Source organism: Leptosomus discolor, chromosome 7 (genome assembly GCF_034619465.1).
Source record: "Leptosomus discolor isolate bLepDis1 chromosome 7, bLepDis1.hap2, whole genome shotgun sequence".
NCBI lineage: Eukaryota > Metazoa > Chordata > Aves > Leptosomiformes > Leptosomidae > Leptosomus > Leptosomus discolor.
Window position 1 is genome coordinate 39282210 of NC_141397.1, and position 136445 is coordinate 39418654.

The 136445-nt window shown below is 54.2% G+C and overlaps 7 protein-coding genes across 29 annotated transcripts; 4 read left to right on the top strand and 3 right to left on the bottom strand.

Annotated features, from left to right (window-relative positions):
* Nucleotides 1-325: 325 nt before the first annotated feature.
* PPP1R7 (protein phosphatase 1 regulatory subunit 7) lies at nucleotides 326-16355 on the bottom strand. Of its 5 annotated transcripts, XM_086467592.1 has the most exons (11): nucleotides 16313-16351; nucleotides 15539-15616; nucleotides 15249-15371; nucleotides 11013-11068; nucleotides 9974-10039; nucleotides 9158-9288; nucleotides 8128-8290; nucleotides 5283-5399; nucleotides 4275-4379; nucleotides 3242-3328; nucleotides 326-715 (listed from the first exon to the last, which is right to left on the bottom strand). In XM_086467592.1, the coding sequence occupies exons 2-11, from the start codon at nucleotides 15579-15581 to the stop codon at nucleotides 539-541; spliced, it is 1068 nt and encodes a 355-aa protein (XP_086323718.1). In that variant the 5' UTR covers nucleotides 15582-15616; nucleotides 16313-16351; the 3' UTR covers nucleotides 326-538. The 5 variants fall into 5 exon arrangements, with proteins under 5 accessions (XP_086323718.1, XP_086323719.1, XP_086323717.1 ...); XM_086467593.1 differs by lacking the exon at nucleotides 15539-15616 and having other exon boundaries at nucleotides 15264-15371; nucleotides 16313-16355; XM_086467591.1 differs by lacking the exon at nucleotides 15539-15616 and having other exon boundaries at nucleotides 16313-16355.
* Nucleotides 16356-17562: 1207 nt separating this feature from the next.
* PASK (PAS domain containing serine/threonine kinase) lies at nucleotides 17563-44615 on the top strand. The gene is made up of 17 exons (XM_086468557.1): nucleotides 17563-17734; nucleotides 19567-19796; nucleotides 20797-20967; nucleotides 22291-22431; nucleotides 28330-28464; nucleotides 29138-29431; nucleotides 29780-29879; nucleotides 31383-31557; nucleotides 33175-34052; nucleotides 34717-34898; nucleotides 36847-37014; nucleotides 37774-37899; nucleotides 38515-38649; nucleotides 40126-40325; nucleotides 41703-41836; nucleotides 43232-43378; nucleotides 44536-44615. Exons 1-17 carry the CDS (start codon nucleotides 17563-17565, stop codon nucleotides 44613-44615), a joined length of 3468 nt encoding a protein of 1155 aa, XP_086324683.1.
* A 1537-nt stretch (nucleotides 44616-46152) lies between these two features.
* MTERF4 (mitochondrial transcription termination factor 4) lies at nucleotides 46153-47433 on the top strand. Its single transcript, XM_086468558.1, has 3 exons — nucleotides 46153-46501; nucleotides 46588-46772; nucleotides 46887-47433. The coding sequence occupies exons 1-3, from the start codon at nucleotides 46153-46155 to the stop codon at nucleotides 47250-47252; spliced, it is 900 nt and encodes a 299-aa protein (XP_086324684.1). The 3' UTR covers nucleotides 47253-47433.
* A 1924-nt stretch (nucleotides 47434-49357) lies between these two features.
* SNED1 (sushi, nidogen and EGF like domains 1) lies at nucleotides 49358-70041 on the bottom strand. Its single transcript, XM_086467995.1, has 33 exons — nucleotides 69838-70041; nucleotides 65788-66075; nucleotides 64999-65139; nucleotides 64129-64291; nucleotides 63202-63327; nucleotides 62969-63082; nucleotides 62058-62171; nucleotides 61700-61813; nucleotides 61452-61568; nucleotides 61022-61147; nucleotides 60653-60757; nucleotides 60122-60235; nucleotides 59853-59969; nucleotides 59252-59368; nucleotides 59050-59166; nucleotides 58678-58791; nucleotides 58420-58593; nucleotides 58199-58312; nucleotides 57516-57629; nucleotides 57026-57139; nucleotides 56825-56938; nucleotides 55899-56195; nucleotides 54525-54708; nucleotides 54327-54439; nucleotides 53514-53792; nucleotides 52942-53086; nucleotides 52538-52620; nucleotides 51667-51753; nucleotides 51353-51469; nucleotides 50775-50865; nucleotides 50102-50185; nucleotides 49807-49844; nucleotides 49358-49396 (listed from the first exon to the last, which is right to left on the bottom strand). The coding sequence occupies exons 1-32, from the start codon at nucleotides 70039-70041 to the stop codon at nucleotides 49808-49810; spliced, it is 4338 nt and encodes a 1445-aa protein (XP_086324121.1). The 3' UTR covers nucleotides 49358-49396; nucleotide 49807.
* An 11180-nt stretch (nucleotides 70042-81221) lies between these two features.
* Nucleotides 81222-85636, top strand: MAB21L4 (mab-21 like 4). The gene is given in 6 exon segments (XM_009957483.1): nucleotides 81222-81696; nucleotides 82753-82975; nucleotides 83798-83951; nucleotides 84958-84997; nucleotides 85000-85310; nucleotides 85544-85636. Coding segments are annotated over 6 exon segments (1296 nt in total).
* A 668-nt stretch (nucleotides 85637-86304) lies between these two features.
* AGXT (alanine--glyoxylate aminotransferase) lies at nucleotides 86305-89824 on the bottom strand. Its single transcript, XM_009957482.2, has 11 exons — nucleotides 89660-89824; nucleotides 89347-89539; nucleotides 88944-89008; nucleotides 88765-88865; nucleotides 88451-88521; nucleotides 88086-88170; nucleotides 87714-87809; nucleotides 87371-87440; nucleotides 87157-87252; nucleotides 86819-86947; nucleotides 86305-86415 (listed from the first exon to the last, which is right to left on the bottom strand). The coding sequence occupies exons 1-11, from the start codon at nucleotides 89822-89824 to the stop codon at nucleotides 86305-86307; spliced, it is 1182 nt and encodes a 393-aa protein (XP_009955784.2).
* A 7764-nt stretch (nucleotides 89825-97588) lies between these two features.
* KIF1A (kinesin family member 1A) lies at nucleotides 97589-135459 on the top strand. Of its 19 annotated transcripts, XM_086467551.1 has the most exons (50): nucleotides 97589-97694; nucleotides 101695-101771; nucleotides 101870-102049; nucleotides 102536-102601; nucleotides 102797-102975; nucleotides 103326-103437; nucleotides 103813-103890; nucleotides 104211-104276; nucleotides 109370-109387; nucleotides 109764-109839; nucleotides 109954-110032; nucleotides 110309-110451; nucleotides 110879-110905; nucleotides 112251-112459; nucleotides 113076-113155; nucleotides 113485-113560; nucleotides 115749-115828; nucleotides 116118-116224; nucleotides 116865-116948; nucleotides 117074-117254; nucleotides 117337-117409; nucleotides 117661-117754; nucleotides 117892-118040; nucleotides 118197-118375; nucleotides 118466-118603; nucleotides 119530-119793; nucleotides 123192-123310; nucleotides 123392-123477; nucleotides 123764-123902; nucleotides 124059-124227; nucleotides 124575-124665; nucleotides 125040-125158; nucleotides 125352-125407; nucleotides 126115-126223; nucleotides 126345-126411; nucleotides 126503-126587; nucleotides 126954-127059; nucleotides 129010-129036; nucleotides 130503-130526; nucleotides 131944-132058; nucleotides 132294-132427; nucleotides 132574-132635; nucleotides 132747-132892; nucleotides 133173-133382; nucleotides 133541-133618; nucleotides 133898-134022; nucleotides 134171-134317; nucleotides 134435-134627; nucleotides 134703-134821; nucleotides 135417-135459. In XM_086467551.1, exons 1-50 carry the CDS (start codon nucleotides 97589-97591, stop codon nucleotides 135457-135459), a joined length of 5490 nt encoding a protein of 1829 aa, XP_086323677.1. The 19 variants fall into 19 exon arrangements, with proteins under 19 accessions (XP_086323677.1, XP_086323679.1, XP_086323680.1 ...); XM_086467553.1 differs by lacking the exon at nucleotides 130503-130526; XM_086467554.1 differs by lacking the exons at nucleotides 129010-129036; nucleotides 130503-130526.
* The last annotated feature ends 986 nt before the right edge of the window (nucleotides 135460-136445 follow it).

Sequence of the window (136445 nt, forward strand, 5' to 3'; positions counted from 1 at the left end):
ATGAGTTTGTAACTGTCTTTAAAAAAAAAAACCCTAAAAATTGCCATGGAAATGCCAACCTTCCCCTGCCCCCATAAGTTTTACAAGCAGGTATTTAGCACCGACTTAACAACTGACAACTTGTACGGGCACGGCCATCAGATCTTCCCCACGTCAACCCCACCACCGTCTTTTCCCATTTTCACAGATCACAGTTGAGCCTGGATCTGGAAGTGATGCATTACCAACAGAAGGTGTGTCACAGAGTCAGCAAGCACCTCCAGTCCGTTGCAAACACTTGCTGGCAAACTCCCCCCCATAAACAACTGACACAAGCACAAGGAACTCTTGTGTTAAGGTTTAATAATAATAATAACAACAACAACATTTCAAAAACAATGAGTGCATTGTACACAAGATCTGGTATTCAGTGCTTTTTATTGACCATTTGCTCTGCGAGTGTCAGTGTACTGAAGACCTGGGGAGTGGTAAGTGGATTAAAAAAACCCAGTTGTGACATTTCTCCAACGAGGGCAGGAGGGAAAGGGCAGCAGGAGGTTCAGAATCGAACAAACGTGGCATCAATCTGCCGGATAGTCGGGAGGGCCAGCATGATTTTGCGCCGGTACTGGGGATCCTTCTGCAGAGGGTTTCGCTCCAGATATACAGTTTCCAAGTTCTTCGCTCCTTTCAGCTCATCCAGGTCGCTCCAGCTCTCAACAAGATTATCGTTCATCTGCAGAGCACACACAGGCACGCTCATGCCAACGGGTACTTCTAAGCTAAGCCCAGTTAGGAGGAACCTCGCCTCACCAGTGCTGCTCAGGAGCACTCCTACTACCCAGGGGCCGTAGCACTCTACAGCCTTCAGAGGCCTCCAAGACCACTCTGTCTACATGATCCTTCTCCCCCGGAACCTCCAGGATGTGCTCTCCTGCCAGACCCTCCAGGCCTCGCTAACTATGTCCAGCTTCCCCACACTGTCCTGGGCTGCTGGTCAAACGCTCCACCCTTCCGCCAGCGTGTCCAGTCCAATTGGTATGCGGGGAAAGACCCTGCAAGACACCAAGACAGGCTATACTGTGTCCCAGACCCTATAACCGTTCATTTAAGGGTTGGAAATCTTGACGTGAAGATTCTCTTCTTCCACTGCATCTTTACTTTCACGACTTCCCAGGAAACATTATTAAAAGAGGTCCCAAACTGATGTGAAAAGTGACATCTACCCCTCCCCTTTATGCCACTTCCCCACAAAAACTGTTTCTGCACTCCGGAGAAAGTGCCAAGCTCCCCGACTTAGGTTCTCCTCCTGTTAGCCCAGGAGCTGCCTCACTGCTGGCACTGCAAAGGAGTCCCTGCACAAGGGGATGACGCTTCAACCACCTGGCAGGGAAGCAAAGTGTGCAATGTGCCCACGTGCTGTCCAACCTAGATACTTCAGCCACCTTTTGCTTTTGGGTACAGAGGCAGTCACTACAGCAATACCACCTTTACATTAAAAAAAATTAAAAAAAAAAAATCAATGGATTAGCTCTGGCCCCCCTCAACAACTGTTCTGCCTCGCATTGGGCACCCACATTGAACTGCTTTGTGCACCCAGTTTGCTGTGTGGCAGATTGGCAGCTCTATTTTCTCCACCTGTCTCCCTTCAGCTAGTTCAGGGAAAGAAAACTGCTTCATCACGGGGAGTGCCAGTGTTCCAGCTGAAGATGACTTTGGAGTTAAGACCCTGGACTAAGACTAAAGAAAACCTGCCAGCTCTTCAAAACTTCAGCTACATCACTTGACCTTTGGATGTCTCAGTCCCTCCATGGGGAGCTGGACTGGGAAACTGTTAGAAGATTCCCACAATATCTAGGATTTGAAATTTTGCTTCCTTAATGTGTTAAAGGACTTTGTTGTGTGGCTTCTACTCTACAGTCAGTGAAAAAATAGAAATTAGTAGATGCAACACTTGTTCACATCAAAGAAAATTCTGCCCTGCTCTTTATGAAAAAGCACACAACTTCCAAAAACAGTGTTAAAAATGGAAAAGAGCCAGGAGGGCATCTCCCAGGTTCAGCCAACAGATCTTGGCCAATGCTCTGCTTTAGCAAAGGACTCTTTAAACGCACCAGTGTTTTTGCAAAGGAAGTCCAATGAGGTTCGGCTTTTCCCTTTACTTTCTGTAAAACAAGTGGAAACAGCTGCGCAGTGCTACCTTCCGTAAGTGGAGCAACAGCAAAGGGGAAGACTGGAGGAAATTGCCAAGGATCAAGACAGGTCCCATGCCAGCCACACTGCACTGTCTCATTTTCAGCACCCAAACAATGTCACGCTAAACAGGCTTCTCTGCTCTTGTTATTTAAAGAGTTCCTTACAGACTAGGCACACCAGGTAAGACCACCAGCCTCTGCTAAACAAGATGAGGAAAATGGTCCAAGTATCCTGGACTCCAGGCTCTTGCTTGGTTTCATTTGCGGCTGCTTTCTGCTCCTTTTATCTCAGCCTCTGCCCAAGAGTTTAAATAACTGAGCTCCACATGACAGACGGCAAGCAGCACAACTCTTACGCTCCACTGTGACATGCAGAAACTCTCCAAGAGCTAAAGCACATGCCAGCTCACAAACATCTGCTGCTTTTTCCCCCAAACATGAGCAGATCTGTACACAGCTCCCAAGTACAGCAGGGCACTGATGTTCTGGGGGGCTGGGGGGAGGTGTATTTCAGCATACTTCCTGCCCAGACTTAGGAGTGACAAAGGGCTTCGCTATTTAGGGTGCCAGAAAGAAAAAGAAGCAACCCTAAACAGTTGGAACAGAAGTAAACCAGAAGATGGTTTAATTTTCTTCATAACACGACGAAGGCATCGACTCTGCTCTAAATAGGTACTGTGCTCCAGTGCAGTGGCGAGACACTACCAGCTTCCCCATGACACTGCCATGCACACAGAAAGAGAGAAGATATCTGAAAAAATAGGACACAGCAGGACTGTTTCATAATCATCACAGGCGTGAAGGCAGGACCTATTTCCTGGGTAGAAACAGGCTCCTTACCACTAAGCAAAGCCTTGCAAATAATGTTTTAAGCTCAACTCTTTCCTCAGGGGAAACCATCATACACTCTATCCATGCAGACTGTCAAGAGCTTAAAGCTGGGCACCAGAACCAGAAGAGTTTACTCCAAGACATGCACGTACCCCACCCTCCCCCTGCTCCCCATCAGAAGGGTTTCTGCCACCGTTGCACAGACACGTCAGGGAATGGCTCCAGACCATACTTACCCAGAATTCCTGCAGCTCTGTTAGGTGACTGATATTTTCAATCTTCTTGATTCTGTTGGATGCAATGTCCAGCATTGTGAGTTTGTTCTAGAGAAGCAAACACAAAAACATTAGACCAGACTTCCTCTCGTATTCTCTGTCTCACTTTTTTCAGGCCCGGAGTTGGAAACCGCCAGAAGCAAAGACACATTCTTGCCGGGTGCTCACATGCAGCATACCCACTCCCACTGCCTAAAGGTAGCAAGGAAGACTGTTTTTAACTACGCTGGGTTACTGACCTCCAGAAGCCATGTAACAAAAACAAAAGGAATTACTGGCCAGATGGCAACTGCCAGCCAAGGGCTCCTAAAAAGTGAGCCTTCCTCGTAGTACATCAAGAGGAATCCATTAAAAATCAGATCATAAGGGTGCTTGCAAGCAGCACAGTTGAATCAACTTTTTGCAGCAGGAAACTCAACAGTTTTAGAAAAAAAAAAGGAGTTTTTTTTCTGCCTTGCACACAGCCAGCTTAGTTCCAGCTGATCTCTGCTCTCTGACAATGCCATCTACTGTTGGGTGAGAATGAAAACGCTACAGGCTTCTGTGAAATCAATCCAATCCAGAAATCTAGAAATGTATACTGACATGAGAGCGAGCCACATGCCGCAGCTCGTCTCTCTTACTCCCAGCTCCAGTTGTTGTCCTATTGAAAAGGACTCATGCTTATCTACAAACTGCTGTCTGAAAGGCTGCAGCAGAGCAAGCCGGCTGCGGCCGTCAGTATGTCCACAGCTGCAGATCAGCCAGGCTGCTGCATTAACCACATCTTGGGCTTCCCCTCTCCAGGTCATGAAAATTCGACTCCAAAGATCTGGAGGAGCTTCACCCATGCAAAATATTTTAACACAAGAAATACTTGGATCTTTGTGGTCTTTTCAAGAGACTCAAGGCTCCTCATGTAACTAAGGAACAAAAACTTCTAGAAAAGCACAGCCGCTAACAGGAGCGGCTTAAGGCCACTATTCGGTCACACAGCCAGCAAGAGCCTGCTCACATTGTTCTCCAGTCCCTCGATGACTTCGATGCCGTTGTGGCTGAGGTACAACTCGCGCAAATTCACCAAGCTTTGCAGCCCCTCAATCTTGGTCAGACGGTTATTCTGAAAGTGTAACAGCAGTTTAAGTCCACTCTAAACAAACCAAAACCCACGTGAGCCACTGGAGAAAAAGCATTTCTCTGAAGTATGGATAGGAAAAGGAAATGGTCTGCTTGGGTCCACGTTGCACACAGAAGTTCCATGGAAGCCAAAGTCTCTAAGTTCAGAAGGATCTGACTCCGACCTTCCCAGCAAAAGCTGTCGCCTGAAGTTTTCCACTTGGCATCTTTGGAAACAACAGGCCTACGCACTACCAGCATTAATTTTGTAGGTCTTTTTAACAGAATGGTCAGGAGTGAAGTTACAACGTTTCAGTCCCAACACACTGCTGAACAGAATTCTGTATGTCCTCTAGACTAATACTGCACACGGGTACTGCAGCACATAGCAAGTACGGCTTCTGGCCAACAGCTCGAAGAGATATTACAATGCCCTAGCATTGCCATATGGATAATGAGATTCAATGACAAATTAGTTGAGTCTCTTTTATCCCCCATTTTAAAACGAAGAAACTTTCCCTAAGCTCACCACGGACAGATTTCATTGAGCACAGCCTTGCTCACCCTTCTTCCCTCTTCAAGAAGAAGGTAGTGACACCGAGCCACTGCCTTTAACAGCTTCCCTGGCATAGCTCATCAGGAAGTGAATGGAAGATAACACTTATTTCCTGTTCTCTCTCTCATAAGACCCAAACACTCGTTCTATCATTTTACCAGTGTCTGTCAATCTCATTTAGTATGAAAGAATGAGAAAAGACAGCACAGAGAACATCACGCTTTCTTGCAGTACAGGAGTTTGACTCAAATACTGAAGTCTTGCTGATTCCGAAGAGCTTATCATAAATTACAAGGTGGTTCACGTAACCAAGGCTGTTTGAAACACTTCAGTACAGAGCAGAATCAATACCTGTATACTGAGCACAGTCAAGTTTGTCAGCGCATCCAGGTTCTGGAGCTTGATGATTTTATTCTTCCCAAGGAACAGACTGTCAAGATTAGCCAAGGTGTCGATGTTTTCAATTGCCTGCAAAAATGACCAAAGGAGATAGCGTTATTGCTGTGATGCAAAACCCTAACCCGGAGATGTGGTCGGCATTTTATAGCCTTGGCCCAGGGAGCTGCACTCCTGAGAAATACAAGCCTGCCAATTCCGCACACAAAGTGTGCCCAAGGTAGGGCGTCCCTTGCGACCCAAGAGCAGTGACAGCAAACCTCAGCCCATGAGACAGCTGGCCCGTGGCACTACCATTCGCTGATTTACAGCAAGGGTCATGTCGCTTTGTCCTGGCTGCTGCCTCCACTGTCCAGGCAGTGACAGCAAAGAACGAAAAGGCTTAGGGAGCACTGAAAGCAATACTCCCTGGGCCATGCGTGTGTGTGTGCGCACACATGCATGTTTACCTGCGCATATACAAACGAAGGAAGATAGACACACACACACTGAATTTATAGATATGCTCGCAAAAGGAAAGCAGCTTTCCAACCTCTATCCCACAACTGCCACAGATTCAACATAAGGTGTTCATCAGCTCAGATTTAGATTCACCCTCCTCCTAGCCTGTGGACTTACCCCTGTTTTGACCTTGCAAGAAAATGATAGATTTGCTGCTCATTAGTAGCTCCCCCAGCCCTGAGGAGGAAATATTTGTGACTCCGAGGATACTGAGAAGGAATAGTCAGGGAAAAAAAAAAGCTACCTAAAGCTATTAAAAAACCACACGTAAGTAAGAGTATGAAACAGATGGACACAAGGGAAAAAAAGACTAAGGAACAAATAAAGAAGTGCTTGCCTTATAGTTGCCTCAGCCCAACTTTGGGGAAAAAGCATGAAAAGTATCAGTTCAAGCATAAAGTTCTGCTTCCCCACCAGTCACACAAAAGGACCAGAACTACAATTGCTCACTAAGTCACAGCGGACTCCAGGGCCAGTGCACCCCAAAAGGTTAGAGTGTGTAGCAAAACGACTAAGGCAGCCTTACTGCAGAAGCTTTAAGGCACAGGGGACAAGTACATTTGGGACCTCAGAGCCAAGAACAGACAGCCCATAGGATTTTACCCTAAAGAGTTAAGGGCATGCCCACCTGTAAAGCACATAGCCAGGCCACCCTACCAACAGAAAACTATTAAAAGTTCTAGGTGTCCCCAAATAACAAGATGCATTTCTCATGCCTAGCCTAGGCACAGGTTATTCACTCCAGTAAAGCAATCAAGAAGCCTAGAGCAGCGCTGTTTGAAGAAGCCAGAGCAGAATTAACAGATAAACAGCAAAAACACTAAAAATAAAGTAATTTCAGAAGATTGTACTACCCATACAGTGATAATTGTGGGGTTTTTGGTTGTTTTGCTTTGTTAATATGCTCAGGCTCAACACTGAGAAATTGTAAAATAAATCTAACCTAATTGTTTAAAAGATATTCTTTGGCTTGACAACATTGGTGGCAACGTACCATCTAAGTATCAACTCTGATATCTAGCTGGATTTTTTTTTTCTCCGCAGAAGGTAATGGTGCTTAGATAAGGAATACAGTGCAGTTTTGCTTCAGCCAGCTTTTGAAATGATCCTTTATTGAAAGAGGTCAGTGTGCTTAGCCTGTTTATGAATAATAAAAGGGAATCTCTCTCTAACTCATGTTCCCCCAACCTATGCAAACTCTAAGGTTCCTAATCCCTCATGTGATCTGGCTGATGTTCTCACACTCTTGATTTATTCAAGTAATTTAATTTCCAAGTAGAAATTCCTTTGGATGGAAAAGAATTCAATCTAGTTTAGCTTTAGGAGCAAAATACATTTTTTCCAGTTCATAAAAGCAGCACACATTTCTGCCTTAAAAGGCTGTCTGTAATAGCTGAAGTTTCCTTCTTTCCTAGGGAGAAAAGTGTGCTTCCACAAGGCTTCAAATTAGGAAAAGAACTATTTGTCCTCTCTAATTTGCTCTCTCAGCATAACAAGTAATTTTTTGAAGATTGTAAGTGGCGAGCGCCAACGTAGCCAATTTTCAGACTGAAATGCACTCGTCTGTTACAAGTATTGCCTAAAGCAGATGTAATTGAAAAAGCTTCTAAAAAATTAATAGTTCGCTTTGCATGTTGCAAGTCTTTTGTGCCATCTGTTTCACCAGTTCTTTCACAAACCAGGCAAAAGACCGAAAAGCATACCTTAAGGACAGGAGAGACTACTCAGAACTGCCTCCCTTTAAGTGGCACAGATTTTAAGTCACCAAAATTGAAAAAGTCACAAACTGCACAATAAAAAAAAAAGTCACCAGCAGTCCAGTACCAGGGTTTTTGGGCATTTCAGAGCAAAGCCTCAAGAAAAATCTTTTTCCTGAGTGAGACTGACTGATGTAGCAGGTTATCACTCACACATACAAATCAAACTAGAACTAAATTTGTGTTCAATAGGTTTTATCGACACAGCGCCAGCCTCTGGGAAGGTAAGAGAGAATGGTAATTGCTAGTTTTGATAGACTTGGCTCTCCAGCAGGAGGAAACAGTCATCTGCAAAAGGCAACACACACAGGGGATGCAGGAGTTCATTAAAAAGAGAAATTCATAAATAGTAGTTTAGTAGCTAGGCACCACATGCATACATAATTAAAGGGTCCAGCACGCACAGCACTAAGCAATTACACATTAAACAACTGGAACAATAAAAAGAACAAAATTGCAAGTATAAGTCAATGAAGGGCCCATTCAGAAAAGGCTAATCCCCATCAAAACTCTCCAGCTAACACCCTGTAGAGCACACCTACCCGAATTCGATTGGATCCCAACTCTAACATCTGTAGCATCTGCAAGCTGCTCAAATTCTCAATTTTGCTGATTTTGTTGTTGACAAGGAAGAGTTTTTTAAGTTGGGTAAGCCGATCTAATCCTTCAATGTGCCGCAGAACGTTGAAGGAGATGTCCAGGGTCCTGAGGTAAAACAAAACAAAGGTCTCTTCAGTCCATCAGGCACGGATGATTCTGGCATAGGCACTTGTAAATCGGTGGGGAACCTCACTATTAAGCACCTTTCTAGGCCCTGAAGCTAGTCATAAGTGTCATTTCTTTCATCAGAAATTACAACAAATACAAGTTTCAAAATACTTCTATAGTGTCAGGGGAAAAAAACCCTAAATCTGCGAGATGGAGAAGATCCATCACCCAGCCATGGATCTGCCACTGTGGGAGGAAGCCAATCTTCAGTCCTGCATAGTCCTTGGGAAAGGTATGTGCCTACGAGATCCGCCTCTGACAAGACAATGTCAAGGCCTCGCATAAGCATGAAGTAGTTATCATGGTGAGAACTAGGTCTGTCCTCCTTGCCCCAGGGGGAACAGTTTTGTAATGTATCTCCAGAGCGATCACAGACAAGCGCCAGAAACTGAAGAGCACTACTTCTTCCCTACCACCCTCCAAAAAAAGTCCTAATCTCATCTGAAATCTCTTGTCATTTTCTGCCGGAATAAATACCTCTTACATGGAGCTCTCGCTGCCAAGAGTGAGGGGTGCCTTAGCACTTCCACACCTGCAGAGAAGCTGCAACCACCTCTCATTCTTGCTGCCTTAGACCACACACGTTTCACTTCCAGCTGACTGTCCCTGGTGAGCCTCAGGATAATGAAACTAGTTTTCTGCACAGGTTAAATATCAATGGAGAACAGACATTATACTTTACAGAGCACCCAAATGAACCACAAGAAAGGCCTGGGTGATAAATACTGGAATAATTACAGCACAAGTAACTCACTGAGTGGCAAACCACCCTCAGCCTAAACCTGGTGATTCCCCTGGACTCACTCAAGTTCCACCAGAGACTCCAAGTTCTCAATCTTCCGAATTTGATTGTCATAGAGATCCAGTTCCCGCAAGGTCTGCAATTGCTCCAGGTTCTCAATGCACTTAATCAAATTCTGACGGAGACACAGAGTCTAATATTTGGGGAAAAGTTTAAAAACAAACAGGAAAATGGATATGAATGACAGCATGTAATGCCTTTTGGTACATAGAGAGTAAGGTTGAGGGAGTGGGTTTCCCATTAAGTTTTGTTGGGTTTTGGTTTGTTTGTCGTAGTTTGGTTTTTGTTTGTTTTTTTTTCGGGGGGGTTTGTTTGGTTGGTTTTTTAATAGAATCCTTTCTTGTTTTATTCCAGCTCCACAAAAGGAAATCTTTTTACCATGAAGATGGTCAGACACCATAACAGCAGCCCAGAGAGGGTATGTAATCTCCATCCTTGGCAACACTCAAGAGCTTGACTGGAGAAGGCCTTAAGCAACATGGTCTAACTGGGCCTGCTTTGAGCAGGGGTTTATTGGAGACCCCCAGAGGTCCTTTCCAATCCATATTATTCTGTTAAGCCTGCTGTGCAAGAACAGAACGTATCTCCGAGGATAAGCCCTGATATGCTGTCTCTCATGCACTTCCAAACCAAGTTGCAAAACACTGGCATTTTTATTACCATTTGGCAAATGGGTAAACGCTCCCTGCTTCAGTTAAACATGAAACGAACTTATTAGGATCTCAGCCAAAGAGAGACTCCTGTATCTGTCCTCTTACAGGTTAGATATGCAAAATCTCCAGTTCCAAGAGGCACTCTATACTCCTTAGGACTGTTACCTTCACTTTCTTGAGCACCTCAAATCCTTCAATCTTCCCAATTCGGAAATGATTCAAGTCAACATCCTGAAAAAGAAATGGAGGGATTCAGCAGTTGTTTCAAAACATTCTTCAAAGACCAACCTGGTACTTTGTTCTAAGGAACATTACAGTCTTGCAAACCATGCAGTTCTTCCCTTCAAAGAGCTTGTGGAAACTGAATTTGGCACATGACTTTACCACCACAGGCGAAGGATGTGGCCTAAGCTTGTCAGCTACGAACACAGCATCTACGAAAAGGCAACAGCCCTTTCCTGAGTCTGAGTACTGTTTCACCAAAACTAGAAATCCTTTGCAGTAAATTCTGAATTTACCTTGACAGACAAATTCTGCTGTCTAGCATGAATAAAGCGTTGCACAAAATTCTCTCACCCACTTTGCTAGGGCTTAACCGGAACACACCTCACTATTTCCAGTTCCAGGCCTCAGATGAACAGGAACCATGATAGCAAAAATAATCTGGTGGTTCTGTGAACATTAACGCTGCACTGGCAACCAGCTGTTCCACTTCACATCTGTGCTGTCCAGCCCCAGATGTTCCAGTTTTGCAGGTCAGTCAATCGAAGAGAAATAGAGCACTTCACCATCCAAGCTCAAAAACTCTCCGGCTAACAGGCTCACGAGTCTGCTGACGTCAAGGTGCAGGGCTGGTTAAGTAGCTGTGCCTAGTACAAATCATGGGTCTGGCAGCAACAATCAGTTTCCTAAAGAGATTCTCAGGAAAGCTCGTAGCCCATCAATAATGCTTTCAGCATAGCCCCACTCGCAGTGCCTTCACGCTTAATTTAAAATTCTAAATTACTAACAAAACGTTACAGCTACTGCTCAAGAATAAAACACCTCTACTTCTAGTCTAAAGGCTCTGAATTAATTCTGGGGAAGATCACAGTAGCCAGCACTTTCAGAAGAACTAGATCTTTTAACCAGGTTTCAATATTTGCCCTTGCCTACCTTTTCTTCCCGCTGTATAAAGCCCATAAGGACAAAAATCTGCCTTTACCTCAGCTTCTGGGTCCAGGCTAATTGTCTCCATGTCCACTGGTGTCTCTGCTTCTCCTGCAGGAGAAGCAAATACTTTATAAAACTTCTGCTACCTGATAGCTAAAGGCAAGATAACAATGGCTAACATCTGGGGAGACAAAGGGAGCAAATACTCCTCAGGAGACGAAACACAAGATGCACAGTTCAGACATTCTGCTGCATTAAAAATACACTTCACCTACTTGGCTTTCATCGTGACAGCTAGTCATGAAAAAAGAACTTTCTTCATGCCTAGATGCAAAAGACAGAAGGAACAGCACCTTCCTCAGCCTGCCTGTGTGGCTGCAGAATAATGCTGGCTTGAGGCTGACCTGGGCAAGGTTCCTTTTCTTCACACTGAGGGCCATCATCCCTTGGAAGATACACCATTCAAAATTGTCTATGCCCCTCCTCTGACCTCAATACAACCTTGCCAAGAAGCAATTGTCTAAACAGTCTAGTGAGAGTGCCAGGAATGACCCAGCATCTCAGCAATCCCACCCTTCAGCTTTTCTTTCATAAATCCTGCCAGTTTACATTGATGCTGTGCATACTTTTGCATGGATCTCTCTTTTTTTTAATATACTAGAAAACATTGTTTATCACGCTGCATACATTTTCTTGGGAAAAACCTTAACAGCTCTGGAAGACAGCCCAACATTTGCTGTGCTTCTATCACAGCACAAGAGGGAGCAAAGTTTACAAGATAAATTCCTGCTGAATAATTCATACCCAATTCCCATTTGTTGCAGACGGTGTGCTGGTTGCATCAAAGAAACTCTAATCTGACTTTGCATGACAGACGTGCAACCCCTTTCCGCTTCATGTGTGTAGCTTCTGGGTGTACTGCCAAAAAAACAAGGAACTTTAATTCCAGTCAAATCCCAAAGGCTTCTACATTAACTCCTGCATCACTGCATGCAGCTCGTCCCATTAACCCAGAAGGTATGACTATTTTTACAGCCCGGCATGGTTACATCCTTGTAAATGCCAAGTGTCCCCTGTACTTAACAAGTGTTCTTCCTACTGATGCTTGGCATCATAAGGATGAACAGCACAAGAGCTACAACTTTTAATACTGCCATCAAACGCCAAGGTTTTAACAACTCCATCATTCACTTGGCTGTGTTTGGGCTACTGCTCTTGCCTGTGAATTCAAACAGGGAAGAGCATGAACTGAACGGACTCACAGAAGTTAAGACTGAAGAGCAATCCTCTGCCACTCATATTTCAACATTCTTTATAGCATGAATCAGCATAAGTTATATTCTGGGGATGCGAAACGAGCATAGTAGGCTTGGTGACACCAAATGGGGGTATAGAAATGCCTGTCAGCATTTTAGCAGTGGGGAACACTCGAATCTTCTTATTTTGCTTCCAGATCAGGAGCTATGCACTTCAGCAGGGGAGTGGGGTACCCCACCCTGCTGCTAGCAAGGCTGCATCTCTTCGACCTATTTCTAGGGTGCAAAGGCTGCCAGCACAAAGTGCTCAGAGCCAAACAAGCACCCCAGCTGAATTTACAGCCAATAGGACACTACCCAAGTTTGGAACAAGGGTTATTTGAGGTATCACATAAAGAAACCAAACTATTCCCCTTGTATTAAGTTGTACTGGCAGTTAGTGCTCATGGTGAAGGAGCTTCTCCTTTTTAGACTTTAAAGTTGTCCAACAGCAAAGCCAGTCTCACTCAGTAAAAAAAATTCTGCAACAACAACAAAAAATTCAAGTCAAACAATTCTTGGCCCTTGTTTGGCTGGCAGGCTTCTCTATAACATCACATTTCATCGCAGCACTCATTACAGACCACTGAGCCACACTGGGTTTTGGCAACGTGTTAAATACTCTGTTCTGGGATCTATCAAAGGGCAGCTTCTCGTATTTTTGCCATACAGCTTCATGTGACCAGTCCTGGTAGAGCCAGCGTGGGGCAAAAAAAAGCACCCAATTCTGAAGGCACACAACCAAATCACACTGGGTTCACGTATCAAATTCACTGAAACGAAAGCAATTTACAACTGGAGACAGAGGGAGCAGCATTTCTGCAGTAAGGCAAACTCTCATCAGGTTTAGGCACTGTGTATAAAATACTCTCCCCTCAGCAGTCAGAGATGCTGATAAATCAGTATTGGTACGAGAGCGTTAAAGTACATTTTCTTTCAAATAAGAGAAACAAAAACTGTTCTGGCAAATTTGCAGTCCTATCAATTGTCAACCAACATTTTATTTATGAACCAAGTGGACAGAAAACACCCTAAACTGACCCTTCTATGCTCACTTTACAAGCAGAACTGCCATTTCACTTGCAGGCAGTAAGTATGCAAACAGTGCTTTCATCCACAACTTTTAATGCAGCAGGTTTCTCAAGGGGAAAAAAAAAAAAAAAAAAACCAAAAAACCACAACATTGCTCTGGCAGCGAAGTTACTTAAGTGAATTTTTGTGTAACCCATGCCTGCAAGCTATACGGCTTTGCAGATGTAGGAAAAAATAATACAGCATTCAGGAAACCCAAATTCCGCAGTATGGAACAGTAGTTACTGAGTTACATAAGTTCACAGCGCCACAAGCATTTAAAGCAACTAAAAGCCAAACTATGCTTTTTAACTGCATATGCATGAATAATACTATAAACTGCTAAGTTATGGACTTTCTAAACAGAGGTGCTATTCCTCAGAGAATTAGCTAAATGATAGATTTGAAATTTCAGCTGCCTGAGCTCTTTCAGTTTATGATCTGTGAAAAATGTGGAAAACTACATTTTCCTTTCAGATGAGAAACACAAAGCTGGCTGTGGAAACTAACTCATGTTCCAAAATTATTCCTCTGCTTGGTTTTTCTGCCTTAGTAGTTTTCTGAATCCTAACCATTTGGAAGAAGTAGTCCTAACAACACAGTCGTTACATTAAATAGTATCCAGCGTAATTCAGCAAGCAAATCTTAATTTTTCTTGCTTTCACTGGAATAAGAGTACTTCACTTGAAGCATTTTCTCTAATGTTGGAATAACACACAAAATATAACCTCAAACGCACAGATAAATTACGTCAGCTGAACCAACACTCCATGTTACATGCACGCAAAGGAAAACTGTGGCTGACCGATCTGCATGGTATGTACTCGTCCCACAGCACCTGGCAGGTACGACATGCGATGTGTGCTACATGCGAGGTGTGCTCTTACACTTTCACAGATGTCTCCACAGGATTTCTTAATTAATACATAGGGGCTTTTTACAATCAACAATTAATTAGACTTAGATAGAGTTCATTTAGTTAGGAGACGAGACTTAAAATCCTTACAATAATTTGCAAGTTTGCTAAACACTTTTGCAAATTCTAATGGGCGAGATTAAGAGTAGGAGGGATCTGCAGGAGATACACAGTCAAAAAGGATTAAAATTTGCTGCAGAAAGTTTGCTGCATTATTTCACTTCCATTTCCAGACCAAAGAACATGCCTATCGGAAGGATGCTGTTACATCTCCAACTGTTAACTACCACCAAAAGCCCAGCTCAGACTGCCACACAGGGTCTTCAGAAATGGATCTGCTCTGACAAACTCTCTGCAAGCTACTGAAAAGCAAACCCTTCTGTCAAAGGCTTAAGAAAATCCATCAGTATTTCTACCCAATGTTCTAACACAAACAGTAAAAACAGTGGCCAAAGTTTCAAGTCAAGAGGATTCAAATAGCTAAAATTTTGATACGTCTTAGAATTTTTAAAGTTAAAAAATAGATTGAAGGAAGCCATTGATTTTATCTAGAAACATTCATCTTTGCCTTTCAAAGGCATCTGACAACTGTTTAGGTAAAAAACTACATACACTAAATCAGAATCATGAAAAGCTGCTTATGTTTATTTCTACTGAACGTTTGCAGCATCCTTCTACAGGAAGTTACTATGTTTCCACAAAAAAAACTAGCAATAAAGGTGTTCTGCATTTTGATATCACAGATTCCAAAGAGAAATGTGGATGCATAAATGAATACGAAAAAATCCAAAGGTCTAATATCAGTGCTTCCACAGAAAGAAGGCAGCTTTATTTTAGCGATGATCACACTGTCATTTATTTATTTTCAAAGAAGATTGCTCCAGGGCAGATTGACATTGTTCACACATGACCACCCCATGAAACACGCAGGACTGACACGCTGACACCACCATACACACTGGTCAGACACCACTTCCCAACGCAACCGTTTAGGCAGGGAAGGTACCTGCGGAGTTCTCGCCATTCTGTTCATCTCTCAGGCTCTGCTGACTGAGGTCTGTCACCAAGCGAACTGCTTGCTTCTTCCCCTCTTCATCTCCCGACTCCTCTGATTCGATCCGCTTATCAACTGCATGAGATACATAACAGCAGAGTTAGGCTATTTTTGGCAGTGGGGTGGGGGGGAGAAGTAGCAAGCAGGTACAATAACCAGGATCCACATACACCACTATGCAGTTAGTAGAAATCCTAAGTTAACTAAATGAAAGGTTTAGTCTTAAATAAAAGGCCTCTTACCCCTTGTTTCTACTTTGATTTTGGATGCACTTTTTCCTCCCATCACATCTTCCTAAAACCAACAATCTGGGAAGAAGACTGGAGGAAAAAGGAAATTTCTTAGATCAATGAAGTGCAATTCCAAAGATCACGGAAATGGAATTAGAACTATTACACTTTAAAAGGTTTCAAAAAAAAAAAAAAATCAGTATCATGTACAATAGTACCAATGATACGAAGAAGGCATTAAAATAAAAAAATAAAAGATCCCTTCAGATAAAAAGCAACCAACTCCCCAGCACAACCTGCGAGATCCCTTCACTGTTTACCCAGCCAGAAGGCTGGTGGCCACTCTGTCCCTGGGGACCTGAAGCTCCTCGCTCCTCCTCGGCCCCCCCTCAGCACTTACACTCGTTCCACGGGGCAACTGAGGAAAAGCAACGCCATGCCACAGGATTTCTTTCTCATCATCTCTATTTCTCACGTCGTGGCCATCTCCACAAACCCACTTCTTCCACCTCTCGCACGTGGAGCCCCAGGGGTGGGGGGAGGTATCACGCCATGCCCCAGGTATCACGCACCCCCCGCCCCCCACGGCTCGCTGCCAGCCAGGGTCCCGCTCCCCCCGGGCGGTCGCCCTTGGGGTGGGCACCCGGGAGCTGCCCGGCCGCGATGGACCCACAAGCCACCCCGCGCGCACCTGGCCGCCGCCCCGCAGAGCGACGGCACCCAAGCAGCGGGCCGCCCCGAGCCCCTCCACAGCCATAGCCATGCAGGCCCCCGACAGGCTCTCACCCTCCATCATCTCCTGCGGTCCCTCTCCGTTCCCCGCCGCCATATTGCTTCTCCTCCCACCCGCCCCCTTCCGGAAACCGCCTCCACCGTCATCGCAGCCAATCAGAGCCCACCGCTGGTGGCGCGGTGCAGCCAATCACCTCTGCGGTTGTGCGCCGAGGCGGCGGGGCATCGCCCTGGCCGCTGGCCACCCGTCCGCATGCGCGCCGGCCCGCACTCCATGGCCTCCTGGGAGTTGTAGTTCTCTGCGGGTAGGGCGGGAAGCGGCGGTGGCGCCGCGCGCTGCTGCAGCGGCTGAGGACCTGCTCCCTCCCCACCAGCGCCTCGGCCCTGAGGCGTTACGAGCTGCTTTCGGCCTCTTCGTTCCGCCTACAAATTCTTCGGAGGATGGCTGTCATCCTGCGGAGGGGCCTTCCACCCCCGGGGCGGGGATCCAGTGGCAACTCGGGGGGGCTGCCTGGGGCCGGCGGCTCGAAGCAGGGCGTCGTGTGTGGTGGCGGCAGGAGAAGGAGAAGAATAAGAGGGAGAGGGAAAGGCTGGAGGGAGCCCTAGATTCCCTGACGCCGGATCAGTTTTGCCTCCTCCCGCGCCAGCAGCTCATTTGCTCCCCTCCGTGCCGCTCTCCCATTGCCTTCGCTAATTGGGCGACGCCGTTGCCAAGTCTCGCCCCCTACTTCCTTGCGCCCACCGGTTGTGTGGTGGCCGCCCTGAGGAGCGGTGGCCGTGGCGCTGGCCGTCCTGGTGGGGCTGTGGCAGGCCCGGGTGGGCCCTCACTGCCGGCGGGCTAGGGCCGCAGCCCCGGGAGGGCGGGCGGCGCGGGCGATATCCCGCGGGGCAGGGAGGGCTGTCCTCCACTTGCTGACTCAAAACTGGAAATTACTTCCCAAATTACCAAAGCTTTTGCTTTTAAAACGAGTAGGAATGAGGAGAGACTGCCTGCTGGGTGCTTGGTAGCTCTTACAGAAATATGCTGGGGGCGTCCTGTCGATCATAGGTACCTGATACCGCCCAGGCAGGATGATGATCAGTGGTCACTTCTGTGTTGACAACAGTGACCAAGTGTTGATCGGGACATGCAAGAGCAAGCGGCAGTCTTGCGGGGACTTGCAGGGCTGTGCTGTGGGTTAGAGGGCATCGTTAGCAGCCAGCGTACTGAGCGTTAGTGCCTGACTGTAAGGCTGACCAAATTTCTTCTGTTTCTGTTGCAGATGGTGGCTCCCTAGGTGTGACATGGCAACCAAAGCGTGACCATGGCAGACGAGGCTCATAGCCCCTCTGAAGGGGGCCTTCTGCCTTCGTCAGTAGGCTTAGTCCTTGCTTGCTTTAATGACTCTGATAAGCTAAGTAGATCCTACCCCTCGGCCAGCAAAAGCAGGAAAAGTCAGCTCTCTGAACTCTGCCGGCTTAGAGCGTCTCTGTCTGGTGAGCATGTTGCAAATCTGCAGTGGTAAGGAAAACTTATGTACACAAAGTTAGATAAGTAGAGACGTCCTTTATTAACGATGCGCACCGTGCGCACCGGGGACATGGGCTCCTTCCCAAAGATGTCCGTCTGCACATTGCAATCCACAAATATTTATATATTGAATTCATACATATTCAGTCTATACAATGCATATTCATTTTCACCCTCTCGATGATTGGTTCTTTTCTCACTTCTGATGCAAATTAGCGCACAGCCTCTATCGTAGTCTTCTATTGTTTCCTTTTGAGTAGGAGGTATAATTTGGGTAAGTGGACTGTGAGTCGGAGGTCTCGACCACTCCTCAAATTGACCGTGTATGGTCAAGGAACATGTCCTTGGCTCGCAGGCTTTTGGCTCGTACCTACTTTGGTCATGATTCAAAGATTATACACAATGGGTACCATAATAAATCCTGTCTAGCAGACATCTTGGACTACAACATACTGTCCTTGTTTCTAACCACTAACAGATTATTGGTTAATGAATACCTTAGGTCTGAATTTTACAGGAGTATGCTAGCAGCATTGGCAATACAGATTTTATTTTATATTTGATCATTTATTCCATTTGAGACTTATTTTCTTGATATAATCATTAGTCTCTCCTATTAATATTCACTAATTATAATTCTTGATATTCAAATCAAAATGGGAAAAGTAAGGGTATTTCTAAGCAGTATCCTAAAATCCTAAATCTGGTGATTTCTGCAACAAGCACAGTATTTTGAGATCGAGTTCACTGGTCATCAACAAAGGTGACGTGTTTCAGATGGTTTCAGATCGTCTTCCTCCCCTCCCCCAAACCTAGAAGTGATAGCAATAAGTAGCCAGAAAACACTTGTTCAATGAGCACCTGAGCCGTAGGTTACTGCAGGCTGGGAGAGTTTACAGGGGATGCGTTGCTGGAGACCTGCTCTGCACTTGTACTTGTCCCTGCACAACTTTTATTGGCTGCCGTTGGACAGCCCTACCAGTTTGTATCATTACCTAAAACATGAAGAATTTCCAAATGAGGAGAAAGATGTTACACTGCATTCTGTTAGGAGAGGAAGAGCTTTGCAGTTTACAATGAGTCTAGATACAGGTCTCCCTGTTTTATCACGATCAGCTTACTCATAACCATATGTGGTGCATAAGTGCACAGACATTCTTGTGATGAGTTGTTCATAATGCTTCTTCCAGTACTGCTAAACCTTCAAAGCTACTTGCTGTTTTGGGTGGAGCAACAGCATTTGGCTGCTGATGCCGTTTCCCAGGGAAATGTTTTTTATGGGCAGAATCTTTGAAAATTGTAGTACAATCACTTGGAATTGTGTGACATAAAACATGGGTATGGCACAGGTATTTCAGTGTCATGTCTTGTGACAGTAAACTAACTGGCTTCTGACTAATGCAGAATTTCATAAGGGCTGGAACACTTACCGTAATTATATTTAACAACAGTTTCAATTTTAACTTGAGAGATTTCGAAAGCTTTTAAACTCTGTTAAGTGAAAAATAAAAGCTAACTAGTCTGAATCTTGTGGATGTTGGCAATTTTTTTCTAGCCTGTGGACTGAGTTTAATCATTCCAGTGGCTGTGATTCAGAGTGATATGTTTAATAGAATGATTTCTGTTTTCTTTAGTTTCATTGATTTTATTTTCTTGTAATTTCTTTAAAAATCTAGAAGCATGTATGTTGGGATTACTTGACAGTTGCTTTAGCTGACAACTAATTTTTTTTTTATTCATTCCTCTGCTCCTGCAGTAGACTGTTACAGCTATATAGCTGATCTTTATCTTCTCACAGGGGAGAAATGGATCTCTTACTGTTTGTCTTCACTGGCAGCTCGTAACATTTGTACCAGCAAAATTGGTAGCTCATGGGCTCGGTGGGATTCTGCCTCTCTCTCCACTTCCAGTGGAAGTTCTTCTTCCATTTTGCATGCCTTTGCTGTGGAAGAACCTAGCCAGCACCTCCCAATCGCTGCACGCAATCCAAACAAAGCCATCTTTACCGTGGATGTCAACACGACAGAGGTATTGGTAGTAGTAACTGCTAAACTAAGCAGGCCAAAACTGGGCTAGGTTGTATGACATCAGACAGGCAAAAATGCGTGTTATTCTTGTGTGTGTCTGCAGGCAATCAAAGTGTTGCGAAGGCATTTTACAGTCTGCTCAAACTCAGTATTCCTCTGAAGTCTGACAACACCTTTATTTCTGTTGCAGGTTGTAGTTAGCAAAAGATAGAAGACAATATCAGAAGCACAGATGTCTTGAGGCTTTTTTCAAACAGGAAAAAGAGTTAAAGAAGAACACAGCTGTGAAGCAGCATAAGGGAAGAAAAGCAGGATGTGCTTCCAGCCTTCTGTCTATTAAGTGCCAACCCTGGGATGGGTTTGTGGTGGCACGAGGTCTTTATCTGCCCCAGTAAATAGGTCTTTTGCATTGGGAGGGAGAGACTTTCTCTGTTTGTGCCCTGGGAGTAAACATTAATATAAAATTGAGTACTGAAAACTTCAGAGCCTTGCCATTTTTAGCTTGAACTGACAGTTCAGGCTTACCCATCTTAAAGGCATTTAATCCTGACTTGGTCTGTAACACAGGCTCAAGTATGTCACTGACTGGTGTGATTACTGCACGCCTTCAGGGGTGGATAAAATTTTGTGGTCTGCCGAGGCTTTGCTTGCAAATACACCTTTGTAGTTTTGCCTCCGTGGGTCTAATTATTTAAATAACACAGGAGGCTGGAGCACGTAGGCAATTAAAAGAAAGCAGGAAACCTAAAAGGAAAGCAATGTCTCAAACCCTCTTAGCCAAGAAAACACATGGGCCAGGGATGTCCTAGAATAAGAAGCTTTAGTGAACTGGTTTGAGGAATCCAGAATTTTAAAGAACCACTCGGTTTCCACCAAGAGGAAGGGTTATTAGGAGACAATAAAGCAACAACCTGAGGAGATGATGATCTATTAACAAAAGGTAGAGCTTTTATTCTTATTCTTCACTTTGGTGTTTTGGTTGTTTTTTTCTGCTTTTCTAGATCCTAGTGGCTAATGACAAAGCCTGCAAGCTGCTTGGGTGCAGTAGTTGGGAACTCATTGGTCAAAAGCTGTCCTGCTTGATATCCAAATCCAGCCCAGAGGTATGGGAAGCTGTGGGTGAGGAGCACATAGGAACTGATGAACATTCATCGGTGGTTTCAGGAACTGTGGTATGTGAAATGTTCAAGGAAATATTCCCCGCTGTATGCAGTGGTTTTTGTGGGCTTTGGGTTGGGTTTTTTTGGCATTTTCAATATCATTTCCTGACATATTTAACTTTGTGGGCATTTGGCAATTAATGTCATCTGCAGGACTGTTTGGTTTAAAAGTTTATGTGGGAACTCAAAGGGCAAAAGGTGGTTTGGGAGACACCTGTAAGAGCCTTGCAGCTGCCAACGTATGTAGTTGTGGTGACTTGACCAAATCAGAACTTAAAGGACATCATTTTTTTGGATGTATGGTTTTTTTTTTATTTCAATATAATTGCTTAACATGGAAGAAGCTGTTGTGGAAAAGTTCCTGATTGTCTGGTCTTTTAAAATATTTCAAAAATTATCTTAAATTGCATTGTGCATGTTATAAAGTTACAAGTCAGTCAAATACTGTGAAATGTCTGTGCCAAAACACCCTAGTTGGTGCAGAAGAGTGGAATTGATATTTTGCCTGTAGCAGGCTTGTTTATAAGAGAGCTGTGTGAGAAATGTCTCAAAATTATTTTCTTTTGCTGCTGTTGTGAACTGTCACTAGAAAATACTTGGGAAATGAGCTCATATTCTTCCTGTTGTGTTATTTTTGTAGTGAAATTGTCAGCACCTCAGAGCTTGATCTTCCTGAATCCTCAATTGGAGATGGAGGGTAAAAAAAAAATTAAGTTGGATACAGTGAAATCCAGGTCTAAAATTAAAAGCCTTATAAAGGCACTAATTCCAGGCTACAGCCATTCCAAGTCCTTTATAGGAGTCACTGTGTAATTCATAAACCCATTCTGTCAAGATCACATAAAAATGATGAAAGGCTTGATGTGAACCCTGCAGGTTGTAAGGTAGACAAACATTCTCTGATTTGAGAAGAATCTCCTCCCATAAGAAATTAAACCGCTGGTTTTGCAGCTGAAAGTAAGAGCTGTGTTACTAATGGGGAGTATTTATTAGCATCGTGGGAAATCCCTTAAATAAGGCATCTCTGAAAGGCACTTCTCACTGAATGCAGGGTGTTAGATTGGCACGGTTATTATGCTGCAGGAAATGCCTTTAGTCTTCTTGAGGCAGGGAAAGAGGACACAAAAGCAACACCAACATTTTGTGTATGATCAGTGAGTTATTTCATCTCTATATTAAAACTGTGTTTCTTCTGATAAAAAAACTAGTAAGTAGTCAAGAAAAAATGTTTTTCTAACAACAGGGTGATACCTTGGCTCAGTGTCTTATTGCTTGAAATTCTTGCTAAGTAACCATGCTGTTAGTTATGATTACATCTCTGAATCCTATGGCAAGGTGGATGTTATAGGCTGTCTCAAAGAGAAGATCCCTGTCTTGGTCTGGCTGAGGCGAGTAAGAAGCAAGGACAACCAGCATTGTGTGGTTGTGCTGGAACCAGTGGAAAGACTTTCAGCTTCTGTGTCCTTCAGGGTTGATGTGAGTGTTTTCCTAATTATCAAATGAGATGGCAGTTTGTGAGACTTTATGTGCAAATGAAACACGTCTAAAAGCCAGTAGGCACGTTACTGTTTGTGAAAAGGAAGCGTGCGCGTAACACTGCCTGAAACAGGGATTGCACATGCAGGACCTGTGCGTATTTCTCACAGTCACATTCAAACACACTGTCTCTCCTCCAGGGACATCTCAGGCTTGAACAGTGACGGGGGGTTGGTTATTCATTGCAGGGGTGCCCTTGTGATCAGCTTGTTGAGGGAAAGTTTTGAGGAGTGTTCCCCCTGCTTCTCCCCTATGGCAAAGGGCAGGTTCCCTGCGTGATAATGTTGGAGAAATACTGCGTTATGCTGTGTCTGCTTTTACAGAAGTAGTTGTATCTGTGATAGGTAGAGACACGGACAATTTAAAGTGTCAAAATCCAATGCAAATTTTATTATATTAGCAAGCGAACAAGAGCAAAGGCAGCGCTGGGCGGCCGGGGAGTCTGCGCTCCGCCAACGGCTCGCAACTTCCCGCCTCGTGTAAGCACATTATATACAGTCTCATTTCCTGCATTCGTGATGTCGCAATCAGGTCGATACTCTGCGCATGTTCCTTCTGTTGCTGGGGGGTCTTTCTCTGCCTCCTGGTGATCCTAAGGATGACGGCTGAAGGTCTTCCTCATTGCCCTGTGGGTGGGCTTATGCAAGAATGTGAGTACTCAACCCCCTCAGCTACCGGTCCTGTTGACTTATGCAAGAATGTCCTTCTGTTGGGCTATCAAGCCTTGCGGGCACATAAATCTTCCATCCATACCTTCCCATACAGGTTTAATGAACAAAGCACAATATGTTACTTATTACAATCCCCCCTTTTTCTTTTGTCCATTATTTTGTTCATTGAACCGTTGTAGCTCTTGAGCACTCAAGACAAGGGTTTCTGCTAAATCGGGCTCATCGGGTACCAATTTGTACTTCGCTCGAACAAGCATCAGGTGAGCGGCTTCTAAACGGTTCTTAACTATCGCGATAACTTTATTAAAAATACAAGGTCCGAATGCAAGCGCTAAAGTGAGCAGTATTAATGGTCCCGCCAATGTTGACAATAAAGTAGTAAGCCAAGGAGAATGGTTAAATCATGATTCAGGGTTCGTCCCATTTACACGCTTGGCCTTAGATGTAATTCCCACAGCCTCGTAAAAGGGCGGTCTAATGCCATAACACAGCCAACAGGAGCTGGTCATTTGTGGGTTAGTTTTATTCAATATTTGGTAGCTTGCTTGCATCACTTTCCATAAGGTATTCCCTCCTAAATCTTCTTCCGGGATAGTTATACTAGAGTGAGTATTCTTACTAGTAAACTGGGTGTCATTGCTAATTTCAGTATCATTTGTAGGTCCCAGAGTTTGTTCGTGTGCGAGTATGGAATTTAGTCCAATTGGTTCAGGATCATTTGGAATGGCCTCCTTTTTATCAGTCCCCCTCTATCCGTTCCTGACTCCCAATAACGAATTCCCCAAGTCTTTCCAGTTACCCACCCGGAGTCGTTGGGCTGCGTGATATTTATAAAGATAACATGGGGACTCCAATCGGAAACTTACAATTTCCTCCGGACGCGGAGGGAGATCCCCGGTAAACAGGGTTGTATCGGTACCAGTTGGCACAATGTGGGGGTGAAACTGGGAGACCCAGGAGCAGTTACTGTTTGCACTATGGCTTGATCTTCCCATCTGGATAATGTCCATTTAAAAGGTTGGTGTGCATATGGCTCACAGACAGGGACACATAATACTACCCAGATTGCCCCTATAAATACGTATCGGGAAAAGTGGTGGGTTTTGTAATATACCAATTGCTTATTCCTACCCCAATTTGATACCCGTACCCGATTTTTGTCGTTTGCACTCCAGGGCTTCGCCTTTTTGCTACCATCCTTGAGGCAGGATCTCAAGCACTGCTTTGCAGTCCCAATCGTTGGGTTTGTTCCTCCACAGTTTTTTACTCCTCTGCCTCGCTCGTCGACTCGGTTGCTTCGAGCCACGAGGGGTACCATCTTCTCGGCAGCAGGGGTATTCTTCAGGAGGGCTAGTGCTTACTTTAGCAGCTTGCCTCAGGATGTACGAATTCCAGTCGGTATCTTTAACTTGGGGTGCGTTGCACTTCACCCCTTTCAGGAACTTCCGGAACTGCCCTCTTACTATTTCAACGACAAAAGGAATCGGTTCGTTCGAATAGTAACAATAATTTTCGGGCTGGATTCCCTTAGCAAATATCTACCACCATTCCCTTGATTCGGGAATAATCTCTCCCTGTGATTCTTTTAATTTTAGTGCCAATTCTGTAAGTTCTCTTTCTCACTCCCAGCAGATTTGGCAGACGCCCCTTGGGGGTCTTCCGTTTCGGCAATGGGCCCACTACCGTTCCCGACACACCTTACACACAAAGCACACGAATGGGTAACAGTTAATATACCACACTTGATTTCAGCATCTACATGCCCATCTTCAGTCAGAATTGGATTCTCACTATATTCAATTTTAAAGGTGTTCATTCAGGTCCTTTGAAATTTTATTTTTAGGTCCCCGGGTACACTGGTCACTTGCCACTGTTGATTCTTTACGGGTCCTTTGATTTGGCTGGCGTGAGTTCACCCTCTTTTAGCTGTTCGTATGGAGGTTTCTGTAGTAAGTAAAACAGGACAAGACCCTTCCCACTATGGGGTTAGTAAGGTCTCTTTACTTTTAGGTCCCAGCTGGCTGAGTATTTGCCACAACTGGGAACCTTGCAAGTGTTATTTTGTTAATTTCCTGTAGGTCATGGACTAATCTATAGGACCCATCAGTTTTCTTTACGGGTAAGATGGGTGTATTGAAGGGAGACATGCATGGTTCCAGTAGCCTTGGTTTAATTAATCTTTCAATCTCTGGTTTCAACCCCATCCTGCCTTCTCGTGAGATTGGGTATTGTTTTATTTTTATTGGAATTTCCGGATCCCTGGTAGTTACAGTGAAGGGTGGGATATTTAATTTGCCCACTGTCTCCGGAGTGTACCAAACCTCGGGGTTAATTTTTACTTCATCCTCACTTCTAAGGGGACATAATTTTACTTGTAACTCATTATTTTTAACTTCCAAATTAATGTCCAGTGTGATGATTATATTTTGTCCCAGTAGGTTATAATCTGCTTCTGGGACCAACAATAGGGATCCCACCCCAAATTTAGATTTTGTTTCAAAAAGAATGTCTTTTATTACTGGAACCCCGAAAGGCTCTCCTTTTGCTCCAATTACTTGCATTGTCTCCGGGGACAAGTGACATCCCCGGGGTAACTCTTGTACTGTGGACCTCTCGGCCCCGGAGTCCACAAGGAACTCGATTTCCTGTTGCTGGGGACCTATTTTAATTTTTATCAAGGGCTCGGTTTTATGTCTAGCCCCCAGCAAATAGAGCCCCTGACACCCCTAATCCTCCTTGAATATTTTCTCATCTTGCAGCCGCTTTCTGCATTCCCTTCTCATATGACCCTTCTTCCCACAATAATAACACTCCACAATAACTCCACAATAATAACTTTCTCCTTGTTCCTTCCACCCCAGGTCTTGGGTCCGTCTTGTAATCCCACCCCCACGCTGTCCTTCCCGAGCCACTGCTACCATCAACCTTGCCTGCTTCTTAAACCTCTCGTCTTCCCTTCTGACAAACACCTTCTGTGCCTCCCTCAATAACTCATCCAAACCTCTGTTCTGCCAATCATCTTTCTTCTCAATTTTTCTTCTAATATCTTCCCATGCATTTGCTACAAATTGCATTTTCAGCAGGGCCTGCCCCTCCTGAGTGTCTACATTCAGACTGGAATACATTTGGAGACTCTTTCGTAGTCTCTCTAACCATTTAGTGGGCGACTCATCTGCTTCTTGATATTCCTTGAAAGCTTTATTAATTCTTCCTCTCTATTCTTCCTCCCTCGGTAGCCACCCCCCTTTTCTTTTAAAGGGTATAAATTTACCCTAGTGTCGGCCACCATCCACAGACTGGCATATTCACTTTCTTCCAAATTAAATGGTTCCTTTGAGTTAACATAAATGTTTAGCGCCTGACATATCCAGTCCTCAAATGATCCAAAACCAGGCCAATACAGATGGTCTCCTCGAATCTGTTTTCCGCCCCAGACCTCTATGCAATAATGGATCATTTTTACCTTATCCTTTCCCTGCCTAGAGGGAAAGTTATCCGTGTTTCAACATCAGCCCTAGGGGACTATCGGGCAGTATTTGGGGCAATTTCACATGGGGCCCCTCTCCCATGGGCTCAAAGGGCTTGCTTTTCCTTTGTCCCATCTTCTGAGGCACTCACACACACACCAACTGCTCCCCTCGTTTGTGGCTCGCTCCCTCGCGGGCTACGAGAAACGCACTACTAGAGGGTCCGCACTCACTTCGCCCTGGCAGGACGTCTCATACACCGTGCCCCAGGATACCCAACCCAAACCGAACGGATTCCCAGCCTATACTCACGCGTCCTGCGTCTTCGTTCGGAGCTTCGTGCACAAAGATTACAGGGTTACCGGTTCTTCTTTGCTCAGTGTTCAATTTAGGTTCGTCGGTCGAGACAGAAGCGACCTCAGGGCTGCAGGGGCCGCCAGATGGCGGGGCGCCTCCCCAATGCAGCTGCCGGCCACAATCTAGTCGTGATCCGAGTCACGGCACCAAATTGTGATAGGTAGAGACACGGACAATTTAAAGTGTCAAAATCCAATGCAAATTTTATTATATTAGCAAGCGAACAAGAGCAAAGGCAGCGCTGGGCGGCCGGGGAGTCTGCGCTCCGCCAACGGCTCGCAACTTCCTGCCTCGTGTAAGCACATTATATACAGTCTCATTTCCTGCATTCGTGATGTCGCAATCAGGTCGATACTCTGCGCATGTTCCTTCTGTTGCTGGGGGGTCTTTCTCTGCCTCCTGGTGATCCTAAGGATGACGGCTGAAGGTCTTCCTCGTTGCCCTGTGGGTGGACTTATGCAAGAATGTGACTACTCAACCCCCTCAGCTACGGGTCCTGTTGACTTATGCAAGAATGTCCTTCGGTTGGGCTATCAAGCCTTGCGGGCACATAAATCTTCCATCCATACCTTCCCATACAGGTTTAATGAACAAAGCACAATATGTTACTTATTACAGTATCCACAAAGAGTCTGCAGAATGAAACTTCCTGCCATTTGCTTAGGTATTTGCAGAAACCGTTGTTAAAGTGTTACCGAAATATCGGATCAGTGACTCTCTAAGACCGATTTGTAGGCATTAGAGAGCAAGGCATTCTTTTATTGCAGCACCAGGCGCACACGTGAATTGCTTTGCAAAGGTGAGCGCACCCCAAAGTAGGGAGTGGCGTTCTATATACAATGAAGTGATACGTATTCATTATTTTTCCTGAGAAGTAATTAACATATGCATTGGGGTTTCCTGGAACTCATGAATATATTTACATGTCCCTCCCACCTGTGCAGTTATGTTTAGTGGTGGTCTAAAGGGGTCGTCTGGTGTCATTGATAGTCTTCCTCAGCATGCCCGCTGGTTGACCTCAGTACTTGTGCATGCTTCCAGGGGTCTTCTAGCTGGCTTGCATACCACCTTTGCTCATTAGGGTAGTTTGTTCTACTCCTGCTCCGTTTATCTCCAAAGACAAGGTCTTATTTGTTTTATTTATTACCTCACTATCTTCAAGTTTCCTTCGCTTCACAGTAGTGCTATCCTCCCGCTATCCTGCAGCTGTGTTTGCGTAGTTCTAGGGATTGCTTCAAGGTCTTGTTCTATTCTTTATTTCATTCTTTTAGCTTACAAAAGGCTTGAATGGACTGTGACTGAAATGCTAAAATTAAAATAGTCCTGTATGTTTTCTTCCCAAGGGAGAGATTACATCATGTGACCTCCTTTTTGCCCATCTCCACGGCTACCCAACATTGGAAGAAGTGGTTGGGCTCCACATAAAGGACTTGATTCCTTCTCTGCAGATCCCTCCTCTAGGCAAAAGAATCCCAAAGGTATAGTGTAAGCTCCAACCATGGTCTTCCATACTCTTCCCGTTTGGGTGCACGCTGTTTTACCTCCTTATGTAACAGAAGAAAGCTTTTTCAGAGAGAAGTGTACGTCCCCTGAAAAAGGAAATGCTGCTTATCTGTGGAGCTGCTGTCTGAATATTTCCTAGCTAGGAACAAGACCATGCCCCGACGTCTCCCTCTCAAATCTGTTCTGGTGAAAACACTCTTCTCTGATCCTAGCTTTTTATGGAACCGTGCTGTCTCTGTCAGCACGTTTCCTAAAATTCCTCTGATTTCTTTACCCAGTTTCAGTCCTGTCTGAGGAGTGAAAGTCTAAAGAATACCTAGGTTTTACAAATGCCATGAAAACGGGCAGCTGCATCGTTGAAAGAGGCCTTATTAATGCGTTATTTGCTGAAAAGCTGCAGTATGGATTTTCCTGGTCTTGATCATCAGCATATTCATACAAGGGTTCAACACTGGATTCCAAATCCTTAGAAAACCAGACTTTGTTCACTTTTGTTCACTTTCATGAACCATATTGGTTCATTTTTCGTTTCCTGCTCCTTTTCCCTGAGAACTTTCCTGTGTAATTTTATATGAGTACTGGAATACTGTTAGTTAGAGGTTTTCTGTGGTTTGTTTGATTTTTGTTATTTTTTTTTCTTTAATTTAGAACCTCAGGATCCAGCGAGCCGTAGGCCGATCCAGAGAGCATAACTTGTTTCCTCTCAGTTTGAAGCTGCAAGTAAGCCTTCTGGAGGAGGACCAGGTGGCAGTGCAGAAAGGTGGTGTTCCGCAGACCAAAGAAGGTGGCTCTTTCACAGACTATTGTTACTCTGCTACGGTCGTGGTTTTCTCTGCCATCTGTGGTCTTATTACTGTCCAGTCAGATGGAACCATCTGTGGCATCAAGGATAGTTTTGCTTTAATGCTCTTTGGCTATGAGAAGAAAGAACTGTTGGGAAAGGTAAGGTAGGAGTTTTAATCCCTCCCAAAAGACTGCTATATCCAGCAGCATATCTGTTTGACTTGTAAAGTCCTCTTTTATGCTCATTTCTGTCTGTTACAAAACCCCTGTGTTCCCTGTGTTCAGCGAGTGAGTTGTAGGATGATATGCAAATTCCCTTGCTGTAATTGCTCGGTCTTGCAGTGTGAGGAGCTAGTATGGATTCCGAGTCTATGTTCTCCATCAGTCATGCAGATCACTTTTGCCTGGCTATTCATCAGAATCAGCTCCACAAACACGGGCTGTTAGCATTTGCCCTCAACCTGTGAGAGTCAGCTTAGCTTTATAAGGTTTCGTTCTGTGTTTTAGAATGTTACGTTCCTGATCCCTGGTTTCTATAACAACATGGAGAGAAACAGTGACTGGTCTTTGCCATTACCTCCTCTTGACAACTCCATGGGGACAGAGAGTGAGCGCATCTTTGAAGATGTTACTGCTTGCCGTACAACTGGCTCTGGCTGCTGGAACAAAGGTAAAATGAATAGAGATGAGAAGCTTGCCTGTGAACATGGGAACATGCTTTGTAAAAGCCATGTACCTCCATCCAGTTTTTAAATTGGATTTCCACTATAGCCTAAGGTGAACAGAATTGTTCACCTAAGGTGGTGCGTCTCTCATTGTTGCTAAGAAGATGAAACAATATCCAAGTTGGAAATTATGTTGTTAATAGAGAATGCTTTGTACTTAACGACCGTTTCCCTTTCCCTCCCCCCCGTTAGGATCTTTGAGTATTTTAACATGTGTAAGATATAGCTTTTTGTGACAGTATTGCAGCAGAGCTGTAGATACTTACGACTAATATTTTAAGGGAAAATTCCAATATTATTCTGAATTGGCATATGTTGCTGGCGAATAGTCAACGTTGCTGTGGTGGTCCAGTTAGGAGGCATCGCATATTCTTCTGAGGCAGCTTGCTGCATTTACAAAGAATTTATCAAAATTTTATCTCGCTGAATAAACAGAAGCAAGGAAGCCTCATGTCTCCAAACCTGTCTTCCAGCTAGCTTTGCCCAAAACAGAGGGCACAAGCAAATGCATACTTTCATCTGTATCACGAGAGATGTTTTATGCTGGTTTTGTCTCCTTGTTGTTTTGTGGGGGTTTTTTTCCCTCTTTTCTTTTTCTCTTTGCTTAGAAATGCACGTCTGCATTGAAACCAATGAACACTGCTGGAACGAAGAAGATTTTGTAGACAGTGTGAATTTCTTAGGTAATTCTTTGAAGTTATGCCTCTAGTCTAGGAGTAATTCAGTCCTTCAGTGAGGAAGCATCGTTGGCACTCAGCCTTTACTGAACGGAAGGATGATTCTAGATTTGAATCTAGATTTGTTCACTCATTAACAATACTTGGTTTACTTCATCTTACAAACTCGTGTTTTTCTCTTTTGATCTTGTCTTATTCTGTATTTTAAATGTGTTTAGACTGTATACTTTTTGTCTTGCAATTTCAGTCAGTTATGTAAATACAGTCTAAACCTCTTTGTTTTAAGTGTTTGGAATGAGGAGTGTATGTGTGCCGGGCTTTTTTTTTTTTTTGCTGCTGCTGCTGCTGGTTTATGATCACTTTGTTTCCAGACTTTGTATGGTCATTGGCCTTTTTTTTTTAAGTCTCTGAACTTCAATCCAAGTAGCTAACTCAGGAGGCTAATACTTGTCCAAGAGCTTTGATAGGAAGGCAAATTTTAGCAGCACTGAAACATTTAGATTCCTGCATGTGATGACTTCTCAGGCCAAAGTAGAGCGGAGTGCTTGTATTTGGACCACTTTGCCTTAATCATTAAGTCTTTTATACTCAGTTCCTTCGGGATGAGACAGACCAAGGCAGTTCCAAGATTTGTTTTAATCACTGTAGTCTCTGAAGCCTAAACGTAACAGGCTAAGTTGGTATGGTTTTGTTTCTTGTTTCCTCCAGACAGCAGCTTCTTGGCTGCATATTTAGCAAGCCTTCTGTCAAGAGATGAAGAGCAGAAGTCGGAACGAAGGCACAAAGACAACGGATTAATACATGATGAAACTAAGCAAAAGAATGGGACTAGTTTATTGTCTACTCCCTCACCTCCTGAAGTGGTATTCACACCCTCTAACAGGTAGGCATTTCGCAGACTACATGCTCACTGTGAAAAATGAAGAGCTGTGGTGGCAATCACCAGCAAAACCTATTTTTTCACCTCTGGGATGTCTGTGGGAAGGTGTAACGAGAGCCTTCCGCACTTTGCTGTCTTTAGAATCTGAGCACTATTTGCAAGACAGGTTGAGTTTTGCCTACCTTAGGTTTTTTGTTTAGATCCGTACAACCTACATTTGTGACGTTACAGGGGACCAAATGCCTCGCCCAGGCTAGGGAAGGTGATTAGGCTCTATCTTTGTTAGATCAGAAACAGCAGACGTTTATCTCCTTCCAGGGCACGCACCAGCTGGCGTTGCACTGAAGGCAGGTTACCTGGAATGAATTCTAAATATTATTCCTTCCAGTGCTCAGTGTAACTGTTGGGTCATCCATTAAAACAGGGTACTTTTACTTAAGTCCAGCCATTTTTATTGTACCTTTCTAGGTCTTTTTTCCTGTTAAAAGGTTAAAAATTCTGCACAAGTACCTATATGAGGCACATTGTTTATCTTAAGTCAAATCATAAGCCTTCCACATTAACAGTGCTAACCCTCAGAAGATATTTGCTGCCCTTTTTAATATATAGACTGTCCAGCACAGCTCTTGCTGTTTTTTAGAGAGACTGATAGTCTTATTGTTTCCTTGTGCTCTCCTGGGTTTATGTCTCTCGTATCATACTTGGATTGCAAGTGCTCTGCTGCATGGATTATTTTTCTACTCTGCATTTTTACTAATAGGAATGTTTGCAAAATACCTTGTGCTATGATCTTCAGTGAACCATGGTTGAACTGGTGGATAGGGACACCCATCTTCAGTTGGACAGACAAGGGATCTTCTGTTTTCAGGACTGGAAGTATCCTGCCATGTGTATTGGCTTTTTGTTATGGTAAATAATTTATGATATGTATTTAGAAATTAAGCTAGAGAAGGAAGTAATCCATAGGGAAAGAGTGCCATTCAAGAGTGCCTTTGGCCAAAATGGGGTTTGTTAGGATTTTGGATGCCTGTGCCAACAGCTTTCTGCCTTTTTCTTTTAAACTTAAAAATGAAACAATTGGTGCAGGTTTTAAACAGTGACCATGGTAATGGAAGAGTGGGTAGTATACAGTATGACAGTTTTCTTGTTCTTTTGTCATCACAGTATCACTAATAACTTTGAATCCTTGCAGTGAAGACAGCATTGTTACTGATGGGCTGTCAGCCCACCACAGAGAGCCTTACACTGAACTGGCTTGACAGAATCAGAGCAGTGGAACAGTGTAGAACAGTGGGAGCTGCAGAATCAAATAATTCTCAAAAGATGCTCTCTGCAAGGCTCTCTCCCACGTCATCTGATTCAGAACAGTTGGAGTTAGGTCAGAACATGAAGATTCCAGGAAGAAGCAGTGATAGTGCAGTATCTGGTGCATCTGAGAATCGAAATGCTGGTGAGATTAGTATCTTGCCTAACCAGTTACAAGTTCATCAGAAAGACCTCAAAGAAGTAAATTGTGAGCAGATCTGTAGGTTACCGTATGAAATGCTGAAGCATCAGCATTCCGCTGATGCCTGGGGACAAGCTTCTTCAGTAAATATTGCCTGGTCCTCTTTGTTCTAGGCTAGAAAATCTAAACACTGCACCCTATGGCCCAATTAAGCTGCCTTCAGATGTTACTTGTAACTCACCTGGAACACCAACAAAAGATGAGCCGTGGTTTGGGGCAACATCAGACTGCAGGCAAGACTTTCAAAGCCACGTGGTTACAGGGCAGCTGTCAAAAACAAGCTTGATGTGTGATGCAAAACATTCCAGCCTTGAGCACGTTGTTGTTGAAAACTGCCTGCTAAATGATGCTTCATCCTTCCTTGCAAATGGAACAAATACTATCTACGGTGTTTGTTCAGGAAATAAAATGGGTTGCAGTGCTTCTGCACCAGGAGTTGCCACAACCTCTGAAGATGTTAAAGAATCAGACACTGAGCTGGACTGTATTTGCTCTGGTCTTGAGGTACTGGGTCTGAATACTGGTGTCACGGGAAGCTCTGACAATTGTTTAGGCATTACTGCAGCTCTTGTGGGAACATCCTCCTGTGATGCAGTGGGCTTGACTGTAGGCGATGTGCTAACTGAGGAAAATGGTGCCTTTTCAACTGGGCAAGAAAAGCAGCTGCTGAATGGTGTTGCCATAGAAGACAGTTCTGGGTGGCTGGCCCCCCGAAGGCGTTTAGAAAACTCTGAAGAATCCTCCAAAGCATTTCTTGAGAAGCCTGAAACTCTTGCAGAGACTGTGGTGGACAATATTAACAGAAACCCACTGAAAATCAAAGGCAGTCCTGAAGACTGTCAGTTGCACGGGCAGCAAAATATGGAGAGAAAAGTAACATCGACCCCGGTGAAAAAAGGAGGAAGGCTGAACCCAGCAGCTCCTTTGGCCTTGGAGATTCTGGAAGGCAGCTATGCTGGGAATTGCTGTCACAGAGATGGTTCACAATTAAGTAAGTTAAACCTATTTCTCCCCTTCCCAAAACTCTTACCAGGATGCTCTTTTTCACCCACATTTTTGCAGAAGGCAGGCAATTCTGGTTAGAATAGTGGAGAGGAAGGAAGAAGCTCTAGCATCTCGAAGGAAAAAATGGTATTTAAGTCTACTGAAGAAGGTATTGGAAAAGCAGGTAGTATAAAAGACAAGGTTAATAAGAAATTAATCCAGACTGAATAGTTTGAAATATTCTCAAAATACAATTAAAAGATTTGAACCTGATAATTTTTTCTGAACAGAAAATATAAATTCCGTTGTAAAACTTGTATTTAAATCATGTAATGGAAAGTTCGCTCACTCCTTCAGCTGGGTTCTGTGTCTTGTATAAAAATGCAATTTTAATGTAATTTAGAATAACAACATGAAATTAATAGTCACAATTGGACAGTGACAATAGTTTCTGCCGGGGGGGTGGGAACTATGGAGGTAGCTTCCAAGCATCTCTAGAATAGCTGTGCTTTTGTCAGCCCCTTTGATGATTGCTTACTGTAGGTGTTCCCCAAATGAATAATGGAGGAATTCGCTTTGCTAAGAGCTCATAATTCTGTCCTAAAATGTCTGCAGTCTCGTTCAATGCTTGTTTCATTCTGCCATTTTAACTTCCTCACCTGTTTCTACAGGCATACTCTTTGAAGTGAAACGTGTGGAACTGCAGGACCCTGCCATACTTTTCTGTGTCTGGGTGGTGAAGGACCTTCTACAGAGCCAGAAGGAAGCTGCAGCAAGGACTCAACTTCTGCTCTCCAGTCTAGGAAGGTCTGCCCACTCTAGTGCAGATCTTTCTACACATAGTCTTGGAAAAGTAAGAAATCCTGCCATTGTGTGATATCGAGCATTTCTGTCCTTGTTTTGATTGTTAGGCTGAAGCTAAAGTCAAAAAATAATGTCATGAAGTGGTGGGTGGATATTGCTGTTTCTTTGTTTCTTTATTTTTATGTCAAAATAAATGTTTCTTTGCTGTAGAAAGGACAAGTTGCTATTTTGTACCAGTTCTGGTAGGTGTGTTTGGCTTAGTGTAGTTACCTTTCCAGTTTGAACAACAAAAGCACCTAAGTTTAAATTTGTTCCTTAGGCTGGTTTAGGTACGTCTACAATAGAGGTTTGCACCAGTGTGGTGAGATTATCTTTTAAATCAACGTAATCCCACTGGCACCAATGGCACAACATTATTAAAAACAGAAATACTAGGCTGAAAACTTCCCTTGACTGACTTGTGTCAACAAAAGAAAACTGCGGTTTTGAGCTGCCTCCTGAGGTGCTGTGTTCGGGGTGGTGTACGGAAAGCTGCCACCACATAGCTGAACAGCTGGTACGTGTCACTGCCACAAAACCCAAACGCAGAACCGCTCGGGCCTGCATTTTGGTCAGAAGTGAGATGTAAAACTGACAGCACTTTGACCAAGGCTGTAGAGAAAAACGGTATCTTTGATCAACTGAAATGGGTAGCAGTGATCTGCTAGATCCCTTGCGTAAAGGTATGCACTCCCTAGCTCTTTGCATAGCTGGATCTTATGATGACCTTAACAGAGAAGCACATACCTATTTAGATATTGCACGTGTAACGTGTACGGTGGTGGCAGTTCCAACCTACAGGAGACTCTAAGGAGCTGCTGTTTACTGAGATGTCCTGTGGATTAGACATGTCATTTTCCTTCCCTGCCTTGCCTGTAATCAGTGAGCTGGAAGATAAAGCAGATATTTGTGTGAAAAGCTTGGCTATTGGCAAAACTTGCCATTTGGAATATTTTTTTATGAGACCTTTGGGAGCTGAGTAATAAGGTCGCTCTTGTTTTCCTTTTAGAAAATCATCTTCCATGTACATGCACGTGTATGTCTAAATATGAGCAGTTCTGACCATTTCATCTATAACTCCAAATTTCACTGTTCCGAACAAAGGCCCCTGTGAGACTTGTGTTTCCTCTCAGTATGGAATACTGTGTATGTCATAAAGATGTTCTGTCAGGCATTTTAGATGCCACCTTTGGTGGAGAAACTAAATAATCGCTAAGACAAATGACCCCAAGCCCTATCCTCAGAGTGAGAAAAACTTGTGTTGTGTTTAATTCCTCCTGCAGTGTTGCAGGCCTTGGTAGGAAGGCACGGGGTGTTTCTTTACTAGGGATTTTACTGGGGTATTCAAAGTTAGTTAGGAGAGCATGCCTCAAACTTGTTTGCTCTTCCTACGTGCTAAGAGACCAATCTACAGAACTAAAATGCTGTCTTAGCGGAATGGTCGGTAGACACTGGTAATTTAATATCTTTTATATACTAACTCTTTTTAGGCTACTGAGGCAAATAGAAATCACCAGATTTATAGACAGGGCTTAAAGCAGCACCTTTTTAGTTCTGTCCATCTAGAACACACTTACCTGGAAAAATTACAACATTGAAAGTAACCTGCTTTTTACTCATTAAATAAAATTATCATTTGGTGATAGACCACATTGAATTCATTTTCCTACTTGCACAGAGAATTTTGTGCGGGCATCTAAGGTGCATATGCTTCTGTTTTCTTTCCCTGTCTCTGAAGTAAGCAGTATTTGTAGCTGCTGAGGCCTGACTGTTGACTTAACTTGTCTTGTACAGTGATGGTTACATCAACATAGAGTTCTTGCTATCAAAACCAAAGATCACTCCTTTTAGCTGTTCTTGCAGATGCATACTTTCAGTATTTACGTCATTTTATAAACATGATTCTGTGGCTTGCTCATTTTTTTTCTTGGCTTTTTTTTTTTTTAATCTGTACCTAGGCCATCAGATCAACTGTACTTTTTGAGAATTCCCAAAGAGCTGAAGATCTTGAAGCATTAAGGGCATGTGAGGGAGAATACACAAAACATTACGACACTCTCAGTCTTATTGGCAAAGGATCTTTTGGCTTTGTCTGGACTGCCAGGGGCAAGAATGATCACCAGGAGGTTAAATATTTCTTTTATATCTCATTGCAATAATTGTTTAGGATGAAAACTGAAAGGTTAGAGTGTTCATGTTCTGCCAACACCACACCATTAAAAGCTGCTATTTGGTAGTTTGGGTTTTCCTTTGTTTAAACAGAAATCTGAAATCATGAACTTCATGGAAACAGGACAGCAAAATGTTCCAACTGATGTAGTACGTGTTACCTGAGGCAACAGGCACAGAATGAGACTGACCACATAGTTGATCTAACCTTTCAAAAGCTGAGCAGAATTACAGGCTTTAGTCTTCTAAAGAGAAAGACAAACTTCAAAGTCTTTATCATGCCACGACTCCAGAACATGGAGTAGACACACTGAGGTTACGGGACCCTCCTCTTTATGAGCAGAAGTGTTTTAGGTGTCGAGAGGCAAGCTCCAGCATTTCTCTGCACAGATGTTAAGTGCTCATTTCCCTCTGCTGTATCCCTATGCTAGAAGTCACCAATGCTGTAATTGTGTTGGTGAGAGAGCTGGCCTGCCGAAGCCTCTGGAATTCAGAGCATCAGTAAAAAGGAAATAAATATATTCTATTTCTGTGCATCATTTGGCTTCTAAGACTCAGTTAGTTGAAACAAGTTTAAAGATACTATAAGCAAGGCACATTGAGTTACTTCTGACCTTCTAGTAATATGATTCACTGACATTTTTCCTGGAGAGTAACTTACCAAACACTTCAAGCCATAATTTTGCAGGCGATGCTGAGTGCTGTTGTCTGTGTAGGTTGTTGTAAAGTTCATCTGGAAGGAGAGGGTGCTGAAGGACTGCTGGGTAGATGATCCTGATCTGGGGAGACTTCCTCAAGAAATTGCAATCCTGTTGAAGCTGCAGCACCCCAGGATCATTAAGGTACAGTGAACTCGGAGTGAATGTGGTATGAACTGCATCAAATGGCTCCTATGAATACTTGGTGTCTCATGTTCCTCTTCAGGAGTGAGGAAATGTCCTGCATTAAATCTACCTTTTCAGGGCAGAAAGGAACCTGCCTGTCCTGCTTTGTTTTGGAGGGTATGTTACAGCAGTCTGTCACTTGCTTCGACGCTTTTACCCCAAGCAATTGGTGTAAATGTAGATCTGAAGATGTGACTCAACAGAAAAAAAGCCTGTACGTTATTTCAAGATGATAGGATGCATATCCTGGAAGTGTGATGTCACATCTGAACATGTGCTAGTTCAGTAAATAATCTGGATACATATCTTGATTCCTCTTTGTTTTGGGGTTGTTGGTTTTGATTGATGGTTTTTGGTTTTGCCCCAGGAAGAGAATTCCTCTTGGTTTTGTTTCTGCTCTCAGTTTTAATCATGCTGTCTTTTCAAGGAACATTTGTGCTCAGTGAAATGAGACTTCAAAGATTATAATATACGTTGATTAAATCTCCAAGAGAAGAGCAGTGTTAAAAAAAAAAAAAAAAAAAGGCCAGTTGGAGGATGAAGCACATGATTAAAAGAGTCTGTTATTTATAGGTGCTGGATGTATTTGAAAACAAACACTTCTTCCAGCTGGTGATGGAGAAGCATGGACCTGGTCTGGATCTCTTTACATTCATTGATAACCAGCCAAATTTGGATGAGCCATTAGTGAGCTATATATTCAGACAGGTGAGAGCTGTGGGTGTGGTGGGAATGTGCAGTTGCTACCTGCAGGTAAGATTTGGTTGATGGAAGAACAGGACCCTATTTCACTCCAAAGAATTACTGGCTAATCAGCAGGCATGCTGAATGGGGGTCCTGCTCAACACCTGCAGAACTTTTCCTCATTGTTCTGCAGGGCTAGTTTCTAGTGAAAGGCTACCTGCAGAAACCTTTTTAGGGTTTACTTAGCAACTTGTATCAAGGAAACCTTTCCAGGACCTCACTCCATGGGAGGATTTCCTCTAGAGTCGTTGCCTCTTGGCTGGGGTTGTAGCAGCACACACCCTTCACCAGGAGGCCTGTTCAAGCAGGTCACATTTCCTCTGTGGGAGGAGGAAAGTGCAAGGAGGTTGCCCCAAGCCTCACTAAAAGCCACGCTTTCACTTAGGTCAATGCTTGGTTTAAATTTGTTACGGGGTAAAGGGCTCTCCTCTTTTTAAGGAAATTAAAATCAAGAAATTATCTTGGATTTTAATGTGGCATAATGCAAAATAACTCAAGGTAGTTTACTGAGAGTCAGGAGCTTGCCGGAGAGCTGAATTGTCCTTTGTTCATTGAGTTAACCACAACAGCAGTCCCCAGGTAATTCTCCCTCACGGTTTTGGAGTAAATTCCTTGCTGTAAGGTATGCAAGAACTACTTCGCACCCACGGTGTCCACACTCCCCTCGCCTGGGGTGCTGATGGAAGATGGTAGCCAAAGTGCCGCACATTCTCTGTGTCTGCTGTGCAGCATTGCAACCTATGGGCCCTGCAGACTTCTGACGGATAAGCCTTTTCCTAAACCAGCCTTGAGTCTGTAGGGGTGCTTTGTCACTTCACACCTGTGCAGTATTTCTCTGCAGAGGGAGCTTTGTATTATAAATAGAAACCTTTCTCCCTCAGCCATCTGCTTTTCTTCCTCAAATGTATTGTGGTAGGAATCACGATTGTCTCCAAGGTGATATAATGCTGATGCTATTCCTAATTATGGCACTATAGCATGAATCGTGCAGAAAGAGGAATGGAATTTAGGAGTGACTATATTATTTATGCCAAGCTTCACTCTTAAATGCTTTGTTGTCATGCAGTATCGGAGGCACACAGTCATATCCCTCTGGAGAAATCAAAGGACCCTTCAAATGAAGCTGGGATAAAAATAGAGTAACCTGCAGGATTGCTGCAGCAAGCTCTGATGATTCTAACCAAAAAAACAAGCACATCGTGACTATAGCTTGCCATCTTCCTGCACAATTGTGAGAGGAAAGCAAGTCTCTCTCCCAAGAGCACTGTAACACCCTGACAGACATGCCTGAGGTCATTTCTAGTTCACAAAATTAGGATCTATATCTTGTTTATATAGTGTCAAAACAAGCCAAAATGTGGCTATGGGAACTCTGTGATGCCACGTAGATTATCCAGGACACTTCTGTGTAGTAACACTAGTTCTTTCCTCCTCTTTCAGCTTGTATCAGCTGTTGGGTATCTCCATGGTAGAAATATCCTTCACAGAGATATCAAGGATGAAAACATTGTCATTGATGAAGATTTCACAATTAAATTAGTGGACTTTGGTTCAGCTGCCTACCTGGAACCGAGCAAATTGTTTTATACCTTCTGTGGGACAATTGAATACTGCTCACCAGAAGTGCTGTCTGGCAAACCGTATGTCACCCTCTAAAAGTAATTTTTATGTCCATCTCACCAAAAGACTGTGTGTGCAGGGCTGGGATAGAGAAGCCGAGTATCTAGCTACAGAAAACTGCAGTGAGATTTAGGGCACCGCGATGACAAATTAATTGTGAAGGATTGAATGCTTACAAACCTGTTTCTGACTAGGTCTGTTGACAGGCTTTCTTGCTGGGGTCAGGTGTTTTGCAAAGCCTTGTACTAACATCTGTCCTCAAGTTCAAGAACAAGCCTATGATTTTAATTTCCAGCCTGGTGGAAGAGCCTAGATGAGTTGTGCTGTGACTTGAATGTGTCCTTTTTCCTTGACCTCTCATAATATGTACACCAGCTTGCTAACCTTCTCTTCCTACCTGTGTGCGAATGCACTCATGTGTCTCTACTGAAAGCTGCTCTTTTAGAGACGTGTGTAAGCTGTCTATTGCTGTAGAGCATCTGCACCTCACCATCTCTGTGTTTTGTACTTCTCCCACTCCCATCTTGGCTGTTCCCTTCTTTCCTACTTGCTTTCCTGCATAAATTTTTCCAGTTTGATCGTTCCTCATCTCCCCGTTGATTTTTGTGCTCCTCTGGACTCAAGGTTCTTCCCTCACAGCTTGTCTCGCTGCTCTCTTGGATTTGCTGCCTCAATCTTAGCTGTCTTTTCCCTAGTCTCTCCTTGGAGTGCTCTTTGCCTGGGGCTGGCATTCTCATACCCACTCCAGAGGGAAACCTTACCATCACAGGGTGGTAAACATTAATTGTACATGTAAGTGTGTTATCTTGCTCTCATTTCATAGCTGTTTTCACAGGTCCTTCAGGCAGCTCCTCTTAACGGGTTGCGGGAGGCGAGGGGAACCCCTGCTGGGATTGAGATGGGAGGTGAAGCAGTGCTGCCCTGGGAATTCAGCCTGTTACTGTGTGAAGAAACTGACCCTTTTTCTCAGGTGGAATCTAGATAGTTAATGTTTGTTTCCAAATAACTTTGGTTTTGAAAGGGATGGGAGGAGGTAAGTGGGATTCCACTGAAGTATCTGATCCTCCATTTAAATATTCACTTGGTAGTTTTGGCTTATGGTGAGGAATGAGGAGAGTTAAGTTCTCTCATTACCAGCTTACACATGTGGAAGTCTAGAGGCATATTATACACATGCGTCAACAGAGACTGGCTGTTCTTTCTTTTTTTCTTTCATGGAGAAGGATAATACAGACTTCTCAAAACTGCAGGAGAACCTTATTAGGATTCTCACAAACTTCCTGTGTTAAAATAAGAGTTGGAAATGAGGGCTATCGGCTGCCTTTTTGCTTTTTACCTTCTTTAGCTCATCATTAGGTATTTGCTGTCTGAGTTTATGCGAGTTTATCTCTGTGTAGGTACCATGGCCCTGAACTGGAGATGTGGTCACTTGGTGTCACTCTTTATACGCTGGTGTTTGGCGAGAATCCCTTCTGTGAGCTGGAGGAGGCCATGGCAGCTGTCCTGAATCCTCCTTGGCCTGTGTCAAAAGGTGAATTGTTTCCCATTTACTTTTCTGAAGGAGCAGATCTCTTGGGAAAGTATGAGCAGTATTTATTCCATGGAAATAAAGGGGGAAACTGGAGAAATGCTTCCAGATGTGCTCAGCAATGATTTTAAAAGCCGCTCACTGAAGCAGAGTTATCAGAGGTATCCTTCCAGGTAAGTTCTGCAGTTCTTCATGCCTACCAGGAATACAGCTATCCGCTACTCAAATTCCAGGCCTCCCGTTTATTATGATGACTCAACCTATCAGCTTGTCAAGCTTCAGTGAGGTTTATACCTGAGAAAAACAGAACAAATAATGTCTAATGGGATGGTTCGCTCTAGTGGAGAGCTGTGAGACCAATAACGGCACTCTCGTAACTCTAATGCAAGTTTTATCTCGCTCGAACTGTTGCCAATGCATGTAGACATGCAACTGTGCCAGCTTTTGGGGTGGATGACTAACATGTTAGTTTACAATTTCTGAATGAGTCGTATGGCTTGACGTCACAGGAAAAATACATAGGTTTTCTGTGGGAGGTACAGAAAGCTAATTGCATGTCAGGCTACAGAAATCTTCATCAACAGGTTCTCTGGGGTCCTTGGGAGCACTGTGATTATGAGGCTTCAGGGTGCTGCAATTGGCTGGTAAATTCGGGAAGCTTTCCCTGAACCCTGAGTGCACCTTTAACCACAGGTGTGACTGCAGGGCAAGGCCAGGCTTGGAAAGAGCGAGTCAGGGTTGCATTTGGTTCTACTTCTGTCTTCCTCGTTGTCGTAACTCTGGTGTCAGTTCTCTGTTTGCACAACCTGGAAATCTCGGATCATTCCCAGAGCTGAGCACATGTGACTAAGACTGTGGTAGAACAGTACTGCCCAAGGGATTAACGGGGAGGATTTGTAATGAAAAGCTGCATTCTTTGAATGTAAACCTGTCCTGGTTTGGCTGGGACAGAGTCAGAGCCCAGCCATGAGCAATTTTGAGTCAGCCAGGGCAGCTGACCTGAGTTAGCTACAGGTGTAGCCCATCCCCTAATGTCGTGGTCATCATAAAGGGGTGAGGTTTGCTAAGGAAGGGTGAGTTCTGGCTGAGATTTCAGATGGGATTTCTGCTTGAGTTCCTCCTGCTCCTGAGGACTGTGAGGGTCAGACATTCTAGGCCAAGAATAACTTTGTATGCTTTAGTTGTTTTGCTCTTTTATTACATCTGTCCTTGCTTCAACCTTTGGATCTCCTCTCCCTTTCCCGATCCCCTTCTCACCTGGGAAGGGGTCATCAGGTGACAGAATAACTGCTGTGGTTCAGCCCCTGTACGAGCCAAACGTAGACAAAGACATATCTTCCATTCCCAGCATTCTTAAATGCAGCCTGAGCCATTCCTCTTACTGCTGTCTCTCCACAGGTCTCATGGATCTCATGGCTGGGCTTTTGCATCCCGTTCCAGAGCAGCGCACGACTCTAGTGATGTTAGCAGAGGATCATTGGCTGAAGCAGCCTGTGAATGTGGGTGATTATACCTGGGAGGATGTGTACATCTGTGCTGAGACAGGTGAGATGGTCAGTACTGGGACTGGTGCTGCTTAACATCTTTATTGGTGATGGGGACAGTGGGATCAAGTGCACTCTCACCAAGTTTGCCAATGACACCAAGCTGTGTGGTGCAACCGACATGCTGCAGGGAAGGGAGGCCATCACAGGGACCTGGACAGGCTGGAGAGGCGGGCCCGTGCCAACCTCGTGGAGTTCAACAAGGCCAAGTGCAAGGTCCTGCCCCTGGTCAGGGCAATCCCAAGCACAGACACAGGCTGGGTGATGAGTGGATGGAGAGCAGCCCTGCGGAGAAGGGCTTGGGGGTGCTGGTGGATGAAACCTGAACATGAGCCACAATGGGTGCTCGCAGCCCACAGAGCCAAGGGCATCCTGGGCTGCATCAAGAGCAGCGTGGCCAGCAGGTCAAGGGAGGGGATTCTGCCCCTCTGCTCTGCTCTGGTGAGACCCCACCTGTAGGGCTGCGTCCAGCTCTGGGGCCCCAGCACAAGAAAGACATGGACCTGCTATAGCAGGTCCAGAGGAGGGTCACAAAGATGCTCAGGGGCCTGGATCACCTCCCCTGTGAGGGCAGGCTGAGAGAGCTGGGATTGTTCAGCCTGGAGAAGAGAAGGCTCCGGGGAGACCTTTCAGCGGCCTTCCAGTGCTTAAAGGGGGCCTGCAGGAAAGGTGGGGAGGGACTCTTAATCAGGGAGGGGAGTGATAGGATGAGGGTTAACAATTTCAAACAGCAAGAGGGGAGACTTAGATTAGATATGAGGAAGAAGTTCTTCACTGTGAGGGTGGTGAGGCACTGGCACAGGTTGCCCAGAGAAGCTGTGGCTGCCCCTTCCTTGGCAGCGTTCAAGGCCAGGTTGGATGGGGCTTGGAGCAACCTGGTCTAGTGGAAGGTGTCCCTGCCTGTGGCGGGGGGGTGGAATGAGGTGATCTTTAAGGTCCCTTCCAACTCAAAGCATTCCATGACTGTTCTGAAGGCTTTGGCCTCCACCCGGGGCCTGCCAAGCACATAGGAATGGTTTAGAAGAGAAGACTGCGCTGTGGTTAGCAAGGTACTTCTCATCAGAAGGCCACCTGCTGGTACCCAGATGTGCTCTGTATGAAGACACTCCCATTGTCCAGCAGGAGCTGTGGTTCACCCCTCTTTGTCTCTCTCCCTAGAAAGCAGCAGATTCAGAAACCGTTCTAGTGAGTGCGCACACAGAGAGAGGCTTCTAGCATGGACAGCCAGCCATGCCTGAGTGCTCCCCACTGAGTGTGTGGATCCCCCCTCCCGGGAAGAAGCAGTAGATGTGGAGTGCCCAGCCTCGGGGCTGGGGCATCGCTGCCTTCCCTCTCTGCAGCACAAGCCCCTCACCATGGACCGATGGCTCCTGTACTGCAGGACACGTACTGGCCCTCAAGAACCACCAGGAATTAGCTGTAAGCCCTTCTTGCTTGTTGAAGGAGCTGGTGGTCAGCATGGATCAGGGGCCAGGGCAGCCTCGAACTGCTCTGCCTGGGCATGGTTCCTCTAGAAAAGCTTCGCACTAATAAGCATTTATTATTGTTCTTGTACAGGGTGTGTTTTAAAGCTGCAAGGCAAAGATTTTAATGTCTTGTTTAAATTGTTCATAACTCGGAACATATTTTTATTGGCTGTTTTCACTTTTTATATGCAGTTTCACTCTTTCTGAAAAGTGAATGAATAAACACCTTCATCTTGGCTGACTGTCAATTGGAGTTTGTGTGCAGAGAGGCCTCAAAAGCAGAAATGGAATTGCATGATGTAGGGGTCACACCCCCACCCTTCTCCTTTTTTGTCAGACTCCTCTCTATATCAAAGAAAATAGACTGTGGTGAGACAAAGATACTGAAAAGGAAAACTGGATTCAATAAAGAGAATCTTAATGAATTCAAAATATGGAGACGGGGGTAATACGATCATTTCGGGGTGCAGCTCAGCCAGAGTCAGCCTTCTTGGAAGTGATGGGAAAGGGGGTAGTTTTCTAACTCAGTTGGATAATTGACTCATAGAATCATAGAACAGTTTTGGTTGGAAGAGACCTTCAAGATCAATTCCAATCTTTGTCCCAGCTCTACCAACACCACTAAACCATGTCCTTAAGTACAACACCTGCCTGTCTCAAACACCTCCAGGGATGGTGACTCTACAACTCTGGCAACCCTTTCAGTAAAGAAATTCTTCCTAATATCCAGCCTGAACCTTCCCTGGAGCAGCTTGAGGCCGTTTACCCTTGTTCTGTTGCTTGTTACTAGGGAGAAGAGACTGACCCCCGCCTCACTACAACCTCCTTTCACGTAGTCCCTGAAAGCCACCTAACCTATTGAAGCTTGGCTGTCTGAATCCAGCTTGCAGCCCTCTGTTCTCTCCATACGAACACATAACCACCTGACTTCACGGTAAAACGTGTTCTGGAGCTTGACTGCAGCAAGAGACCCCATCCACGGGGTGGCGGGCCGAGGAACAGCCCCCCTCAGCCAAAGCGGGAGAGTGCCACCAGGCTGCTGCTTGTTTCCTTACGGGCTCCCCAGGCTCTTTGCCACCGGCGCTCCCCTACGCGGAACCGGTGCTGCTCCGCTGAGGGTGCATACGCCCTTGGCGCCGGGGAGGAGGCCGGGCGAGCCCAGGCCTCGCGCACACGCTCCCGTCCCGCCGCCGCTCGGCTCTGCAACGCCACCCACAGCACTCCCGTAACCGCTCCCGCCCCGCGCCCCGCGGCGGGGGAGGAGCGCGGCGGCGGGTCCCTGCGGCTCCTCCCCGCGCCGTGCCGCGCCATGGCGGAGCGGCTGCTGCGCAGCGGCGGGCGGGCGGTCGCGGCAGGCTGGGCACCGTTGCCCCGCGGCCTCTCTGCCGCCCCCGGTCCGTACCCCCGCCGCGGCTGCGGGGAGATGGCGGGGCTGCGGGCCATGGGCTTCAGCGAGGAGCAGGCCCGGCGGCTCCTGGGGCTGCAGCCCCGGCTGGTCCCGCAGCGGCGGGAGGCGGTGGCGGCGGAGCTTCTGCTGCTGGGGCTCAGCGTCGAGGCCGCCCTCGGCCTGCTGGAGCGGAGCCCGGGGCTGCTGCGGAGCCCGGCGGAGCGGCTGCAGGAGCGCGCCGGGGAGCTGCGGCGCCTGGGGCTCTGCGGAGGTAGGGTGGGGCGGGGCGGGGGGCACGGGACGCGACACGACCACAGGGACCGGCACCGTCCGGGCCTCTCACCCCGGTGTCCGCAGGTCAGCTGCAGCGGGCGGTGAGCCGCTGCCCCCAGCTCTTCACCTTGCCCCGGAGAAAGATGGCGGCAGCGGTGCGACTGCTCCGGGAGCGGTGCCTCTTCACGGCGGAGCAGCTGAGGGTGGTGCTGGCGACCTGCCCCGCCGTGCTGCTGGAGGAGCCGTGCCGCCTCCACCACCACTTCCAGGTGAGGGGAACCGGGCCGCCCGCCGCTGGGGACCGCGCCTCCGGTACCCGCCCCGGGCTGGGAGCGGAGTGCGGGTACCGGGGCCGTGCATGAACCAACCTGTCACGCCCACAGTACGCGTACTTCAGGATGGGGGTCCAGCAGAAGGAGATGGTGAAGGCACGGCTTTTCCAAATGCCCTTTGCTGAGTTGAGGAACCGGCACATCTTCCTGGAGCGCCGGGGGCTCTACCAGACGCCGCACAAAGGCCAGACCCAAACCGGCAACCCAAAACTGAAGGACATCCTTCAGCTCCCGGAGAAAGACTTTCTGGCCAGCCTGGCCTGCTCCACCCCAGAGGAGTACAAGGTCTTCCAGAAGCTGCTGGCTCGAGAGGAGGAGGAAGAGGAGAAGGAGGAGGAAGAGGAGGACAGGGATGCACTATATGCAGAGGAAGATGAAGACTTGGACAGTGAAGGATGTACAACAGCCCGGGAGTGAGGAGGTGAGGCCTCAGAGTGCCTGAGCTCTCCCATGCTGGTGCGCTCCCCAGCCCCACTGCACTCGTGGGTGCTCTGGGCCCCCACCCTGCACAGACACAAGCTGTGGTGGCTGCAGGACTCCAGGTGCGGGGCCCTGCTGAGGGGCAGCAATAAATCCCATCTGTCAGAATACAACAGTATCACCCTTGTTCCTCCTCATTGACTACTTAAAAAAAATATCCAGTTTCCATAAAGTGTTTTTATTTAAAAAAAAAAAGGAAATAACTAATTTATTTCTAAGGCTAGGTTAAAACCTTCTGGTTGCATTACATGTTGTGCTGGCTGCGGGGCAGGAGGCAGCAGGCTGCTGTGCCAGCTCCCAGTGGAGCCATGCTTCCCGCCACTGCGGGGCCAGGCCCTGTGGCCGTGCTGGCTGGGTTGAAACACGACTGTCCCATGGTGGGGCCATGTCCACCCTCACAGCCCATCGGCTCTGGTCTCATGGCTGGTGCAAGGCTTTCTGACCATGGCCCCAAACCCTCCCCTCCCTCATGAATAGCAGAGGCTGTTCTGGGTGTCCCCTTGTCCTGCTCTTCCAGGCAAGGGCTGGCTTCTCGTCCCCTGGGGAGGCTGGACTCCTGTGCTTGCCTTGTGGCAGCAGGCTGGAGCAGGAAGAGGCAGCCTTGGAGGAAACGAAATCTCCAGCTTCTCTGGGAGCAGAGCCAATGCCTGTGCTGGAAGGGAGCATCACAGTGGCCAGCTGGTTGTGGCTTTGAATCATTGCTGTTTCTCACTGCTAGATTGCCTCAGGAGCCACTACTCCGGCCGAGCACTCTGACGCTACTCCCGGGAGGGAGAGGGTAGTGCCAGGAGTGCTGAAACTCCTGGGCCTGTTCTGCTCCAAGAGCATCTCCTGGGCTGCAGGTTGCCACGCATGGCTGAACAAAGCACCCTACAGTGCTCATGGGAGGAAAGGGCTGGCCCCCCAGGATGCCCCTCCATGCTGCTGAGGAAATAACACTCTATACCATAACTACGATATATCTCTGGTAGGTATTAATTTATAATATACACTGTGTATATTAATACACAAATCTATGTTTAACTAGTGTTGTCGTACAAACTCACAAAAACTAGGAAAGTTTCTAAGCTATGCTTCTTCCTTGCCTGCCCTGCCAGTCAGTGGGGCAGCCACTGCATACTGGTCCTCTCCACAAACACCGCAGCGCCGGCCACTCTGCCCCGGGTGCTGCTATGGGGAACGTGAATGCTGCAAGTGGCTCAGGGGGATGCACACAGAGCTCGCTTCATCACCGAGCCCATGCTGTGCTCTGCGCTGGCTTGGAGGCGGTTGGTGTCAGAACAAGTGTGGTGTTACGCCTCAGCTGATAAACTTCACCCTCAAACTCACTTTTAGAAGGCCACCTAGGTGCTTGAGTGCTCTCTGAGCAGGAAGGGTGGTTAAACCCAGGGATTGTTTACAAGGCAAAGAAAAAAGGCAGGCAGTAGAAGCTGCCTCAGTTTCCCCACAAGAGCAGAGGAGACAGCGACACACCTCCACTGCCTGCACTCGCCTGGCTGCTTGGGGGAACTGCTCACCACTTCTAACTCATCTACACAGGGAAGGTCTCCTCCAACCAGATTTGTGTGGGCCACATTTCAGGTGATAGCTAAGGTTGTTTTGATCTGCATTGAACTGTTTTATTTGGGGGGTTGTAGGTAATTTATAACCTTGGATTACAAAAACAGGTTGATGCAGATGCTGTTGGCAGGGAGCTGGTCTCAGCCCCACCGATGCCTGAGCAGAGCCGGAAGCCTGTCGCTCATGCAGAGCAGCTGGGGGAGGGGGCTGAGCAGGGCTGGTCCCCTCGGGGGGCAGCCAGCCAGCCACTGTGGTAGACTGGCGCTCAGCTCCTCAGGGGCAGAGAGGTGGCTGGAGTAAGGCAAGCCAGAGCAAGGGCAGTGCTAGGCTGGCAGAGGAAAGGGAGCGCCGCTCAGAGTGCTGATCCGGCTGCCTGTCCCTAACGGGCTAGAGGAGAGGGAGAGGCTGACACCAGACAGGAAGGTTCCCCCGCTGTGTTCAACCCAGTGAGCAGATCTGATCTTCCTGGTGTTTCAAAAGCCCTTAGATGTGGAAAGATGAAGCTTCTACTGCTTTGAACCCTGTGAAGGAACAGGAGAAAAATGAGCTGGTGTCTGAAGGCCCCCAAAAGGCCCACAGCTGCCTCTTCCCACCCTGTGTGCTCGTCTCAGGCTGGAAGAAGGGGACCTGCCCCCTCCAGGGCTCCAGCTCTTGCCTGGCACAGGCAGGCAGCACCCAGGCCCTTTCTGTGCAGGCCTCTCTTGTTCATGGGGCTGCAGACCTGTGGCAAAGCAGAGCATTGCCTTCTGCTCCTCCACCCCAGCCACAACCAGGAGACCTCAGCTGCTTGCCCAAGCCCGACCACCAGCTGGAAAGCCCTTGCGTGCCCTTGACACCGCAGCATGAGCCCAGGCTGTGCTCTGGTGTGCACAGCCACAGGCAGGAGGCTGTCCCTGCCCACAGCAAAGGAGGGCCTGGAGCAGGTACTTACTCTATGGCTTCTTCAATGTATGACTGGTACTTGGTTTTCTGAAAGAGAAGGGAAGAGAGCACCATCAGCCCTGCAGCCCCCCAACCGTCGCTCGCAGGGAGGGCACGCAGAGCTGGTCTCTGAGCCTTAGGCGTGTGCTCCTTGCACTCCGTTCTGCACAGGGTGCCTGCACCCCTCTCCCAGTCCATGCCCAGTCCAGGCACCCGAGCGCATGCTGGGCGACACCAGCTGTCTGCATCCTCCTGTCCTGGGCCATAAGAAGGCTGGCGCACTCGGGGTGCTGCCGAGTACAGACCTGCTGGTGGTCGTCTCAGAACCGGTGCTCTCGCATCTCTCCTTGTAGCAGACGTCCTGGTGTACCTTGTAGACTCTCCTGTACCTGCGCACACAGCAGAGGGCCGATTTGTAGGGAATAACAGGGACAGATCTGCTCTTATGAGTGCGAGGGGAGAGTCTGTGGGTGCCTCCCCCATTTCCTTCCAGCCTGTGGCAGCCGTCCTTGGCAGGAACAGGGCTGAGCCTGCTACGCCTGAGGGCTGACCCCCCACAGCCAGGCCCTTGTGCCTCCATCGAAGGAAGGCTCAGGGGGGTGCAGAGCAGAAGCCCTCATGGCCCCAGCCCTCTGCTTGCAGGTGGGGAGGCAGCTAGGAGCTGGGCAGGTAGGCAGCAGGCAAGGAAGCCACTGCTGCTTGGGCGATCACGCACACAAAGTCCAACCTCGCTGGTAACACTGGTACGGGGCTGTCATTTCAGCAACACCCTGCCCTGAAACGCAGCTGGCGGAGCAGCCCTGGGGGCTCAAGGGCACATGAGGCTGCTCAGCCTGCACTGGGGAGGGGGCAGCTGCCAGCTGGGGTCTGAAATGGCCTTGTGCTCACTCTCCCTTGCCTGGAGCTAAGCTATGAGGAGACATCCCTGGCTCTGAGTGCAAGGGGCAGAGGGGAGCACAACCTGCAGGCAGTACTCACAGGTAGTGGCAGGTGCCTCCTTCCCACACGGGGAATGACTTGGTTTCCGAGTACAGCCGCGTGCACGAGTGTGGCACCTTCTTGCAGGCTGCTTGGGGAACAGGAGAGGGGAGCTATCAACAAGCCCATCTCTGGCCCTGCCTGCTTGTGTCCCGTGGCAAGGGGCCAGTGAGGCCTCCCTGGCTTCCCCTCTGCTGTCCTGGAGGACTGGGCTCAACTGAGCTGACCCTCCAGGACAAGCAAAGCCTCCAGCTTTGCAGTGCCTGGATAACTAGATGGGCAGGGCAGGAGCCTGGCGGAGGGCTTGGCCAGAAGCGGGGAGCGGACCCACGCTCCCAAATCTGGCTGAACTGGCAAGAGCAGAGCCCAGCCCCTCTCTCTGCTGTCAGCACCGCCATCTCTAGCAGAGCATGGGCATGGTGGGAGGCCCCTCAGGCAGGAAGAGCTGGGTGCTTGACACGGTGTGCTCGGTGACCTGTGCCCTGGGGGGACTGGTGGCTAGGACAGCTGCCAGGCTGGGCACATGCTGTCCGCCTGCAGGAGGGAGCTTGGCCCTCCAGCAGCAGCGTGGCCCTCACCCAGCTCGCAGAGGCGGCCCTTGAATCCCGGGCGGCAGTTGCAGTGGTAGGACTCGGCATTCCTGGCGCAGGTGCCTCCATTCCTGCAGGGGTTCATGGAGCAGTTCTGCCCCTCGCCTGCAAAACACATAGAGGCTGTCAGACCCCGGGGGCACAACGCAGCCCTGCCCACCCATCTGGTGTGCCAGGGTGCTCCCAGGGAGACCTGCGAGTAGGTGAGCAGGGATGCGGTGGGCAGCAGGGCCCCAGGCTGTGCCTCTTGTGTGCCTGCTGGCCGGGTACCTGCTGCTTATGTGTCTCCCATCTAGACTTACTCTTGCTCTTTGCCTCATGCAACTGCAGTGCCAGACTGCCCTGGCTGGACACCTCCACGTTCTCCAGCTTCACTGAAGCCTCTGGCTCTGGGCAACAAGAGGGTCAAATGTCACCTCCAGCCAGGGCCAGACCCAAAGGCAGCCCCTCCAACAGGATCCAGCCTGCCCACAGCATCTGGGGACTGGCCAGGCTCAAGGCAGTGGTTTAGCCCTTCCCAGCTGGCACCCCAAGAATCAGGGTGACTGCCTTGCTGTTCCAGGAGGGCTGTGCGACATGGAGCCTTGGGGAGGCAGGGGCAGAGCCAAGATGTGCAGCAAGCCCAGAGCTGCTGTCAGGTGTGCCAAGCCCCTTCCCCATGCCATGGCAAGAGGTTCCCAGCCCTGGTAGACTATCTTGGGCTGGCACTTCTATCCCTGGTGTTCCAGGGATGGCAGACGGATGGCTGGTCCTGGGCTAGTGAGGGGCTTCTTGCCCAGGCACCCTCCTCAAGTGCGAGGCTGTGCTTGGCAGTGGGGGCTATGGTCCGCTGGGCAGGCAGGGGCTATGCTGGAGGGTTGTGGGGCGACTGCCTGGGCCCCTGCTGCGGCTGGCAGGGTAGGCAGCCAGCCTGTGTCACAGCCAGCATTACCTCCCATCAGCGAGGGTCCCCCTCTGGGCTCCCCGACTGGCTGTGCTTCACCCCTCCCTGGGCAGGGCATCTAACAAGCAGAGCAGCTATTTGTCTGCCCAGGAAGAGGCAAGGGCTCTGCCCTCCTCTATGGCTCCCCCAGGCCTACATCAGCCTGCCTGGCTGCCACCCTGTCCCAGGGGGAGGTGTAGGAGATGGCACTAGGTGACAGGAGGGGGCCAGAAAGGCAGCAGAGCACTTACGTGCGCTCACGGTGATGGATTTGCCCAGCGCAGTGCTGAACCTGGCACTGATCCTCCCTCTGCCATCCACCAGCTCTGTGAACCTAGGACAGAAGAGACATGAGGGTGCAAGGCACTGCAGGTCCCCCAGGCCACAGCTGTCTCACGCGCTAGGGCTGGAGGCAGCGAGATAAAGCACTCGCTGGTGGCATCAGGCTCAGTGTGAGTCCTGTGGGCTCAGCTGTGGGCAGCATGGGTGACCTCCTCACAGGGCAAGGCCCTGCCTGGCTCAAGACACCACTTGGGTGAGCAAGAGGTGCAACCCAACAGGACCATGGCTTGACCCTGTGCACACCCAGACAGGGGAGCTGGGAAAAGGGGCTGAGTGCTGGCAGAAGAACCAGGAGTGCTGGAGCAGTGCCTACCTGGGGGCTGGCGAGGGCTCCTCAGCTGTGTCATGATCTGCTAGCAAGCGGAGCTCAGGCAGGAAAGCTGGGGGCAGCCTGTTGCGCAGGACCCGGGGATGTCCAGCTTGGCTCCACCGTCTCTCCGGAGCCCCATCCCTCTGCACTGCAGACCAAAGGGTTAGGCTTAGCAGGAGACAAGCTGTGAGTTAGCACAGCAACCTGACTCCCAGTCAGTCCCCTTGTCCCAGGCTGCCATTTAAGGCTGTCTGGGAAAACGTGCACACTCTCCATGTGCCTGGGCTCTGAGTGCCAGTCCCTATGAAGCATCACCGAGCTGTAACTCTGCATCTGCCCTCCGGTAACAAAGGCAGCACCCTGCAACCCACAACCTCCCTTTGCAGGGGATTTGTGTCATGTCCCTACAACCTGCTGTGGGCACCTGGTTCTGGGGCAGCAACCCCCCACGGGCCTGTCTTACTCTGTTGGTCAACTTGTTTCCTACCCCCTGCCCTGCTTCCCTGTTAGCCCATCGCCTCCCTTGTGCTGCAGCAAACTGGCAGCACCCCAGCCCCAGCAAGCCAGGCACTCACAGGTGGTGACGTAGAGGTGGATGGGCTCGCTGTGCACTTGGCCTTGCTCTGTGTTCTGCACAGCTGTCACGGACAGGCGGTATCGCTGCCCAGGGAGCAGGTCCCGCACTGTGTAGGACACAAGCTTCCCGTTGGGCACGTAGCGACTCTTCACACTCTGAGCGGTGGTGACATTGATGATGTACCCCTCCACGGTGCCGGCGGGTGGCTGCTCCCACACCATGGACACTGAAGTGGCGCTGACACGAAAGGTGGTAAGATTTTGTGGGGGGAGAGGCCCTGGGGCAGGTAGGAGGTGGGGAGAAAAGGGGTCAGCGCTGGTGTCCTTGAATGGCAACAGCCCTACTTGCTCACACACCACCTTACAAGCATGCCAGGGCACCAGCTTGCCTGGCCGTGCTCTGGCCAACCCTCAGCCCAGCTCTAGCTGTGCAATGCACCGGGAGGAGATACCCCGTGTGGGGTCCCCACCAAGGCAGGCAGAGCCTCACTGCAACCCTGGCACCCAGGTCCTCCAGCTGCCGTACAGCATGGGATGAATCAGGCCTGCGCAAGCTCCCCATGGGGCTGAGCTCACGCTGGTCTTGGGCACTGAACAACATCTGGCAGGGGAGGACGTGCGCTGCCTTGCCTGCCCTTCCTGAGGGCTGTCTGCGTGCCTCCTATCCGCCACGCTGGCCAGACAGGCTGATGGCTTTTGCACCTTCCCCCCCCTGCAGCTTTCCTGCTGGCCATGACCCATGGCTGCCCCGTGCCTGCCAAGCCCCAGGGCCCCCTGCAGCAACAGGAGGTGGTGAAGGCAACCCCACTCACTCGTCCACACGTGGAAGGGGGCTGTGGCCAGACTCTCCGAGGGGTGGTCTTCTGTCCCCAAGCCACTCAGCGTTGTGACATGGATGACGTACCTCTCTCCTGCCTGCAGGTCCCTGTGGAGAAGGCAGGGTGGGAAGGGGTAAGCTGGGCAGCCCAGGAGGGCCAGCTGGCCTGGCGCCCACCTGCCACCCCACTCACAGGAAGGTGTACTTGGCCACACTGCTGTTCAGCTCCACGGTGCGGTCTGCCAGGTCCCCCGGCTGGCAGATGGAGACACGCACCCTACTGACGGTGGAGTGCTTGAGCTGGTGGAGAGCCCATTGCACCGTGATGGTGCTGGCTGTCACATTCGTGATCTCAAAGCCTTCCACCGGACGCGGTCCTGGCCGGAGCAAGTGGAGAGGGCTGTGGTCAACCACTGGTCACTGCGAGTCGCCCCATCCCTTCCTCATGCTCCCGCCAAGGCAGGGGGTCCTGCCTGCCCCTCTGGATTGACTTCCCCAGTGGGAGCAGCTCAGTGCCACCTGCCCTGCTGGACTCGTGCTCTCTTGTTCTCACCAACTGAAGGCAGGCGGGAGACACACCTGTCTGTGTGCCCATGAGGCCTCGTGCCATCCGTGGCACCCCTGGGACTGTCTCCTCTGGTCCCAGCTCCCTGCCACCAGCTCTAAAGGGGCCACCATGTCTGGGCCTGGCTCTAAGGCCACTGCACACCCCAGACAGCCATCCTGAGCCTGGTTCTCACTGCCCCCGGCATCTGGCCCTGGCTCAAGGCCTCCCAAGATGCTGTGGCCAGGGGCACAGACCCTTGCTCTGCCCAGCACCACGCCTGCCTTCCCCTCCCCTGGGCTTCACTTGGTCTCAGGCCGCTGGGGGAGATGTGGCCTGCAGGCTTTCCTGCCACCATCCCCATCTCATTAGAGGGCAGCTTTTCTAGGTCTAATCCTCTCCATCCTCAGCATGCACGTGATTTCTACATCTGTCCACCCTAGAAAGTGGGACCGCTGCCCTCAAAGAGACATCACCGTGCCCCCTTCCCTCTGCCCGCAGAGTGGAGGCCCCTGATGGCCTCTGCCCTCTTCAGGCTTGTCCCCACGCCAAGTCTGGCGGGATGTCAGGGTGACTCGCCCACGGTGTTCGTCGTCAACAGATTACCCAGCCCTGCTGGCGTGGGGGCCTTCTCCAGCTCAGCCAAGCAGCACTGGGGACCTGCCCTACCCTGGGCCCAGTGACAAGGTGTAACTGGTGCAGCAGGCACAGCCTGGCCCTGATGAACAGGATCCGGGAGAAGTCCCCACCCCCGTCTCCCCTACCAGTCGCAGGGACCCAGTGAGCCGCAGGGGGTTCTATCCCCTTTTACTCACAGCAAAGAGAAAAGCAATTCTCTGTGCTGAGCACTTTCCAAAGGGCCCCGGCTGGATTTTAGCATCTGCACCACCAAACCTGCTGCAGTTTGGTACAGGCCTGGGCTGCGGCTGGCACCGGCAGCGGGGAGGAGGCGGTGGCGCAAGCCCTGGCGCCTGCAGGGGCCATGCGTGCTCACAACCGAGGTCCCCAGGGGACACTACTCACTAGTGCGCGTGGTGAGCATGACGGGCCTGCTGATATCATTCTTGTTGTTCACGTTGCGTTTGACTGAAAAGACAGAAATATTGTAGGCTCTGCCGGAGGCTAGTGCCCGCAATTGGTGGGCAGAACGACTTCGGTCCACAAAATCTGTCCTGCGGTAAGAGCCGTCGAGGGATACGTACGTCACGGCGTAGCCGTCAATGAGTTGCCTGGCGGCTGCGTCCTCAGGTGGGTGCCAAGAAATCAACACACCAGTGTCCTCCACCCTTTCCACCTTTAATGAAGTTGGTGGCAGCAATTCTTCAGGGTGTGGGCAAAAGCAAAGGGGAGAGGTAACGCCATGAATCTTTAGAGAACAGACCCCAGCAGCAAGAGGTAGAGCGGCAGCAATGGAGGATGGGGCCCTTGCTTTCTCCCTCAGCGCACCTGGCAGGGGTCCTGCGGGCGCCAGCTGCCACTGGCCTGGTGGGCACAGGAGTAGCCAGGGCACCGGGAGTGCTCCCAGCCACTGCAACCTGGCAACACCGTCGAGCCAAGCACTCACTGCTGCTGGGCCCAGGGCACCAGCGAGATGCGGCAAGGGGGCCTAGGGAGGCCAGTGCCGGTGGCGAGAGGCTTCCCTCAGACGCCTCGGCCTCCCCTCCTGAGGGCATCCGAGGGATCGCCGCTGCTGCAGGGGGCCAGGGAAGCCTGTCCCCAGCATCCTCGTGCCAAGCCTGGTGCCCGTGGCAGCAGCTCAGCACGCCAGCACCCGCCTACGGCATCAGTGGGGCCCAGGCTGCCCCCCGCAGAGGTGAGGCCCCAGCCCTGCCCGCCTCAAGAAGAGCTGCTGATCCCGGATGGTGTCGAGCCCCTCGTGGGCGGTGGCCACCGCTGGGCCGGCGTCGAGCCCCGCACCACGTCCTGGTGCCGCTGCTGAGGGCCTTTACCTTTTTCGCAGCTCTTGCCTGTGTAGCTGACTTTGCAGGTGCAGCTGTGGGTGCCATTGCTGGGCAGGCAGTAGCCTCTGCTCCCACAGGGGCTGGAGAAGCACGGGTCGCTGGCTGCAGGAGAGATGCCAGGCCCGGAAGCGTTAGCCGTGCCTGCTGGCCAAGTGGCTGCCCCATGCCAAGCTGCCCTGCCCACCTTACCTGTTTCACAGTGGTAGCCAAAGAAACCCTCCGGGCACATGCAAAGATAGGAGCCCCCGTAGCTCTCGCACTCTCCTCCATTTTGGCAAGGGTCCGACTCACAGGCGTCCACTTCTGGAAGTGAGAGGCCAGCGGTGAGCAGGGCAATGAACCCCTGAGGGGGCAGCAGCCCACGGCTCAGCACAGCCTGTCAGGACCCAGAATCCCACCCAAGCACCAAGGCACCTGCATTCCCTGGCAGGGTGTGGACACTTTCGATAGGGGACCCTGGTGAATACCTTGTTCCTTGCTACCTCCCCGCTGGAGCACTTCCAGCTCTGCCTCTGAAACAGCAGGCAAGAAGGTGAGACAGGTGGTGAGCACCCAGGGTGATGGCTCGGGGTCAAGGAGCCCAAGATGGCAACCAGCCACCTGGCTTGGTGCTGGTCCTGGCCCTGTCCCAGTGCCCACGGCCTAGCCTCCCACCATCCCGGGAAGGGCAAGTCCCTACCTGTCTCACACTGGGTCCCCATAAAGCCCTCAGGACAGTAGCAAGCAAAGGACCTGGGCAGGTCCCGGCAGGTCCCGCCGTTCTTACAGGGCTCTGACTGGCACTTATTGACATCTGGAGAGCAGCTGCCCATTGCTCCCTTCAACCAGCACCCACACACAACCACAACCACATGCATACACAGGAGCAGGAGCACAGTGTGGCCAAAGATGTGCAACCTCAAGCTGCTTTTCCCCCCACCTCTTGGCCAATAACTTTGGAGCCATGCAGGGCACTTCCTACCCAGATGCCAAGATCTGGGGCTTCTCTGCATGGGCTTAACATGTGTCAGAAGTCACTGCCCCGTCACTGACGGAGATGCTCACACAGTATCCATTAGTTGGGGGTCACAAGCAGCACAGGGGCCCCTGCAGCCCTGCCTGCTCCTCCACCCGACTGGGAGCAGTATCTCCCTGCCAGCACATTCCAGTTGGCCAGGGCTTCTGAGAGAGGACCCCTCACCGCAGGTGGATCTGAGCATACAGACAGGAAGGAGACTGAAGCTAGTGCACACAACCGCAGGCAGCCCAGCTACTGGCCATGGAGTTTGTGCCCACTGTCATTCCCCGGGGACAGAGGGTAGGGAAAGAGTTTGCTATAGATGCCTGTGGCAGCCCTGGAGCACACCTGGCACCGTCTCTCACCTGTCTCGCAGTGGTGGCCTGTGTAACCCGGCTCACACAGACACAAGAACTCGGCGATGCGGTCCTTGCACTGGCCACCATTCAGGCAGGGCTGAGACCGGCACTCATCGATCTCTGCGGACATTTGGGCAGGTGAGAGACAAGGTGAGAGATGTGAACACCGGGCAGAAGTTTTGTCCATAGGCACAGATGGGGCTTGGCCACTCCCCAGTGCTTCTCACCATCGCATTCAGGGGGGTCACTCCAGGCACCTGGCAAGCGGCAGATGCGGGGGTGGTTGTGCTGACTGATGGTGTAGCCCAGCTCACACTGGTATTCAGCCAGTGAGCCCACCTTGGTGGAGTTGAAAGTGGCTTGGGCATGCTTCACCTCGCTGGGGATGCCACAGTCAACCTCTGGGGAGAGACAGGGTTGGGGTGAGCGGGGCCTGCAGAAGCACCCCAAGCTCCTGGCTGGCAGGAGCAGCGCAAGGCCCTTACCAGACTGGCAGCGCTCCCCTACATAGCCCATGGGGCACGTGCAAGTGTAGCCCTCACCGAGGTCCTCGCAGGTAGCACCATTCTTGCATGGGCTAAGGAAGCACGGGGAGGGCTCTAGAAGAGCAGAACAAAAAGCAACTACTGCAGAGCTGGCAGAGCCCAGAAAGCAGAGCCATCACCTTTCCCCCTCCAGCAGCACTCCCCACACTCTGGCAGAGTGCAAGGAAGAGTCAGAGCCCTTCAAATTACAGGAAAGGGGGTTAAAAGCAAGCAGCGAGGCTTGCTTGCTACTGCCATGGCTATGGGCTCTGCCAGTAGCCCCAACACCTCCCTAGGCAGCCCCCAGCACCAGCACACCCTGCTCACACCTACCAATTTCGCAGTGCCGGCCAGCGTAGCCCAGGGGACAGTCACACTTGTACTTGCCGATATAGTGGAAGCAGGTGCCCCCATTCTGGCAAGGTCCCGAGGCACAGGGGTCTGGCTTACCTGGGGGCAGAGGGCAGGCGAGAGCTGAGCAGTGAGCAGGACAACTGCTGCTTCTCGTCCCTAGGTGGGAGTCGGGTGGTCATACCGATCTCGCAGTGCTTGCCAGTGAAGCGGTAGGGGCAGGTGCAGTGGTACTCGCCATCCACCTCCCTGCAGGTGCCCCCATTGCGACAGGGCCCTGTGCTGCATAACTGTGGCTTGGCTGCAGAGAAAGCATCAAGAGCAGGGGTCACCCACTGCTGCTGGCACCAAGAGCCACTGGCTCCCACCAGCACCCCACCCCTCACTGCGGGAAAGCCAAGCACACCCAAGCCTCCCAGCCCTGGGCTCAGCAACACTGTGAAGCAACACCCATGTAAGATGCACACCAGGGACTTGGAGGGGAGGCATGGGTGCCTGATACCAGGGGACTGGCAGCTGCTCCTGAGGCCAGAAGCTCAGGCATGTAAGAAAACTCCCGACACTGACAGTGTTGTGCAGGAAGCACAACTGGATTGGCTGCTGTGACCATCAGGGGCCTTGAAGGGAGCCACACAACCCTCCCTTCAGCCTCCAGGATGGGGTGGGATAACCTGTACCCACTTCCAGATGCAGCTCAGCAAGCAGCTGCTCATCTCTCACAAGCGTGCAAGCTCTTCTCCCACCCTGCCACGTCCCGGGGCCGGCAGGGAGCTCCGTGCAGGTACCTTTCTCGCAGCGCTTGCCAAGGAAGCCTCGAGGACACTCGCAGGTGTACGAGTCATCGTGAACCTCGCAGGACCCCCCGTTCAGACAGGGCTCTGAGTCACAGGGGGATGGCATCGCTGTAAAGCCAAAGACAGGGCATCACTGAGGACATATGACCAGGGGTGTGAGGGCTGCTCCCCAGCTGACGACGGTATACCCTGCTCAACCCTGACTCCCACTGTGTGTCCCTCCCTGGGGCTTGTCCCGTATCTCTGCAGCCAAGACTTACTGTGGTTGGTGCTGTAGTCAGTGTGGCAGACGCAGAGGTAGCTCCCACCATACTCCATGCAGTACCCGCCGTCCGGGCACTGTGTGTTCATGTTGCATGGTGTGGTGGTGACTTCTGCAAACACATGACCAGCACCAGCCTCCATCAGCTGGCAGCAGGATGCCCAGCTGGCTGCCTGGCCAGAAACAGGGGTCTCCTAACTTTGCAAGGTCTGATGAGATGGGAGGGACCCTCTGTACCCCACACCACAGACCATCCAAAGAGCAAGGGCCAGCCTAGATGACCAGCAAGCTTTGGAGCAGGAGCGCATGAAGGCTGCAGTTCCCTGCCCACCCAGGGGAGCCGGGCTGGGGCCAGGGACTGGGAGAGGCACAGCTCAAGGGGCAGTGATGGAAATGGAAGCGTTGCTTCCTCACCAAGGGATGATACTTCCAGGCTCAAATTCAGTGCAGGCCCCTGGTACCATGCTAGGCTCAGGTATGGGCAACACAGAGGGGGAGCAAACAGAGCGAGCGAGAATCCCTCACCTACCAAATTCACAGAGCAGACCAAAAAACCCAGGCAGGCACTGGCAGATGGTGATGTTCCCCTCCAGACAACTGCCCCCATTGCGACACTCACAGCCCTCAGACAGCTCTGCAAGAGAGGAGACAGGACCCCTCCTGCTTGCAGGGCTTGGACATCCAAGCAGCCTGGCTGGATGCCACTCATGGGGGAGCTCAGGTAGGTGGCAGCCACAAGCCCTCTCAGACACCCAAGCACAGCCTTCAGCAGGACAAACCCACTGTTCAGCCCAGAAGCCCTAAATGGGCTCTCCAGGGCTGCTGCTTCTCCCTCTCAGGAGTGCGAGGGTTCCCTTAGAGATGCCACACCCCACTGGAGACACTCCCCAGTACTCACTGTCTCGGCAGTCCTGCCCAGTGTATCCCTCCCGGCATTCACAGATGTAGCCCTGCTCCGTCTCCAGGCAGCTGCCCGCATTCTGGCATGGGTGTGAGAGGCAGGCACCGGGCACACGGGGCCCGCCTGTGGGGAAGGCAGAGGCTGAGCCAGACCCATCCCAGCCTGGGGCTGGAACACCCTCTAGTCCAGCAGAGCCAGGGCAGAGCTGGTCTAGCCCAGATTCACGCCAGAGACGCCACCACAGCCGAGCAGTGCCACTGGAAGGAGCTCCCTCCCGGCAGCACCATGATCCCTCTGCGCACCCTGCCTGCCAGCTTTCAGCAGCACCTATGGCTGACAGAGCCTCTTTTTACCCATTTGTCCCTTCCTGCCCAGCTCCCCCAAACTGGCTCCTGTGCCAGGCTCGGTGAGGCACACCTCCACTCACCATACTGGCAGTTGTTGCCGTAATAACCTGGGGAGCAGGTACAGATGTAACGTCCGGGGCGGATGTAGTTGCACGTCTGCCGATTCCGGCAGCTCCGGTCCTCACAGGAAGACGAGTCTGGGGGTGGGGGGGAAAGCAAGCGAGTGATGAGCAGAGCCTGGCCCTGGGAGAGGCCATCATGGCCAGCGGAGCATGGAGGGGACAGTCCCTGGCATGGGTGGTCCCAGGGTGCAGGCAGAAACAGGCACCTGTCTGGCAATGCTGTCCCACGAAGGGTTCCAGGCACACACAGGTGTAGTTATCGACCAGGTCGATGCAGTGCCCACCGTTCAGGCACGGGCTGGACTCGCACTCGTTCACCTCTGCAAGGGGAGGCCAGAAGGGGTGGTCAGGCTGCGCGCGAGCACTGCCAGGCTGCTGGTTCACCCGCGGCCTCCCATCCTGGACAATGCTCAGGAGGGGGAAGGCGATGGCCGGGGGAAAAAAAAGTCAGCAGCAGTGCCAAGCGCTTCCCTCCCAAACCTACGGCCAGGGCTGAAGCAGGGTGGGAAAGCAGCTTGCCAAGGCGTGAAGTGTCACCATCTCCCGCCTGCTCCTGCCACTCACCTGTCTGGCAGTCTTCCCCCGTGTACCCTGGCTGGCACAAGCACACTGCCGTCCCGTTCACTGCCTGGCACGTCCCACCATTCTGGCACACTGTGCTCTCACATGGCGACTCTTCTGCAGTGCGACACCGAAAACGAGAGAGCATGGGATCAACCCAGGCACAGGACTGGCATGTGTCATCATCTGCATACACATGTGGTCATGCCAGGGCTGGGCAGAGAGCACAGCCTGAAGCCACCAACACACCCTCTGGCAGGAGACAGCAGCCGCATCCCCAGCTGTGGCTCTTCCCAAAACCCTTCCTTGGGCAGCTCAGCCCTTTCATCCCCCTGCACCTCCTGGATGCCACTGTGCTGCGCTGGGCGTTTCTTTCTCCCTCCCTTCCCTGAAAGTCAACTCCCTACTCGCTTTCTCCACTGTTGCGGGGTCTTGCTGGGAGCCAAATGCTTTGGCGGCAATTCCACCACTGGGTGGAGGCCAGCAGCGGGGGAAACCAGCCACCGCAGCCCCTGCCAGGGACTGGGAGAGTCCCCACTGGCTTTGAAGGGCTAAGGACTAGAGCATCACCTGCAAAAGCAGGGCCTCCGAGACTTCTGTTTAAGCACTAACTGCCAGCTTTTCTCACCAAGGGAGTGGTGGCAGGGAGAGGTGCTGGCACAGTGCTGAGTCGAGCCTTCAGTGGAGTGGGCTGCCAGCAGCAGGAAGGGCTCACGGCCAGAGCAAAGTTTCCTTTGCCTGCAGTAAGCTGAAATCCAAGCTGGCCATCACAAACTGCTTGAGCCCAGCAGCTGCTGCGGGAGCTCTGGTCTCAAAGAATTCCCCACAAGAGCAGTAGTGCCCCCCAAGGCTGGGGTCTGCTCTTCAAGTGCGGCAAAGAGACAGCCCCACTGCGCTGACGGCCCCATACTCACCAGTCTCGCAGTTGGCACCTCTGAAGCCCAGCAGGCACCTGCAGCTGAAGCTGCCGGCACCATTGATGCAGGTGGCTCCGTTCTGACATGGGCGGGAGAGACACTCATCCACATCTGAAACAGACCCCCGGGTGGGGGCAGGAGCTCAGGGAAGGGACAGCCGCAGGGACATACACCGGGAGTGACACCCGCTCCCTGCAGCGAAGTGCCAGGAGCTCAGGGCTGGCACTCACCAACATGGCACCTCTTCCCAGTAAAGCCAGCCAGGCAGGAACAGGTGTAGGAGGGGTTCCCTGTGATGCAGTCCTCGATACACTTCCCCCCGTTCAGGCAGGGCCGCAGCGTCAGGCAGACAGAGGCTATGGGGACAGGCGGTGCCCCCCCTGTCAGCCCATACCCTGGCAGGACTCACCCGCCGCTTTCCAGCCACACCAGCACGAAAGTCTGTCCCCGCACCCACGCGGCTCCCCAGGGTGCTCGGGGAGCCCACGGGGGCTGCCTGCCTCACGGCAGGGCAGGGTCCACTTATCACCCAGGGCAGAGGGAAAGGTGGACAGGGGAGCCCATGTACAGCAAACCCACCAGTAACGCGAGACACATGCAGATCATGGGTGGGAAAACATGGCTGGGGGGAGTGGGGATGAGGAACGGGAGGCCAGTGGCTCCATGGGGGACGCGTCAGGACCCCTGGGGTGGGGAGCATGAGCCCAGCCCTGGCACCCAGCCCCATGAGGGAGGCTGGCACCCAGCAGCCCTCCATATGGTTAGCCCCAACCTCTTGGGACTTACAGATGTGTGCATCCCTCAAGGGTGCCGGCCCCTCATGCCCTGCCCTGCCTGGCAGCGGGGTCTTGCCTGTGTACCATCGCCTTCTCCCCAGCCTCCCTCATTGCTCCCCACAGGTTCTTTTTGTCTCAAAAGTCTTCTTCCCCTCCCCATGTACTCTCCCAGCCTCTTCCCAGCCCCAGGGCACCTGTGGGTGCCATCCCCAGACACGGCAGGCACTGAGGACGGTCATGGCTACCTCCCCTCCCTCCCCAAGCCCTTCGAGCTGTCTCCTCCACACCGCGGAGGTGGGGGTTGAGGCAGGGAAAAACGGGGCTGGAGAACAGTGTAGGGTCGGGTTGGGAGTTAAATAAACCTAACTGCTGTCCTCTTACTTGTATTGCTGCAGCCCCCCACTTGCACCTGGGCATCATCGATTCTGAACACCCAGCGCCCGGGGATACCCACATTTGTCGTCATCTCCACGTCAGCGATGTCATCGGTGCGGGATCCGGGGATGTTGAAGTAGCGCTTTCCATCACCAGCGTTAAAGCCTGCCTGGGAGGACAAGGGCAGAGGGTAAAGGGACATCACTAGTGCATGGTGGAGGGAGTCTGGAGCACAAGTGCTCATCTCTCCTGCCACTCAGCGCTGGCGCTGCTCAGATCAACTGTCCCCTTCCATGTGCCACTGACCAGCATTCAGCCCTGTCCACGTGCCGGAATGATAACTGGCACAACAGGGTGAAGCAGCCACCCTGCCTGCTCAGTCCCTCCTCTAGAATTCAAAACCCATCATCTGCTTCCTCTCTACCAGCAGCACCCTGCCTGCTGCAGGCTGGTGGGCAGGGAGCCAAGCATGGATCAACTGCCAGTAAATTCACACATCCAAATGGGTACTGGGGCTTTTGCGGGTGTGGGTGTTGGCTTTTTGTCCCTTACACACAACAACGCACACACAGATGAAATAAAAATACAAACGAAAGCTGTGCTGGCTGTGGCAGCTACTCTCAAAGGCTGAGGCTAGGAAGGAAAAGGGACTACAAGGCAGCAGCCAAGGCAAAGACCTGTGGTTTCGGGATAACAAAGCCCCCTGTATGGTCTCAGCTTTGGGAGCCAGAGCACACATGGATATTTAAGAACTTCAAAAAAAAAAAAAAAAGGCAGGGGAAGGCTTTCCACCTCCAAAAAACCCAGACCAGGAGCCGCGAGCTCACAGAGCAGATGCACTACCTGGGCACCCCGGAGGCCGCACTCACCGCTTACCTGTGCCGCGATGCCGCCGAGCCCAGCAAAGTCCCCCCCACTGCTGGCATGCATACCCGTGGTCCAGGTGATGGACTCATAGTTGAAGATGGTGAAGGAGAGCTTTCCATCTGTGATGAGGACGATCTGGAAAGTGTTTACCTGCAGCAGGGAGGGGAAGAAAGCAGTGAGTGGGCAGCAGGGGGGCAGGCAAGCCAGCCATAAACCAGTCAAAAAATAAAAAGACAGAAAGAGCATTTAGCAAAGCGGTGTTTCTCTGAATCCCAGCCCTCCTCTGCTAGAAAAGGCAGTTGGGTTTAATTATTTTTAACTCTAAGGTGTTGTGATCCCCACACAGCACCCCACCTGGCAGAATAGCTCACTTCTCCCAAGGGAACAGGAAAAAATGGGGAGAAATGTGGTTATTTGGTCTCTGGAAGAAAGGCACCAAACCCCATCTGTGACCGGCTCCTCAGCATAGCCGCAGGCAGGCAGACAAGCAAATGCAGGCAGAGAAACACTGCCCTGCTGCTGCCTGAGAAGGCAGACATCAGCCATTTGCAGCCTCCTTGCGGCACAAAGGTTTGGTTTTGGCAGCCTGGTGCTGCTCAGTCACAGCAAAGCATCGTGACAGAGCTGCTGGGGTCGTCATCTTAGCCCCGCTGATGGCTCCTTGCTGCACACGGCAGGAACACCACTGCTGTGGAAGGCACCACACCTCTGGTGGGATGTTCCTGTTAAAAAAAAAAACAACAAAACCAACACAAACCCTACCTCTAAACTAATGGCTGCTTTGTGCCAACTACTCACCGGCGAAAACGAACTGCCCCCGAAGAAGGTCACTCGGTACCAGGTGGCGATAAAGACCCACTGTGCAGAAAACCCCGGGAACTCAGGGAAATACTGCGCAATGTCCCTGCTCGCTCTCTCCAAGATGGGCTGCTCGGTGCTCTCCCGGTAATACACATCACCTGCCTGCCGGTTATCCACATCTGCCCAGAAAGCGGCCACCACGCGCCGGTCCTTGGAGATGGGGAAGGCCACGGGCGTGAACTGGGAGACTTCTTTCAGGAATGAGATGATCCCGTTGTTGTTCACCTGCAGAGAGAGAGGGAAAGAAACGGGCAGCCACTGTTGATTCCTGTCACCAGCAGGAATCCATGTTTCAGAGGTACATTCCCTTTCACCCTTCTCCCCACCACCACCACCTCTTTTCCACAAATATTGGAGCACTTCTCCTTCCTGCCCTTAGAAGACGAGACATGCCCCAGTGCCCACAGCCCCCCGCCCCAGCCGCTCGCTTGCTGGAGTGCAGCTGCAGGGAGGCAGCTGCCCGAACAAACCCAGCCCTGTTCTACACTGCGGCCGGGACAGGGGAAGGGGGAACAGCTGAGAAAACTACAGCGGCTCCAGTGCTTTAAATAAACAGCACCCAGCGTGCTTGGCCAGCTCGAGCTGGTGCTCTTGGCTGGGACGAGGGGCTGTTTCACTCGCTCCCTGCACTGTTATGGCTGACATGAAGCCTGCAGGGCTGGGGTCTAGGACCAGGCATCACTGCAACCCTCCTGGTAGGGGGGTCATGCCCAAGCCAGGTAGCCACAAGCCCAGGACAGGGGGGGAGCCTTGCTGGGCAGCAATCCATCTGCCAGAGTATGCAGTGCTCCGAGTGAGCTAAGGAGTGGTCAAGCTAACAGGCTCACAGTCCCCAGGTGAACGAGTGCCATCATCCCATGCAAAGCTCCCAGTGCTGGCTGGGCTTGGCAAGCTGCTCTCATTTAAGCAGGGGATGCCAGACACCCAGGGTGAGATACTGCAGGCTCTGAGCCCTTCCCCAGCACTAAGTAATCAAGAATCTCAGCTGGATTGATCAGCCCAGGTCAATTCTACGAGATTTAACAAGGCCAAGTGCCAGGTCCTGCACTGAGGTCACAACAGCACTACAGGCTTGCAGGTGAGTGCCTAGAAAGCTACCTGGTGGAAAAGGACCTGGGGGTGCTGGTCAACAGCCGGCTGAACATGAGCTGGCAGTGTGCCCAGGTGGCCAAGAAGGCCAACAGCATCCTGGCCTGTATCAGAAATGGTGGGGCCAGCAGGAGTAGGGAGGTGATTGCGCCCCCGTACTTAGTACTGGTGAGGCCACACCTCAAATGCTGTGTGCAGTTTTGGGCCCCTCACTACAAGAAGGACATTGAGGTGCTGGAGTGTGTCCAGAGAAGGGCAACAAAGCTGGTGAAGGGTCTGGAGAACAGGGCTTATGAGGAACAGCTGAGAGAACTCGGGTTGTTTAGTCTGGAGAACAGGAGGCTGAGGGGAGACTTTCGTGCTCTACAACTACCTGAAAGGAGGTTGTAGTGAGGTGGGGTCAGTCTCTTCTCCCAAGTAACAAGCGATAGGACAAGAGGAAACGGCCTCAAGTTGTGCCAGGAGAGGTTTAGATCGGATATTAGGAAACATTTCTTCACCAAAACAGTTGTCAAGCATGGGAACAGGCTGCCCAGGGAAGTGGTCGAGTCACCACCCCTGGAGGTGTTCAAAAAACACGTTGATGTGGCACTTTGGGACATGATTTAGCGGACATGGTGGTGTTGAGTTGACGGTTGGACTTGATCTTAGAGGTCCTTTCCAATGTAATGACTCTATGATTCTACCATCAACTGGGGCAATTAGGGTCCTCAGATGCCCAGCCTGGGAATGCATAGCAGAGGCAGCCCCTAGTCCAGGGAAGGAAGCCGGAGACAGTGGATGCTGCTGCCTGGAGCGCTGCCTCCTGGCTTGGGATGCAGCAGGAGCGAGGAAAGGGAGAAAAACCCCTGCCTGCACTGCTGCCTGAGCAGGCAGCGAGGGGGCAGGGATCAAAGGGAAATGCTCTCGCCCTCAGCCCCCAAATTCCTGGCAGGAGACCCTGCCAGCACCCTGCCACAGTGGCAACCTCAGTGGGGCAGGCAGCTCCCAGCCACTCTGTTCCCCTGCCTGCAAGTGACAGCAGGAGAGGCAGGAGTACACAGCCCCCAAGCTGAGCTCCCCACCCTGCAATGCTTGGCTCTGGCAGCATCAGCTCAGCAAACCCCTGGGCTGCAGGTGGGAAAGGGGGGCATGGTGCAGGCAAGAGGCTCTCAAGCAGAGAGAGCAGCCCTGGCACACAGTAGGCCAACGAGGAGCTGGGAGCCAGCGTCCCGCCAGGAGCCATGCCTAAGCCAGCATGCCTGCGCCCCAGCTGTCCGCACATCCAGGCCAGGGGGGAGGTGGGCTGTGACAGCCTCATGCAGCCCCTGGGGAAGGTTCCCAGCCCCTCCATGCGAACACAGGGCAGTCTTTGCTGTGACTCAGGGGAAGAGGATTCCTGTTTCCCAAAGCATCCGTAACCCACGGTGTTCACAGAGGAACATTCTTCCCCTGATTAAAGCAAGATGGGAGAGAGACAGAGCCAAGAAAGGCTTTTTTTGTTGTTGTTGGTTTTTGCAAAGGAGGAGGGGTGACTGAAGGCAGCCCTCGAGGACAGAGGTTTCCAGGTGAGCCCAGCCCCACACCAGCTCCCCTGGGACAGCAGATCCCCAGGGAGAAGCAGCCTTGCCACGCAGACCCCCGTGCTGGTGGCATGCAAGCTGGCCCTGCAGAGCTGGGGGGCCATGGTTCAGGGAAGGGGGCCACACCACCCTCTGACCGCTGCAGCCCCTCCAAGACCCAGAGCTGTGCTGTGGATCCTGTATGAGATGGCCATCATGTCACGTGGCTTCTCCCAGCCTCTTCTACCCTCCCAAGGTAGCTCAAGCCCTAAGCCCAGGTCCCTCACACCTGACAGCAGGGCTGGTGCTTTTATCAGGGGAAAATATCCCAAACCAAAACACAGACAAGGGCCAAGGACCTCCTGCACTTAGCCAAGGCAGCAGGACAGTACACAAGCCCAGCTAGAAGACTCAGCCCTCTCCACTAGCCAGGTCTGGATTTTCAGTCAGCCCGGAGCATACCAGGGAGAAAGGACCAGGACACCAGAGGATTCACTGTGCCAGGTGGCAGTTGGCATGGGGAGCACAGACCCCAGGCCAGGACACAGGGCTGAGGTTTGAAGCCAGCACCACCCAAAAGTTTCCAGGGACAACCAGACACTCAGGGCTGCTCCTCTGCCTGATGGCCACAACTGCGGAGGACACAACGGGCCAGGCGCAACTCAAGCTTTCCAGCGATGGTCACCCCCAAGTGGCTCAGGGGCTGCAAGGGAGCACATCGGCAGAGGTCCCAGTGGCCTGGCTACCTTGGCAGGCGGAGGGAGGAGAGGAGAGGCAGCGGGATCCGCCAAGTGGCCAGCCAAGCCCACTGCAACACAACCCAATGGGCAGCTGTGTTTACTCTGCATCGCACCCAGAGCTCCGCTGCCGCCTCCTCCCCGGCAAGGGCCGCCATCCAGGGGCCGTGGCAGGCCTGCTCCGAGCTCTCACCCTTCAGCCATGCCCGGCTCCCCGCCGCTGGGACCCACACGGCTGCGGGGGACAGTCCCAGGAAACGTGGGTACCTCTGGCTCCAGCCAGGGCTAAGTCCCGTACTCGCCACTGCGGGCGAGCACTTCATCCAGCATCCCCAGCGTGGTGGGGCCAGAGACCTCGCCGGGGCCAGGATCCTCGATGGCAGAACCCGAGGCAGCCGGGGGTCCAGCACGTTAACCAAGCCTGGGGCGCCGCCGGATCTCCCACCTCCTCGGTGTCCTCAGTGCGCCGCTATCCCTCTGATGCTCCGAGTTAAACGGGGACCACCCGACAGCCCCCATGGAAACCCAAACGCCCTTGGAGCCATCCGAGCGGGAAAGTAATTTAGAAACGGAATAAATGGCCCCGGTGGAGGTCGTCCCCGCTGCCCGCCGGTACTCACGTAGAGGCCAGTGTGCCCCGCGCCGAAGAAGGGGAAAGAGACGGAGAGCGGCCGCAGCTCGGAGCCGCCGTCGTCCTGCTTCCGCGTGGCGGCGTCGCCCTGCGTGGGCCCGAAGGGGTAGAAGTCCGCCAGCGGCACTACGCCGCACGCCCACAGCCACTCGCCCAGGGCCACCAACACGGCCCAGCCCGCCAGGCCCCGCATGGCCGCCGGGACCCGCCGCTGCCCTCTCACGCCGGCACCGGCCGCCGCGACATGGCGAGGAGCGGGGGAAGGGCGCACGCCGACGAGCGCGGAGCGGGGGGGAGGAGGTGGCGGCGGGGAGGGGGAGGGGAAGGAGGAGGTGGAGGTGGCGGCGGCTGCGCGGAGCGGGGCTGAGCGCGCGGAACCCGCGGCCGCCGACTCGCAACCAGGCGCCTGCTGCAGCTCAGCGCTCCGCCGCCGCGCCAGGCACCTTCACCCCGCCGGCCCCGCCCCCTCCGCGGGTGATTTGCATAGCCCGGGCGCGGCCAGCCAATGGGAGCTCGGCGCGCCGGGAGGGCGGTGGCGAAGGGGCGGGGTATGGAAATAACGCGGGAGGGGGGCGGGAGGAGGTGTCGGTGGGGGGTCCCCCTACGGGGGGCCGGGGGGGTTCTCTCCGCGGGGGTCTTGGGAGGAGAGGAGGCGGCAGGGCACCCCACGTAGGGGTCTCCCCCCAAGACCCCACGCAGGGATCCCCCCCCACTGCCCCCTCTCCCCCCAAGACGCCACGGAGGGACCCGTCGCTGCCCCCTCATCCCCCACGGGGGGAAAGGAGCCACCACCCGAGGACATGCGTGGGCGCAGAGCCTCCCTCCGGGGCCAGCCACGGCCCCACTCCTCCCCAGCTGCAGTTCAGCAGCAGGTCCCCTCTGCTCCTTTAAAACAGGACTGGAGGGGAAAAAAAAAAAAAAGGTAGAAGAGAAAAAAATTGGTGTTACTTGGGTTTTTTTTTTGCCCCCCCCCCCCCTTTTTTTTTTTTTTCAGGTGCTAAAAATATTATCAGGAAATTCTTTTCAGGAATGCCATGTTTTAAGTTACGCTTTAGGCTCAAGGGCCTCTTTGTCTCCACTGGCAAAAAAAAAAAAACCCCACACCCATCTTCCATTTATCATCAGCAAATGGTTTTATCAAGAAAGCCCAAGTCCCCTGGAAAACTGGTGGGGCTGCCCCCTGGGACACCCCGCTAAAAAGCACCGATTGGTGCTGCCTGCACTGCCACCAGGCAGGTGCTGGGGTGAGGGATCTAGCTGGAGCAGGGGTCCCCATGGCTGCATCCGAACTGTCCACAGCACGAGCATCTGGGGTGTGCAGGCGCAGCTGGGGGGATGGAAGGGAGAACCCCATCCAGCCCAGTCCAGGGTCCTGGCAAAACCGGGAGGGCTGTCACCTGTCCCCAGCACTGGGATGGTGCAGGAGTCTGGTCCCTGGCTCCAGAGTTTTCCGTGTTGTTCCACACCCGTGCTGTATAAATATCCTCTGCTGTAACGATTGCGAGGTACGTTTGAAAAGGGGCCAAGGAACAAATTATGTAAAGAGCCAAGCCGGAGGAGCAAACAACAGCAGGACTGGGTTAGGACCAGCTGCAGACACTGCCACGGAAAGTATGCCTCACGGGAGGCCCAGCTCTGCCATCGGTGCAAGGGTGCTCCCGAAATCCTCGCCCACGTGCTGCTGGCTGCTCCAAGAAGGATCATTGCCTCTCTGTAGTGCAGGGGAAACTGAGATGTGGTATGGAGGGACAAGAGCAGCGCTAGGTGCAGGGAGGACCTTTGGGGCGGCAGGGATGCAGCACCCAGAGCAAAGCTGAAGGCTCCGAAATGCCCTCGGGGCAGCACAGCACCCCTGACAGCACCAGGACCTGCTCCCCCTCACAGTGGCCTCGAAGCTGGATCCTGAGATCTGCCCAACGCCTTTGAGATGCCAGGGCACCTCAGCTGGCAGCAATGCTCCAGGATCAAACATCCAGCAGGCAGCCGAACCCTGCTGAGCCCTGCTGCTCAGCACAGCGAGGAGTCCCTGTTCCTTTAAAAATCTCCTGAAAGAAAATGTTAAAAGGAAAAGAGAAAAAAAAAAAAAGCAAAATCCAAAATAAATAAACGGCCACATCCGGATTTCTCCCCTGAGACACTAATAAAGGCTTTATGAGTTTGATATGAATTACCCTCCTCAGCCATTTAAAGCTGATCTTCTGGAAGGCATTAGGCTGCTCCCCCCTTCTCCAGCCTGGGGGATGCCGGAGGGGGGCACAGGGGGGGCACCACCACCCTCTCCATGCAGCCCATCCACGATGCGAGCTGAGACCCATCTCTTTTGAGGAGCGGCTGGGGAAGGGTCTTCTGGCTGTCACCATCCACCGCCTCACACCTGGGAGGCTGAGACCCGCGCTCCCATGACTGGGATTGCATCGACCTCGTGCCACGTGCTCCCAAAAGTCCTGTCTCCCAGCTCTGCCGTGCCATGCCAGCTGCAAGCTCAGCTCCCAAGGGACATGGGGACATGGTGGCACCAACCTCCCCCACCACAAGCATTCCTGCAGAGACCATCCCGGGTTTCTGCCAGAGGGTTTTCCCTCCAGAGACAGGCAGGGCAGGCAGGAGCGAGCAGCCCTGCCGGCAGCCATCCTGTGTGAAGGAAGGATTTTCTTCCAGGAAGGCTTTGCACGGGAAAGCACCGAATTGCTCCCCCTGCGTCATCCCAATCCAGCTCCCCGGAACGTTAAATTGAAAGCAGCAAACTGAGCAGCAAGGAAAACAGCTGTGGGCCCCAGCTGGCAGCCATTTCCTCTGCGCCAGGAGCTGGAGCTGGTGCGAAGCTGGGCTCTGAGCTGGGAAGGCTGGGAGAAGCACAGAGGGAAGCAGCACTTTCCCTGCACCATCTGGCCAAGCTCTGGCCACCACTGTCCACTCCCTCTCCTGGAGCAAATGCCCCTTTCCTCCACCTGCAGCTGTGTTTAGGGTGTCCAGCTTCTCAGTGGCCTCCAAAACGGGGCCAGGACCCCCCGCACCCGCTCTGGTGAGGCTGTCACACTCTAGCAGGGACTGTAGAGTTCCCAGGGGCATCCCAGGTGCTCATCCCAGGCTTCCACTGCCCTTCCTGCCCCCTGCAACTGGCAACACTCCTCAGTGAGGAGCCCTAGCACGTGTCCCAGCACTGTTTGGACCTGGTGGTTCCTCCTGGGCTCTGCAGGCACCCTGCAAGAGGGTTGAGGAGACTGTCAGGTGCTCTGCAGGACAAGCTTGCCCATTGCAAAGCTGCACCAGAAGGAGAGATGGATGCCACCTCCAGGAATGAGAGATGGAGGCAGAGGTCCTTCAGATGACCTCAAGCCCGTCACTCCCTGGCATCACCACACTGAGGTCGCCCCAAATCCACAGGCAGTTGCCCTGCAGTTTCTCCTGGCTGCCGCTCACAGCCCCAGGATCGCCCGCCGCCTCCCATGAAAGGCAGCCCTGGAAAACCACCGCGAAAGAGCACAAAGCTCTACTCACACACCCCCAGCCAGGCCCCACACGTTTTGGGAGGGGACGTGCGGGAAGGACCTGGGGAGCTATTAACGAACCAGAGAGCGTTCAGCATGGATGCTTTCGGGCAGAGGGGCCTGCAGGTCAGCACATGGTTTGGATTTGGCTCTCCCCCTCCCCTCCATCTAATTAGGCCAAGCACAGAGAGCGTTCCCTGTGAATGCTGAACACGTGCACAGCACAAGCATCACCTCCTGCTGGGGGGGGAACTGGCCCTGGGAGCCCCCTCCCCAGGGCAGGCAAGGCAGCCGGATAGCCCGGGGAGGGGCACTGGCATTCAGGGGCAAGCTGAGGTTTTAATGAAGGGGGTTTGAACTTGTTATCTGGCCCGGGTTCAAAGAATGCAAGAACACGAATCACGCACATAAATACGGGTGGTGGGAAGAGGCTGGAGGGCGGCCAGGAGGATGGAGGTTACTGCAACACATGGCTCCCACTCCCCCTGCACTACCCGAGCCTGCAGCAGTGCCCACCTCCACCCTCCGGCTCTACGGGGCCATGGGAACAGGGGGGACCCCTTCCTCTCTCCTAACCTCTTGCATCCCCACACCACCCCGGAGCCCCCTGAACTGTGCAGCTGAGGCATCTGGTGGCCGTGGGTCAGCTGACCTATGGGCGGCAAGGTCATCACTCGGCGGCAGTCGCATCCCCTGTCTTGCCCCAGCCAGGGGAGCCCCAAGCGAGCAGAAGGAAATGGGACTGGAGGTCTCCAGGTGCTGCCATTTTAAGGCTGTTCCCTTGCCTTCCTGGGGAGCTGCAACTTGGGGTTTCTCGGTGGTGCCAGGGGGACGTGGTGCCACCAGGACGCAGGAGAGGAGCTGTGGCTGTGCTGGTGACTGGTGATGCCGGTGCAAATGGGGATGTGGGACCATTTAGACGGACACAAATCTCGTTCCTTGGGGGGAAACCCTGGCCCAAGGCTCTTGCCCCAGCACTGCAAAGCCAAACATTTGAAATGCTGAGAGTGCTGCTGGCTCTGGAAGGATGGGGGTGCGCCAGGCAGCACTCCTGCCACCTCACGGCACTGGGGACCACCCTGCCAGCTCAGCTGCCACCCTGCCACTCCTCACGCCAGTCCCTGGCCCTGCTACGCAGCTCAGGGGAGGACAGGGATGCAGTCCTTCACCCAAGGATTTCTCTGGCTCCTTGGTGTGGTCCCAGTGCAGGGTACAGTGCTGAAACCAGGATGTGAGGCTGAAACTGGTGCCTGGCGAAGTCTCATCCCCAGCTGGGGTCTCCTGGCAGCAGACAGCTCAAGTTGATGCAAGTGAAAGCCGCCCACTGGCACAGTCCCCAAACCATGTTAATGAAGACCTCAAACCTGCTGCGAACCCGCACCAGCAAGTCCGGCAGCCCACAGGGCCGGGGCTGGCCACGAGCACCTCCAGCATCACAGTGTGGCGTTGGAAAGCAACACCGGATTTCCCAACCCAGCTGAAAGCTCCTCAGATGTTCTCTTGCTTTGATTATTTGACAAACCATGTTTTTTAAATTATTCTTGTATAAATATTTACACGTTTTTACAAGAACCATGCTTTGAGCAACAGGCCATGGCAGAGGAAAGGCCAGAGGGGAGGGGGCTGGACACTGGATTGCTCCATCCCTGCTCCACAGGTCAGCTTGGGGCTGAGCGGCAGGGGACGACAGGCTGCACCCATGCCCAGGGCCCTGAGGTGATGCCCGCTGGGTTCTGACAGCACACCCAAATGAAAGGTAGCTGGATGGTGTGATCCTGCCCCTTCTGCTTGCTCCCTCGGCTTTCCTCTCCCCGGGGAGCAGAGCCCAGCCAAGTAGCGGACTGGCTGGGGGCCAAACCGCCTGCTGCGGGTTGTACATTACTGGCCACTGCTGGGAGCCCTATGCAGCCCCGCACATATCCCCAGCCTCGTCCCTGGCCTCATGCCTGGCCCTCTTGCCTGACCAGGTCTGAAAACCACCTCCTGTGGCCAAGAAAGCCCCTTTGCCACCCTGCCACCAGGCAGCAAGGCAGGACATGGCTTCTGGAGGGTTGGAGACCACTCCTCTGTTCCCTGCTCCCACCCTGTGTACAGCTCCTCTGTCCCCTGTTCCCGCTCTGGCACTGCACACCAGCCCAGCCCTTACAGCCCAGGCCAGGTCAGAGGGGAGGTGGTAGGTGCTGGGAACCCCTGTAGGTCTTCTGGAAAGAGAAGGGGGTGGGGGATTTTGGGGGCCATTGCAGTCCCCACATCTGCTCCTGAAGCCCCAGGGCCAGGGCTGCAGGGCCAGCAGCTGCAGAAAGGCCCCCTGCTGTTGCGAGGACCCTCCCCACCGGCCCCGTCCTGCTCCATAGGACTGTTGCTGTGGTTTTTGGGAAGGATGAGGGTGAGCTCCCCCCTCCCCTCCCCCACCCACAGATGGGATCCACAACCCAGCCTCGAGTTTTCCGCTGAGCTCAGCAGAAATTCACCCAGAAGGTCAGTGACCAGAGAAAGGGACGATCCACCATTAAATAAATTGTTTTCATTTCCCAGGATAAAGGGGAGGAAAAGGGGGGTGGGGTGTTGGACCGGGACTAGAAAAAAAAAGAGCACAAGGCAGGAAAACCACCCCCCACGCTCCCTGCCGTTCATGGCCTCGGCTCCTTCCCCGTGCTCTTGCAGGGCTTTTACAGCCAAAGCTCTTAATGTGATTATAATAATTATTTCTTTCCTAGCAATTTTTTTTTTTTTTTTTTTTTTTTTTAATAAACAGCCTCTTTTGAAATGTAGCTGGGGGAAGCCAAGACTCCAGCTGAGCTCTGGCCCGGAGGAAGGAGCAGGGGCTGGGGGAGCGTGCGAACGTGCGGGGGTGCGTGCAGGCAAGCACGTGTGTGCAGGAGCGTGGGGGTACCCATGGGGGCACCCTGGGGGGCGGCAGACTTCACCAGAGTGTGTGAGTACACCCAGCGCTGTGGAAACTCGGTGTTCCCCAGGGACAAGCAGGTGGGCAGGAGGGGGGGTCCTCTCCATTTCTCTCGGACTGGGTGCCCCAGTGAACTCCCCCTTGCACCCCTGCTCTCCCACTCCTCTGTATGGTGTCCCCCCCCAGATCCAGGTCTGGGCTTTGAAATCTGTTGAAAAGAGACCCTTTTTGCCAAAATAAACAGCCTGTCATGTTAAATTACTTTCCCTTCCTCTCTGCCTCCCCTGCCTTCGTCCCCACTCCCCATCCCAGACTTTTTGCTGGTGGCTGTGCCGCTCTGTGCGGACTCCTGACCCTGGCAGAAGGCTTGTTCAGGGGTGCCGGTGCTGGGGCCAGTGTGGAGCTGGGGCAGAGCATCACCTACCTCCTGCATCCCAGTCTCCCTGTCACCCACCGGCTCCTCCACCCGCCAGCCCAAACCCCTGATGTCTTTCTGCTGGGTGGCGACGACATCTCACAGGGTCCAGGGCTCAGTGGTGATGCTGCGCATGGCATCCTGTGGAGGGGCGAGCTGGGTGAGGGACTGGGGGCTCACTGCAGCCCCTCACCCACCCCTGCCACGTCGAGTACTCCCACGCCCCCATGGTTTTTCCTCTTTTGTTTGCCCTTGCTCTTATTTTTGGGTTGTTTTCTTCCTCCTGTTTCTAACAGAGCAAAAATTCATAGAACCATAAAATGCCGAGATGGAAAACAAGCGATTAGCTCATTCAGCCCAGCCCCTCTGCCAGTGCCAGACTGTTACTCTCCAGCCTCCTGGTGCCTCATCCAGACAGAGCACTGTGCACTCCAGCCATGTCTTCCACAGCCTAACTGACCTTCTTGCTAGGAAATACTCCCCCATGTCTCACCTCCAATGGAGATGTGCTATGTTTGAGCCTATTGCTGGGTTACCCATCCTGCTGCTGCCCTGAACGCCCAGCCCTGCGCCGCGCCCGGCCATGCGGCTTGTCCCCACACATGGCAGGGCTCAGCCCTCCATGTTTTGCAGCTTCTGTGGGATGGAGCTATCTCCCCACCACTCTGACCCATGCCATCCTCTCCCCATGCCAGGCCCTCTCCTTTCTGCTGGGTGGCATCTGCTTTGGCCTCCCACAGTGCCCAGCTTGGGCTCTCCCAGGGTGGCACAGAGGGATGCTAGCGGGCATCACAGGGTGGCCTCACGCCCCATGGCCCCTGTGCACAGGTCACAGCACCAGGCAACCTTCCCCAGCAGGCAAAGTGCAGGCAGGGGCCAGACCTGCCACACTGAGCTGCTTTCTTGGCCTTGTTGGCCATCCCCCTGCTTCTGCACCCTAGCATCCCCCTGCTGAGCTGCCCCCCAGCCCAGGGTGTCAGGCAGCATCTGGCAGCACCTCCAGCTGCTCCCACCTCTCCTGGCTGGCCAGCTGTGTCCACAGCTGTGCCACCAACCAGAACCGCTCCCTGGCCAGCCCTTTCTTATCCCGCTGGGCCTGCAGCAGGGTGGCTGCCTGGACTGCTTGTGCTGCCTGTGCCTGGGACCAGAGGACTAGCTGGTCTTCCAGGGCCTGTTCCTGGCCCCTTGCCTGTGGGGAGAGGAGGAGGAAGAGGAAGGGAAAGGGAAAGGGAAAGGAAGAAGGGGAAAGAGGAATGGAAAAGGAGAAAAAGGAAAGGGGAAGAGGGAAGGGGGAGAGGGAAGGGGGAAGAGGGAAGGGGGAGATGGAAGGAGGAAGAGGGAAGGGGAAGGGGAAGGGGAAGGGGAAGGGGAAGGGGAAGGGGAAGGGAAAGGGGAAGGGGAAGGGAAAGGGAAAGGGAAAGGGAAAGGGAAAGGGAAAGGGAAAGGGAAAGGGAAAGGGAAAGGGAAAGGGAAAGGGAAAGGGAAAGGGAAAGGGAAAGGGAAAGGGAAAGGGAAAGGGAAAGGGAAAGGGAAAGGGAAAGGGAAAGGGAAAGGGAAAGGGAGAGGGGAGGGAGAGGGAGAGAGCGGAAAGAAGAAAGGAAGAGGGGAAAGACGAAAGGGAAAAGGGAAAGTAGGAAGGAGAAGGGGAAGGGGAAAGGGGAAGGAGAAAGGTGGAAGAGGAAAGAGAAGGGGAAGGAAGAAGGAGAAGGTGGAAGGAGGAAGAGGAAAGGAGGAGGATGGGGAAAGGGGAAGAGGAAATGAGGAAGATTAAAGGGGAAGGCCTCAGCCTGTGGGAAGGTGCAGAAAGCAGCACTTTGCAGCACCCACCTCTCAATGGTGGCACCCAGAGGTCCGCAAAGTGCAGGCGCTAAAGGCGTTGAGGAGTTGGGGGGGGCCACGTCGCACTCGCTCCTGCTGGCACCAGAGCTCTGGCAGCAATGGGAGTAGGATGCCAGGGTCAGCCAGCACCGCGCCAAGGAGGGCATGGTTCGCCCACCAACACCAAGCTGCCGGGGGGGACACACCGCCTTTTCTCCCCACCCTGACAAGACTTACCTTCCTATAGTACCGCTCCTGCTCATAGTTCTGTTCCTATGTGACTCCTGTGGCCTCCTCCAGCCTCCCTGCCAGGCCCTGCCTGAAGGACTGTCCTGGCTGCTGCCACAGCAGGGATTCCATCCATAATGAAGTGATGTGTCTAGGTCACACAGCGACTCTGCCAGCAGTGAGCCGTGCCTCACCACTCACAGAAAAGCTGTGGCCTCTGTCTCTCTGCCCTCTTTTCCCCACAGTTGGTGTCTGGAGCGGTTGTCTCTCCTGCTTGACTTGGGCTCAGCATCCTCCAGGATGAGCACATATCCTTCTGACGGGGAGGAGGAAGCTCCCAGGAGACCTGCTTCGGCAACAGGGAGTTCTGCCCCTTTCGGTTTCTCTCCAGGACGCCAGCTGGCGTGATGGAGGGGAACTGCACGTTCAGCCCTGGTCGGGGCAGTGGTTGGCGTGAGGGACTGAGCACTCCCTGCTCAGGTGCGGTGAAACCGGGAGCATGGGGTTTGGGTAAGGAGATGCAGAGCCTGTTGCTCGCTGCCAGAGGTTTAAAATCTGACTGGAGCTCCCCACCCCTGGCATCCCCAGCCTCTAGGTGATGAGGAGCCTGATGTGGGCTCCCGGTCGCCTCTGTGGCTTGTACTGCAGGCACATGAGGATGATCTGTGGGTTGAAGCTCTGGCCCTGCTCCCTCTTGGAAGGCACCCGGGGCTCCCTGGAGGTCAGTTGATGGAAGGACAGATGGCCATGAGGGCAAGACTGCTGCCTGGAGGGCAGCTCCTCAGCCTCGCTGCACTGAAGGAGGCACAAGGGTGAACTGAAAACGACACTGAGGAGATCCAGAAACCTCGTCTGGGCTATGTAAAAGCACCATAAAGAGCACGAGCCACAGGAGGTGGAAGGACCAGCTGGAAGCCCAGTGGCTCCCCCTCCCCTCCCCAGAAGTGGTCCCAGGGCCTCACACTTGGCTGTGACCCACTTCCCACATGGGTTCCGACTGCCATGGAGCCTCCCCCACTCCCCTCCCTGCTCTGACCAAGGGCAGGAAGGGTCTGCAGTGAATCTTGGGATTACTGAACCGTCCTGTCCTGCTAGGAGAGCCCTGCCTTCCATCCACTGGCTATAAGTGTTAAGAACTGCGGCTCAGGGCCCGTGAAGCCGGGGGACTTGCCCCGAGGGGAAGGGCATGGCATGCACCCCCCTTTCTGGGATTTGTGGGAGATGCTGGAAGACTGAGGGCAGGTCCGAGGGTACAGACAGAAAGGCTGTGCGGAAACCACAGCCAGTCGCTGTCCTGTTGTGGCCGGAGCTGTCCTGACCTCGGGCAGCCCAGGGGCTAAGCCTGTCCCAGGCCGCTCTCCGGAGGCGGAAGGTGACCGTGACAGCTCAGACCGGAGAGCGGGCCCAAACCGCAGCCCTCGCCTCAGCAGCGCCTGCTCCCCCTGGTGGCAGCCGGGCCGAGCACAACTGCCCCGGGCGCCGCGGCCCGCTCCACCTCGCTGCGCGGCGCTTTTGGGGCCGAAAGCGCCGGTTTCCGTGTGCCCCCGTGGCGATGCTCGCCGCGGCCCAGCGCCGTCGCCAGGCAACCGCGACACCGCCCCCCCCCCCCCCGCCCGCCCGCCCCGGCCAACACCACCACCCCGCGCCGTCGCCATGGCGACCTCAGCCGCCGCGCTTCGGGCGTGGCGAGGGCGGTGTTGCCGGGGTGACGGCGGGGTGGGGCCTACCGGCGGCGGGGGCAAAGCCCGCGCGTGGAGCCGGGACGGGCTCTGCCCGACCGAGGGGCACCGGGAGCTGCCCGCGGTGGGTGAGCCTGAGCCTGAGCCTGAGCCTGAGCCTGAGCCTGAGCAAGCTGTGGGCCGGGTGCAGGCCTGGGCCCGGAGGGCTCTGCCCAGCCGAGGGGCACCGGAGGCTGCCTGCATCTGGCAAGCTTGAGCCTGAGCTTGAGCCTGATCCTGACCGAGCCGTGGGCTGGGCCCTGAACTGGGCTGAGCACCTGCATGATGGGTGTGGGGTTCTGCAGCCCTCCCACAGCCGCCACAGCGTGGCCTGGCTCCAGCATGAGCCTGCTCCCGGCTCCTGTGGGCACAAAGCAAGTTCAGAGCTGCTCTCCAGCAGCCCCAGGCAGCTGGGCCTGCTGAGCCGAGCTGGGCCAGCACGGGAGGGCAGTGGGTCACCTTCATCTGGCACTGGCTGTGAGGGGATGCTGCCAGCATGCAGCCCTGGTGCTGGGAGAGGTGTGGGAGGCCACAGCGTTATCCTGGCATGACCCACTGGCTGACTGTCTCTTGTCATCCTGACGGACTGCCAGGGGGTGACTCAGTCCCCTGTCCTGGATCTGCCCCAGGGGGACACAGTGCTCCGGGCAGCTCTCCCTGGTGCTCGCCCAACAGTGGCACTTGTCAACGCCCAGCTGCGCCTTCCCTCCACCCATCCCATGCCGCCTCCCAGCCCTGCCCTCCCTGCCCACGTACTTTTACTCTTGATCAGAGCAGGCTCAGGACAGTGGCAGAGCTGCCATGGCAGCCAATGCTTCCCACTAGCACAGCTACCTCGGGGTGGTCGTGTCGTGTGAGAGGCAGTGGCTGGAGCATTTCCAGTGGACTGAGGACATTCTGCTGATCCTGCTGGAGGGTGTCCATGCCAGGGAGCTCCACTTCTTCATGGACTATGCCAGGAACCTGGAAGCCTTCGAGGTCGCTCTCTGTGCCTCTGAGGATGCTGTCACCATGGAGGTCCCCCTGCAGATTGACAGCGATGCCCTGCGGGTGCTGGTGTGCCAGCCTGGTGATGCTCCAGCCGGGCACTGGCTGAGACTAGGCACTTGCTATCTGGAAGTGCCCTCTCCAGGGACTGACTTGGATGACTGGACCGGTGTGATGGAGCAAGGAGTTGGTGGAAGGTGCCTGGTTCTGGGCGAAGTCGTCCAGCACCTGAAAGAGCTCCTTGTTTCGTCCATTGTGTGCTGCCAACGCCGCTTCCTGCTTCAGCCAGGTGTGTATGCCGATGCGGTACTTCCCTGGCTGGGAGCTGCTTCCAGCACAGCTGGGGAGCCCAGCTTGGTGGTGATCCCTGCACAAACAGGCCTGCATGAGCAAGCAAGCACCCTGCCATGCGCTGGGACAGGCTTTGCCCTTAGCTAAGGAAGGGGAGATGGAAACTACTCCCTGCCATCTAACGACAGCAGCATCATCCTTGAGCATCTTCACCCTGGGCTGATGGCACTCTCCTTGGTGGGTGGCAGCCCCCCACAGGGTTCACTCGCCCCTGCAGTTAGTTCCCAGGGACGGTTTGCTCAGGGACTTGGTGTGTTTGGTTCACCTTAACTGCGTTTCCCCTGTCTCTCTGGGCTTCCAAGTGCCCCCTGCTCCCTGGAGCAGAGTATTTGGAGGGTGAGCTGGAAATCCATCGGGGCTGCACTGGGACCTTGGGGCATGGTTCTGACCCTGTGCATACACAGGCCCCAGTATCCCTGGGAAGGACATGGTGGGGAAGGGACCCTGGGAACGGCCGTAGGGATTCTATCAGCTTCTTCATGCCTTTCCATCTCCAAAGGTGCTTCTTGAAGTAAATCTCAGCCCTGATGTAAGGGTGATGTGCAAAAACCAGCAGGTCTGAAAGTCTCTTAACCCAGCCTCAGCAAGCCCACCATTCCCTCCTTCCTCCACAGCCAAGCCAAAGCCCTTCATTTTCCTCTGCCCCCATAACCTTAGACCTTTCCTGGTCCAGTTTTCTCGGACCACATTGTTTTTCTTGGCACTATTCAACCACCCAGCAGCATGGCCCTGTTTGGCCACTCGGGGCTTCCTGCTGTGCCCACACCCGATGGCCTGGCCCTGAGCCCCACTGGAGCAATGCTCCTTCCCAAAAAACACCCCAGTGGGGACTGGGGAAGGACTTTCACCAGGAATCATAGCCAAAGTGCAGCATTGGAAAAGGGTGAGTTGAGCGGGGTGGGATGTGCCCATGGGCATTATGGCACATACCCGGTTCAGCCTGCGTGACCGGCTGTGGTAACCTCCTAACCACAGCCAAACGCTCTGCATCTAGGTGACCTCAGTGCTGAAAATCTGCAGGAAGATGCCATGGAGCTCTCCCTGCTGATCCGCAGTGGCTGGAAGACTGTCTGCTTTGACTTCATCCCTGTGGTGAAGAGACAGCAGGAGTTGCTCTGGCTGAAGGGGTGGCAGGGCGACAGGGGCTTCCCCAAAGGCAACCTCTGGAAGGCCAAGGAAGAGGCCCACTTTGTCCCTGCCTCTCCCCATTGCTGGAGGTGAGCAGCTCGACTGCGCACATAGCAGGATGACCCTGCCCCAGGGAGCCCCCGAGGCCAGCAGCACTGCCAAGTGTAGGCAGAAATGGAATGGGAAAGTGGAAGGACATGCCAACAGGGGATGAAGTCACCCAGTCATGATGCCCAAACCCCCTGCCCCGATGTTGAGGGACAAATCTCAGCCAAATTTCAGGCAGCTCAAGAAAAGGCAAGGGCCCCCCCAAATTGTTCGCAGGAGCTGAACCCTGGCCGTGTGGAGGCTGGCAGCTCTTAGATACCTGCTTGGGCTTCAGGAGCAAGCCTGGGCATCTGGCAGCAGCAGGGGGACGAGGTGCCTCCCAGGGCAGGCTGCAGGAGGGAATGGGGCCAGGGTGAAACACATCTCACCTGCTGGCACAGCCACCCAGCCCCAAGGAGGGGCTGAGCATCCGGTTGGATCAGCCCAGGCTTATTTTGGGCACAATGTGGTCCAGCTGGATGCTCGGCCCCTTTTTGGCATCCAATACAGCCTCTGCTCCAGAACGGCTGGCAGCCCTTCCCACTGCACGTAGGGGAGCACAACCCCGCTTCACCTCCCCTCTTGTCCCTCCCCAGGAGGCAGGAGCTGCGCAGCAGCATCCCCATCACACTGCGAATCTCCTGGGTTCCTCTTCACCAGAGGCAGGTGCAGGAGGTGGATCCAGGCTGCTGCGTGCCTGGGGCCACATGGGTGGCCCCAGGGGGATCCCCATGCACGCCAGGTCACTGCAGGTATCCTCTTCCCAGCTGGGAGGATGCAGGTCTCCATCCTCCCTCTCACCGGACTCCACTATCTCTCACCAGAACCTCCACTCACCTCCCCATCCTGAAATTGCTCCAGGCAGTGGACATGCTGAAGGGACCCTGTCTGAACAGACTTCACCTGCATAATCAGCTACATGGCCAGGACTGGGGAGAGGAGGGTGGGAAAGACAGTCTCACCTTCAACCACCTGAAGGTAGCTAGGTTCTGCTGGCAGGACAGCAGCTCTCTGGGAAGGCAAAGCCAAGGCTGCCCTCCTGCACCCCACCATGGTCAAGTCACTGCCGGAGGAAGATCCCAAGCAACTAGCCCATGTGCCTGCAGTGTTTTGGGATGTACCAACCCATGGCTGCATCTGGAAAGGGTGCATGCTGCTAGCCATGATTAGAGGGGTTTGACCCTTCTTCCTTGCAAACGGTAGGTACTTGCTGGATTGAAGAGCAACCTCCAGCCTGAAACAGACTTCAGGCTCTGTGCCAATGTGCCAGGCATCCGCTGGCACAGGCTGCCTGTGTCTTCAGGGGCCGTGCTGGGGATTGCATTGCTGTGCCTGCCATGCCACTGGTCGTCCTGCGCCCCAGTGTGCTGAGAGGTGCCCGTGCAGGGCTGAGGGTGGTGTTTCCTCTGACAAAACCCTCCTCTCCCCACCCAACCTGATTTCGGCACTCTGGACCCATGCCAGCTGATGACACCGGTCAGGAGAGGGGCCATGGTGAGGTCAGAACCTGGTGGCACAATCCAGGTGTGTCCTGTCTTGTGGCCACTCACTGGGCTAGGGTGGAGAAGGAGGCACAGTTGTCCTCTGCTGAGAGAATGGCTCCAGCTCCAAGTAACCCAAGTCCTGTGGGTTTTGCTTTATCTCGTGTTCTTTGATTTTTTTGATTTTTTTTTTTTTAAGAAAGGGTATAGTTTGCATCTGTCCTTGTGCATGTTGTTTCAGAGCTGCTGCGGAGCTGGGGCCTGCCTCAGAGTTGAGACAGGGGCTTTTTGGGGAGTGTGGCAAAGGTTCAAAACTAAGGGCTGGTGGGGCATCACCTGCACCTGCAGCAACCAAAGCAGCAGCTCCGAGAGCTTGCGCAGCCCTGAGTGCTGCGAACATGTTGTCCGTGTTGAGGTCTCAGTCCCATGGGCGGTTGCAGGGTGTGAAGGCACGGCCTTTGTGGGGAGCGCCATATCCAATGCCTTTCTCTCCCTCTCTGCAGATGGTGCTGCTGTGGAGCATGGAGCTCTTCCCCTCCCCAGAGTACAGGACCTGGAGGGCTCCATCTGTAAGTTCTTGGTGATCCTCCTCCACTGCCTGGCCACCTGGCACTTGCCCCACTTCCTGTACCCAGAGCAAAACCTCTTCCAAGGAGAGGCCCTGGACCTCGCCTTTCTCTACAGTAAGGTGGAGAGCTTCGCCTGGGACCCTCGACACTTCCTTCGCTTCCGTTTTGGCTTCCCTGCACGCGCTGACAGCTGGCACTCAGATCCTGGCACCCAAGCCCTCCTGTACCTCCCCGCAGAGGATGGGTCTTACCGGGATCCAGCCTACTTTGACATCCTGTTCAGCCACGTAACATCAGCCTCTCATCTGGTCTTGCGTGGCAGAGAGCAGAAAACACCCAGACTGGGCAGCTTAGGCTGTGCTGGGGTTTGCTCCCCCCAAGGCCTTCTGGGCCCTGGCAGCCGCTGGCCGATGCTGCCCAACCCTGCCATGGAGGCTGCAGGAGGCTGGTGATGTTGGGGTGCAGGACTCAAGCAGAGTGGGAAGCCCTCTCCCCTCACCCCCCACCTGCCTCTGCTCAGTTCCAGGTGTACCAGATCCAGGATAGCGTATGGCACTCAGCAATGTGCCAGCTACTCTCTAAGATCCAGCAAGAAATCCCCCAGCAGAGCTGAGCAAGACCCCGCTGCCACCCCATCTAGGCGTATCAAAACTCAGGGGGATGCAAGGAGAGCTACGGGGCCAGGGAGCAGCAGGCTGCCACATTGCTTTATTGAGGAAAGATGGTACCAGGGAGCGAGCACATCTGCTGCAGCTGGGGATGTGCAGCCTCTCAGCCCCCCCGTAGAGCAGGCTGCCGGGGCGGGTGTTTCATCTCAGGGTGCCTAATCTGAAGGGGACAGATGGCATCCTGGGGGATGCTGCTGGGCTCTGGTGCAGGGATCACAGAGGGTGATGGTGGTGGGAGGGGAAGGAACCTGTGGTCAGATCCTGCATCCAGCCCTCATGTCAGCTTGCAGCGGGGCCAGGGGAAGGGGAGGAGCTGGGAGGCCAGGCCATCAGGGTGAGGAGTGACTCTGCAGGGGGCGTGGTGGGGGGGACCCGACTGGGAGAAGGGATTTTGAGCCACATCCCCGTGTTTGCCAAGCTGCAGCCCTCACCTCCACGTCCCCTGCTCTTCCAGCTTCTCCTTCCCACTCTGGCTTGTGTTGCTGGGTGTTGCAGTGTTGTCTGCCAGAGTCCCGGGGAGGCAGCTAAGCCCCTCTGCCTGCTACCTGCCTGCAGCCAGGCATGAAGGCAAGTGCTGCGCCACCTTGTCCGGACTCCCCCTTTGCAGAGGTGCTCACAGCCTGCTGCTGCTGCGGCAGTGCCTGAGGGCATCTCGCAGGGCACAAAGCACACGGTCCACGTTGCTGCTGGTCGAGTTGCAGCCCATGAGGCCGATTCGCAGGACCTGGGAGGAGAAGGGTGAGCGTCTCCCTGCAGCACCCACCTTTGTGGCCGTGTCCTGGCACCGTCTCCAACAGAGCGCAGGCTCCCACATGAGGCAAGGGGCATGTGAGTAGCGACCATGCGGGCAGCTGGGCATGAGTACATGTGCCCAACTGCCTGCTCGCTCCTGTATAACACGTGTTTCCTGTAAAGACATGTCACCCTGCGAATTATGTGCATGGTTATTCAATTACACTCAGCAATTGTGTGTGGTTAGGAGCTGCTATTTGTTGCTGCAGGCGATGGGACGCATGCAGCCGTGTGTTCGTTGCTTGCAGCCAGAGAGCACCAGCTAATCATGGGGAAGGCTGCCCACAGCTGGGTTCAGTGCCTGATGGCCAGTGGGAGGGGAGGACACTGCCCACCTTGCCAACTGAGGGGCCCAGGCCCCCAGCAATCTCGATGGCATGGTTGTCCATGAGAAAGGCTGTGATCTCCTTCCAGTTGTAGCCCTTGGGCACCCTGACAGTGGTGATGGTGGGCAGTCTTGCCTTCTGTGGAAGAGAGAAATTGGGTTAAATCTGCATCTCCTGGCTGTGGCCCTGTCCCTGCAGTGAGCCTGCCAGCCTGCTGGGAGAGAGCATTGCTGGAGTGGCCAGTTTTTTCTCCAGCATCAAAACCTGCCCAGGCACATCTCCAGCCACACGAGGGCATGTCCTCATACTGCCCCTGCAGCATGGTGGTGGCTTCACTCCACACCCACCTCCTCCTTCACAAAGAGCTCAAGCCCCATGTTGCTCAGCCCCTGGCACAGCTGAGCACAGTTGACCTGGTGGCGCTCCCATGAGCTCTCCAGACCCTGTGGGCAGAGAGGAAGGAGGAGGTCCCTGCTGGCAACAGGGACCTCCTGGCACCCACCACTCCCCCAAGCCCCACCAGCACTGCCGGTGGCCCACTGCCTGCCTGGCACCGCTTACCACCTCTGCCAGCATGGCCAAGCCTTCCCGCAGGCTGAAGAAGCTGTTGATCGGTGCTGTGTGGTGGTACCTGCAAAACCCAAGGGGCACCCAGGTGGATTCGGCCCAGCCTGCAGCAGAGCAGTATTCCAGCTCGCAATGTGGGGGTATCGGGGCATGGCATCCTCCCTCCTCTTCACTCAGCACAGAGGGGATGCAAATCCCCCAGAGCTGCTTTGCAACCAGCAGACAAGGTGGTGGGGAGACAGAGCCTGAGCCCCACAGGGCAGGCAGCCCCTGAGCTGGGGCGAAGGCTGTGGGTGGGATGGCTGCAGCCATCTCCCCCGGGACAGCTTGCTCTCACCTTCGTGGCTCCCCGTCGCAGCCCCAGTAGTTTGCCAGCCAGCCCATGTCCAGGTAGAAAGATGGGGGCTTCGTCTTCCTCCTCAGCATCTTCTCCCTGGTGAAGCAGAGTGCTGGGGAGGAGCCAGACCTTGACCCCACTAGCTCTGCAGTGGGGTCAGTCCTGTTGGGCCCCCCCCCCAAAACGAGTGCAGAGGTTGGCTCCAGTGCTCATCACTGCCCAAGGATGGGCTGGGCTCTGACCCCACAGGGCTGCTGGGCGAGCTCTCCAGAGTGGGGCTGGAGCAGATGGCTGGCAAAGGGAGTGTGAGGGGGTGACAGCCTTCCCCCAGCCCTCTTGCCTTTCCCCCCAGGGGGACAGGGCTGCACTTACCTGGCTCGCTCGCTGAATGAGATGGGGGCACTGCCAGGGGGGGCGTTGAGGACTTTCTGAGACCCTGAGTATAAGACATCGATCTCTGCCCGAGACAGGAGGCAGCTCCTTAGAGACGGGGGCTCCCAGTGGGGACACACTGAGCCCCTCCAACCCAGCTGCAAGTGGTGGGTGAGAAGCACAGGGTGGCACACACTGCAGGTCCCCCTGAGGGGAATGGGCTTTCTGGCTGCAGCTGGACCACTTTCTGATGCTGCTAGCTTGGATCATGAGCAGTGAGGCTGATCCCACTGTCCTCCCTCCTTCCCCTGTCCCCTGGGTGCCTCCTGTCCCCTCCGTGACCAAGATAGCACTGTGGCTCTTACCCTGCTGGTCCATGAAGATGGGGGCTCCCCCAAGCGATGCCACTGCGTCCACGAGCAGCAGGCAGCCATGCCTGTAGGAGGACAGAGCTCACCCCGGTGTCCCTGCCACCCCCTCCTGCCAGCTACTCTTGGCACCCCTCTTTTTCCAGCCCTGGCATCCTGGTCCCCCCAAGGCTGTGTGTCTCACTGGCACAAACTGCTTCCAGCACAACAGAGTCAGAGGAGAGCCCTGGGCAGGTAAATCCCTGTGCCCCAATCCCCAACAGCAGCCTTAGAGTACCGCAAGCCCTCACGGGTGCTCGCTGTGCACTGACCGGTGGCACAGTTCGCCCAGTCTCTCCAGTGGCTGCAGCACCCCTGTGGAGGATTCGCCATGGGTGATGAAGAGCACGGAGGGCTTGTGCCGTGCCAGTTTCTGCATGAAACAGAGGGGAAGGTGACTGCCCCCGGGGCTGGCTCACGCCTGCCACTCCACACCGTAGCTGGCACTCACATCCTCGATGTCCGATGGAGTGAAGTACTCGCCCGGGCTCTTCAGCAGCTCATGGACATCAGCTCCTAGAAGAATTTGGGCAGAGGGAGAGCAAGATTTGGGCATGCCTCCCACTGGGCAGCCACCTGCTCTGCAAGGGAATCGGTCATGCATGAACCAGGAGCACAGCCACCCACCAGGGTCCAGCCTCCTGCAGATTTACTCAGCAGAAAAACCATGAACAATCATAAATGGAGGGGCATTACCCCCCCAAAAAAACGGAGCACTCTCCAACTGTGGAAGCCATGTCACTGGCTACTGCCGCCAGGATGGGGATAGCAAGCCAAGGATCACATTCTGGTATCCCACCCACAAGCCCGGTCCTCTGAGCCCCACCAGTGCCATCCGGCTGTCCCTAGCATACCCAATCTCCTGGAGATGTCAGCAGCGCGTTGTCCCCAGATGCCATTGATGGCCACCAGCGCAGTGTCACCATGCTCCAGGAGGTTGATGAGGGCAGCCTCCATGGCACAGTGGCCAGTGCCACTGATGGCCAGGGTCAGCCGGTTTTGCGTCTGGAAGGCATACTGGATGCCTGCCTTGATCTCGTCCATCACCTGCCATGGCAGGGAAAAAACTGGCACCGCTATTGCCCCCCTCATCCCGGCAGAACTGTCCCAGCCCCTTGTGGGGGCTGAGGGAGAGGAGGGGAGGAAGGCTGGGCAGGGGAAACTCACCTGTAGCACCTCGGGGTGCATGTGGCCCAGGAGCTGCCGACCGCCTGCAGCCAGGATGCGGGAAGGCACGTTGCTGGGCCCTGGCCCAAGCAACAGCCTGTCTGGCACGGCCAGGGGCCGGAGCAGCCCCTGGGGTGGGGGGACGCGGAGCAGGCTGGTGGCCATGGTGCACCTTGCCATCCCCAGGAGCTGAGCCCAGAGGAGAGGAGCCGTGGCAGATGCCTGCACAGCACCCAGCACTGTACAGCAGCACACCCTGTGCCAGCAGTGTCCAGAGTCCCCATGGACCCTGACCCTGGGGCTCAGTGCTCCCCCTGCCAGCCTGGACTCTGCCCCTGACCGCCTCCTCCTCCAGTTAATATGCCACCAGCACAGTCCCTGCTATCTTGGCACCCTCATTTTCCGGGGGGTCCCCCTTGCTAGTGCTGGCGGGGTTGCTCCCCAGGCACATCAGCCTCTGGGACTGGCAAGCACCCACACAGACCCCATTGCCACGGCCCACCGGATGCCATGGCTGATGGTTCCCAAGACCATCCCAGCAGGTGGGATCCCTGCTCCTGGACATGCAACTCCTGTGCCATGGATGGTTGTGCTGGGACTGGCCCAGCACAGCCTCTATGGTCGTGACTCCTCAGCAGCACAGAGCTCTGTCGGCTGGGTCTCGCTGACTGAGGACCTGCCTTGCAGCAGGGCACCTGGCCAAGTGACAGTCACCTAGAGGAAGCTGGCTATCGGGATTGCACAAGTGCAGAGCCACAGGACATGGCTGCAGCCCCTGCTGCAGCAAGCTGTGCTCTGTGGGCTCAGCCTGGCTCGCAGCCATCACAGTGTGTCCTGATGATGCCACAGGCCATGCTTGCCTCTTCAATATGCTGTGACTGTCACCTGCTATGTGTGCCCATGGTCCATTGTATCATGCCCACCCTCTGACACGTTCTCTGCCATCTGTACACTGAAATGCAAACGATCTGTCTGCTGCTGGCTCCTGGCAGGTCCGGGAGCAGGTCCCTGGCCAGAGGAGCCACTCAATGAGCCAAGCTTTGGGCTCGGGATGATGGTTATGGCGTGGAAAGTCTGCCGCTGGCAGAGCTAGCAGCAGTGGCTGGTGCTGAAGGCATCTGGGACAAGCGCACAGGGCTGGCAATGGTGCCAGGTGAGAGCATGTCTGCCCTGGTTGTCTCTGAGAGGAGCTGGTGTGGCCAACACTGTGTGGATCATGGAAACCACAGTTAGCCCGGGGGCTGCTGCCTGGTCATCATCTACCAAAATGGGGGCAAGAGGTCCTGGCGTCCTGAGAGGTCCTGACCCAGCCCCTCATCCTGTGCCTCAGCCTTGTGCTCTTCCGGCTGAGGGGACTCCCAGCCGCTGGAATTGCTGCTGGATGTTCACAGCATCGCCAAAACACTCAGTCCCTAAAACACTGTCAGGAGAGACCTGCTGGAGACCCACCACCCCTGCGACGGGTAGGTGGGTGAAGACCTCTGCTGCCATTCCTCCAGGGAGACCTTTGGGGGGACTGGCTGGGGCAGGGAGGGGACATGCGTCCTGACGGTTGGCATGGAAGGGCAAGGGAGGGGAGGATGCGCTGCTGGAAACAGCTGGCGGCAAAGGCATAATCTTCTTTCTGCACTGGGTCTAAATTCGCCAGCGCAGATGGACCGGGAGCTGGCCGTGCCGCCCTGGGGGCTGCGGGGCGCGGGGCTCATCGGGCCGGCAGGGTGACAGAGCTCAGCGCTGGAGGTGGATGCTGACAGCCAGGGCCGCCGGGGGCGGGGAGCCAGGGCCGGGGCCAGAGAGGGGGCGCGTGGCCTGCGGGGAGCCACGGAGGGGGCAGCCGTCCCGGGGTCGGCGGGCCGGGGTACCGCGCCCGGTGGCGCCGGGCATGGGGCAGCGGTTGCCAGGCGACAGTTGCCGGGTGACGCGGGGGGGAAGGTCTGCCCGTCCCTCCCCGGGCCCTTTCGGCGGTTCCGCAGCGCGGACCGAGGGTGGAGGGGATGCGCTGACGTCACCGCTCCATCCCTGCCTCGCGCCCTCTCAGTCGCCCCCCTCCCCCCTTTTCCGGGCGGCGGCCAATCAGCGCGCGGGGCGGAGTGGGGTGGGGCGGGCGGGGACCGCAGGGGCGGGGCTGTCGCCATCAGCACCGGCACCGGCATCGGCGCCGCGCTGCACCGTACCGCAGCGCATCTTGCGGCTCGGCCTCATGCCGGTGCTCCCCGTCCGCGGCTGAGCGCAGCGCTCCGCCGAACCGGGGACGAGCACAGGTAGGGGCGGGCGGCACCGTGCGGGATGGGGCAACCACCGCCGCGCCCGGGCGGTGCTGCGGCAGAGCGGGCGCGGTCCACGGGCGCTGGCCGAGGAGGGTGCCGGGAGGGGGGATGTGTGTGTGTGTGGCTGTGTGTGTGTGGTCTGGGAGTGCCCCGGGATGGCGGTGCCGGCCCTCTCGGCCCCGGCGGCGGCGAGGCGTGGCGGGGGGGAGAGAGGGACGCGCCCTCCCGGGGGCCCGGCGGGGCGGGGGGCTGCGGCTGGCGGCCATTTTGCGGTGTCCCCCGAGGCGCGGAGGAGGGAGGCCGGGCGGGAGCTGCCCGCCGGTCCCCACCGCGGCAGCCCCCGGAGGCCGCCCCGGCTTCCAGAAAGATCCCGCCGGAGGCGGGGGGGCGTCCTGGGGATGAGGTGACGTCGCTGTGGCCCCGGTACCAGTCTGGGATGGGGAGGATGCCGTCCCTGCAGCCCGTGGGAGGGGGCACACGGACCCCTTTTCATCCCAGAGCCGCCCCCGTGCTCCCCTCGGAGGCAGGTGGTTCCGGCCATGAAGCTGAGCCATCTTGTGCCGTCGTCATTGTACTTCAGAGCTAATGACAGCACTGGAGGGAGCAGTGGATGCCCCAGCTGGGGCTCTCACCCGAGGGGGTGGTTGGCGAAAGCACTGCAAAGCCGAGGCTCTTGTTTGCCCCACAAGGACAAGCTGCTGCTTCTGACCTTGTGCTTGGGGACAGCTGGGTGTAGGCCACTGTATCACTGTGGGCCAGCTCCGATGGCTTCTGGCTGAAGGAGGGAGTGGTCCCTGGGCAGAGGGGCTGGTGCAGAGCCCTATGCTTGGCCACCCTGGCTCCCAGGGAGCAGCCCTGTACCTGCCCCATTGTCTTCCTCCTTTGCCTCTTCATCCTCATCCTCCCCCATGGGGCAGCATCCTGGACTCTGCAGATGCCCTGTGTGCCACGCCAGGGTCTCCTGCCTGATCAGGTCCCATGCCTCTGCTGTGGGGCTTGAGGAGGACAAGGAACCAGCCAAACATCTCCCCTGCCCCCCCACGGCCATCCTTCCACACCCCAGTGCCCAAAGCAGCCCCTTTGCAAGTGGCCTTGGTGGCACAGGGGAGGGAAGCAGACCTTCCCACCCCGGGGTATGGCCAGGGGTGTGGTGGGCTCTGCCATCCCTGCACACTGCTGCTGACCTCCATTTTGTCTGGGAGGTGGCAGCTGGCATTGGCACAGATGCTGCCACCACCCCCCTGTCTCCCTGTGTGTGGCCAGAGCTGCAGCCACCAAACCACTGGGGTGTTGGGACCTGTGTTGCACACCCCCCCCCCCCCCCCCCCCGCCCCCGCAGCTGCCCACCCTTCTCCATGCCCAGCCACGCTGGTAACCTGCTGGAACTTGCTGCCTTTTCCGTGCAGCTTTTCCCCGCTGTGAGTTTTAGCATACGGAAGATAGGATGGAGAGAGCAGGTGATGGAGTGTGTGGTGACTCGCCTTTGCGGTAGAGATGGGGAGCTGGCTGGCAGTGAGCAAACCCCTCATCCATGGCCTTAAATTTGCAACCTGCAAATTTAATCTGCATTGCAATTCTCAGGGAGCTGCAAGCACTACCCCAAAATAGTGTCCTCCATTGGGGTGGGTGGGAGGCACAGAGGCACAATGCAAGTGCCCACCATGGCACTGGGGAAGTGGGGGGCTGCATTTCAGATGGGGGGGGGGGGGGGGCCCTGCCCTGGACCGTTCTCCAAGCTGCTTCGTCACCTGTGGGTGCTGCTCCATGGAAAACTGCACCGTCACAGCCCCTTGCCCTGCATGGAGTGGGAGATGAGCGGGGAGCAGTTGCCGGCCTTGGCTGGCAAGTGCTGATGGTGCCGCATCATCCGGGCCAGCCACCCCCAGGGTCCCCCACGTTGTCCCCAGAGGAAGGGCAAGGTCCTCCGGTCCCAGACCCAGCTGGGGACCCCAATGAGGGGTGCAGGGGAAGGGCTCATTAAAACAAAGTCCGTCGGCAGCTGAGAGCACAGCGGCTCGGGAGGTGCGGCCGGAAGGGGCGTCCACCCTCACCACCGAGGTGACGTGGAGATGTGTGCAGACAAAAGGAGAAACTCGCCTTGGATTTCCCTTGGCACTGACAGCTATTTGTCTGCCAGATGAGGCAGCCCCTGCCCCATGCTGGGCATGAGGAATGGGATATCCTGGCTGTGCTGACCCACGTTAGCATCCATCAAACCCCAATGTCCTGCAGCACCCAGGGGACAGGCTGCATGACGTCTCCCTGCAGCATCCTTAGGGGAAGAGTTCACTGTGGGTGGCACTTGGGGACAATGCTCTCCATCCCGCTGGTCACCTCTTGGTGGTGGCAGGAGGGCTGCCAGTTGCTAGCCCTCAGACTTAAGAGAGCTCTTGTTAGCTAATCTCTGCCCAATTAATCTTAGCTGATCCAGTTAATCATCTCTAGGCCTTTCGCTCATCACTGAGCTGTCACGTGCGGGATGGTGGGGATGAGCAGAGTGTAGTGGGCTGCGCAGGAAGCGGGGAAAGAGATGCCCTGCAGAGTTGGGGGACATGTGCCACCTGGCCCCAGGGACTCTGCTGTCCTCCTCTGCCATCTACCTTGTGTGTGGGGTGGCCTTGGGAGAAGGTGGGGAGGGAGCGGGGCTGCAGTGCTGGCCCGCTCCCAGCAAAAGGCTGACAGCAGCTTATTGAATTTCTCTCGATGGCGGATTAAACAGGCGGTGGCTGACTGTCCTCAGGCAGAGCGAGCTGGCTGGGCTTGAGCCACCCACCTGCCCTGGGGGAGGCTGCCTGCCCCTGCCCTGCCTGCCCGCAGCCTACCCGCTGCTGTGTGTCCCCTCTCTCTGCAGGATGCTGAGCGCCTGTGGCCAGTGATGCTGGTGCTGCCACGTTAAGTGGGCTGCAGGCTGAATTCTCGCTGTGGCTGAGGCAGGAGGATAAAGAGTCAGGGGAAGGAGAGGAGGCTTGGGAAGGAACTGGGCAGGGGGCTGCTGGTTCTCCCCAAGGTGGTACAGTGCTGCCTGGGGTCCTTGCACCATTGTGGCAGAGATGAGATTAGAGAGTTGCAGAGGAGCAGAAGGGAAGTGGCACGTTGCTGACCGAGGAAGCTGAAGGAAATGGATGGAGACAGAAAATGGAGCCGAGCTTGCGGCTCTGCAGCAGGGAATACTGGCAGGGAGAGGAGCCCATGCTGCTGGGCTAGGTGAGCCAGATAGGTAGCTTGGTGGGAATATACCGGGATGTGGGCATCAGGATGGCAGAGAGAGAGGAAGGGTTCTGCTGGCGAGGAGAGCATTTCTCATGGCCAGCAAGGGTGGACTGGAGGGGTACTGGTGTGGGGCTGAGCAGGTCCTCCTGGCAGAGGAGGGCGAGCAGCCACTGATGGAAGGCATGCAGCAAGATGAGGCACCTGGAAGAGTAGGATGAAGGGGAAACTGGAGCTTCTTTGTGGGAAGTGATAGGGCTGGAGGGGTTTGTGATGGGAACCCGGGGCTGATGGAGGCACTGGTGGGTGTGCCATTCTGGTACTGGTGGGTCTTGCTGAGGGCTGTGCCGCAAGGCAGGAGCCTGAGGACCTGACCCACCTCTTCACAGCCCTGGGAGCTGGAGAGACTGCAAAGTGGGAGGAAGAAAGCTGTCCTGGTTGTGAAGGAGAAGAGGGAAGCGTTTGACATGGGCAGTTCTTGGGTGCTGCGTGAGGTTTAGCCCAGCAGTGGATCCATCATCCCTGAGAACCAGCAGTGCCACAGGGTGGAGCAGCTCGAGCCTTGGCCTCTTGAGCAGGCAGCCCTTCCACCCAGGAATATATACCATCGTTCCATGGGAAAACCAACTTTTTCGTTCCCCTTTGGTGAGGAGTCCTGTTTAATTTTTCCTTTCTTCCTCATCTGAGAAAGCAGCAGAGTCGGGAAGGCAGAGGACCATTGGTATGCAGCAGCCCACTTGCTGGCTAAGGGACTCCACGGTGGTGTTAAATGCCTGCTTAAAATAATTCACGTTCAAGAAAGCCTCAGACCAAATGCTTGAACTCTGGAGCTGGTGGGATTTAAGGGTGCAGTTACTGGCTGAGCACAATGGGAGCTCTGGAGCCGTCCCAGCGGGGTGGTGAGAGGAAGGTTTGGGAACTCTAATGGGAGATTTGTCCTACTCCTGCTGTCAGGGATGCAGACTCGCTTTTAAAACAGGTGAAGCATTTTTGTAAGACAAGCTTATAGTACTTTCTGGCTGCAAATTTTTCCACTGTGCTGTGAATATACCTGCTGTCTTTGTGCAGAGCATACGTTGGTTTTCCTCCCACCCCCTTTGGAAATGAAACCAGAGCTGTCAAACCTCTATTTTAAAGCCGTCCTCTTCTCTTGGGACACTCCATTCTGTGGATTTTTTTTTTCATCTTTTTTTTTTTCCTTTTTTTTTTTTTTCCCCTCCTTTACCACAAATTCAGCTGTACTTTTCATTTACACTGTGGGAAAATCCACCTCATGTTGAGGACCCCTCCTTACTGCTCAACTTCCGAGAGGTTATGGTCCACGTTGCTTGCTCCTGATCTCCTTCATCCCAGAGTGAGCATCCTGCTGGCAAAGACCAGGCTCAAAGAACCCCAGGGCACTGGCAAACACCCTTGCAGGAGTCCTGCAGGCAGGGATGCTGTGTGCTGTTGAGCTCCTGCTGGCAGGCTCAGCATGAAGAGCTAGGGAACAGGAGATGGGCAGGAGAGGGAATGGACATTAGAAAGCAGGACTGGGTTTTGTCAGGGCTGATCCCAAAGGACCCGGTGGTCAAGGGAAGGACCCTAGCATCCTGTTCTGGCCAATGCTAGTGAAGCTTTACTGGGGCTTGGGGAAGGTAAGACTGGCTGCAGAGAGCCTGCACACCAGCGCTGGGACAAGCAGCTGCTCTGGGAGATGTTAAGAGAGTGGTTTGTTTTGTGTGAGGTTTGTGATTAATAATTTAAGAAGGAGTGGAAAAATGATTGTGAAATGGGCGCTTCAGCTCAGTGTAGTTGCCACTGGCTTGCTGGCCGGTGCTGCTCCTGCTGACGCCACGTTTCTGCTTTTGCTGGGAGCTGAATGAGAGGCAAATACCAGTGGTTGTGTTCAACAGCCACCTCCTTTCTCGACGTGAATGCCATCATTGTCCTTGCCCTCTGCCCCTAGTCCTGCTGCCCAGTCCCTGCTCTGCCAGGGCCGGAGCAGAGGCAGGAGGCTCAGATGGTGGGCAAGGGGTTGTAGGCTTGCTTGCAGGTGAGAGGCTACCTGCTCAGTGCCGTTGGCACTCAAGGATGGAAGAACCACTCCTCAGGGGTCATGCTGACGCTGACAGTGCCTACGTGGTCCTGTCCTCCGCTATGAGTGCCCACTGAGTGGTGCCACAGGGTGATGGAGGCTCTGGGTGCTGCCATGGGATAAAGGCAGGGATGTCCCCTGGGACCGAGATACAAGGGGAGGTGGGAGAGGCAAAACGTGGGCAGATTGAGGGATGAAACGAAATGTCTTTTGGGCAGATGCGTTCCCAGGAGGTTTTGTTGCATAGGCTTTCTGTTCATTTTTCCAGCATGGCCACAGGATGGGGATTGGGATGTGAGCTTTCCTAACACTCTTTTCTTCCCTCCGTGCAGGACAGCCGCTGCACCCTGCTAGCAGGACTCAACTCTGGCCAGCACGATGGCGGGAGCATCTGTGAAGGTGGCAGTGCGCGTCCGGCCCTTCAACTCCCGGGAGATGAGCCGGGAATCTAAGTGCATTATCCAGATGTCAGGAAGCACCACTAGTGAGTGCTGGCGTTGGGGGTGGAGGGGCTTGGGAAGGCTTTGGGTGCTGCCTGGGGACGAGCACCATGGTCTGGCTGCAGTGGTGAGCACTGGGCTGCTGGGATATTTGGTGCAGGTGCCTGTAGTGCCTGGTGCTGTTTGGAGGAGGAATCAAGGCAGGGAGGATGTCACCTTTCCCACAGGGAAATGCAGTCCTGCTGTCGAAATGGCAGCAGCATTATCTATGAGGCACTGAGTCCTTGGGTTTCAGTGATACGAAATGAGGCAGTGGGGCTGAGAGTGCTTGGCCTGTGGTTGGCTGCCCAAGCATGGAAGACATGCACCAGCCAGCGAGCATCTCCTGATGGCACTGCCTGGCCGGGTACTACACATCGCAGCATGGTGGGACCCATCTCTGCTTCTGTGGGGCTTAGAGCCACAACGCCAGCAGGATGGAGGGATAGGAGCACGGTTTACCAAGGAACGGTGTGCTTGGGGAGGAGGGATGTAGCATGGGGCCAACTGTCCTGTCAGGAGCCTGTCTGGCATTCACCCCTCTTTAAATAGCAGCTGCTGGAGGTACAGGATGGGAAAGGGGGCTGAATCCCTCCTCTTTGGCTCTGGAAACCTCCAGATGGGGCAGCATCTAAAATAACTCCCTCCCTCCCTGTTGGCTGGGGGCTTCCTGCATCACCAGCACCAGCCATCCCCACGGGCTGCCATGACAACCCGAGTAGGAGGGAGAGGAGGGCACCCAAGCGTGCAGGGTGGCACTCTGACCCTGCTGGGTCTCCCGCTTACCCTAGGCCTGGGTAGCAGGAATGGGGAGGGTCCACGGGGCAGTATCTGCCGGTTTCTGGTGTCCCGGGCGGGCTCTCCCTGCCTGGTTGTGCAGGGATGCTCCATCTGCCCAGGGTGTGGAGCTGCTCCCCTTGTGGTGAGGATGCCTTTCTGGCCCAGCAGGACCTGGGTGCAGGCAGGGGAGATGTCCCTTCTGGCCCTGATGGGTGTGGGGGGGACCTGCCATGCCCCAGGCGCGGTCAAGAGCATCAGGCATCCCTCGCCTCCACCATAGCCGTCTTTGCTCAGAGTGATCCTCAGGCCCATTGTCCCCCTGTCTGTGCTGGGGAGGGCCCACAGGACTGTGGGCAGGGGCAGCACCCTGGCCAGCCCTTTGCTGACAGTGAGATTTTTCTCCATGAATGGACAAACCATTGGCTAATCCTCTTGGCTGGGGGGCCAGGCGCCGGGGGGCAGGCGCCAGAGGGGCTCTGGTGCCCCCCCCCCCCCCCCCCCCGCCTCCGCAGAGTGGGACTGTCTCGGCCCCTCAGCTCCTCACGGAGAAGCCAAAAATAAATGTGTTTGGGGGTGAGAGCAAGTTTCCCCTTTCCTGTGATTACTTGCAGAGACCCCCACACCAAGGAAGGGCAGGTTGTTCTTCTGCCTAATTCATTAAGCCCCGTGGGGGGCAGCAGGGGCCAGGGAGCAGGGCTGGAAGGGGTCAGCCCTTCTCTGCCATCTTTTTCCCCCAAGCTTACAGCCACTGCCCCCTTGGCTCGCTGCGCTGCGGCTGCCCACCCGCCTGCCAACACTGCTGCTTTATTCTGTGGCGTCCCCCCCTCTGCGGGGACTGTCGTGGGCACCAACACTCTCAGCCCCTCTCCTGGCAGCTCCTGCTAGGATGGCGAGGAAGGGACACTGGCTTTCATCCCGCAAGGCCATTAATATTCTCTGGCCAGAGCCATGCCTCTGCGGGCTTTAAAACACAGCAATTATTTTCTCTCCTGTGAGCCTTGGGTTTTATCCTGCTCAGTGCTTGCCCAGTCACTGTGCTCTGCTGTGCCACTGGCTCTTCAGGGTGAACATGAGGGTCATCTCCAGATGTTTTCTTCCTCCCCCTCATCTGTATGTCTGTCTTCCCCCCGCTGCCTTTTTTTAATCCCCTTTGGCCAGAGCACAAATCTTTTCCAGCAGCTTTGCAAAAGCCCTGGGATGCTTGGTCACAGGAGAGGGGAAAAAAAACACTAGCGGCATCCAGCCGCCTGGGGTCAAATAAATGGGAATGAAAGGGGCATGGGGACAGTGTTTCAGCCTGGGGACGGGAGACCTGCTGCTCTCAGTGTGCTCCCTGCTCCCCTGTGTCCCGGTGTCTGGCCGCTGGGCAGCTGCAGCTGGGATGCCCGGAGCTGCTCGGTGCCATCCCCAGCTGCTCGTCTGTCCCGTGCCCAGCATGGGCTGGCACTGGGATGCAGAACAGATGCCTTGTGTGGCCCCCATCCTGCCCACTCCTGCTTTTGCCCCCGTTGGTCTCATTTTTGAAGGGGTGATGCTCTGGCGAGGATCACCTCTGCAGTGCAGAGACAGACCTGAGCTGGGGGGCCGGGTGGCATGGCAAAGCTGCCAGGTGAACCCCAGGAGCCATCAGAGATGCTCTACCTGACTTCTTGCGTGGCCTCTGCATCCACTTCTCTTTGCAACAGCTGCTCGCACGCCCTCAATACACCAACCAGGTACTGGCAGGGATGGGCAGCCCCCATGCTGCCCAGAAAGGCCTGGTGCCATTTTGGTCTGGATCTCAGTTGAGACCTCCAAGTCCCTGTTTGCAGCTGCAGGATGGGTAGTTGCCATGGAGATGTCACTTCCCAGCCGTTTCTCCTGAGAGAGCAGCTCTGGCTTAGGTAATTAGTCTGCCCTGGATGCAGGAGGCATCTGGAGCATCTGAGTCACGCTGCCTCCAGTGGGTGGGCAGGCAAGAAGCCAGTGCCCAGCCCCTCTTTGGTGCTGGAGCTGGGCTTCTGCCCACAGCAAGGGGCATCTGAGTAGCAGTGTGCTGCGGTTTCATGGCCGGGGCTGGATCCTGACTCTGCTTCCCACCCTCCACCTGCCTGCCTTGCTGCCTTTGTGGGCGGGGATGGACAGGTCTCAGGCCAGAAGTAGCAGATTCCTCTCTGGGGGAGAATCGTCATAGCAATGGAGGAGGAATTTGGAGCAGAAAGCATCTGTATCCGTAATGCCATGCACCGAGGCATCTGACCCTACGGGGAGTAGACTGCGCTGTGCCTGGGGCTGCTTGAGAAGGTCCCAGCTTGAATCCCAAGCAGGTGCGAGCCCTGGCCAAGCACTGGCCCCAGGGCAGGGCAGATTGGGACTGCAATGGAGGGAGCTCCATTGGCCTTGGTGCTGTACAGCCTCCTCGTCCTCAGCAGTGGCAGGGAGCAGCTGGGGGCTGTAGGCACAGGAGCTGCGCTGCACCAGCCTGCAAGGTCATTTCAATGTTGCCTAACATGGCTGATGGCTGGATCTTGTGATTACCCTGCTGGTTTGTGTTTCTTCTGACGTGTCTGCTGTTTCAGAAAAAAAAAAAACATTGTAAAGGGCGGGGGGGGGGGGGGGGGGGGGGGCGGAAGCAACGAGTGAGGAAGAGAAATGGTGCAGTCTCCAATTTCCATGGCAACGTCCTTTTCACCAGAGGATGAGAAAAAGCAGGCTCTTGTTGCTGCTGGTGGTGTAACACGAGGCATTAATCAATCTGCTGGGGCTGGATACCCAAAAGAAAGTGCAAGGGAGGAGAGGCAGGAGCCAGAGGGGGACTGGGGGAGCCCTGGTGGGACGTGGCTGCTCCCACCCCACAGCGCCAGCGTGTGGGGCTTTGAGCATGGCCTCTCCTGCTGCGCGGTGAAGGAAGGCTGTGATCCTCCTATGCCAGTGCTGGACTCCTATGGGCAGGTGCTGAAGCAGGAAAGAGCCCGAGGGGAGAAGCCGTTTCCCCCACATCGTGCCCAGCAGAATGTTTGGGCAAGGCTCTGCCCTGCTCCCTGGGCTGGTGCAGGCTGTGCCGGCCATGGCACCCATCTCCTGTGCTGGGCCTGTTGAGGTCTGGGGGGCTGGGAGGGTCCTGGTCCCGCTTTCCAGGACCATTTTGGACTGAACTCCATCACTCTTCTCTCATGAGTGCGATGTGGGTGGCAGGGGTACTGCAGTTGGGCAGGTGGCCTCATGTTCCCGTCTGTTTGCCCCTAGCTATCCTGAACCCGAAGCAACCCAAAGAGACACCAAAAAGCTTCAGCTTTGACTATTCCTACTGGTCCCACACCACGGTAAGTGTGTGAGGTCTGAGCCCTCTTGGAGCGGTGGGCTGGGGAGAGGCAGGAGGACCTCCTTGCCAAATTTGTTCTTGTTGCCATCCTCTCTGCAGCCCGCAGACATCAACTATGCATCTCAGAAGCAAGTGTACCAGGACATTGGGGAGGAGATGTTGCAACATGCCTTTGAAGGCTATAATGTCTGCATCTTTGCTTACGGGCAGACAGGTGCTGGAAAATCCTACACCATGATGGGGAAGCAGGAGAAGGACCAGCAAGGCATCATCCCGCAGGTACTACCTGGTGAAAGGCTGTCTGTTCCCCTGGTCCCAGTGGGATGCCCAAAGGCAAAGCAGAGTCAGGAGGGAAGAGTGGGTGGGAGTGGGGCCAGGCTTTGCCAAAGTCTACTCCAGCCCTGCCATGGCAGCGAGCTGACTCGGCTCTCCTGGAGGGTGGGGAGACAAGGAGAGTCATGCTGGACTCCTCCAAGACCAGATGAATTACAGTCTGGCCACGAGGCCTGTGTTTGTGAGCAGCAGTAGTCCAAGCGCCAAGCAGGCTGTGCTTGCTTGAGAGCTGCTACGTACTGTCCCAGCAGTGTGCTGGGGACGGGCTCTGGTGTTGCTGAGCACCCCCCATATCAGCTCCCCAGGAGCCATCCCAGCACTCGAGGGCTCTGGTTTTTGGGGTGAAGAAGTAGAAATCCCTGTGGCCTGGGCACCCTGGGCAGGAGCATCCTTCTGGTGGGGGGCTGAGCAGCCTGGCTCTTCTCTCTACAGCTATGTGAGGACCTCTTCTCGCGCATCAACGACACGACAAATGACAACATGTCCTACTCTGTGGAGGTAGGCACCCTGTTACCCCCCTAGTCCGCCTCCAGCCTCCCACCCAGATGGTCTGCAAGCCATGCCAGTGTGCAGACCCCTCTTTGAGGAGTCCTATCCCTGGGGGTGGGGTGGGCAGGCAGGGCCTGATTCTGCCTATGGGCTGAGCATCTGCATCCTGCCAGCTGCTAGCCCTGGCTGTGCCTTCTGCTGTAGGTGAGCTACATGGAAATATACTGTGAGCGTGTGAGGGACCTCCTGAACCCCAAGAACAAGGGGAACCTGCGGGTGAGGGAGCATCCCCTTATGGGCCCGTACGTTGAGGACCTTTCCAAGCTGGCCGTGACCTCCTACAATGACATCCAGGACCTCATGGACTCTGGGAACAAGGCCCGGTGAGTTGGGGGAGCAGGAGATGGCCAGAATTTGGAGGGCTTGGAGACATCTCCAGAAGGTCCTGCTTAAATTCCTTGCTTTGCCAGTCTGGCTGCTTTGGAGGTGGCAGTCTCCTTCTGTCTGAGCATTGGGTACTCCCCACTTATTACCCCCCTGCCTGCTCTCAAACACCCTGGAGCCGGCAGGAGAAATCCTGGACTTTTGCATGTCTCCTCCCAGAGTCCTCTTCTGTCCTCTAGACTTGCCTTTCCATCATGTACTCTGTCCTGAAATGAGCACTGGCCCAATTGCCACCTGCTCCATTGTCCCCTGCAGAGTGTCATACCTCCCTGTCTTCCTCTCCCTGCAGCACGGTGGCTGCCACCAACATGAACGAGACCAGCAGCCGCTCCCATGCAGTGTTCAATATCATCTTCACACAGAAGCGGCATGACGCTGAGACAGACGTCACCACTGAGAAGGTGAGAGCAGAGCCTGAGGGACTCGGGGGAGCCCTCATGGACCCGGGAAGGGCTTCACATGCTATTGACAGCACTTGGGACGAGGTGGTGTGGCCTGATGGAGGGTTGAAACAGGATGGAGATAAGTCACAGGCATGCTCTGGGCTCATGGGACTGGCCCCTGGACAGGGTATTTGTCAGCTGGTGCCCTCCAGCCCTGCCTGCAACGATGTTAGCCCTGCTCCTGGCCAAATCCCAGCAACGAAGACCTCACAGACCCACCTCTGCCTTCAGAGCAGCGTCACATTGCAAGAGATCTTTGCTCCCTCCTCAACTCCGTGCTGGGGCCTGGTTTACTGTGCGTGCTGGGGCTGACAGCTTCGTCTCTGCCTGCAGGTCAGCAAAATAAGCTTGGTGGACCTGGCAGGAAGCGAGCGAGCCGACTCCACTGGTGCGAAGGGCACAAGACTAAAGGTGAGAGCTGGTGTGAGCTCCCCTTCTGCTGTCGGGGATGCTGTGTCCTGCCCCCTCGTCCTGAGCTGTGACATCTCTCTTCCTTGCCTGGTTCCTTGCCCACTATGCTGCCAAAATCCTTGACAGGGTTTTGTTTGAAAGCTGCCCAGTGTCAGTTCTGCTGGGTCCGTGAGTCCCAGCTGGGAGCTGCTGGTTACCCAGTAGGACCAGCTGCTCTTTGCCTATCCTGTGGTGGGACTTCCCCATCCTCCTGATGCTCTGGGCTTTAGCGATGCTCTAAAATGGGGCCTGAGCATCTGGGCTTTTCCTCTCTCCATCAGGAAGGAGCGAACATCAACAAGTCCTTGACCACACTCGGGAAAGTCATCTCTGCCCTGGCTGAAATGGTAGGTAGCTGGAGTGCAGATTAGCAGCAGCACCGTGGGGGAATGGGCTCACCTCTGAGTGATGGAGCATCCCAGCACCAAGGTATTCTGGCAATTGCGCAAGCCAGCTACCATAAAGGGTTTGACTTGAGGTTTACGCTGAATCACTGCACCAACAGGAGATTCTTCTACAAAGTCCTTTTTATTAATAGTGCTGCAGCTCGAGCTGGGTGCCTCCAAAGAGGAACCTCGAACAAAGAAATCCCTGGGCAATTACCCTTAAAATCTAAATTCCCCACCCCTTGTATGACAGTTCAGACCAGTAGTAATATTAGGGTCTGGGGTCTTCCTGTTCTTCATAATTTAGCCCCCAATGGCTGAACAGTGTTTCCTGTCAGTCTTTTGAGGTGCCTGGGTGTAGATGGGAAACCAACGATTGAACAGAGTTAACGTTTGTTATCACTTTGCCTATGTTGTTGACATAGAAACAGCAAGATTGATTAATAGCTGCACAAACATCCCCTTGACTGGCTAACAATAAATCTAAAGCCATTCAGGTTTGAAACACCATTTTGACTGGTCTGTTACTGTCTGGATGGAGGCAGTAGCCAGACTGGAGTTGGCTGCTGTACTATTAATAAAAAGTGTTAAACAGTGGAAGAAGGCCAGGGAGTATATGGTTCCTGGGGTTGGTCTCTTAGGGTCGCCACCCATTCTGGGTATATAAAGTATTACTAAAATGGATCCAAGGAGTATCAAGAATGTCAACATCACAAGTCCCCACATATAGTCAGTATAAAGGCTATACGATTAGAGGTAAACAGGCTGAGCACTGTGGATGTGTGTGGTTCACCTGGATGTTATTCCCAAATTATCAGTACCCTGTATTGTTGCAAAGCTCTCCTGACTTTTGTGGTCTGCATGCACAGCACCCGTTTATGTGTCAAAAGGCAACTTCACTAGTTGTACTACCCTGGCTTCAGCCCTGTCAACAATATTCCTAATGACCTTTAAAAGAAGTGTTAGTGCATCTTCTAGGATGACATGGATCACAATGGTTACGGAATGACCAAAGCCAACTTTGCTGCAGGATTGGTGGGGTTCTGTGTGGGTGGCAGTTATTAGTTTAACTGATATTCCTTAGAAATAGATTTAACATGTGAGTGATGAATCAAATTCTCTTTCCCTGTGACTTTTACAACAAAATAGGAAGTTAATAGCACAGTATGTGGACTCTCCCTTTTATTGTCTTAACGTTGTTTTGTGAGTGGACTGGATATCATGTACCTGCATTCCTGCTGGTACTGGTTGTATTACTTTCTTGTAGATGTTTTTGTATTCCCAATGCAAATTTGGTAACCCGTTCATCTCCATCTAAGAGGCTGGTCCTAGCAAAGACAAAGGTCCCTCGTATAGTTACATGTCTGCCAAACATTGTTCCTGTTGGTGACAACCCTAGAGGTTGGAGAAGGGTCTTTCCAATATCGCAATATCCCATAGTACTATTCCTAAAACTTCAGGCCATTTTAAATCTATCTGACTACAAGTTTGAGTTATTTTATTTTTCTTTCAATTTTGTTGGAGCCTTTGGTAAGAGCAGTACAGTGTTCTACAGTGATTTCCTTTGGAAGCTTAATAGCTTCCGACAGCCTTGGGATTTCAGTTCCATTAGAAATACTTTTTTCCGCTGAGGTAAGGAACCCTTGTTCTTTCCATAGCATAGCCATTGCGTGACACACTCCAAAAGTGTTTTTAGAATCAGTTTAAGTAGTTACTTGCTGATTATGTCCCTACCAGGCTGCTCTTGCTAATGCAGTTAATTCAGGGCCTTGGGCACTCACTGAGGGTCGTAGAAGTTCTGCTTGAAGTACCTCTGAGTTTCTCACCACTGCATAGCCTGTGTGTCATTTTCCGTTTACATGGTATGAAGATCCATCGGTGAAAAGGGTTAGATCAGAGCTCTCTAGAGGCTGACCTCGCACATCTTCCTGTAGGTGGCTGGAGTGAAACACTACCTCAGCACAATCACTATGTGGCTCACTGTCGGAGGGAACAAGCAGTAAAGTAGCTGGATTCAAAATGTTACATCTTTTTAAAATAATATCCACATTTAAAATCATTAATTCTTAATGATGTGCTCTTTGTTGGGACAATGTTTGTGTAGCATGCTGTTTAAGAATTGATTCTGCTTCATGCAGGACATACACAGTTGTTGGGTGACTCAGACACAGCCCATCCTTTTTATGGTAGTTGCTGTTCCTGCTCTCACTTTGACACGGGAGTTATTCCCTGCTGCTACAGGATCCCGTCGAGTTGAGCGATAAGCCGCAGGGCAGTGATGTGGACCAAGCTTTTGAGTAAGGACTCTGCTAGCTACTCCTTTGTTCTCATGCACAAATAGTTCAAAGCACTTGGAGTAGTCTGGCAATCCCAATGCCAGAGCAGAAGCTAAATCTCCTTTTATAGCTTGGAAAGCCCTTTCTCCCTCAGGCTCCACTTCTGCCTTGGCAGCTTCCGTCAATGGCTTACTTAGAATCGTAGAATCATTAGGTTGGAAAAGACCTCTAAGATCGAGTCCAACCGTCAATCCAACACCACCATGGCCACTAAAGCGTTCCAAAGTGCCACATGTACACATTTTTGAACACCTCCAGGGATGGTGACTCCACCGTTGCCCTGGGCGGCCTATTCCAATGCTTGACCAATACTTAACTCCCCTAGACTTGGTACCCAGGGTCTGCAGTATTCTACTGCTCCTAAAAATCCTCACAGTTTTTTCTTTGTTAGTCGTTGAGGTATTTCTACAATAGCCTGGACCCATTCTGGGTCTACTGATCTTTGTCCTTCTTTTAATATGAATCCTAAATACTTTACTTCCTACTGACACAGTGGAAGCTTAGAAAGAGGTGCACGGTGACCTTTTTTTTTTCTGCTAAAGCAGTATGTAGACAAATAGCATCTTTCAAGCAATCTTCATATGTCTTGCTGGCAAGTAACAAATCATTTACCTATTGTACAAGTACAGAACCTCCGGGTAATATAATATCTTTCAATTTTTCTCCCTGCCACCCCAGCATGTGATCCTTAAAATAGTTGCAGATATCAGAGGTGGCTTGGTCCACAAAGACACTTGCTGCCAATTCATTTTTAAGGTTCTGGAGCATCATTTCCCCCATATATCAACAAAGACTGTTGCAACCTTCCCTAGTAGCTGCTGGGGTGTTCCTTTGGTCTCTGTCTACATTCCTGTACTTCAGTTCAGTTTACTCTTATCTCCTCACAAGCTCTAATCTCATTTATCGGGTCTCCAACCACTGTTCGGTGATTAGCTCTATCTGTTTGATTATTACAATCCAAATCAGGATCAACCTGAGGCCAGGCAGTCCGATTTTCCTCTACCTGTAGGGTTAATACCACGCTCTTTTCAATTATCTTATGTTGCTCCTCTGGATGGAACAACTCTTTCAATAACAGGTTAACATGGCCCAAGATGGATTATATCCCGAAGAAATAATGGAAAGTAATGATGCATATTGACCTGCGTCTTCCCTTAACCTAGGCATTTGACTTCCCCACTTAACCAAATCCCTGGGGTTCCAGGGGTGATGGGTGTATACATGTAACACTGGAAGTAGGGGAGGAACATTTCACACCCCCACACCCCTGGCTACATTGTAAGAGGATTAGGGATAACAGTAGAATCCACAGGGTAAAGCCCAGCAGAAGCAATGGGGACAGGAGAGGCAACTCGGGGAGAAACAACAAGCAATGCAGAGGGATGAATATGGAGTGGTGCAGAGACCGGGTCTGCGGGCGCCTTGGTTAAATTACTTACAAATGCTGTAGCTAAAGTTCTTTCTTGAGCTTTTTGTACTCCTTTTCAACCATCCTCTTTATGGTGGTCGAATGCCCAATTATCCCATATGTACAATAGTCCATTTGCTGAGGCTTTTTGTTTTACAAAATTTTCTGGAATGTAGCCACGCTTTTAAATTCAAAGGATCCTTTGTGGGGCCATACCCCTGCTCCTCTTAAGTGCTGGCCAGTCTTCCTTACACAATGCTATTGCTCTTTTTTTTGATAGACCTGCAGTGCCATCTATTTTCCTCCAATTTTCTAGCACCTTGGCTGAGGGCATCCACTTCTCTATGCCAGGTGTGTTCCTCATATCTGTAAGCCAAATTCCTGTGCCTTACACTGATCAGGCTCTGCACACCTCTCCTAGCGCACTTCCAAGGTGGGACTCAAACCCACTTGGACCCAGAATACCTAGAATTTAGTAGTGGGATTTTAACACTCACCAATCGGTGCCTCCCATCCCCAGAGTTCCCAGGTGAACTCACCTGATGCTGGCAGTTGGATGCTTGGAGATGAGAGGGTCTGACAATGGTTGCTTAGAGTCCTGTCTGAGGTGCCAAACTGTTACGGAAATTGAGCGTGCTAGCCACCCTAATGGGGTTCAACTCCAGGTTTCCACTGAATCACTACACCAGCAGGAGATTCTTTTACAAAGTCATTTTTATTAATGACTGCAGGTCAAAGAGCTGGGTGCCTCCAAAGAGGGACCTCGAACAAAGAAATCCCTGGGCAATTATACCCTTACAATCTAAATTCATCACCCCTTGTGCAACAGTTCGGATCAGTAGTAATATTAGGGTCTGAGGTCTTCCCGTTCTTTGTTGGGTCCCTTCACTGTCTCGAGGTGGGATGTTTCTTTTCTTACCTCTAAGGTTGCAGCTTCTGTGGATGAGTGTAGATTCATTATCTTCTGGCTTGAACCGGCTCTGGGGCCTTCTTTTGCTTGACTAGGTAAAAGTTCAACACATTGAGGTGGAAGTTCACGGCTTGCAGCCTAAGGCTTCAGCAAATTTAGCTACTAGTGCTAAGCAAGTTATGCTAAACAAGTTCTATATAAGCAGTATACCAAATCACACATCAGAGGGACAGGCAGGTACATCCCAGGCTGTCCCCTGGGCTGGGATGAGCTGGGCTGGTGAGGCTGACGTCTCCCTGGTGACCTGCACCCACCGCTCTGTGCTTTGGGGATGGGGAGCTGTGGTGGGCACTGAGGAGGGGAGCAGCTCCCTTAAACAGTCTCTCTGCTTGCTTTGCAGGATTCGGGGCCAAACAAGGTAGGTGCCCTGGCTGGGCTGGGGAAGGGAGGGTTGTTTTTTAGCACAGTCAGGTGCGAGCACATTGCAGGGTGGTTTAGGGGTGAGGCTCTGCCCGGACCCAAGCCATGCTTCTCCTGGGGGCTGGCAGAGCCCTCAGCATCCTCATCACCCTCCTTACCCTGTGGCTCTCAGTACCTGGTGTTAAACATGCTCCCTGGCCCATGCAGGATGTTTCACAGGCAGGACCTGTGAAGCTGAGCAGGGTTGCCTGAGGTTGTCCTGGCCAAGCAGAGCCATCGTCCTCTGAGTCCCCGTGGCTGGGGACTGGCTGTCACCTCCCCTTTGAAGAGTGCAGGCAGCCTGACAGCCCTCTCCTGTGTTCTCCATCCCCCAGAACAAAAAGAAGAAGAAGACAGATTTCATCCCCTACCGGGACTCGGTGCTGACCTGGCTGCTGCGGGAGAACCTGGGTGAGGACACGGGTGGGAGGTATGGGCTTGGTGGTGTGTATGGATGCCGAGTGGAGGGTGATGGCTGGTGCGGGGATCAGCATCTCTTTTATGTGGCTGTATCTCTCCGGGCAGGGGGCAACTCCAGGACAGCCATGGTCGCTGCTCTCAGTCCTGCTGACATCAACTACGATGAGACCCTCAGCACCCTCAGGTAGGAAGAAGTACCCTCATTCCCCCACAGTGGGCAAGGGCTGGGGGGGTCTCTGAAACCCAGGCACTGCCATGTGCTTTCCTCACCTCTGTGGCAACCCTGGCTGGGGGGTGCTGTGGGGGGACCCTGCAGCCTTAGACAAAAGGCCAAAGGATTGTCCTGGCACTGGGATCCTCTAAAGGATCACTTGCTGGAGGGGCTCGGTAGCACTCCTGCTTGCCCAGCAGCTGGGGATTTGTCCCCTCCATTGCTGCTCAGGGCTCTGCCCTTCCCTAGATATGCTGACCGTGCCAAGCAGATCCGCTGCAATGCTGTCATCAATGAGGACCCCAACAACAAGCTCATCCGTGAACTGAAGGATGAGGTGGCACGCCTGCGCGACCTTCTCTATGCCCAGGGCCTCGGGGACATCATTGACAGTAGGTACCGCCTGGTGCTCTTGGGCAGTGGCTCCAGGCAGAGGTGGGCTGGAGTCCCCCACGTCTGCAGGGCTGGTGTCCCTGCAGCTGTCCTGTGTCCTGCTCTGCCTGCCTCGCGGCAGCATCACACTGCCAAAGCGTGGTTAGGATGCTTCCGGTGAGCCCTTGCGCACGCATTCACAACCCCCAGCCCACTCCCATAAGCAGGAGGAGATGCTTTACACCCAGCAGACCTGCCCATCGCCCCCTCCACCTCCTGTCTTCAGCATTCTGCACCTGACAGAGGTGTCAGGAAGATGTTCCCAGGGCTGCGCCTGCCCATGGCCTCTCCTCTGTGTGCGGTTGGATGTCCTACTGAGATGAACCCACTCTTGTTCTGTTCTCTCTGTCTCACCCCCGCTCCCTGCCCTCTCTCTCTCTCTCTTAGCCCATCCTGCTGCGGGAGGACCCAAATGTGTGTATTCCCCATCACTGGTACTATCTGTTGCTTCATGGCTTTTGGGAGGCATAGGCTGCACCTAGGGGCACCTGTGCAGCATGGGGAAGGGCTCCCATAGCCGGCCCCAGCTGATGGAGAGGTGCTTGCCCGCAGGCTGGCTGTCCCAGGAGAGCTGGCAAAGGGGACTGTGGCAGAGTCACAGTTAGCGTCTGGGCTTGGGATAGCACTCAAAGAGACTGGTGTCCTCCCCATTTGCTGTCCCACGGGGACTCCTTCCTCCATGCTGTCACAATGTTTCCTGTCGCTGCTGCTGCTTCTGCTGACACTGGGGCTTGTCGAGACTGGAGCCTGGCACAGTGCTTGGACGGGCTGGCACGGTGCTCTCCTGATGGAGGGGGGTGTGGTGACGGCCAGGGATTTTTTTGCCTGTGGATAAGCACTATTGTCCCATCTCGCCCTGGGCCAGGCAGCGCAGCCAGGCTGTGTCAAGTCTGCTGGGGAGATGGCGACCTGGCCCATCCCCTCCTGGCTCAGTTCTCCTGGGTGTGGGCTAATGGAGATGAGTGACTAACGCTGCACCTGCTAACCTGCCTCCAGCACAGTGTGCTGAGCCCCTGCGACTTCTCAGGGCTGGAGGAGCATCTCTGATACCTGGGTCGCTTTGCTGTGGGGTCCAGTGGCAGCTGATGCTCGCGTTGCCAGCAGGCAAGTGCTGCTGCCTATAATGGGTGTGTTGCCACCCTGCCCTCACTTTGCTCCCTCTCTGGCTCCCCACCAAGGTGCTGCTCCAGTGGGCCAAGGTCTTGGGCCCTGCAAGCAAGGGGATCCCATGGCTCCTTCTGCTCTGTCCCCCTAACCCATTTGTAGGGCGGAATGTTACTGCCTCTTCTCCCCTTCCCTTCTCATTCTGTGCCCCCAGCTCCAGCTAATCTGGGGCAGCTGGGCAGGGAAAATCACTTGGGCTGTGTTGGTGGGGAAGGATGACAGGGGCAGTGGCACGTTCCTGGGGAGGACAGTGATCGCAAACCTGATGGCTACAGGATCTGGTGTTGCAAAACAGCATCCCCAATAGCCCAGGAAGGCTCCAAGGCTGTTCCAGCAGCCACTTCCCAAAACAGCCCCATGCTCCTGGGGGGCTGCCTGGGCTGGGCGAGAGATGCATATGGCCTTGCCCTGCTGCTGCTTGTGCCACTGTGCTGTCGCCTGTGCCTTTTCCTTGTAATTCCTGGCTTTCTTCTTGACGCACCCAGCCACTCTCTTTTTTTTCCCAACAGCTTTTCTTGTCTCTATCTTTCTCTCTCTTTTTCTTTTCCTGTCCGTGTGTCTTTCCCTGGCCCATCCCTCCTTCCCTTGCCCATAGATGTGTCCGACTTTGAGAACAATAATGATGCTAGAGAGGCAGAGCTGAGTCACCGCCATGACAATCTCTCCACAGTGACCAACGCCATTGCTGGGATCAGCCCCTCTTCCTCCCTCTCAGCCTTGTCCAGCCGTGCCGCCTCCGTTGCCAGCCTCCACGAGCGCATCATGTTTGCTCCAGGCAGCGAAGAGGCAATTGAAAGGCTCAAGGTAAGAGGCTGGCATGCAGCAGGATGGAGGGCTCAGCTCGACGCTCTTGCACAGAGGTTTGCGGAGGGGGCTTGGTATTTCTGGAAAACCATTATGGGTGACGCTCATGCAAAGCGATGCTTGTGCGCACTCTTGCAGTGCAGACAGACCCAGAGCTGCCCAGTGCTCTGGATTGATGGATGCGAGAGGGTTTGGTGTGGTAGGGTCCACCTGGTGCTGCTGGCCTCCCTGTGGGACTGCTACCTTTGCCCTGCGGGATGGGCACTCCTGGCTCAGCGTGGCACAGGAGTGGGCTGGAAGCAAGGGAAGGGAGAGGCTGGTCTTCGTGCCTCGCTTGTTGAAGATCATAGAATGGTTTGGGTTGGGAGGGACCTTAAAGATCCTCTAGTTCTACCCCACCTGCCATGGGCAGGGACACCTTCCACTAGACCAGGTTGCTCAAAGCCCCATCTAACCTGGCCTTGATGGGGATGGTGGAAAGATGTGGGTAAAATGCTGCCATGCCCTGAAACTGGGACCAGTGTCCCGCTGTGGCATGCTGGGCAGAGCCTGGCAGAGTGAGCAGCTCTGCTGCCCATAGGACATGCTAAAACCATGCTAACCCTATGCTTATCAGGAAACAGAGAAGATCATTGCAGAGCTGAATGAGACATGGGAGGAGAAGCTGCGGAGGACAGAAGCAATCCGGATGGAGAGGTGGGTGGGGTGGGGTGGGGTTCCCAAGGCATCTCCCTCCCTCTGCACTATGCCTACAGCACTTCAGCTCCTGGGTGCAGATTGGAAATTTGACCATCCAGGTGGATCCTGGCTGCCCCCTGGCCATGCCAGTGCCCACCACGTTAGCCTGCATGGACGTGGTCTGCTCTGAGAAACTCTCCTGAGGCACCAAGACAGCTGAAGCAAGCCGTATGGCTGTGATCCATGGGTCAAACCCATGGGCTCCAGTCCCATCCTGGGCTTGTCTAGCGCTGGCTTCAGGGGCTCGTGGGGCTTTGACAGGATCTTCTTTTCCCTTGCTCCTTCAGGGAAGCGTTGCTGGCTGAAATGGGGGTGGCCATGAGGGAGGATGGAGGTACCTTGGGTGTTTTCTCTCCTAAAAAGGTAGGATCACCATATTCTCTTCTTTCTGGCAAATGAGGGCTGGTTTGTACCCCCGCAGCTCCCTTCTGACCTGCCCTGTCACTGCTGGCCAGCTCTGAAACCTACAGGGGAGATCCCAGTGTTTACCCTGCTGGGTACAAACATCAGTAGAAACATAGGGCTAAATGTCCAGCCCCCATTGCCTGGATGCTGTTCCTATTCAGGTGGGGCTTTGCTGACAATTGCTGTGTTGGACTTCAGTATCAGCTTATAAAAATCTATACTTTGGGGTATTTGGCATTGCTGCCCTGGAAACTAACAAGTCCTTACTGAGAAATGTGGGTGTGGAAATATTCCACACTCTTTATTGCTTGTAGCATCCTGGAAAGTGTTTTCTAGGCAAATACTGGCCATACCCCAAAGAGTTTGTGTGCCAGTGAACCCTGCCAAGCACCAGTTATGGTACATCACTGCCCCTCACTAGTCTGTATAACCATTGTGGTAGTGATGTCCAGTTCACAGCCCCAACCCCATGAAGCCTGCAGAGCAGCATGGGCTGCCGAGGTGCAAGCACATGCTGGTTGGAGCAGGGCGTGCTTGCTCAGCTCTCCCACTGCACTGAGGGATGCTCTGAGAGCTGCGCCAGCAGTTGCTGGTTGGCTGGCCAAACATCTTAGTAGATGCATGTGTCCCCAGCTGAGGTGGTGACACTCGGTGATGAAGGCTCTGGGACCTTCCCCTTGTGTGCCTTGGTGTGGCTTTTAGGACAAATTTCTACACTGTCGTCTTTGTTTCTCGTTCTTGTCTCAGCTGCTGCCTGTTAGGACCCCAGACCTTTGTGTAGAAAGCGTGGGGGTTTATTCCCCGAAGCAAGTTGGTCTTGGAGGTGGGACGTTGCTGTGGTGGTTTCGGTGCCTCCTTGCTCTTCAGCTGTCTGGCGGGTGGAAACTACTCACTTATCCAGTGGCTGGCAAGGAAAGTTAGCGTTGACAGTGTGCAAAACTCAGTTTCCTTAAGGGCAAAGCAGGGCAGGACTTTGTTGTCCTGCTGTATGCCATCGTTGGGGTCTCCAAGGAGCTCAGTGGAAGGTAGAGTGTCTGCCTTCTACTAGTCAGCCTTGGAGATCTGGAGAAAAACTGCAAGCTTAAGGAGTCTCAGACCCTGGGACTACGTGACTGCCCAGAGGGGCATGAGGTTAAACGTTGCAGCTAACTTATTCCTGCCAGCCACCATGGAGAAGAGCCTGCGTTTCTTTTGACCTCCAGCTCTCCTGCACTATTTAGATTGAGTCTCTCCTATCAGCCAGGTCTGGTAGCATTGCCGTGACAGGAAACCTCTGCATGCCAGGTGTCAGTGGGCTGATAAGATGTTTCTTACAGTCTGTATTCTTATTTTGGGGAAACTCAGAACTTCATCTACTGATGCTCCTGGGACTTTGCTGTTGCCTGAAGGTACAATCACAGCAGATAAGCTAGCTGCAGCTGGAGAGGTCTGGGACAAGGGGAGAAACCTCCCTCTCATAGAGAACAAAGTGATTTCTGACCCAGGGGAAGAACGTGATGGGAGGAACTGTTAAGAAGGAGATCAGGGAATGAAATTCAGCCTGGAGATAAGGCTTAAGATCTTCACTATTCATTGAACATCTGGTCTGGGACCCGCTCTTTGGAATGCTTCATCTGCCCTTGTACTGTCAGTGAAGGAAAACAAGCACTTTTAGTTCCTCTCATCCTAAACCAGCTGCTGCATGGGACGTGTCTCTGCCTCAGCTACACTGTCTGCAGCAGAGCTGGAGGCTACGGTGAGGCAAGGGTCCATGGACACACGGTGCAGGCAACCAGGATCCTGCCGCAGGAGACACTAAACCATATCAGGGACTCCCCATGGGAAGTGTTTGGCTCTGTGTTAGGCCTATTCACAACACAGATTTTCAAAGGCAGCTGGTGGAAGGGTTCCCAAGGCTCAGACCTTTCAGGAGAAAGTAAGGAGCTGTGTAGAGGCAGGTCATCCTCATCACAGCTGCTTGGTTCTCTGCAGTTCCCTTGAAAAGTACCTGCCTGGGCATGTTGTCCTGGAGCTACAGAGGGCAGGAGAGCCCATCCACATGCAGGGGGGCAGCCTGAGGTGCTGCTGAATTCCCACCTCCCTCAGGAGTGTCACTTAGTGCCTGGGTAGATGGGGCACACCAGGGTGACTCATTTGTCTCTCCCAGACACCCCACTTGGTCAACCTGAACGAGGACCCGCTCATGTCCGAGTGTCTTCTCTACTACATCAAGGACGGGATAACAAGGTGAGGGCCAGGTCCCGTGGAGCGGTGGGAGCCTAGCCCATATCTCAGTGCCTGACTTGCCTGGGTGGGCAGTGGGGTGACAGCTGTCCCCAGGCTGGGCACCGTTCCCTGGGCATCCCCAAAGTGCTGTAGCCATGTGGGGAAAATGTATTTGCCTGGCAGTCTCATTAGGGATGTTGATCCTGCTGTGCACCAATGACTGCTCCTGTCAGCCCCAAGGATGGTTTTGAGGGAAGGCTCAGGGAGTGGGTGCTTTGAGGAGGGATCGAGCTGGATTTCCTCCTGGCAGGGTTGGCCGGGAAGATGCAGAGAAGAGGCAGGACATCGTTCTCAGTGGGCACTTCATTAAGGAAGAGCACTGCCTTTTCCGCAGCGACACCAAAACCGGCGGTGAAGGTATTCCTTGTCTGCGGGGGGGGTCCGCCTTCCCAGGGACCCCAGTCCCTCTGCATGTCCCCAGCACCTGCCCCCAGCCAGGGGTCCTGCCCTCCTCTGACTAGTGGGGCTCTCCCGCATGGCGGTGGCCTCTCCATGCTTCCAGAGCGAGCTGTGGCCCCCACCTAGCTGGGAGGGAAGCTTGTGCAGGGCACATGGAAGCTGCCGTGGTGAGGCAAGCCAGGGAGATCAGGGCAGTGTGGAAGAGCAAACCATAGATGATTCCCCCACCCAAGACAGAGCAGAGCCCACCCCACAAACCAGCAGGAACCTGGGGGTGAAAGGGCTTTGGGATATGAGACTAGGGAGGCTGGAGATGTGTGCTGGAAGTTCTGATTTCCTCTCATGTTCCAGTCTCCAGCTGCTTTTAATCCTTGGGACTGCTCTGATTAACATGAGGTTGGCTGAGGCCCATTGGTTGCCCAGGGTGTGGGGGCTGCTGGTGGATAGCCAGGTGTCCCCCCACTGTGTGCCTGGGGTGCCAGCTGGGGCAGCTCTCCCTTTCTGAGGTGCAGGAGCAGCAGAGTGGGACATGCAGGATTTATCCCTCTGCTTCCACCTCACCTTTGCTCCTTCTCTTCCCCTCCTGCCATCTCTGAAGTAATAGTGACCCTGGAGCCCTGTGAAGGTGCCGACACCTACGTGAATGGCAAAAAGGTGACGGAGCCCAGCATCCTGCGCTCAGGTGGGTCCCCAGAGCTGGCACGCCAGTACTGCTCTAACACACCTCCCTTCATCCCACAGGGGTCCTGCAGGTTGTCCTGCATTAAGCCCATGCCCTTTCCCACTGCCTTATGTGCATCCCTGTAGGAAACCGCATCATCATGGGAAAGAGCCACGTCTTCCGCTTCAACCACCCCGAGCAGGCTCGGCAGGAGCGGGAGCGGACCCCGTGCGCCGAGACCCCTGCCGAGCCCGTGGACTGGGCTTTTGCCCAAAGAGAGCTGCTGGAGAAGCAGGGCATCGACATGAAGCAGGAGATGGAGCAGCGGTGAGGGCACAGGGGCTGGGGTGATGGGGAGTTGCGTATTCACTTCCAGGTTGGTCATCCTCTCCTTCCTCGTTCCTCCTAGGCTCCAGGAACTGGAGGACCAGTACCGGAGAGAGCGGGAGGAGGCAAATTACCTTCTCGAGCAGCAGAGGCTGGTAGGTGGCCAGGACCTGGCTCCTTCTCAGGCTGCCCAGGCATGACTGAGTCCTGGCAGATGTTTACATGGGGTGGCTCTGTGTGTCTTAAAACCAAGGGCAAACCTGTTGTTTCTGGAGTTGTCCCCATAAACATGGATCCAGAGAAGGGAGGAGGCGGGGTTCCTGCAGGGGGGGAGGAACACTATGTGGCAGCATGGTGGAAGGTCACACCTTGTGGGTTGCATCATCCCTCTCCCTGCTTCCCCCAGGACTATGAGAGCAAATTGGAGGCGTTGCAGAAGCAGATGGACTCTAGGTATTACCCTGAGGCAAATGAGGAAGAGGAAGAACCTGAAGATGAAGGTGAGGGCTGTGTGCCACCAGGGGGTTTTGATGCTCTCTGTGGGAACAAGAAGAGTGGAACACAGGTCCCCTGGGCACCTCTGCACCAGTGTCCTCCCTCCTGGCAGTGGGGTGATTGTCCCTCCATGTCCCCACAGTGCAGTGGACAGAGCGGGAGTTCGAGCTGGCCCTCTGGGCCTTTAGGAAGTGGAAGTGGTACCAGTTCACCTCCCTCCGCGACCTGCTCTGGGGCAACGCCATCTTCCTCAAGGAAGCCAATGCCATCAGCGTGGAGCTGAAGAAGAAGGTGGGTGGCCAGGGCTCCTCTCTGGCTTGCTGTGGTACCCACAGCAGAAGAAAGCATGGGCAGCTGGGGAAGTGCTGAGGAGGGGGTTGCTGACAGCACCGCATGGAGCCTGGTGTTCTCCCGGGTAGCTCACCATCCCCTTCTGCCCCTCTCCAGGTCCAGTTCCAGTTTGTGCTCCTCACGGACACACTGTACTCGCCTCTCCCTCCCGACCTGCTGCCTCCTGATGCTGCCAAGGACCGGGAGAAGCGGCCGTTCCCCCGGACCATCGTTGCTGTAGAGGTGCAAGACCAGAAGAACGGCGCAACGCATTATTGGACCCTGGAGAAGCTGAGGTGGGTGAATGGTGCCCACACTGGGGAAGGCTTGGCTGGCCTCAGCCCAGTTTCTCACCCTTGTCTGCCACGCCCCCCCTCTGCCTGCAGGCAACGCCTGGACCTGATGCGTGAAATGTATGACCGTGCAGCAGAAGTGCCTTCTAGTGTCATTGAGGACTGCGACAACGTGGTCACCGGTGGAGATCCTTTCTATGACCGCTTCCCCTGGTTCAGGCTGGTCGGCAGGTGAGCGCTTCGGCTCCTTCTAAGCACGGCTGGGACCTGCAGGCAGCCCTGTGGGAGGAAGCGCTGCCAGCTCTGCTGTATGTAGGGCTTCATCTCCCTGGGGCCGTGCTGCAGGAGGATACGTTGCCCCCCTGGTGCTTGTCAGGGCCCATCTTGCCTGTGATGGCGCTCTCTGCATTGGCTGCTGGGACCCTGAGGGACCCACGAGCCGCTGGCGATACTCCCGCTGCCTGCCGTAACACAGTGCTGTGAGGCAGGGGCCCTTGGCTTGCCGCTGGTGGGAGGCAGGGGGCCATGGCTGTCCAACAGGCTGAGAGCCCATGCCATTGTGACCTCCATGCCTGCGGGCACGTGTCCATGTGCACACATAGGTGTCCAAGCATCCATCCGTACGGTATGTGCCTCACGTCTCTATGCGCTTCCCGCATGCCAGTTAGAAGAGTGCAGTGCTGGCAATGAGGATGGGCCACCCCGGAGAAGGGGTCTGCCCTGGCAGGCAGGGGGAGCAGGGGACTGAGCCGCATGGCCCAACCAACTGCACCTGCCACGGAGGCATCCACTCCTGTGCCACGGCACGTGGAGAGATTCCCTTCGGTGGCAGGACTGGTGGTGAGCCACCTGCTCTGTCCCCACGTTGTCCGCAAAGCCAGCGAGGGACTCCCCGCTGTTTGCACCAGTTCCTTGGGTCGCTCTTTTCTCCGCCCTCTACAGCTGACAGCCGTTGGTGGCTTCCTTTAGAGATGCACTTGACTGGCAGGTCTTTATTTCCCAATGTCCCTTGGTTTAAGCAGAAAAAAAAACCACCCCAAAACCCAACCAAGAAACACCCCCCCCCCCCCCCCCCAAAAAAAGCAAAATTCCTATTGCTCTCTCTGTTTGGAACAGCTGGTGTTAACCTGTCTTCTATCTTGTTGTACTAACCTTAGTTCAGATATCTCTGGCTGCAACAGCTCTCCTCTTTTCAACACATGCATGAGCGAGCGCATGGCTGATCTCACCCCCTCCCCTACCTTCTCGAACCCCGACTCCGACATCACCGAGCCTGCTGACGAGCAGCACCAGGGGCAGGAGGAGGAGGAGGAGGAGGAGGAGGCGGAGGACCTGGAGGAAGACATCTTTCCGGAGTGCCCGCTGTGTGATGGCCGGGATCCGTTTTACGACCGCTCCCCCCTGTTCAGTTTAGTAGGAAGGTTGGTGAGGTTTTAGGAGAGCATGCCGGGAAGGAACTAGCTCTTTCGCATGAGGGAACTGCTTTCGGACACTACTCCCACCTCCTGGGTGTCCCGGAGGCACAGGGGGTGGCCGGCCGGCCGGGATTGCTGTGGGGCAATCTGGTGGGGCGGTGAAGTGCCCACTGAGGTAGGGCTGTGATGAGCACAGTGTCGGTAGGGGATAGCGGGGGAAGGCGGACGGCGCCAGCTACACTGGAGACCCTTTAGGCAGGTCCCTCTTTGGGGCAGCCCCTGAGGAGGGGAGCTCTGCTGTGTCTGGCACCAAAGGAGCTGCATAGGGGTCTCAGTCGTGGGCATTTCTGTCCCAGGGAGGGCCACCTCCTACCCAGCTTGGGGTGACCCCTGTGGTGCTGCTGGTTGGGGACACGCAGGCACTTGGAAGCTGCACATGCCTCTGGCACTGGCTTGGCTGTCCTGGCTGCGTTGGTCAGCGTGAGCCCCTCCAGATGTTGAGGCTTGGATGTCCCCAGGCGGTCGGGGGGACGAAGCCAAGGGGAGTGAGGAAAGAGCCAGGCTCAGGAGAGAGAGGAGGGCTCTGCAAAAAGCAGCATTTTCTCTCACCGCCTGTACCCAGTGCTTAGCTTGGGGCCGTCCTTGCCAGCTTGGCACAGGAAATGTTCAGGGAAGTCACGGGGACCCAGGTGCGGGCTCCAACTCCTCCTCAGCTCCAGCAGAGGACAAGAGCTTTGATTTTTCATACCAGTTGGCCAGGAGACCCTCCTGGGCTCCATCAGTCGTGGCCGGGAGAAACCCACCAGCCACTGTGAAACCGGCTGTGCTGCCAAACCCAGTTGCAATCTGCCCATCCCCAAAATGGGATGCAGTGCTGCCAGATCTGCTCCAGGCTTTTCACAAGGGGATGTGTGCCCAGAGCTGGTCCTGGAGCCTCTGCCCCAGGCAGGAGCCGGAGCTGCTCATGGCAGTGAACCTCTCCATGCTAGGGCTGCCCTGACTCAGGTGGAGCTGGAGCTGGTCTTCCTCGATGTGCTAAAGTCAGGCTTCTCCCTGCCAGTCTGGGTGCAGGCAGCGAGGTGGGGAGGAGGGGGACCAGCACAGGCAGCGAGGGTGGAGGTGGGATAAGAGTCCTGCAGCCTCAGTCCGAAAGAGCTGGGTTCTTCCCCCCCTTTTTTTTTTCCTTTTTTCCTTATTTAAAAAAAACCAAACAAACCAAATGTCAAAAAAACCCCAAAACTCTCAGCGGCACCTCAAAAAAAAACAAGGCCCTGCAGCAGCAGCCCCGCTCTGTGCTGGGGGCATGTTCCCTGGAGCTCGGCACCTTCCAACTTCTTTGAGTCTGCCCTGGGTTTGGCTCCCCATGCAGCAACTCCGCCAGCCACATTTCTTGTGAAGTGTGCTTGGATTGGTTTATGATTGGATCCTTGTCTTTGATTTTTTTTTTTTTTCCCCCTTTCTTTCTTTTTTGTCTTTTAGGTTTTTTTTTTTTCCTTGTGGGTTTTTTTCCTTTTTTTTTTTTTTTTTTAGCTGCTGGCTCTCTCTCTCCAAAGCTTTAGCGAAAATTGGGGTTATTTCACTTCCGTCTTCCTTTGGAAAGGCTTTTCTTTGGTCTGAGCATGCCATCTTTGCACCTCACCAATCTTGTGGTTAGTGTCCCTGCCCTCCTTCCTCTAGTGACACACTTGTCCCCCTCCTCCCCCCCGCCCCTTTCCTTCCCTCTTCACCCCCTTGGCTTCAACACCAGCTGCCCTGTGATTTCGGGTGGGTGGATGCACTTGGATCCCTGTGCTTTCAAGACCTCCCTGTGGTCGCAGGGCTCTGCCCCAGGCCTGTGGTCCCACCGGGAAGCCTTGGCATGGTCCACTTGTCCCTGGTGGTCTCCAAAAAGAGATGAGCCTGGCAGAAGACAGTGATGGGGCATCACCTTTGCTACCACAACTTGAGTCCTTGGAGATGCTTTGGGTGGAAAAAGCCTCAAGCAGCGGTTGGAGGCCAATGGGAGTCACCAGAGCAGGGGGAAACTCTGGACTTCGGGGCTCAGGCTGCAAGTGCAGGGCTGGGGCCTCCTGCAAGAGCCCCCTGGGCACATTCAGGTGCTGTTGGGTGTCTGCAAAGACACCTGCAAGCTTGGGACATTGTGAGCAGCACCGCTGGCCGCCTGGAGATGCAACCCTCGTGGGAGCCTCCTGAAGCAGAAATGTCCCAGCTGGCCCCAGCACCATCTGGCCTCACGACACCCAAAGATGCTGCATGTCAAGACACCAGTGGGCACCCTGGGGAGGCGCGCTGGGTACCCTGCATCCTGTTTTGCTGGCAGTGGTGCTGCCTCACAGGCAAGGGTAGTTTGCATCTCTCGGCGGGGAGCTCAGTGCCAAAGGCTGTGGAGGTGACTTGTCGCTGCTGAGGGCATGGCACGCCGCCATCGCCAGAGTGCCAGGAGAACCATCGAATGGCAAGCTGGCCGGCAGCAAAGTTGAGGAAGGCAGCAAGAGGAGGCAAAATGCTTGAGAAACGGGGAGCTGCAGCCTGGCAGGAGGTGCCAGCAGAGACGCAGTGCAGCCATCATGTAGAACCCTGGTGCATCACCTTGCTGCAGTAGTGGCAGTGACCTGGATGCTGCGGAGGACAGCAGGGAGGCTCAGACCTGATGCACGGGGAGTGGGCAGCTCCTTCCTTGCCCACAGGGAGAAGCCAGCCATGCTATCCCTGTGACATGCTGGCGGGCAGCCCGGGACCCCAAAGCCATGCGTGTAAAGGGATGGCGCGACACATGCTGCTGATGCCACCAGCCACACCGTGCAGCCTCCCTCCCAGTCGGGCAAAGGCCACCTGCAGCCACCAGTGGTCCTGCGACACCGTGGGCAGAACCAGGGCCAGAACCCCCCCGGCAGGTTCATCTCTGGAGGATTCTGGCCTCCAGTCAGGACCTCCTTCTCTCCCCTACTTTGCTCCTGCCGGCCTCTCCCTCCCTTCCCCCCCGCCTTGCCCCTGTTCCCCCCCACGGTGATGCCGCAGCCGCCCCCCGAGTTGTGTCGCAGCACCTCCTGCCCTAGTCCTCCGGCTCTCCACCGCAGCAAAGGTCCTCTTCCCTCCCAGCTTCACTGTGGCACCAGCGCAGCCCCCCTCCCCTCCCTGCCCACCACGGAGGTGACAGCCAGAGAGGTATGCGAGCCCCGTCTGCTTCGTGGTGCTACTTGCAGCACGCTGCCTGCTCCCTGCCCCTCTCGGCTGGCCCTGGCTGCCTTCTCTTTAGTTTTGCTTTGCAGCACTGCGGTCGCGCCGTGAGCGGTGACCTGGGATCCCGGCTGCCACCGGCCGTGCCACCCGTGCCTGGAGACCCACGGGTGGGAGCAGTGACCGCTCCCCCCCCTGTTGTGTGTTCCCCCCCCACTCTCTGGCAGGGCCTTCGTCTACCTGAGTAACCTCCTCTACCCTGTGCCCCTGGTCCACCGTGTGGCCATCGTCAGCGAGAAGGGTGAGGTGAAGGGCTTCCTGCGTGTGGCTGTCCAAGCCATCTCAGGTAGGAGGGGAACCCCCCGCCAAAATGTGCCTCTTGCATCCCCCATGCCCCCACGCCAGCTCACCCCCATCCCTCCTCCAGCGGATGAGGAAGCCCCCGACTATGGCTCTGGCGTGCGGCAGTCAGGGACGGCCAAGATCTCCTTCGATGACCAGCACTTTGAGAAGGTATGGCAGCAGCCAGCTCTTGGTGGGTGCCTGGGGACCAGACCCCTGCCTGCCACAGTGGTGCTCCCCCATGGGGACCACCAGGCTCCCAGAGGTGCAGGCATCACACTTGAAGGACTGTGCTCCCAGCCCACCCATCAGCCTCCGGCCCTCCAGCACCCACCAGTGCACCCCGCTCTTGCATGTGTCTCAGGGCAGGCTGCTGTGGGGTGGGAGGGGAGATCTGGAGGTGCTGCGGTGCTTGGGGTGGTGGCGGCAGCATCCCTGAACCCCACTCCTGGTGCAGTTCCAGTCGGAGTCGTGCCCAGCCGTGGGGATGTCTCGCTCGGGGACCTCCCAGGAGGAGCTGCGTATCGTCGAAGGCCAGGGGCAGGTCAGTGACGTGGGTCCCTCCGCCGATGAAGTCAACAACAACACCTGTGCAGGTGAGGGGATGCTGACAAGCGGTTGGGGAGTGGTGCACCCGGCCTGGCACCCAACCTCCTGTGTCGAAAGCCGGCTGCCCCAGTGTGAGGCTGCTGGCAGACACCAAGGGGGGGTAACCCCATCCCCCTCAACCTTGCTGAGGACCCTCCCCACAGTGACCCCAGAGGACCTTCTCCTGGACAGCCCAGAGAAGCCTGCACCAGATGGGCCACTGGATACGGCTCTGGACCACCTGAAGCTGGGCAGCATCTTCACTTTTCGCGTGACAGTCCTGCAAGCCTCCAGCATCTCTGCAGAATACGCAGACATCTTCTGCCAGTTCAAGTGAGCCCCCGGGGCTCCCTGGCCCCACATCTTCTCCTGTGCTCCCAGCCATCACCTCAGGGCTGGCAGTGAATGTAGGCAACCCCAGCCCCGACACCTCTGAGCCCTTCATGGATGGGGAGGCAAAACGAAAGGCTGTGGGATGAGCACTTGTCTGGTAGCTTGTTCAGTCACTGGTGGAAGGCAGGGAGGGGCTGCCATCAGCTTTGGGGGGATCCTGTGCCAGCCCAGGGTGTGGGCAGCAGCCCTGCAGGAAGCAGGCTCTTGTTCTGGTTATGCCCTCTCTGCTTCTTGCTCTGGCACATCCCTGTCCAGCAGCCCCTGAGCCACCTTCCTCCCCTCCACAGCTTCATCCATCGCCATGATGAGGCCTTTTCAACAGAGCCCTTGAAGAACACAGGACGGGGGCCACCGCTGGGCTTCTATCATGTCCAAAATGTGCGTACCCCTCCCCTGCCCACAGCCGCTCACCCGTGTGGCTCCCAGGGTCTCTGCAGGGCCATTGGCTGGATCTTCTCCCCAGGGGAGCAGCTTTCTCCTGGCTTTCCCAGCCCATCACAGCCACCCAGCTAAACAAGCCTTAGACAAGGTGGATATATGGGGGAAAGACCAAAAGCTGCTGCCCTCCACCCAAAGAGGCTGGGATTTCATGGCAGTGGTCTTGGTGGGGAGAGCATCCCTGCTCCATGGGAAAGGGGATGGGTGAGGAATACAAGGGTTTGGACAGGCTTGCACCCTCTTTCCTCCCCAGTGCTGTTGCTGGCTGCATCCCTTTCCCAGCTAAACACCATCAGCGGCTCTTTCTCTTCTAGATTGCCGTGGAGGTGACCAAGTCCTTCATTGAATATATCAAGAGCCAGCCGATTGTATTTGAAGTCTTTGGGCACTACCAGCAGCACCCCTTCCCACCCCTCTGCAAGGACGTCCTGAGGTGGGCGCACCCTGGGCCGCCCCCATCCACTGGGTGCCACAGGGGCACCCAGTGCAGCCGGCTTCCTGGGGACCCAGAGAAAACCAGGGGGGGACGGACAGGTGGCAGGAAGTGGTGGCCCTGGGGTGTAGGTGGGGTTGGCCAAGTTTGGGGGTCCTTGTGGATGCTTTAACCAAGACGGGTCTTTCTGCAGCCCACTGAGGCCATCCCGGCGCCACTTCCCCCGTGTGATGCCACTCTCCAAACCAGGTAGGGCATCTGGCCTCCTGCTCTTCTGCCCGTCTGTGGTCCCTGTACTGGGTGTGGGCTACCTGTCCCCAGGGGCACCAGTTAGGACCCCAGGGACACCACAAAGTGTACTGCAGGCCAGAGCAACCGAAAGCCCTTGGCACCCGTTCCTGTAGCACCCGGCTGATGCAAAGCCCCCTTCTCACCTCCTACGGAGTGGCAGCGAGGGGGCTACCTGCCTCAAATGGCTCAGATGGCCCCCCAGCCCCACCATCCCCAGGGACTCTGGGGTCCCCGCTATGCTCTGGCTGCTGAAAACTGAGTTGTTTGGCTTTGGCTGAGCACAATGGTTTGCTGTGTGGTCCCTGCAGCAGCACTGGGGGTGCCTCCCTCTGCCTGTCTGGGAGTGGCTGTCCCCAAGTGGTTCATGGAGCAGTGCTGTGTGGTTTGGGATGTGTCCATGCTGGGGCTGCAAGCTCAGGGTGTGCATCTTGGGGATGGGTGAGGCCAGTCACATCCTGACACCATTACTGCTCCATGTTGGGCATGGGAGAAGGCATTTTGGTGGTCAGTGAGGTCCCTGGGATTGGGCTGTCCCCCTCTATGTGCTCCCTCCTGCCTTGCTGCTGCCTCTTTGTGTCTCCTCATGGTTCCTGCCTGCTCTGCCCTTACCCTGCCTGTGTCAGCAGCAAGCTTGCCCTTTAAGCTGTCTTTCTGACCCACTGCAGTGCCTGCAACGAAGCTGAGCACCATGACTCGGCCCAGCGCTGGTCCATGCCAGTGCAAGTATGACCTGATGGTCTTCTTCGAGATCTGTGAGCTGGAGGCCAACGGCGAGTAAGTCGTGCTGGAAAGGGGAGTGGGAAGGAAAGGGAGGCAGTGTAGTGATTTGCCCAGTGCTCAGAACCTCCGGGCAGGCTGACGGAGCTCTGTGTCATGCTGTGATCCTCTCTTCCAGCTACATCCCTGCTGTTGTAGACCACCGTGGAGGCATGCCATGCCATGGGACCTTCCTCCTCCACCAGGTACTCCCTCCCCAAGATGCTGTCCCGGCTCTGGCTCCTGCCGGGAGCTGTGTTAACCACTGTCCCTTCTTTCTGGCCTCGTGGGTCTCAGGGCATCCAGAGGAGAATCACTGTCACCTTGGTGCATGAAACGGGCAGTCTTATCCGCTGGAAGGAAGTGCGGGAGCTGGTTGTGGGTAAGCTGAGACAGGCTGGGTAGGCTGTGAGCAACCCCCAGCCCGCCGAGCTCCTCAGCATCCTCTTGGGCCATTTCTCGCCCATGTGCCCACACAGGGCTTTATGCCTTATCTTCTCTCCCGCCCTGCATTAGAAAAGCGGCGGTTGCCTGGCAGATGACACTGGGCCACCACGAGGGCAGGACTCCTAGGTCCTAGCTACCATGTTCAGGAGCTTGACTAGGACCTCCGGCGCTGAGTGGCCAAGTGCTGGGTGGCCGTTTCCTGTAACGGGGGGGCTGCTGGGTGAGGGGGGCTGTACCGGCCCCTTGTGGGGAGCCTCACAGGGCCTGATGCCTGAGTGGCATCCCTGTGCTGTGCTTGCAGGTCGGATCCGGAACACTCCAGAAGCAGATGAGTCTCTCATCGACCCCAACATCCTGTCCCTGAACATCCTCTCCTCCGGGTACATCCACCCCTCCCAGGATGACCGGTGCGTGCCACTTCTCTTGCTCTTTCCACGCTGTGGTGAGGGCTGGGGGGAGAACATGGGGAGGCCCTCTCTCCCCTGGGGGGGTTCTTGGCCACTCTGCAGGGTCCTGCTGACCTGTTGCTGCCTTGTGGAGGGGGCTTTTTGGAGCTGCAGAGGGTTTTGGGGTTCAGGGCTGCCAGCCCTCTTCCTTGTCCTCCCCAAGGCCTCTCTGCACCAGGCTTTGGCACTACAGGGAACTTGGGTGGGAGTCCTGCTCTCCGGTGGTGGCTGTGGCTCCCTGGGGCAGAGAGCCATTCGGTGCTGGTGCTGGGAGGATGTACTGACCCTGTGGCTGGAGGGGACATGCCATGAAGGGCTGTTTGTCCCATGTCACAGCAAACTCACTGGAAAGGCCACTTGGTGCCTGTGGCCGGTCCCCATCTTCGCGGGGGTGATGCAGGAAAGCTGTCCCCCATTGCTGCTGGGTGACTTTGGGGATGCCTGTCCCTTCACGCCTGTCCTGGGGTGGGGGAGCTTGTCCCTGCCGTGGGTTTGGCAGGCATGTGGGAGCAGCGGGGCCAGAGTTTTTCTGTCTCCGAGATCTCTCTGGCTGGGTCTTGCAGTGGCAGGGGGCAGCAGTGGCAGGGGGCAGCAGTGCGTGTGGAGGGCAGAGCTTTCCTCTGCACCAGGTCTACTGGTGAAGCTTGGGGGCTCTTGCGGAGGTCCCTGGCCAAAACATGTGCGTGCGGGTGGCCACAAGATGGGGATGGTTGTTGGCAGCACCAGAAGCAGCGAGACCAGTCCTGGGCTGTGTGCGTGATGGTTGCCAGTATAGGAGCATCCCAGTGGGGACCACTTTTCCTCTTATTTTCTTTGGGGTCACCGCTGCACCAAGGTGGCCTGTCCCAAGGCAGGGTGTTTTTAGGGGGGATGATGCATGTCTGGATGGGAGGTGCCACCCTGCAGCACTTGCAGGGTCAGCTCCTGGGCATGGTGGAGCAGCAGGCATATGGTACCCGGGCAGCAGAGCCAAATCACAGGGTCGGGTATGAGTGTGGGTGTTGGACTGTTTGGGGCAGCCACGGGGACAACAGAGCAAGGCCAGGTGGGGACGGTCAGGTGAGGAGGGCTTGGCCTGGCAGAGCTGTAGTGGGGTTTGCTGGGCTGTTGGGAGCTGGGTGGCTGTGGCACCCGTGGGCTCCTGGGGGCTGCGCTGGTGTATGTCTGCTCCTGATCTGGCTGGTTGGTCCTGGATGCAGCCAGATCGGATCTTCAGCATCTCTAGCATATCCTGGTAGGGGGGACGTGACTCCTGCTCCTGCCTTCCCACCGCAGGTTCTGCAGGACAAGGGGACATAGCTTGGGCTGGGGAGATGCTTGAAGTGTGAAGAGAAGTGGGAAGATGGGGGCTTAGGTTTTACAAGACCCCACCTCACCTGCACCCTCAGAGGGTCTGCACCTCAGGGCCAGCCCCAAATTGGGGCAGCAGGCTGTTGTCGTTGAGCCTGCGCAGGGCCGGGCAGGGGGAGGAGGGGGCAACCAGCTTCCTGCGGGATGCCGAGGGATGCTCACTGCAACCCCCTCCCCTGCTTCCATCCCGCATGCAGGTGCCCATACTTCGGCCCCATCAGCCTGCAAGGATGGGCAGAGGGAGGGTAGTGAGCAGAGCCAGGGCCCGCTTCACCCTTCTCCCTGGCTGCTTGCGCTCTCTGCTTCGCTGCCTTAAGCCACGCAGTCTCCATCACCCAGAGCAGCCCTGGCTGCCCCCACAGCCTCCCCAGTCCCCTGGAGCTGCTCAGGAGGAGACCGGGGGCGCAATATGTCTCCCTTCCCAGCACCCATCCGTCCCTGCATCAAGTGCCCAGGGAGGAGGCATGGGGGGCAGTGCACAGGGTCCCCCCCTTGCTTCTCTCCACTGCTGCCGCCCATCCAAGCTCACACTAACCATGTGATTGTTTTGTGTTTTTGCAGGCAGTTTCTTGATTCGGATATGCCTAGGTATTATTTGTTTCCATTGGTTTTTTTTTCCACCCCCTCTTCCTCTCTCCTTTCTTTCTTCTCACTCGCCTCTGCGCGCTCACTCCCACTGGAGGCAGCACTTGGACATCCAGAGCCCATCCCTCCACATGCCCCATCCCTCCTCCCTCCTGCCCTGGCACCTCTCGCTCACTTGGCCCCTTTTGCTGTTCGTTTGAGCCGCGCTCTTGCTGGCTGCCGCTCCCCCTCGCACGCCTGCGTCCCCATCGCCTGATTTGGGTTTTCTTCTTGCTTTTTGACTTTGCTGCTCTCCCATCTCTTCGGCATCCGGCACTGAGCGTGCCCTCGCCACAGCCCCAGCTTGGCCCCTGGTGCTGCTTGGAGTAGCCACAGGGCTGATGTGGACCACGGCACAGGCTTCGGGGCGCCTCCAGCCCTCACCCGGGGACTTGGTGACAATGGCAGTACTGCTGGGTGACAAGGTGGCATGCGGCTGTCCACCTTGTGCGCAGTAGTCCCATGGGCATAGATGTGGCATATGGGCAGGGTGCATCTGTATGCAAGCGTGTCGGTGGGTGCGCATACCCATATGTGGCATGGACTGTTATACCCCTGTGTGTTGGGGTGACCAGCTATTCAGGGATGGGGGGATTTAGCTGAGACCACAGGGTGAGCCTGGCATGTGGCGCATGGGCGAGAGCTGTCCGACCCAAATGCTGCTGCCAGCCTCTGGACGGGAGCATTGCCAAGGCCCCAGAGGAGGAGGCGTCCCACCACTATGGCCCATGGCAGAAGAAGAGAGGGATACATCTGGGAGATGGGTTGGGGTCGCCAGAGTCCTGGTGGGCTCTGTAGCTTGGTGCCTGGGAGGTTGTACTTCCTACAGCAGCTAGAAGCTGGTACTGCTTGGAGATGCCCGAGGAAAGAGGTGCAGGGAGACAGATCCAGCACGAATCCAGCTGCCTGTTGCAGCAGACATGGGCTCACACTGGCATTGCCTATGGGCTCTCAGCACAGTGATGCTCTCTCTGTAGGCCAGGGAATGGGCTGAGAAATCATGTTCCACGGTGTAGGTGGCGGTGGGATGGCTGGTTGCTCCCCGATGGGCACTTTCCCAGGGTGCTGCACTGGGCGGAAGCTCCTTGCCTTGGGATGGCAGCAAGGGCAGCAGAGTTAAGGGTATGGTGAGCGCACATGTGCTTGCTTGACAGCTGCTGGACCATGAGGAAGGTGAGAAGCACAGGGTTTTCACCCAAGTGGGTAAACCTCTGTCTGCCCTCACTGATCTCCTTCTGGGCTCTAATTCGGCGTCTGCCTAGGCTCCTTCAGCCAGCAGTGCCAATATGGAGTGAGTCCCCTTGAGAGGGACTCCCCTTCCTTGCGGCCCCACTCCCGCACCAGTCCTGTACGGATGATGCTTTCTGACCTTTCATTTTTCTGTGTGTGTACCTGTGTGTGTTTGTCCTTGGGTCGCCTTCCACTTATAGCGTTTCGTTCGGAAATGACACTAGGTATTTCGTGCGCACCCATTCGGTCTGGTCCCTCCTGCTTTTCTTTCTCCTTTGCCTCCTCCCTTTGCTTTTGCTCTTCCCCCTGCTCCCCTGAGGCTCCTCTTCTCCTCCTCCTCCCTGGGGAGTACTCTGTTCTCAAGTGACCTGTGTCTGCAAGGTGATCCTTTGCCTTGGCTCTGTCTCACGCGGGGGGATTTTATGTATTTTATATACCTTCTGAAAGCGTCACTCTCTCTTTTCTTCCAATGCGGGGGCAATTGCAGCTGAGACCCTCTCCCTGCTCCCTCTAGCCATCCTGGCTTTTGTTGAATGAGCCACTCAGCTGCCTGGATGCTGCTTTGGGGATGTGCCACAGTGTCCTCATTGAGACGTTGCCGAGCCACAGCTTCCTGAGGATGCTCAAGCATGAGCCAGGGCTGCAGCAGCTCTGTGTGGCTCTGGGGAGTGGGTGTCCCTTAACCCCAAGGCTGGCCCAGGAGGGAGACCAGGAGCGGGGCAGGGGGTGAAACGGGGATCCCCCATGCTCTCGAACCAGAACCGCCTCCTGCTTCCCCCACTGTCAGTTGCTTGACCTGAAGAGGGTGGTTGCCACTTGTGCTCTGGGTAGCTGCTCCGTTCTCTACGGGACCCTGTAGGCACTGGGCTAGTGGGGCTGGGTGTCCCCCACTCCTCCCAGCCTGGCAGCCATGGAAAACACAGCAAGGGGAGTGAGGCAGCCTGGTGGGAAGGGGGCTGATGATGAGGGCAGAGCAAGAGCTGGGACAGACAGTTAGACATGGAGCCAGCCACCAAATCGTGGTGGTCCCTAAGTCCTGCTGGGGCTCAGTGCTAGCAGAATGGGGCAGCCCTGGGGAGAGGACCTGGGTGATGGGGGGACTGCTCTCCCAGTGGCGGGCTGGCAACAACCCCCCCAGTGCTGAGTATCCCTCCTTTCCCTTCTGGCCATCATCACCCAAATGGCAACAGCCTCTCCTGGCAGGGGCCAGGAGGTGCTGTGTGCCCCGAGCTGAATGGTGGGGACCTGGCCAGGGTGCGCTGGGGGTGGCAGCCCCTGACTCCAAGCACGGGGGTGGGGCATGCACCTTCCTTTGCCCTCCTTGCCTTCAAAGCCTGCCCTGCCTTGCTTGCACCCCAGCTGAGCCTGCAGTCCTCCCATGGTCCCTCCTCCCCAAAACCCCGGCCTGTCTGCCATTTTGAGGGCGCTGCGTCCCCCTCCCGCCACGCCTTGTTTCCTCTTTGCCTTGAGCCTGCATCCTCTGGAGTGGCTGTCCCCATCTGTCCCCACTGTGCGTGCATGTCTGTATGTCCTTGCAGACCTGCCACAGCGTTGCAGGGGGGGACGATGGCATCGCCTTGCCCACTTGCCTGGGGTTCTGGGGGGGGTGTGTTTTACCGGCTTTGCTGTCTTTTTTGGCAGGACTTTCTACCAGTTTGAGTCAGCGTGGGATAGCTCCATGCACAACTCGCTGCTGCTGAACCGCGTCACCCCATACCGGGAGAAAATCTACATCACCCTTTCTGCCTACATTGAGGCAAGGACCTTAATTGGGGCCATTATGACACCAACAAAGTCTGGTGTTTCCCCCACCATTGGGGTGCAGCCAGTCTGAAACCCTGCTTATCTGGCACCGATGCGGGATTCAACCTGGTGCTTGGGGGCCCTATGGGACCCCAAGAGTGGAAACTGCTGAGCACCAGGGGTAAGAGACACCCGCTGGGCTACCAAGCCACAGCCCTCCTGATGCCTCCCCCCCTGCCTTGCTGCAGATGGAGAACTGCACTCAGCCTGCTGTCATCACTAAAGACTTCTGCATGGTTTTCTACTCCCGGGACGCCAAGCTTCCGGCCTCCCGCTCCATCCGCAACCTTTTTGGCAGTGGCAGCCTGCGGGCTTCTGAGAGGTACTGGGATGCTTCTGCCTTTCTCGGGGAGGAGAGCTATCACCCAGGGACTGGAACCCTCCAGGGCCATCCAGCAGCCCGGGCAAAATAACTGGGGCATGGGGATGGGGCAGAGCCAGTAACACCTTGTCTCCTTTCGCTTGCAGCAACCGCGTGACAGGAGTCTACGAGCTCAGCCTTTGCCGTGTGGCCGACGCTGGCAGCCCAGGTGAGTGCCCTGCCTCTGCCTGGCTGTTCACCATGAGGCCAGGAGACAGGGTACAGCAGTTGGGGTCGGGGCCATTTGTCTGTCCCTCCAGCTGTGCATCCGTCCCTGCAGGCATGCAGCGCCGGCGCCGGCGTGTGCTGGACACCTCCGTAGCCTATGTGCGGGGAGAGGAAAACCTGGCTGGCTGGCGCCCCCGCAGTGACAGCCTCATCCTCGACCATCAGTGGGAGCTGGAGAAACTCAGCCTCCTGCAAGAAGTAAGACTCTGGGCTAGAAATGGGCCAAGGTGGTGCAATTCGCAGCTCAGGCCCTCGTCCTGCTGGTGCTGGTGGGATTCCCAGGGTGTCTCAGCCCTCCTGGTTGTGGAAGGAGGCAGGAGTGGGGCTGTGCTGCCAGTGGTCTCCTGTGCATCACTGCTAGCCAGGTCTCAGCAGACCTGGCAGATGGAGTTAACAGGGTCTGGGAAGCGTGGTGGTCCCTGAAAGGATGCCAGTGGCGGGGAAAGGGCCACCTCTGAGCCTCGCTGCTTTTGCCCAGGTGGAGAAGACAAGGCACTACCTGCTCCTGCGTGAGAAGCTGGAGACAACCCAGCGCCTAGGCCTGGAGACCCTGTCCTGCTCAAGTGAGGATTCAGAATCTCGAAGCACCTCCTGCGTCTCCTCCCCACTCTCTGCTGATGGGGCCCCCGAGGGCCACACCTCTCCCCCCGAGACCCCCAGCGAGAGGCAGAAGGAGCTGGCTGTGAAGGTACCATCCTGCAGCATCCCCAGCTCGCAGTGGTGATGCCAGGAAGGGGCTCCCACGAGGTGGCAAGGGGTTGCAGCAGGAGAAAGCTCTAGAGGAGCAGGAGGAGGAGGGTGGAGGAAGGTGCCTCCCGCCCCACCGTCCTCCTTCTCTCTCCACAGTGCTTGCGCCTGCTTACGCACACCTTCAACAGGGAGTACAGCCACAGCCACGTCTGCATTAGTGCCAGCGAGAGCAAGGTACCACTGCTACCCTGGGCTCTGCTGGGCTGGCAGGGGCTGGGAGGGACACATGGCTCGGGGCGACTGGCTGGGCAGGGGCCAGATGGGTACCGTGGTGTGAGTGGTCCCTGCTGTGGGGTCCCTGCTACCTCGGCTCACCCTGGTGTTGCCAGAGCTGATGGCTCTCAGGACTGTGCTAGGAGAGGACTGTGCCAGCCAGAGGTCTTGCCTCTCCCTGTATGAGCAGGCATCTGGTCCTTTGCCTGTGCCTAGCTTTGTGCCTCCACTCTTCCACAGCTATCCGAAATGTCTGTGACCCTGATGAGAGACCCCTCCATGCCAGCTCTTGGGGTCACCACTCTCACCCCCTCCTCAACCTGCCCATCACTGGTAGAAGGACACTACAACACCATGGAGGTCAGGTAAGAAGGTGGCTGGGAGGTTCAGGTGACGCCCCAGTATCCCCTGAGCAGGGCAGCTGTACCACTGGGACGCGGTCCTGGTCGATGCATGTTCCCCAGCTGTCACTATTCCTACACCCTGGCCTCTCGGCCTCTCCTCCTTTCCCAGACCCCCCCAGGTCTCCTCCAGGGTGGAGAGCCCTGACCTGGAGCCTGTGGTAGAAGGAGAACAGAAGTTGTCCCCAGCCCGCCGGCCTGAGGAGGAGAAGGAGCCCCAGCGTTTGCTGGTGCCTGACATCCAGGAGATCCGGGTCAGGTAGGAGCAGCTGGGGCAGCCAGCAAGGGAAGCTCTTTGGGGCTAGGGGAGACCATGCCCTACCATTGCCATCTTCTCGCTGTCCATGTCCTGCCCTGACTTCGGTCTCTTCTGCAGCCCCATCGTCTCCAAAAAGGGCTACCTGCACTTCCTGGAGCCCCACACCAACGGGTGGGTGAAGCGCTTCGTGGTGGTCCGGCGCCCATACGTCTACATCTACAACTCGGACAAGGATGCAGTTGAGAGGGCCATACTCAACCTCTCTAAGGCCCAGGTGGAATACAGTGAGGACCAGCAGGCCATGCTCAAGGTAGGGCACCAGGAGCCAGCCCTGCTCCCCACACCCCCTCAGGTGAGGGACTCAGTCCCGGCTCTCCCCCAGCAGACACCGAACACGTTTGCAGTGTGCACGGAGCACCGGGGCATCCTGCTGCAGGCAAGCAGTGACAAGGACATGCATGACTGGCTCTACGCCTTCAACCCTCTCCTGGCTGGGTCCATAAGGTACCAGGGGCAGCTGGGGGAAAGGGTCTGCAGGGAAGCTGTTTGTGGGGGGTCCACGGCAGCCAAGCATGCTCCCTGCTGTGCTCTTAGTGCTCTCCCTTCTGCAGCCCCCGCCAGCCAAGCGTGGGGAGCACCTCCTGTGCAGAGCTGTGCCTGGATGGGCTCTCAGCCAGCAAAACGTGGGCCTTATTAATCTCGATTTCAGGCTCTCAGCTGGCAAAACTTGGACTGTATTAATCTTGATTTCAGCTCCTCCCCACTTAAATGCTTCAGTCTAGGGTCAGATCCTGGCTGGCAAGGAGATGTTGTGCTGAGTTGAAAGCAACATCCATTCCTGGGGGCAGGGACACCGGCCCTTCACTGTTCTTGAGAGCATCTCACAAAGTTCTTGAGACCATCTCAAGTGGCAGGACTAGGGGAATAGGAGTAAATGCACAGAAGGTTGTGCACTCTGGCTAAAGAGACCTTAATCCCGTGTCCCTCCAGCTCTGCCTGGATTCAAGCACCGGCCTGGAGCCAGGACACCGAACCCGGGGGACCACACCTCTCCTTGTCCACATCTCTGAAATCTTTTGTCGCTTGTTTTCCAAATCAGATCCAAGCTGTCCAGAAGGAGAACAGCCCAGATGAGAATCTAACCTGTAAAACACCCTCCACTTCATCCGTCTGCCAACAGGATCAAGATAGCTGATTCTGTCTCAAGATTTCCATGTTAATGTCTGATCTCTCACACCATCTGCTGCCCCAGCTGTCTGCTCCATGGAAGGATCTTCTCGATTCACACCTTCACAGGGGAAACTCACTTCTGTTCGTAGCTGCAAAAGCCTGGACCCACCTGGACAGGATTTCTCGTGCACATGTCATCTTTTGCCCATCCCCCCATGGGTGACCTTCATGTCACACCATCTGTAATGCTCCAGAAAGGTCCCTGTCAGAGGGGAGGGAGCGAGGAGGGCGGTTTCAGCTAAAAGCTGGTCTTTAATCTGCAGAGGTGGGAGTGTGGTAAAGCTCGGAGGTGGGAGAGCAGGAGAAATTGCCTCCACATGAAGGGAAAGTAGTAGTTTAGGCATGGGGATTTCCTAGTTTATTGATGTTTCTGTAAGAGGTGGCAGGGAAAGATCAGGTGTCGGTATTTAAGATTATATTTATAAAGTATTTATTTCTATTTACGTCACAAAAATCCCATAAGTTGGGTCCTAGCCCCTGGACGACAACTCCCCCAGGCAGGGGAGAGCCTTGGCAGTGGGCCAGGGTCCTGGAGATGCCTTCCTTGGGACATCCTTGGCATGTGCCCAGCGGCAGCGGAGCTCTCGCCCTCGCTCCCCGCCCTTCCCCAACCCTCTACTTTTCCCCCTCTGCAGCTTAAACTACTTCTGCCCTGTGCGGTGGCTGGACAGCCCACTATGTCTTCCCAAAAGGAGGCAATTCCTACCTGCCCCATCTACCTCTGGGAGGGGGGAGCCCGCCGTCTTGGCTGGCCGGGGCACCCACATCCATGCAGATGGGTCACCTTACTTGGGAGCTTGGTCCTGCTGGAGGGAAAAGGAGGGCTCTGGGGACAGCTCTGCCTGTCACCTCGCTGCAGGGCTGTCCTTCCTACTGAAAAGCACACGGGCCACCTCTG

Bases quoted from the DNA above. Each gene is read 5' to 3' on its own strand.
- PPP1R7 (XM_086467591.1), bottom strand. From the start codon at position 16,355: ATGGCGGCGGGGAACGGAGAGGGACCGCAGGAGATGATGGAGG. The intron at 10,040-11,012 runs GTAAAGGCAGAT...TTTCTTTTTCAG, and splicing joins GCCTGGACCCAGAAGCTGAG to GATGTTGACTTGAATCATTT. The intron at 8,291-9,157 runs GTGAGTCCAGGG...GTTTTACCTCAG, and splicing joins GAGTCTCTGGTGGAACTTGA to GACCCTGGACATCTCCTTCA.
- PASK (XM_086468557.1), top strand. From the start codon at position 17,563: ATGGCAGACGAGGCTCATAGCCCCTCTGAAGGGGGCCTTCTGCCTTCG. The intron at 22,432-28,329 runs GTGAGTGTTTTC...TTTCTTCCCAAG, and splicing joins CTGTGTCCTTCAGGGTTGAT to GGAGAGATTACATCATGTGA. The intron at 38,650-40,125 runs GTGAGAGCTGTG...CTCCTCTTTCAG, and splicing joins TGAGCTATATATTCAGACAG to CTTGTATCAGCTGTTGGGTA.
- MTERF4 (XM_086468558.1), top strand. From the start codon at position 46,153: ATGGCGGAGCGGCTGCTGCGCAGCGGCGGGCGGGCGGTCGCGGCAGGC. The intron at 46,502-46,587 runs GTAGGGTGGGGC...CGGTGTCCGCAG, and splicing joins GCGCCTGGGGCTCTGCGGAG to GTCAGCTGCAGCGGGCGGTG. The intron at 46,773-46,886 runs GTGAGGGGAACC...TCACGCCCACAG, and splicing joins GCCTCCACCACCACTTCCAG to TACGCGTACTTCAGGATGGG.
- SNED1 (XM_086467995.1), bottom strand. From the start codon at position 70,041: ATGCGGGGCCTGGCGGGCTGGGCCGTGTTGGTGGCCCTGGGCGAGTGG. The intron at 53,793-54,326 runs GTGAGTGGGGTT...TACCTGCCCCAG, and splicing joins CCCCTTCCACGTGTGGACGA to GGCCTCTCCCCCCACAAAAT. The intron at 51,754-52,537 runs GTAAGTGCTCTG...CTTGTTGCCCAG, and splicing joins ATCCATCACCGTGAGCGCAC to AGCCAGAGGCTTCAGTGAAG.
- AGXT (XM_009957482.2), bottom strand. From the start codon at position 89,824: ATGGCCACCAGCCTGCTCCGCGTCCCCCCACCCCAGGGGCTGCTCCGG. The intron at 89,009-89,346 runs GTATGCTAGGGA...AAATTCTTCTAG, and splicing joins TGACATCTCCAGGAGATTGG to GAGCTGATGTCCATGAGCTG. The intron at 87,810-88,085 runs GTAAGTGCAGCC...CTGCTTCACCAG, and splicing joins TCATTCAGCGAGCGAGCCAG to GGAGAAGATGCTGAGGAGGA.
- KIF1A (XM_086467551.1), top strand. From the start codon at position 97,589: ATGGCGGGAGCATCTGTGAAGGTGGCAGTGCGCGTCCGGCCCTTCAAC. The intron at 118,604-119,529 runs GTGAGCGCTTCG...TACTAACCTTAG, and splicing joins TGGTTCAGGCTGGTCGGCAG to TTCAGATATCTCTGGCTGCA. The intron at 119,794-123,191 runs GTTGGTGAGGTT...ACTCTCTGGCAG, and splicing joins CTGTTCAGTTTAGTAGGAAG to GGCCTTCGTCTACCTGAGTA.